The sequence below is a fragment of the Myotis daubentonii genome, chromosome 6 (assembly GCF_963259705.1).
Source record: "Myotis daubentonii chromosome 6, mMyoDau2.1, whole genome shotgun sequence".
Lineage (NCBI taxonomy): Eukaryota > Metazoa > Chordata > Mammalia > Chiroptera > Vespertilionidae > Myotis > Myotis daubentonii.
In genome coordinates, this window is record NC_081845.1 from 58,060,342 (window position 1) to 58,204,520 (window position 144,179).

The 144,179-nt window shown below is 39.9% G+C and overlaps 1 protein-coding gene across 7 annotated transcripts; it reads left to right on the forward strand.

Moving 5' to 3' along the window:
- Window positions 1-12,819: 12,819 nt before the first annotated feature.
- IBTK (inhibitor of Bruton tyrosine kinase) lies at window positions 12,820-100,475 on the forward strand. 7 transcript variants are annotated; one of them, XM_059701105.1, is made up of 29 exons: window positions 12,822-13,016; window positions 27,436-28,117; window positions 31,689-31,785; window positions 33,374-33,498; window positions 34,845-34,955; window positions 36,762-36,932; window positions 40,064-40,181; window positions 40,271-40,451; window positions 42,146-42,269; window positions 48,212-48,389; window positions 51,537-51,714; window positions 53,484-54,083; window positions 54,860-54,946; window positions 55,760-55,842; window positions 55,923-55,960; window positions 56,399-56,495; window positions 57,248-57,349; window positions 59,766-59,883; window positions 64,033-64,093; window positions 64,911-65,032; window positions 66,703-66,815; window positions 71,692-71,840; window positions 73,425-73,588; window positions 75,630-75,722; window positions 76,277-76,420; window positions 85,634-85,783; window positions 97,718-97,789; window positions 98,195-98,327; window positions 99,216-100,475. In XM_059701105.1, the coding sequence occupies exons 2-29, from the start codon at window positions 27,797-27,799 to the stop codon at window positions 99,345-99,347; spliced, it is 4,062 nt and encodes a 1,353-aa protein (XP_059557088.1). In that variant the 5' UTR covers window positions 12,822-13,016; window positions 27,436-27,796; the 3' UTR covers window positions 99,348-100,475. The 7 variants fall into 7 exon arrangements, with proteins under 7 accessions (XP_059557094.1, XP_059557092.1, XP_059557088.1 ...); XM_059701107.1 differs by having other exon boundaries at window positions 71,737-71,840; XM_059701106.1 differs by having other exon boundaries at window positions 51,540-51,714.
- The last annotated feature ends 43,704 nt before the right edge of the window (window positions 100,476-144,179 follow it).

Here is a 144,179-nt window from a genome sequence, read left to right on the forward strand (position 1 = left end):
TACCCTTTTACTATATAGAATAGAGGCCTGGTGCATGGGTGGGGCTGGCTGGTTTGCCCTGAAGGGTGTCCTGGATCAGGGTGGGGGTCCCCACTGGGGTGCCTGGCCAGTCTGGCTGAGGGGATGATGGCTGTTTGCAGCTGGTCACACACCCTTCAGGGTGGGGGTCCCCACTGGGGTGCCTGGCCAGTCTGGGTGAGGGGCTGAGGGCTGTTTTCAGGCTGGGACTGAAGCTCCCAACCGCTCCTTTTTTTCTTTTTTTTTAATTTTTATTCTGGGCCAGCTTTAGCTCTGAGGCCTCGGCTGCTGAAAACAGGTTTCTGGCCTTTGTTTGCCGTCTGTATTTGATACAATGTTGCGGTCTGGCTGGCTGAAGCTCCACTGAATAAAGCAGGTTTCTGGGGTTTTTTTAGCTTCTTTATTCACAACATAGTTGCTGAGAGTTGCAGCTGAGAGGCCGGCAAGTCAGGTGGGGAACGTTGGAGTTCTCCGTCACTGAAGCAAGCAAGCCTCCCTGTTCGCATCAGCTGCCTGGCTGCCGGCTGCCATCTTGGCTGCCAGTTAATTTGCATATCTCGGCCCTACTCTGTGAGTGACAGGGGGATTAGCCAATGGGAAGGGTAGCAGAGTGACACTAATTACCATGTTTCTCTTTTATTAGTGTAGATGGAGGCTGGTAAATTCCAATATCTGCAGTAGCAAGCTGCAGACTCAGGAGAGCCTATGGTGTCATTCCAGTTCCAGTCTGAAGGCCTAAGATCCAGGAGAGCAGATGGTGTGAGTTCCAGACTGAATGTTGCCGGCTTGAGACCCAGGAAGACCTGATGTTCCAGTTCAAACTCAAAGGTAGGAAAAATTGCTACCTCAACTCTGAGGCAGTGAGGTAGGAGCTCCCTCTTAGCTTTTTTGTTCTAATCAAGCCTCAGAGGATCGCTGAGGTCCACCACATTAGGCAGGGCAATCTGCTGTCTTCAGCCTATTGATGGAGATGTTAGTCTCATCCTCACAGAAACACTGCACAAAGCACCCAGAATAACGTTTGACCAAAAGTTTGGAAAACTGATGGCCCAGTGAAGTCGACACATAAAAACTAACCATCTCAGAGGTCTAAGTGGTTCAAATCACCTACAGACTTTCTAATTTTTTGTTTAATTGTTCTATCTAGTGTTGAGAGATGGGTTTTGAAAACCTCGTGCTATGATTATGGAATTGACTATTTCTCTTTTTAGTTCTGTCAATTTTTGCTTCCTATGTTTTGAAGCTCTATTATCTGTATCATACATATTTATGATTAGACACAGACATTATTTGTTCCTGACAAATTTAACCTTATATCATTATTAAATATATTCTTCTGAAGTATGGTAACAGTCATCTCAGGTAGAAATTATAGTTTAACTTTAACCCTGCTGTTTGGTTTCTGTACTTATTTTCTTGCTAAAATAATAGAAAAGTTATTTTAATTTTCTGAATTATATAAATCACCCCATTCGATTAAATACCCTATTGATTGTAACGTGAATATTCCATTAGTTGTGGTCATACTGGTCTTACAAAGCACATTTTCCTTTACCTGGGAAGGACACCACAAGTATCCCAAGGTCAGAGGGCTCCAGTTAACGTGTTCCTGTTGACCCAGTGATCCAGAGACCCAAATCTATAATTTAGATAACATGCTTGAGTAAACTGCTTCTGCTTCTGTAAACTGCTTTTTTGCAAATCAGGTTCCTCATTCCAAACCTTGGGATGTAATCAATACCTTTGTGATCTTTGCCTATATAAATCTGGTGTTGGGGCTGGGGCAGGCACTATGAGATCTGGGAGAGTGAAATGACCCCTCTTAGTCCCGGATTTGCAATAAATGTGACTATTTAATTCGACTTCTTGAGGCGTCCTTGTGTGATTCACAGGGTACATAACAACACTTCTTTATCTTTAGTGATACTTTTTATTTCAAAGTCTGTTTTTCTGCCATAATAATAGTCTGCTTTATTATGTCCATGATATATCTTTTTCCATTCATTTACTTTTAATCTATCTGCCTCTTTGTATTTAAAGTGAGTCTCTTTTAGACAACATATCCTTGGGTGTTTTTTTTAAAAAATATATTTTATTGTTTTTTTTACAGAGAGGAAGGGATAGGGAGTTAGAAACATCAATCAGCTGCCTCCTGCACACCCCCTACTGGGGATGTGCCTGCAACCAAGGTACATGCCCTTGATTGGAATCAAACCTGGGACCCTTTAGTCCGCAGGCTGACACTCTATCCACTGAGCCAAACTGGTTAGGGCTCCTTGGGTGTTTTTTAAAAAGTTTATTGGGACAATCTCTGCCTTTCCATTGGAGTGTTTAGCACTTAATCACTTAATGTGATTATTGATAAGGCTGTATTTATTTCTATCCTGTTATTTGTTTTCTATTTGTTTCATCAGATTTTTGTTACTTGTTTCTGGTTTGTTGCTTCTTTTGGATTATTTGAATCTTTTCTATAATTCTGTTTTAATTTATGTGTGGCTTTTTAGCTATACCTCTTTCCATTAGTATTTTTTACTAGCTGCTTTAGGAATCACAATATGTATTATTAGCTTTCCAAAGTCTACTTGAGTTAGTATTGTACCAATTCACATAAAATACAGAAATCTTGCCTTTGTATAGGTCCATTTACCTACCCCACTTTGTCCTTTGGGCTATAGTTGTCATTCGTGTTATGTCTAAATTCATTATAAACTGAAAGGCAATGTCATAGTTTTTGCTTTGGAGTCATGTGTTTAAAAGTATTGATAGGAAAATAAACTTTTCTATGCAGGGATTCTCTACAGTAGTTATGTTCTATAAAGTCACTACAAACAACCAATTAGTAAAACTGAGCCATCACTCCTTGAGGGAAATATAAGGTTAGGTTCCTGTGAGCCTCTGGTCACAATATTGCCAACTGATCAACCTTGTTTTATGCATGTTTCTGTTTTAAGACACATTATTTAATTTAAATTATTGAATCATTAACATTGAACTGATGGCTGACAGCACTACAATTCATGCTTGAACAAAGCTTATCTAACACGCATTTTCCCATAAAGCACTTTACAGCCTTCTTGGGCTTAGAAACTAGATATCACTTCAGCATTACATTTGAGGGCCATTTTAAAGAGAAAAATCATCAAGAAAGAGCATAGCCCTAACCTGTTTGGCTCATTGGATAGAGCATCAGTCTGCGGACTCAAGGGTCCCCGGTTTGATTCCAGTCAAGGGCATGTACCTTGGTTGCGGGCACATACCCAGTGGGGAGTGTGCAGGAGGCAGCTGATTGATGTTTCTCTCTCATCGATGTTTCTAACTCTCTATCCCTCTCCCTTCCTCTCTGTGAAAATAAATAAAAATATATTTAAGAAAAAAAAGAAAGAGCATAAATATGCACAAAATATGGCACTAGATTGACACAGAAAGAAACCCATTTACATTACGGGAGCTGAAACAAGAAGGCAGAGCATGGCCTTGTTTGAACTCAGCTGGGACTGGACTGGGAATCTGTGCACTGAGCAACTGTAATTATTCACTGTTCTGCACATGTCCCTGAATGACTGCGAAAGCCCTGAGCATTGATTTGGAGAGTTACAAATAAATTTTAGCATGTAGACAAATTCATGAATACAAAATCTGTGAAAAATGAGCATTGACTGTATTACCTTGAATATTTTCCATTTCTCATGTTCTTCCTTCCTTCCTGAAATTTTGAGTTCCCCTTTGGCAACATTCCCTTCAGGCCAAAGAACTTTCTTTAGCATTTTTATGAGGCAGTTCTGATGGGACTAATTCTCTTTGTTTTTTTGTTTTGTTTTGTTTTTCTTCTGAAAATATCTTCATTTTGCCTTCATCATTGAGGAGCATGTTCTGGATTGACAGTTTCATTCTTCAGCTCCTTAAAGATACTGATATCCTGCTTCACCAGATTTTTGTCACACTATTTCTGGTTTCTTGCTTCCTTTGGATTACTTGAATTGCTGTGGCTCCATTGATTGGGCAATTGTCTTGTGCACAAAAGGCTGCTGGTTCAATTCCTGTCAGGGCACATGCTGGGGTTGTGGGCTCAATCCCCAATTCAGGGGCCTGCAGAAGACAGTTGATCAATCTCTCTCACATTGATGTTTCTCTCTCTCCCTTCCTCTCTCTCTAAAAATCAATAAAAATATATATTTTTAAAAAACAAAACCTTTAAAGGTATTAATATACTGTCATCTTCTTAGTTTCTGATGTGAAATCCATAGGGTTTCAAATCATTAATCTTTGTATGGCATATTCCATTTCTCTCTGAATGCTTCCAGGTTTTTCTTCATCTTTGCTTTTCAGCAATTTGACTATGATGTTTCTAGGCATCCTTATCTTTGTATTTATCATGCCTAAGTTTTGCTGAGCTTCTTGGATCTGTTATTTTATGTCTCACAGGATGTTGGCTTTCCTCAAATACTTGGTCATTCTTGGTTTTGTGATCAACTGTGTATTTGAGATTCATTTGTTAAAAATTGCTTATGGAGGAGGCTAGGTCTGGTTTGCACTCTCCCTGAGGGGAGGAATAAGATCTGTTGACACCACTGAATTCCTGTCATCAATGGAGGTATGGGAAAGGGTGTGGGGAAGGGTGCGGCGAAGGGTGCGGCCTGGTGCTGAACGGGAAGAACTAGTAGCTAGGATTCTGAGTATAAGAGTTTCCTGATTATTCCAGATGTCAGCAGTCACAGAGCACTGTACTTTATTCTACCTACTGTGGAATGGGGGATGAAGAAGCTTCAGTTGGGCTCACTGCTCCTGCTGTGATACTCCAATTACTTTCTTTGTGGTTTAGTCTGGACTCCTTCCTGCTCCTAATAGCCGCCTCTAGATGTGAAACCGTTTGGTGCTGCTACTATCTTTCATAGCAGTCTTGTCTTCTTTTTGTTTGGAACTGTCAGTCCTTCCTTCTGACCCATCCAGCCTTCTATCCATCTTTCAGGAAATCCTCATACATTCTGTTCTGGACCATCAATAGCTAACCTTCTTATTTTCCAATGCACTTGTGAATTTAATTATTTTAAATATATATCTTCTACCAGGTCTAGGGATTTGAGGCATAAAGCGAAAACTGCAGTATGTGTCCAGTCTGCCAATTTATGATTTATTTTTAAAATATATTTTTTATTGACTTCAGAGAAGGAGAGACAGAAACATCAATGATGAGAGAGAATCATCAATTGGCTGCCTCTTGCATGCCCCCCACTGGGGATCCAGCCTGCAACTACAACCAGGGCACCTGACCAGGAATTGAACCATAACCTCCTGCTTCATAGGTGGCCGTTCCAACACTGAGCCACGCCAGTTGGGCCAGTCTGCCAATTTAAATCAAACTTGTTTTTCTTTATTTTTAAGCAAGCAGTGGTGATAACAGTCTGTTTAACTATGCAGTTTGGCGTGGGGGTTCAGAACTAGTCACTCCAAGATGTGCCTCTCTGGTATATGGATTGTTTTGTGCTAAAGGCAACTTTACTAGTAGCTGCAGGCTTAAGAGAAACTTCTACCTCTCCTTAACTACCTAGAACTGTGGTCGGCAAACTGCGGCCCTCGAGCCACATGCGGCTCTTTGGCCCCTTGAGTGTGGCTCTTCCACAAGATACCATGTGCGGGCGCGCACGTACAGTGCGATTGAAACTTCATGGCCCATGCACAGAAGTCGTTTTCAGCCTGGACGAGTCTATTTTGAAGAAGTACTGTTGACATTTGGCTCCGTTGACTAATGAGTTTGCCGACCACTAAGGTCCTAGAAGACCTTGAACTAGGGGCCTTGCTCATAATAAGAGATTATCAGAGATAACTTCTTTTGACCTTTCTGTAGGGCAGGGCAAACTTCTATTTTCTGAATATCTGCTCTTTATATGGCCCTGCAGTGACCCTTTGAAACCCCAAAGCACCTTACCTCATTCCTAGCTCGGAATGTCGTATGTACCCATTTTCCCTTCCTGTTTCTTAACTTCTCCTGCATGTGGGGTCTCTGACTCTCATGCACTAGTATTTGGGTTTTATATATATGTATGTAATAAACTTCGTTGTTTTCTCTTGCTAATCTGTCTCATGTCTATTTGATTATTACAGCCAAAAGAACCATGAGGGGAAAGGCAAGTTTTCTCCTCACTCCACATAGGTAAGGAAGGAACACAAGCAATTTTAAGTAAGATTCTCAGTCACAGTCAAGGAGAGAGAGAGTTTGGTGAGTTCAGATTGTTCTGACTCTAAAAGAATGCTACGCTTACCAAATTCATAGGTTTGATTTCTTACAAGTTTTACTTGTTTCGTGTAGGCTTTGAATTTGCCTTGAATTTCTCCTCTGTTTGCCTTGAATTTTTAGATGTGTTGGTGGACTCTTGCTTTCAAGCTCATACAGTTCTCAAGTTATATTCAAACACTGCCATCTTGTGGGTCATTCCTGGTGTCTCCCATCCCACCCCTCACAGAATCTCATGCAAATATATCCATCCAGAAGAGTAGAGGTATGTCAACTTCTATTAAGTGCAAAGTGTTCTACTAAGAGCATTACAGATAGTCATCTCTTTTAAACCTCATAAGAACTTTATGAAAGAACTGTTACTGAAAGGGAGACCTGGCCCTGAGCTGGGCTGCCTAGGGCCAGCTGGTAGTGTGTGGGCTCTTGACTTAGTTCAGGAAAAATGTCATAATAGAAGTCCAGGTGAATTTTAGAGGACGTTTATTAAAGCTGGGGAAATGAAACAAGAAAGGGCTGGGGAAATTAGCTTAGGATGGTCTGGTTGGCTCACTAAGAAGTCAGAGGAAAGGCGGCCTTGGGGACAGGTTCAGAGGGTTTGTCCGGGATGAGCTGATGTTGTCCATTGCTACTGATTGCACCCTGTGGGGTCCATGCCTGTGGGGGAACAAACAGGGAAAGCTTGCCCTGAGTCCTTTGTTTTGAGGGGTTTTAAAATCATGGTCGGCAAATGGCACTAATTGGAATTCTGCTGTCTCCCTGAGTAGGGTGATTTAAACTATTTACCCTCTGGTTGGCGAGGAAAAGTATAAACCATTTATTCTGAAGTGTTCCTGGTTTAGGGAAGATAGGATTTACTAGATGGCTGCAAACTGCTGTTTAAGTATCTGTCTCAGTTTCCCTATTCCGCTGGTCCTGGCTTATTGATCTGTCTCAGAAGTGCTATTATTCCTATGTTAGAGATGAAGAAACCGAGGCCTCAGGGGTTATGCAACTTGCCTGAGGTTTCACAGCTAGTAAGGATAGAAGTATATTTTCTATCTAGGCAGTCTGCTTCCACAGCCCTTGCTTTTACTGTGTACACATGTGAAACTCATAAATCTAAAAACGATATAGTGTGTAACAATAATATGAATAAGTTATAGAAGTAGTAGAGGGGAGGGGACAACTGTTAGAAAAGAGCATCAGGGGAAGATTCATAGTTTGGTGAGAAGGTGGTCTCCTCTAAGTGAGGATTTGAGAGATAATCATTACAGAGGAAGAACACACCTGGGGCCATATCTCCTGGATCTAATAGTATAGAAACACCCAATACTTGTTTATTGTTTTGTCTGCCCTATTCCTGTCTTCTGTGGGTGAACTACTCTTTACTCTACTTCAACCATATGACTCTAATAGAGATTGCCAATCCATGATATCCTTGACTCATCACCAATATGAACCCATTCAGGGCTGCTGGAATTTTTGTGCTTGAGGCAGAGGGCTCAGTGATATCTTCCCTAAAGGCAAAGTTCTGTATCAAAAAGCTATTACCAGCCACAGTTTTTCATATGGGAGACAGTTTGGAGCAGAAGAGAATAAAGCCAAACAATAAGGTTTTAGTCCTTTCTCGGCCAACTGTACTACTAACCTTCCTGTAGTAATAACCATCCTTGCAAAACCTAATCAGGTTTTGGTTTTGGTTTACTGAAACCATACAAGTTCTAATATTCCCTCTTCTGTCACCAGCTGAAGTAGGGCTAACCCTGGCAACCTCTATACAACTTGAACAACAGCAAAATACATTTTGATTATAGATAGCCCTATTTATTTATTTTGGAAAAAAGGCATTTAGGGAGTTTATTGCAAATGCTATGTGGCTTAAAACCAGTTCTTGCAGTGCTCTATTCTGGCCTCTTCTCCAACTCCATGCCTGCTGCCTGGGCTATTCTTTTTCTATTTCTCCCTTTCTAAATTGCTGGAGTCATTGAAAGCCATCTCTAGATTTACTTCTTCCTTTAAGTCTTTTTTAGAAATTCCAGTCAATTATTTTTCCAAATTTTGATTTTTTAAATCAATCAAGTAACATTTAATTATTGCCAACAATAATAAATTATAAAATTCAAAATGATAGGAACTAAGAATAATTGATACCTCCACACAGACATAATCATTGTTATTGGTATATTTATCTTTCTTCTATGTGTAAACACAAACAAAAATTTTTAAAAAGCCAAACAAAATGACTAATTTTAATGTCTTCCTTTCCTACCCACATCTACAGTGCATTTTTCATTTAATTGTATTTTGTTTGTACTATTTCCTAATCATTTTATATGATATTGTCCTGAAAGTATCCAATACCTTTGAAGGCACCTAATTTTTTTTTAATTAAATCTTTATTGTTCAGATTATTACATTTGTTCCTCTTTTTTCCCCCCATAACTCCCCTCCTCCCAGTTCCCACCCCACCCTCCACCCTCACTCCCCACCCACTGTCCTCATCCATAGGTGCAGGATTTTTGTCCAGTCTCTTCCTGAATCTCCCACACCCCTTTCCCCCCCAAGAATAGTCAGTCCATTCCCTTTCTATGTCCCTGATTCTATTATGATCACCAGATTATTTATTCACTTGATTCTTAGATTCACTTGTTGATAGATGCATATTTGTTGTTCATAATTTGTATCTTTACCTTTTTCTTCCTCTTCCTCTTCTTAAAGGATACCTTTCAGCATTTCATATAATACTGGTTTGGTGGTGATGAACTCCTTTAGCTTTTCCTTATCTGTGAAGCTCTTTATCTGACCTTCAATTCTGAATGATAGCTTTGCTGGATAAAGTAATCTTGGTTGTAGGTTCTTGGTATTCATCACTTTGAATATTTCTTGCCACTCCCTCCTGGCCTGCAAAGTTTCTGTTGAGAAATCAGCTGACAGTCGTATGGGTACTCCCTTGTAGGTAACTGACTGTCTTTCTCTTGCTGCTTTTAAGATTCTCTCTTTGTCTTTTGCTCTTGGCATTTTAATGATGATGTGTCTTGGTGTGGTCCTCTTTGGATTCCTTTTGTTTGGGGTTCTCTGCGCTTCCTGGACCTGTAAGTCTATTTCTTTCACCAGGTGGGGGAAGTTTTCTGTCATTATTTCTTCAAATAGGTTTTCAATATCTTGCTCTCTCTCATCTTCTGACACCCCTATAATTCTGATGTTGGTACGCTTGAAGCTGTCCCAGAGGCTCCTTACACTATCTTCGTATTTTCGGATTCTTTTTTTCATTTTGCTTTTCCGGTTGGGTGTTTTTTGCTTCTTCGCGTTTTGAATCTTTGACTTGATTCTTGCGCTCCTCTGGTCTGCTGTTGGGTGTCTGTATAATATTCTTTATTTCAGTCAGTGTATGCTTAATTTCTAGTTGGTTCTTTATCACAACATCGAGGGTCTCATTAGATTTCTTGAGGATCTCACTACATTTATCGGCGGTCTCACCAGTCTTTTCGAGGGCCTTACTAAGTTTATCGGCAGCTTCTAGACAGTTCTTGAGAGACCTGAAAAGTGTGGTTTTGAGCTCTATATCTTCCATTTCTGACATTTGCGTCCTGTTTCTTTGTCTCCGCATTTTTTTATCTTTTCTTGGTGCACCCCCTAGTGGTCTTTGTGCGCAGTCTTGTTGTAGTTAAGCCTTGATTATCGGCAATACTGGGGGTGATTTGACCTCCAGGCTAACTGGCTATGAGAGTCAGCTGTGTCTGCAGTGGGAGAGCTTCTGTGCTGGATCTCTAGGGCGGTGCTAATCTAGCCTTTGCCTGAGGCTATCTGGCAAATGGCTCTGTGCAGGGCTTGGGCGGGGCGGGTCCCCGGGGATCTACAGGGCGGGCAGAGCAAGCAGTTATGGCTGCTCTCAGTTCCGTCCCTAGGGGTTCTGCCTCTCAGAGTCCCAGCAACTGCTGCAAACCTCGGAGAGAAAGCTGCCTTCGAGTTTCGACCGAAGCCAGACAGTCCCGCTTCTCCCGTTTGAGTCTGGGTCCCCAGAAACTCGCCCGGATCTGGAGCTCAGAGTCTGAAACTCCCTCCCGATTGAAAACAACAACCGCGCCCTTGCCGCCAGCCCGCTCCGCGCCTGCACTCCGCACCTATTTCACTTCAGCACTGCGCCTCCTCTGAGTCTGGTTATGATATTCTCTTTCCTCCTAGTTGTAGAATTTCCACTCAGCCAGCCTTCCTGTGGTTCTGGATGATGTCCATTCTGTCCTTTAGTTATATCTCTGAAGTGGTTGTTCGAGGCAGCAATCTCCGGTGTTAACCTATGCCGCCATCTTGGTTTTTTTTTTTTTGGAAGGCACCTAATTTTCCAAGGAAATGGGGAAATAATTAGACATCCTTTGGTCTGGAATGTTCTTTTCTTTCCTGCTTCATCCAGTTATCTCCTACTCATTCTTCAGATCTTAGTTCTTTGGGAACTTCTTTGGGAAATCAGATTAAATTTAGCATAATATTCTCTGAAGTCCTTGTAAAAATTGCAATCTATTCTTTTTAAAAATTTATCTTGATTTTTGAAAGTATTACAGATGCTTCCCACAACTTTCCCCCAACTGACCCCTTCCATCCACAATCTACTCTTGTTTGGGATTATCTGGGTCTATATGCATTTTTGTTCACTATTGGGTCCCCTGTGCTTACCACAGGAGCCTGACACCTAACAATTGTTAAAATGAATGAATGACTGGAATAATTTCACTGCTACTTCTTTAGTTATAAAAAAGTAACATTTACTATTTATGATGTGTTATAATGTGGTAGGCACTCTACCAAGTGCTGTATATCTCTATCCATATAATCACATTTTCACAACTCCAAAATTCATTTTTGCCCCTATTCTAAAAATGAGGAAACTAAGGCTTCTGAAAAGCTAGTTAAGTGGGTGGAGGTATTAAGCAAAAAAGAAAAAAGAGAGAGAGAACTTATGTATATGGACAACAGTATGGAGATTATGGGGGGAGGTGGAAGAAGGCATAGAGAGGACAAAATAAAATAAATTTTAAAAAAGAAAAGCTAAGTAATTTGCCAGGATCCAAATAAGAGGCAGATAAAAGGTTGGAAGTTACATCAATGCATTTATTTACATTATTAGCTTTACTTGACATTATTGGCTTCTTTGTTCATGAATATAAAAGTCATTATACAGGGTGTGGCAAAAATAGGTTTACAGTTGTTAGTACTCGAAACAGTTTATTCTTATATTATTATCAAATAATCATTGTATTAATTAATTTTTTAATTTTTTTTATTAGTTGAGGTATTACAAATGTGTCCTCATCCCCCCCCATTAACCCCCCCCCCCACCCGCACACTCATGCTCCCATCCCCCTGTTGCCCATGTCCATTGGTTTGGCTTATCATTGTATTAATTATTTATTATTTTCTATACAAACAACTGTAAACCTACTTTTGCCACACCCTGTATTTATTGTTTATTTCCAGAGTCACTCAACTTGTACATCACACACTGGATTTTGTTACATGTTAAAGTGGGAAGTAGGGCACCTAGAATAAGGGGTGAAGAGCAAGAATATTGTATTGGAAAGGGCAGCAGGAGCGCTAGTTATTCTCCCCAATCAGCCATATGGCTTTGGGCTTCCACAAGAAAGGCTACCAAAAAAAAAAAAAAAAAAGAGTCAAGCTGAACAGGTTGCCCTTAAGACATCTAGTTCAACTCCTGCGTTTTATAGATGAGAGCCAGAGCCGACAGGGTTTGCATAATTGACAGCGTGGCAGAGCTGGATGGCCAACCAGCTCCTAGTGTTGTTTGTTCTGAGTCACCACCCCGCCCCCCGCCCCCCTTGAACAAACATTTACTGAGTGCCTACTGCGTGAGGCATTCCGCAGCGTTCCCATTCGGTCTCTCAGTATCGATTATTGGCTATTTTCTTTGCTCCCTAATTTTCTTTCTTCACTTTAAAAACGCTCCATTGGGCGCAGTTAAGGGGGAGTGCAAGCCTAGCGTCAGGCACTGAGGGGCGTGACCCGGGTTGGCAGCCGGCCAAGAAGGCAGTGACAAGGGGGCGACTCCCCGGTAATCTACACGTGCACGAGCAACCCACGGAGGGCGAGGCCGCGTCTCCCCCGGACCACGCCTCGGCTTTCCGTGACCCCACTAACAGGGCCACGGGAGGAACCGCTTCTGTGCAAGATCCTGGCCTTCGGCTTCTGCGGTGGTGGCCGGCTGCCCAGGCATTCAGCCAGGTCTCCAGAGCTGTTCTCCCCCCCCCACCCCAGCCCCCTCCCGCCCCGGGTTTATCCTGAATTCCGAGTCTCCAGCTGTCAGGAGAGCAACGTTCCCACTCGGGCGACAGCAGACCCCGAAGGAGGGGCATTTCCACCCCCCGCGGTAGGCCCTGAGCCCCGGCCGCCGCCTTTCCCCGCCCCCGGCTCGCGCCCGCTGCCCCAAGGCCCGCAGGGTCACGCTCCCTTCGGGCTCCAGGGAAAGGCCACGGCTCAGGGGCTGCCACGCGAAGCCTGCTGGGCAGACGGCAGCCAATCCCCGCGAGGCATCCACGAGCCCCAGCCAATCAGCGCCCGTCTTATTCCTGGGTCCAACCCGCCCCGGCCTTTTCTCCTGGCCCCCTCCCCGGTGCCGGTAGTCGCGGCTGTAGGTGCAGCCTCCTCTGCATCTCCCTTGGTGCGGGCCCGGCGGCCCCCTGGCGCCCTTGGGTTCCTCCCATCGCCTTCACTGAGGATGTGTCCCTGCGCGGCCGCGTGCGCACCCCGCGGAGACCGCCGGCGCACTTTCATCTAGCGACTGGTGAGGGGGCTCGGTCGGGCCGCGCGCAGCGGGCCGAGGCGGCTGCGTCCCTCCAACCGGGGGCGAAGGGACAGCGTTCACCCTCCGGAGGGTGCGGGCGGGACGCGGGGAGGGGGCCCCGCGGCGCCCAGGCTGCCGGGCTTCGTGCGGGACGGTGCGGGAGGGCGGGAGCCCGGGTTCCTGGAGCCGCCTTCCCGCCGCAGCCCTCCGCTATGAATGGTCCATCTGGGCGGCGCGCTCTTGGAGACCTGCCCGCCACGCCCTCTCACGCTGTGGCTCTGCGAGTTTCAGATAGTTGTGCCGGGTCCCTTCCCCGGGAGCCCTGAGCCTAGAGTTTGAGGCCATTCCTCCCGGCGTTTTCCCCTTCTCGGGGCTGCACAGTTTGAGCCCACCCGGCGGATGCTAACTCGGGAATTCAGTGTGAGCTGACTGCGCGAAAGGGAGCGGTTCCTTTTGCGGAGATGGAGCCAGAGGACTTTTGCTCTTGTATCGTGTTGTCAGGCCCTCAAGTAGCTTTGGGCCAGAGGTTCTCAACCTGTGGGTCAGACCCCTTTGGGGGTCGACCGACCCTTTCACAGGGGTTGCCTAAGACCATCGGAAAACACATATGTAATTACATATTGTTTTGTGATTAACCACTATGCTTTAATTATGTTCAATTTGTAACAATGAAAATACATCTTGCATATCAGATATTTACGTGACGATTCATAACAGTAGCAATATTACAGTTATGAAGTAGCAACGAAAATAATTTTATGGTTGGAGGTCACCACAGCATGAGGAACTGTATTAAAGGGTCGCAGCATTAGGAAGGTTGAGAACCACTGGTTTAGGCGGTGGGCACCCAACTCGGTGACTACAAGTAAGGGTAATTTTTTTCAACAGCAATATTCTGCTTCTAAATCAAAGGTTTCCTAACTGCATGTGAAGAGAGTATTTTGGGAAGAGTAGACTAGGCAGAACCTAGAGTCCTCTGTGTGATTTATTTTTTTTTCTGTGTGATTTTCATATGAGCTACTTCCACACCAATTTCCTCACTGTGAAATGGAGCTAATCATATAGACAAGGGCAGTACTGGGGCTGAAAAGAGGATTGCATTAGTTAATACATGTAAAGCACTGTGCTTGTACACATGAACGTTTAAGAGATGGTAGGTATTATGTTTGTAAGCCATGGGCAAGTTGGCAGCCCTGTAAAGGTTTGGTTGAAAAGCATTCCAAGCTGTAACCGGTTTGGCTCAGTGGATAGAGTGTCCGCCTGCGGACTGAAAGGTCCTGGGTTTGGTTCCCGTCAAGGGCATGTACCTTGGTTGTGGGCACATCCCCAGTAGTGGATGTGCAGGAGGCAGCTGAATTGATGTTTCTCTCTCATCGATGTTTCTAACTCTCTATCCCTCTCCCTTCCTCTCTATAAAAAAATCAATAAAATATATTTTAAAAAAAAAGAAAAGCATTCCAAGTAGAAAGAACTCTAATATAGTTAGGCCATTTTCAATGGCCTGTAAGTCAATATGTCCTCTTTCCCCCCACTTTTTAAACATTCGTTAGATGCTTACATATGAATGAATTGTCTCATTCATTTTTCAGAAGGAGATAGTTTTTATCCCTCTTTACAAATGAGAGACTTGATACTTAGGAAATGGTGCTCTTCCCAAGGTCATTTAGCTAGTTAGTGGTGTACCTGGGTTACCAGCTCAGGTATGCTGAATTCAGAGTCTGAACTTTATATGCTCCATGGTCACCAGGCCTAGTTGGAATCCTCTTCCTGAAGTCACAAAGCTATTCTTAGGACATGAAATACGGGCATACCTTGTTTTATTGCCCTTCACAGTATTGCACTTCACTGATGTGTTTTTTACACATTGAAGGCAAGACCCTCTACTAACAAAAAGATTACAACTCGCTTTATTGCGGTGGTCTGGAAGTGAACCCACAGTGTCTCTGAGGTATGACTGTGCAGATATTGGTTTATTTTGGTTGGATATGTCAGAGAAGAGCATGAACAGATTTGTGTTTTAGAAAGATAACTGAACTCTTAACCAAGCATAAGTAGAATTGTGAGCCATTGTGAGGGCTCAACCACCACTGGCTATAGTGGACCAGTCTTCAAGGTTGAACAATTCCCTGTAGCTCTTAGCACTTCATATGCATCACATATAGAACAAATTTTCAATTTTAATTTTTATTCTTTTGTTTAAATTTTTTTGTTTTTTGGATTACCAAAGAATTTACATAATCAAGAATTTCTGTAATTAACCCAGAAACCTGGGAGTTATCACCACATCTTGTCAATTCAAGATCCTAAATTTGTCTCTGCATTGCTCATTTTCTTTATTTCTAAAAAAGGCAGATAAGGCTGTCTATACTCTAGTTCTTTCTTGTGTAAATATTAGGCCTCACTCATTTCTGTCTTCTGAATTACTTGGAATTTTCAGAATGGACCAGGATAATCCTAGTGCTTTTATATTTACTGGTCCCTCTGCCTCAAATGCCTACCCACCCTGAATTTATCAGGTATATGTGCTCATCTTTTTTAAAAAATATTTTTTTATTGATTTCAGAGAGGAAGAGAGAGGGAGAGAGAGGTAGAAACATCAGTGATGAGAGAGAATCATTGAGCGGCTGCTTCCTGCGAGCTCCACACTGTGGACCCAGCCTGCAACCCGGGCTTCTGCCCTGACTGGGAATCAAACTGTGACACCCTCATTCATAGGTCCATGCTCAATCACTGAGCCATGCCTGCCAGGCACATGTGCTCATTTTTTATTACCTGCTTATTACTCCTCTACCGAACTGTTATCCGTTAGTAGTTGAGACTGGTTAATAGATAATAAATCTTGTTCAATCAATGCAATTGTTAAATGAGCTATACTTTCATTTAAGTATTATCTTTGAACCTATGTTTATCATTTTATCTAAAGTATTTAAGTCCTATTTATTTTTGTATTCCCATTACCTTGTGCCCTATTGTGGATGCACTTGAGAAGCAGTGTAGTATTGTAGAAATAGCTTGGACTTGACTGTTAAACAGATCTGTGTTTGAATTCTAACTCTTCTACTGGTGGTATGATTTGGGTGGCTTACTTATCGTCTTTGCAATGTAAAATACTCAGTATGTATTAGATGCTTAATATTGATTTCCTTTTCTTTGTCTTTAAGAAGCATTTGTGTGAATGCATAAATAAGATTTACTAGCCAAAACCGGTTTGGCTCAGTGGATAGAGGGTCGTCCTGTGGACTCAAGGGTCCCAGGTTCGATTCCGGTCAAGGGCATGTACCTGGGTTGCGGGCACATCCCCAGTGGGGGATGTGCAGGAAGCAGCTGATCGATGTTTCTCTCTCATCGATGTTTCTAGCTCTCTCTCTCCCTTCCTCTCTGTAAAAAATCAATAAAATATATTTTAAAAAAATAAGATTTATTAGGCATCCTATATAATAAAAAGCTAATATGCAAATCGACCAAACGGCAGAATGACTGGTCGCTATGATGCGCACTGACCACCAGGGGGCAGGCGCTCAATGCAGGAGCTGCCCCCTGGTGGTCAGTGTGCTCCCACAGGGAGAGTGCTGCTCAGCCAGAAGCTCTGAGCTGGGCTCACGGAAATGCTAGGTATGTCTGGCTGCCGGCTTAGGCCTGCTCCCTTAGGCCTAAGCCATCAGTTGGACATACCCCGAGGGCTCCTGTACTACGAGAGGGCGCAAGCTGGGCTGAGGGACCCCCCTCCCCTGAGTGCACAAATTTTGTTCAACCGAGCCTCTAGTTGGAAATATAGACCTGGAATTTAGAAGAAACATGAGGGCAGGAAACAGATTTGGGGATTATGAGCATGTAGGTTAAAGTCTAACATGAGAGATTGAACTTTTTCAGGGAGAATACCAAGTAGAGAGGAAAGAAGACTGAAGATGATATACTGAGAGAAGCCCAACATTTAAAGGTTAGGGCAGTGGTTGGCAAACCACGGCTCGTGAGCCACATGCGGCTTTTTGGCCCCTTGAGTGTGGCTCTTCCACAAAATACCATGTGCGGGCGTGCACGTACAGTGCGATTGAAACTTCGTGGCCCATGAAACTTCGTGGCCCATGCGCAGAAGTCGGTTTTCAGAAAGGAGATAGACGAAACAAGTATACAAGATGAGTGTGGATGGGAGAGTTGGAAGGGGTTGACCTCGGCGAACGTATCTCAATCAGATTGAGGACGTTTATAGCAAACTTAATTAAGTTAATAACAATGTACCTACCTATATAGTTTAAGTTTAAAAAATTTGGCTCTCAAAAGAAATTTCAATCGTTGTACTGTTGATATTTGGCTCTGTTGACTAATGAGTTTGCCGACCACTGGGTTAAGGGAAGAGATGTTAATGCCTTTGGAAGAAGTGATAGGAGAGAGATCCTATGCTTTCAGCATCCCTTTCTAGATTCCTTAGGAGAATGTGGTGTTGATGACTCAAAAATAGGGAAGTTAAATAAGATAAGAACTGAAAGTACCCAGAAGTATTTGGAAATTTGGAGGTCATCGGTTTCATGATTTCATTGGAGAAGTATGTGTGGAGGCACTGAAGCTCAAACATGGATTTTGGTATTAAAATGTGTTATCTTTTTGTTGCTGAAGAAATGGTAGTAATAAAAACTACTGTTTCTTGAATGTGTATTTGATGCCAGGCATCATGCTAAGCAGTTTTACTTATCATTACAGTAACTCTGAGGTTGGTGGTATTGTCTCCATTTCCAGATGAAGAAATGAGGGCTTGTAGAGATTATGTAATTTTTAGTTACATAATTGGTAACAGCTGGCATTGCTATATTTGAATCCAAATATGTAGGACTCTAATAAACGCTATTAGTCACTTCTATGTTAATGTTCATAGTATTCTCTGTGTGGTTCTCTCTCTCTCTCTCTCTCTCTCTCTCTCTCTCTCTCTCTCTCTCTATATATATATATATATATATATATATATACATATACACACTAGCCATCAGTCGGACATCTTTAGTGCTGCCGCGGAGGCAGGAGAGGCTCCCGCTACTGCCGCTGCACTTGCCAGCTGTGAGCCTGGCTTCTGGCTGAGCAGCGCTCCCCTGTGGGAGTGCACTGACCACCAGGGGGCAGCTCCTGCATTGAGCGTCTGCCCCCCGGTGGTCAGTGTGCGTCATAGCGACCAGTCGTACTGCTGATTGGTCAATTTGCATATTAGCCTTTTATTATATAGGATACTTTAGAATGGTACTACTTTTATATTTAATATTTTTTAAAATTTTCCCTTTAAATCTTTACATATATTAATAAATGGGAATTATTTTCTGCTGTATCTTAAATTCTTTCATGTAGATTTGAGTGATTCACCAATAAGTAGTTCATTTCAGGTATTATGAAGACACTGAAAACAAAATGATGGCAAAATTTTAGAGCCTCAACAGATCGAGATTAACAACATTTGAATTTTGTCATATACTATGTGTTCAAATTATAACATTTTTATTTTTTAAAAAATATATTTTTACTGATTTCAGAGAGGAAGGGAGAGGGAGAGAGAGATAGAAACATCAATGTTGAGAGAGTTATTGATCTGCTGCCTTCTGCACACCCCACACTGGGGATCTAGCTTACAACCTAGGCATGTGCCCTGACCTCGGGAATTGAACTGTGACCTCCTGGTTCATAGGTCTATGCTCTACCAATAAGCCACACTGGCTGGGCCATTTTTAACATTTTTAAACGGCTTGAGGCTTTGGCACCTTTTCCTTTTTGTCAACTAACTCCCAAACACTTTATTTCTGGTTCAAATCAGTACTTTAAGGGTGAATTATTTTTATAAGGACTGTCAAATTATAAAACTTACAGACTTAAAATGGAAATGGAGCTAGAAAGATAAGGAATCATCTAGTTCTATGCTATCATTTCCGAATAGGGAATCAAATAGTTAAAAACTAGTTAGATTTAGGGCTTCTGACTTTTAGTGTACTTTGAAATAGGAGTAGACAATGTTAATTTGGGATGTTTCATATCTGTCTGACACATGGAAGATTCCCCTGTACATATAGTAAACTCATTGATGTCCCTTCAAATAGTCATTCAGTAACTTTTTCTCTATCATTTGAAGCATTATAAAAACAAAATGAAAAAAGTATTTTGGGGAATATAAGTATAATAGTTGATATCTTGGACAAGGGACTTAGCATAAATTTTTACTATAAAGCAGTGATGGCGAACCTATGACACGCATGTCAGAGGTGACACGCGAACTCATTTTTTGGGTTGACTTTTCTTTGTTAAATGGCATTTAAATATATAAAATAAATATCAAAAATATGTCTTTGTTTTCTAATAGGAAGTTAAGAAACTGAAGAAAGTAGGTTATCAAATAGTTGACAAGTGGTATTTCATTTCTCCAGATCTGAATAGAACAAAGCATGATAGAGTAATATACTGGAAAAAAGGAAGCTTAGAGGCTCGTATATGATGGTTGAGTTTTCTGTGCGTTTTATGGTCTCTCCAATCAATATATTAGCATTAGACATTTATTTTTGAATAGGTATACATGCATATGGTAAAGCATTAAAATGGGGTTTATAGTAAAGAGTAAGTCAGTCTTCCATTCCTATCTCCAACCATTGGTGCCCTTATTTAGAGCCACTATTAACCATTTTCTTGTGTATTCTGGACATCATTAATTAACCTGTACATACATATACATTTTTTCTCATAAATAGTATTATAATTGCATCTCATTTTTTAAAAATCTTTTTAAAATATGTTTTTATTGATTTTAGGGAGGAAGGGAGAAGGAGAGACAGAAATATCAGTGATGAGAGAGAATCATCAATTGGCTGCCTCCTGCATGCCCCCTACTGAAGATCCAGCCCACAGCCCGGGCATATACCCTGACTGGGAATTGAACTGTGACTTCCTGGTTCATAGGTTGATGCTCCACCACGGAGCCACACCTGCCGGGCAAATGCATCTTGTTTTAAAATACATTTTACAATATATTTTGTAGATTATTTCATATCAGAAATTATATAGCTGTTTTATTTTTGATACATGAATAATATTCTGTTGCTTGGACATACCATATTTCCTCTAACTATTTAGGTTTTTTCCATCCTTTACTATTCTAAATGATGCAGTGAATGTTCTTGTTCGTAGGCCATTTCACACATGAGTGAATATATATGTATACACACACACACACACACACACACACACACAGAGTAGCGGTAGTCAACCAGTGGTTCGCAGACCACTGGTGGTCCATGAGGTCTGAAAGGTTGGTGACCGCTGTACTAGAAGCCTGGTGCACAAATTCATGCATGGGGGAGGTGAGGGGGGGAGGGACCGTGGGGGTGGGGTGGGGAAGGGACCGCAGGAGGTTGGTAGGCCCCTATTGGGTGATTGGGGCCAGCTGGCCAGGGGGAGGGACTGTGGAAGTTTGGCCAGCCGCGGGAGGTTGGCTGTGGGAACGCACTGACCACCAGAGGGCAGCTCTTGCATTGAGTGTCTGCCCCCTGGTGGTCAGTGCATGTCATAGCGACCAGTCGTTCTGGTCGTTCTGTCATAACGGTCGCTTAGGCTTTTATATATATACTAGGGGCCCGGTGCACAAAAATTTGTGCACTCAGGGGGGTGGGAGGGGTCCCTCAGCCCGGCCTGTGCCCTCTCGCAGTCTGGGACCCCTCAGGAGATAACGACCTGCTGGCTTAGGCCTGCTCCCAGGTGGCAGAGGGCAGGCCCAATCCCTAGGTGCAGCCCCTGGTCGGTCTCAGAGCAGGGCCGATTGGGGAGTTGGGGCGCCGCCCCGTCATGCACAGAGCAGGGCAGATTGGGAGGTTGTGATGCCACCCTCAGTCACGCTCAGGGTAGGGCCAATTGGGGGGTTGGGGCACCGCCCCCTGTCACACTCAAGGCAGGGTCGATGGGGAGGTTGCGGTGCCACCCCCTGTCACGCACAGAGCAGGGCCAATCGGGGAGTTGGGGCACTGCCCCCATCATACACAGAGCGGGGCCCATCAGGGGGTTGGGGCACCACCCTCTATCACCCTCAGAGCAGGGCCGATCAGGGGGTTGGGGCGCCGCCACTCTCACACTCAGGGCAGGGCCAATGGGGAGGTTATGGCTCTACCCCATCTCACACAGAGCAGGGCCCATGGGGGGTGGGGTTGGGGAGCTCCCCCCTATCAGGCACAGAGCAGGGCTGCTCAGGGGGTTGGGGCCCCGCCCCCTGTCACACACAGAGCCGCAGGGCGATCAGGGGGTTTGGGCGCTGCCCCCTGTCACGCTGATCCCGGTGCCGGGAGGCATATTACCCTTTTACTATATAGGGTAATTACCCTGGTGCATGGGTGGGGCCGGCTGGTTTGCCCTGAAGGGTGTCCTGGATCAGGGTGGGGGTCCCCACTGGGGTGCCTGGCCAGTCTGGGTGAGGGGCTGAGGGCTGTTTTCAGGCTGGGAGTGACTGAAGTTCCCAACCGCTCCTTTTTTTCTTTTTTCTTTTTTTATTCTGGGCCAGCTTTACCTTGAGGCTTGGCTCCAGCTCTTAGGTCTCCACGGCTGAAAGTAGGTTTCTCGCCTTTGCTTACAATGTTGCGAGTCTGCTGGCTGAAGTCCGGCAGTATTTGTTACAATGTTTCTTAAACTGCCCGCTCAGAGGCCTGCAGCCACAGGCGGGGAACGTTGGTTTCCTCCAAGGATCCTCCCTCACTGAGACAAGCAAGCCTCATGTTAGTTTCAAGCTGCCTGGCTGCCGGCCGCCATCTTGGCTGACAGTTAATTTGCATATCTCGCTGATTAGCCAATGAAAAGGGTAGTGGTCGTACGCCAATTACCATGTTTCTCTTTTGTTAGTGTAGACTAGAGGCCCGGTGCACAAAAATTTGTGCACTGGAGCAGGGGGAGGGGTGTCCCTCAGCCCCACTTGTGCCCTCTCACAGTCTGGGACCCCTCGGGAGATAACGACCTGCTGGCTTAGGCCCACACCCGAGTGGCAAAGGGCAGGCCCAAAACCTAGGTGCAGCCCCTGGTGGGGCTCAGACCAGGGCCGATTGGGGAGTTGGGGCACCGCCCCCTGTCACACTCAAGGCAGGGTTGATGGGGAGGATGTGGCGCCACCCTCTGTCACGCACAGAGCAGGGCCGATTAGGGGGTTGGGGCGCTGCCCCCTGTCACGCACAGAGCAGGGCCCATCGGGTGTGGGGCTCCGTACCCTGTCACACACAGAGCAGGGCCGATCAGGGAGTTGGGGAGCTCCTCCCTGTCACGCACAGAGCAGGGCCGATCAGGGGGTTGGGGAGCTCCCCGTGTCACACACAGAGCAGGGTGGATCAGGGGGTTGGGGCGCTGCCCCCTGTCACGCTGCTCCAGGGGCCAGGAGACCTCGCGGTGCCACTGATCCCAGTGCTGGGAGGCCTCACAGCTCCGCTTGACACAGGGGCAGTGAGGCCTCGCTGCTCAGCTGATCCTGGTGCTAGGAGGCCTCACTGCTTTGCTGATCCCAGTGCTGGGAGGCCTCACGGCTCCGCTTGACATAGGGGCAGTGAGGCCTCGCTGCTCCGCTGATCCTGGTGCTGGGAGGCCTCGCTGCTCCGCTGATCCCGGTGCCAGGAGGCCTCATGGCTCCACTGATCCCTATGTTGGGAGGCATATTACCCTTTTACTATATAGGATAGAAGCCTGGTGCACGGGTGGGGGCTGGCTGGTTTGCCCTGAATGGTGTCCTGGATTAGGGTGGGGGTCCTGCTTGGGTGCCTGGCCAGCCTGGATGAGGGGATGATGGCTGTTTGCAGCTGGTCACACACCCTTCAGGGTGGGGGTCCCCACTGGGGTGCCTGGCCAGTCTGGGTGAGGGGCTGAGGGCTGTTTTCAGGCTGGCGGGTGACTGAAGCTCCCAACCTCTCCTTTTTTTCTTTTTTCTTTTTCTATTTTGGGATTTATTTACCTTCTATGGCTGTCACTGGAACTGAGAGCCGGCTTTAGCTCTGAGGCTCAGCTCCAGCTCTGAGACCTCAGCTGCTGAAAGCAGGTATCTGGTTTGTTTGGCTTCTATAATTGAAACACTGTTGCAACTCCAGCTCAGCCGGCTGGCTGAAAGCATGGGGTTTGTTTAGCTTCTATAATTGCAACCTTGTTTCTTAGAGTGCAAGCTCAGAGCCCAGCAGCGGCAGGCGGGAAACCTTGGCTTCCTCCTTCATTGGAGCAAGCAAGCCTCCTGTTTGCTTCAGCTGCCTGCCTGCCGGCCGCCATCTTGATTGGCAGTTAATTTGCATATCACCCTGATTAGCCAATGGGAAGGGTAGTGAAGTTACAGTTAATTACCATGTTTGTCTATTATAAGATAGGATATAGATATAGATATATAGATATAGGTATATATTTTTTAATTTATCTTTATAGTTGAAAGTATTACAGATGTCCCCCTTGACTCCTTCTAGACCACACCTGTCCCCCTCACATGGATATATTTTTACAAGATAAATTCCTAGGAGTAAAATTGTTTGGGTCAGAAGGAATGTATTTTACACTTTGATAAATATTACTAAATTGTTCTCCATAGAGGTAGTACTAATTTATACTCCAGCCATGGTGTAGAGTTCCTATTTTCCCACAATTTTATCAATACATAGTAATATCAACCTTTTTAATCTTTGCCACTCTGATAGATAAAAAAAAATGGTAGCTCATAGTTTTAATTTGAATTTCTTTTGTGTGAGGTAAGCCTCTTTTTTTTTAAAATTAATCCTCACTTGAGGATATTTTTTTTCTTTGATTTTAAGAGAGAGTGAAAGGGAGGGAGGGAGAGATAGATAGATAGATAGATAGATAGATAGATAAACATTGATGTGAAAGAGACACATCCATTGGTTGCCTCCTACACCAGGACTGGGGATCGAACCTGCAACCCAAGTACATGTCCTTGACCAGGAATCAAATCCTAGACCAGCCGTGGGCAAACTACGGCCCACGGGCCGGATCCGGCCCATTCGGCTGTTCTATCCGGCCCACAGAGCCGAAAGAGCGGAGGGTTCTCTTGCTCTCCCCTCCGCTCCTTCACCAGCAGCAGTGTTAACATGTATTAGTTCACACAAACTCTCCATCCATGCTTTTGTTCCGGCCCTCTGGTCCAGTTTAAGAACCCATTGTGGCCCTCGAGTCAAAAAGTTTGCTCACCACTGTCCTAGACCAAGGGTGGGCAACCTTTTTGTGAGTGCGTGCCAAAACCATCAAAATCTCTGACTCAAAATTCTTCTGTGTGCCAACCCTAATTTTTTGAGAACATGTTACGCCTACTTGATATCTCTTAAGGTGTATGTATGTGAAGAACCTTGAAGAAATAACATTCATTCGAGCGACCAAAACACAGTATATAATGATGAAAAATACATTTATTTTTTAATGTATACATGTATACTGATAGTCTGATAGAAAACTTTATGACTCTGTTTGGTATTATCAGTGAGACTTTTGCTGCTGCATCACTGATGACAGATTTTACATCAGATTTATATTTCGTGTCCTTCAGAGATATGCATGAGCTACTACTTTCATCCGTCAGGCTACTCCTATTATGAGACTTAACAAAATTCATCACTGAGAACAAAGAGTCACAAGCATATGTGGATGAAATCAAAACACTGGTCGGATCTAGGAAGGCAGGGAGAGTTAAGGCAGAGGCATAGAAATTGCTCTTCCCGTCTCGTCAATCCATGTCTATGGTCTTTAAGATAACTTGTTATGTAAAACTAGAGGCCCAGTGCACAAAAATTTGTCCACTGGTGGGGGAGAGGGGGTAGAGGGGTGTCCCTCAGCCCCACTTGTGCCTTCTCACAGTCTGGGACCCCTCAGGAGATAACCACCTGCTGGCTTAGGCCCGCTCCCCGGGTGGCTGATGGCAGGCCCTATCCCTCAGTGCCGGCCCCGCCTCCCCGGGTCGCGCACACGGCAGGGCTGATCCGGGGGTTGGGGTGCTGCCCCGGGTCGGGTTTCACACGGAACGCCCTGGGTGGGTCGCACACGGGACGTCCAGGCGGGCCGGCTGATCACTGCTGCACCGCTCAGCCGCCCCGGGTCGGGTTGCACATGGACGCCCGCCGCCCCGGTTGGAGATAGCAGGCCCAGATGGCGGCAGGTCAGGTGGGATGGCGCTGTCCCACCCTGCCTGCAGTATGCAAATTAGCTGCCATCTTTGTTGGTGGTTAATTTGCATATAGTGCTGGTTAGCCAATGGGGAGGCGTAGCGAAGGTACGGTCAGTTACCATGTTTGTCTATTATTAGATAGGATTATTTATTTATCTAAGATGCACCTACGCTGAATTTATCTAAAAAATAAACAAGTCGATATTAAGAAAAAATTGTAAATGGAAGATTATAAGAGAGGGTTTCGCGTGCCAGCAAAAGTTACTGGCGTGACATGTTTGGCACGCGTGCCAGGGGTTGCCCACCCCTGCCCTAGACCCTTCAGTGCATGGGCTGATGCTCTAATCACTGAACAACACAGGTCAGGATCCTCTTTTCTTTTTAAAAATCCATTTAAGTTTTCTCTTTTTAGAGAAATGTGGTCATGTTTCTTGACTTTTATTCTGTTGGTTTCCTAATGATTTGTAGAAAGTATAAAGGAAGATTTTCCTCCTTTTTTTGTCTTTAAAATGTTTTTCCTGTAGGTTTTAAACTGATTGCATTTATTAATTTTTTGTTTGTAACTTTTATTTTTCCCCCATCACTATTTATCCCCCTTACACCCTCTTCCACCTCCACCCATCCTCCCCCACCCCAAATCAATGCACTGTTATCCATGAGTTCTCCTTTTTTTCCTTTTTTGCTCAATCACTCCCCCCCTACATCAGCTGTCTGCCTGCTCTCTCTCTATGGGTCTGTCTCTATTTTACTTGTTAGTTCAGTTCATTAAATTCCAAATATGAGTGAAATCATATGGTACTTGTTTTTTTCTGACAGGCTTATTCACTTGGCATAGTGTTCTCTAGGTCCATCCATGCTGTCATAAAGGGTAAAATTTTCTTCCCTTTTACAGCGGAGTAGTAGTCCCATTGTGTAAATGTCCAATAGCTGTTTTAGCCACTCATCTACTAATGAACACTTGGGCTGCTTCCAAATCTTGGCTATTATAAATAACGCTGCAATGAACATAGGGGTACATATATTCTTTTGAATTAGTGTTTGGGGTTTTGGAATTGTTGGGTCATAAGGCAGTTCCATTTTGAATTGTTTGAGGTAACTCCATACTGCTTTCCACAGTGTCTGTACCAGTCTGCATTCCCACCAACAGTGTACCAGGGTTCCCTTTTCTCCACATCCTCACCAATACTTGTTTTTTGTTGATTTATTGATGATAGCAATTCTGACAGGTTTGAAGTGATAATCTCATTATGGTTTTAATTTGCATTTCTTTGATGATTAGTGAGGTTGAGCATCATTTCATATGTCTCTTGGCCATATGAAGAAGTAACTATTCAGATTCTTTGCCCATTTTTTAATTGGATTGTTTATTTTTTTAATGTTGAGTTGTATAAGTTCTTTACAAATTTTGGATATTAACCTCTTGTCAGATGTATCATTGGCGAATACGTTCTCCCATTTAGTGGGCTGTCTTTTCATATTTTGATGGTTTCATTTAGTTTGATGAAGTCCCATTTGTTTATTTTTTGTTTGTTTGTTTCTCTTGCTGGAGGAGATATATCAGAAAAAATATTGCTGAGAAATGTGTGAGATTTTACTTTGGATCATACTTAGAAAGTCATTTTTTACTTTGAGATTATAAAAAAGAGTCTTCTATATTTCCATCTAGTTCTTTTATGTCATTATTATGTTTGTCTTTGGGCCATCTAGAATTTATATTAGTTTAAGGTACAAAGTAAATATTTAAAATTATTTTTTTCCATATAGCTCTCTAGTTGTTTTGTTACCTATTCTGTAATTATTATCTCCTGTGTTGAAGAACTAAGTAGAGAAAACGTTAATTAGCATAGTGCCTGGGACTTAAAACCTAAATGTTGAGAGTGTTGGTTATTGTGGTGGTGGTAGTTTTTCAGTTTTAAGGGGAAAAGGTTTGGGATGAGATTCCTATAAAGGTGGTAGATGTAAGTGCGTTTATAGCTTGTGGCGACATAGCCAGAATAGTGTAAAAATATAGGAGAGAAGGAATGAAAGTTTTGTAAGGAAAAAGGTGAACTCCAGAGTGTGGACTAGAGGTTAGCCTTAACTGGAAAAAAGAAGGACTAGACTGGAAAAAAAGAAGGTGAGGATGACTGAAGTAGGTATAGAATACTATAGATGTGAAGGTGAAAATTGTTAGACTTTAAGAAAAAAGTAATTAAAGGCACTTAAATATGAAGGTAGATGTATTGTAAAATACTTGAGGAGAGTGAGAGGTTTTGTATGTTCACTTTCTCTTCCTTCTCCCTTCTCTTACAGGTTACCCTTGCAATTATGGATATTTAAAAGAATCAGACAGTGTGGAGGGGGAGTCCCCCTCCTCACTCCCCCTTGGTGCTTGACTCCAGGAATAATATATAAACTGTGGAAACTTACTTTTAAAAAAACGAACTTGTATTTAATATAAATTTTATAGCACTATTTATAATTTTTTGATTAAGTGCCAAAACCAATTGTACAAAGATTTATAGTTTTATATTGTTACCATTAGGATTTAAATTATAATCCTAAGCAGGCCATTTATTCTCTATAAATTTTTCTGAGTAGCACCTTTGTGCCCTGTTTTTCATTTTAAAAAATTAGTTTTATCTAAAGAAATAGCAGTATAAAAACAATTAGGATGAATTCTTCCATCCCTGACTGCACATTAAAGTGTCGATCCCTGAAGCATGCTTTGGATGTCCTTTCTGTGGTAACCAAAGGGAGTGAAAACCAGATTAAGGCCTTTCTCTCCAGTCATTGTTATAATGCTGCGACTATCAAGGATGACTTTGGCAGAAATGCCCTCCACCTTGTTTCCTCCTGTGGGAAGAAAGGAGTATTAGAATGGCTTATTGAGAAAGGAGTGGATCCATTGGTGAAAGACAAGGAGTCAGGATGGACAGCGTTGCACAGAAGCATCTTTTATGGACATATTGACTGTGTTTGGTCTCTGTTGAAGGTAAGTGTAATTTGTTTATTTAAAACTATTATGTTTTTCTTGAAAGAAGGAAAGTAGAATACATCCCTATTCTATCCCATTAGAAATTATTTAGTTTCAAGATACTCTTTTTAATCCTAACTTTTTTGGTAATATATATGGGCAGCAGTAGCCAGATAGCCATATTAAAGTAATTCAACTTAGCTCATAAGCAGTTTGGAAATATTAATAAATCAGGCACTTCTGCTGAAACAATTCATGTCATCTTGGACTCTCTTATTCCAGCCACAGCCATGGTGACCAATTGTGCACAGGCTTCTAGCAGCTTTGTGTAGGTATAATCTGCATTTCGTTTCTGGCATGTATTGCATGCCTCTGATTTTATGCCCCAGGGCTTTGCAAATGCATGACCAGGTAAAAGTTTGGGTGAGTTAAAATCCCTGTAAGAGCAGCTCTCCATTAATGAAGAATGGGAACCTGGGAACCAGTGGTAAATACTTCCTTCCTCCTTTTGTCCCTTGATAGGACAATTATTCTGTGGTATATTTTATAAGGTCCTGGTAGGATCATGCACTAGCCTCCTTAACAGTGGCCTATTCGGTAACACATCCTTGTATTGTTTTTTGATCTTCTTTCCTTGATTTACTCTCCTGGTCTCGGTACTGCTTTCTAGGATGTCTTCCCAAGGAAATTACCTGTGTGCCAGTCTAGCTTATGCTTTGTTTTGGGGAAGACAGTAAAAACAAACAGATAGACATTTCCAGTAGTGTTACTAGTGGAATAGATGTATCTAAAGTACATTTGCTCCTTGTAGGGGATTGGCATGAAATGCTCAGACTTATAAACCTGGTATATACTTAGATGCTTTTTATTATGCTAATGGATTTATTTACTGTTTCGGGGCTCTTTAAAGAGTTGTTTTTTAATACTTACCAGAAGGTGTGTTTTTATTGATTTTAGAAAGGCGGGGGGGCTGGTGATAAAGAGAGAAACATCGATGTGAGAAAGAAACATTGATTGGTGGCCTCCTATATGCGTCCTGACCAGGAATTGAACCCGCCACCTTTTGGTGCAGGAGATGAAGCTCCAACCAATTGAGCCACGCTGGCCAGGGCAAGAGTTGATTTTTGAAGAAATGGGATAGGGTACACACTGGTCGTCTGCTACTTTTAGAATTTAAGATAAGCATGTTAAAGTTTCAGAGCCCACCATTTCTAAAGCCAAAAAAAATTTCCCTAGTCCTTTATGTAGGTTGGGCTACTTAGGGTAACACAGTATATGTAGTCTTACTAGTGTTCAGTTGGTATAAGTAAAGTTTAGAACAAATTGACAAAACTTTCAAAATAAACTCTCCAGGCATCTAAGTTTCTGGGATCCCATTTGTCATTCATAGCTTGTAACACTCTGCCCTAGAATCTATCTGCCATACTCTGAAAAAGGCCAAGCTTAGGTCTTCCCATGTGGATTTATTGTGTCTAATTTTTTGAAAGCAGTAAGCAACATACAGTTTTAAATTTGTTATGATCTTGGATAAGTTCTGATTTTTGTTTTACTTATTTTTTCACTAACTTGAATGTTTTTTGTTCATTGACAGTCCTTGTGAAATCAGGTATAATAACCATCTGGAACATAATAAAGTTCCAGATGGTTATAATTGATTTTAGTTTATAGAATCCATTGTTACGAGGTAATAGGGGATTTCTCTTTCCTGAGTAACCCAAAACCAAGCATGCCAACATGTCACAGAGTTTAAAAACTTCATGATTCACCTCAGCCTATAACTATCCAGACAAACTGTGTGTGTGGACAGGCAGAGATGACTCACACCAGTTAAAATAGAGGTGAGTATTAGTAATTGCTTAATGCAGCGGTTCTCAACCTGTGGGTTGTGACCCCGTTGATGGTCGAACGACCTTTTCACAGGAGTCGCCTAAGACCATCCTGCATATCAGATATTTACATTACGATTCTTAACAGTAGCAACATTACAGTTATGAAGTAGCAACGAAAATAATTTGATGGTTGGGTCACAACATGAGGAACTGTATTTAAAGGGCCAGAAGGTTGAGAACCACTGGTTTAATGTCTTACAAAAATACCAGAAAATATTAGAAGTTATTTAATTTTTTTTTAAAATATATATTTTTAGTGATCAGAGAGAAAGGGAGAGGGAGATGGAAACAATGATGAGGAAAAATCATTGATTTGTTGTCTCCTGCACGCCCCCGACCGGGGATCAAGCCCACAACCTGTGTATGTGCCCTGACTGGGAATCGAACTGTGACCTCCTAGTTAATAGGTTGACACTCAACCACTGAGTCACCCAGGCCGGGCAGAAGTTATTTTTGAAAAGGAGTACATTTTATATTTTATTTATTTATCTGTTTAAAACATATTTTTATTGATGTCAGAGAGGAAGGGAGAGGGAGATAGAAATAAATATCAATGAGATAAATTGATTGGCTGCCTCCTGCACAGCCCCTACTGGGGATTGAGCCTGAAAACCGTGCTTATGCCGTAACAAGGAATCAAACCCTGACTTCCTGGTTCATAGGTCAATGATCAACCACTGAGCCACACTGGCTGGACATACATTTTACATTTAAGAAACTGTAATGAAGTAACAGTAATATGATTTGAACATAGCTCTCTATCACCTCTTACCCTCATTATGATTTAAAAGACAGAAAGTGTGGTGATAGGAAAAGGGTGTTCTATTTCATGCTTGAATTTTAATTGTAGAGATATAAAGCTATATAGATTACTTTAAATTCACCCTTAAACACACACACATGAAACCAAAATTAAACAATGCTACAAAAAATTTAAGGAAAAACATGAAAACACATCACAAAAATAGAAATACAAGGATATAATTGTCTCAATGTCAATAATAGATACAATAGAATTCAAGGCAAAAAGATATGGAACATAGTTGACCACGTTATGTTTATGTACAGAAAATCTTATAAATATTTTTCTGCCATTGCCTTGATATCTTTTTTTTTTTTTTTAAATTCTCACCTGAGGATATTTTTCCCATTGACTTTTAGAGAGAGTAGAAGGGAAGGGGAGAGACAGAGAGAAACATCGATGTGAGAAAGACATACTGATTGGTTCCCTCCCACTTATGCCCCAACTGGGCCAGAGATGAGCCTGCAACTGAGGTATGTGCCTTTGACCTGCATTGAACCTGGGACCCTTCAGTCTATGGGCTAACACTCTAACCAGCAAGCCACATTGGCCAGGGCTCATTTTGATTTGAAATGTTACTTATTTCTTCATATTTTCTGTCGTTCCTTAGTCCACCAAGAATTGGATATTTGATTTCTCTTAGTTCTCTGTGTGAGAAAAATAATGTGTTTTGTCGTAGGAGATCTTTGTTATTCAATGTTTATTTTTTAAATGTTTTTATGAGCTTAATCTGTATTTTTGATAAATAAGAATAAAATTAATGATTATAGGTAAATGGTTAAAAATACATGCATACAAATATTTATATATATGTGTATATATATATATATATATATATATATACACACACACACATATTTTTTCTTTTCTCTCTCTTTTTTTTTTTTTTTTTTTTTAGCATGGTGTTAGTCTGTATACCCAAGATAAAGAAGGCTTATCAGCTTTGGATCTTGTAATGAAGGATAGACCAAATCATGTAGTATTCAAAAATACTGGTAAGAAAATTCCACACATATATATTCCATTAAGGTGCAGCTTAGAAAATTTTAATGACATTTTATTCTTGTTAAATATCTGAGGAAATTTGTGCTATATCTCTGCAAAGAACTTCTACTTTGGTAAATGTGGATTGATAATTTTGGTTCTCCAGAACACTTCTATTTTGCATTTTTCAATTTTAATCTATTTTATGTCTATACAAGTAAAAACAGCGTACAAGAGGGAAGGCATTTAGAATTTTAGCTACTATAAAGTCATTAGTGTGCATCTAGAAAATAGCATCAACATTTAAGGTAGAGGGAAAAAGGAAATGATTCTTCCACCTACACATTCTTCTAATTCTACTTATCCCTCCAATTTGCCCTTTGAGCTCTGGAAGTAGAAATTGGCTGAAAAAGAGAAGAGATTTAAATGGGGCACTCTATAATTTTCATTTAGTGATCAAGCTAAGAAAGCACTCATTCTTCATTTTCTACCTTGGATACTATATTACAAAGGAATTATATGAGCCTTCCAAAATAAAAATGAAGATTCATATAATAAACTTAGCTATGATTAAGTTTTATCCTAGTTTAATGGGTACCTTAATCAATACAGACAGTCCTCAGGTTACGTCGGACTCGACGTCCGTCGTTTTGTGGTTATGTCGCCATCTCCCATTTATTTATTAAAAAATAAAGTTCCGTCATTTTGACGTATGTACATGTGCTTTATGTTTTTTATTATTTACTTACCACAAGTAAAGGTCGGGAATTATTACCTTTCTTTTAATTTTTTTTTTTACTGTTTCACTTCATTACTGCTGTGTATGTGCTCCATGTAATGGGTTCCCACTTATGGCGAAAAAATCGCGTTATGTCGTGCAGTAGGAATGGATCTCTGATGTAACCTGAGGACCTACTGTAGTTTTATTTACATCAATAAGGAGCAAGCTATTGAAAGTTAATATTTCTAGCCTGGCTGGGCATGGCTCAGTGGCTGAGCATTAACTTATGAACCAGGAGGTCATGATTTGATCAGGGCACAAGTCCTGGTTGCAAGCTAGATCCCTAGTGGGGGGCGTGTAGGAGGCAGCCAATCAATGATTCTCTCTCATTGATGTTTCTCTCCCTCTTTCACCCTTCCCCTCTGAAATTAATAATAATATATTTTAAAAAGTTAATGTTTCTGTAGGAACAGTAATTAATATCACATTTGCTTTATTTAGTACCTTTATATATATGTATGTTAATAACATTTTATGTTTTAAGTATTATTTTCATGGAGACTAAGTGGTTATGGCAGGTGCTGTTTTACTCATTTGGCAGTTAAAATTTAAACTTTAGTTAAACTTTAGGAACAAAAAACAAATATTAGATTGCTTACATTGAGGCAGGCCTATGCTGATTTGGATTTTCTGTTCTTAGAATTATATAATATATTAGTAGATTCATAATTTAAAAGAGAATGTTGGCAACATCTTTCTAAATGTGGTTAAATTTCTGTAGAGTCATGTGAGAGGTAAAATGATTAGTGGAATATATCTATAATTTAACTACACTAATATTTGTTTTAAAATATAAAAGTATAAAATTTTTATTTTAGATCCTACAGATGTCTACACTTGGGGAGATAATACAAATTTCACCCTGGGTCATGGAAGCCAGAATAGCAAACATCATCCAGAGTTGGTGGATCTGTTCTCCAGGAGCGGGGTTTATATTAAACAGGTATTTTGAAGTACAATCTAAGTACTTTTAGAATTAAAAAGTACTTTGTATTTGATAGCTCATCTTTTCATTTAACTTATGTTACCTTTGTTAAAGGTATGATAATCTATTTGAATGAAGGAATCAATCAACAAATTTACTAATTTTTTTTAGATTTTGTTAGCCTTAATCATATCTATACTGTGTAAAATAGTGTAAAACTGAGATCTTTTTCGAGCACTGTTAGAAATTCGAAGGCACTGTACAGATATTAATTTAATTTTAAAAAGGTAGCGCTTCTGTTGATATTGTAGCTTTTGTTTCTGTGTAACATAAAATTAGAATTTTTTAAGTTGTTTCTCAAGTGAATTCATTGTTGAAGCTCAGTATTACTAGTTTTAGATAAGTGAACCTGAGTTCTTAAATATAAGTAATTATAAAATCAATTGATAGAATTGTAAAGATTTTATCTTGAGTCTTTTATCATTATGCTGGATGTTATCTTCCACTTCTATGGATTTTACTACTGCTAACATACTCATCTTTCTCTTACCACTTTGTGTGTGTGTTTATATCTCTCACTCTCCCTTTCTCTCTCTAAAGTCAATTAAAAAATATAAATGCAAATAATTTTTAAAAATAAGAAAAAAGGATTATTAAGTGGTATTAACATAAAATAAGTATGCTGCACATGAGATGCATTGAAAATATCAGTGTGGCCTGGGGGTTAGGTATGTAAGTACATGCATATTTGAAACTTCTATTGGTTTCTAGTTATTGCCTTCTGCTGATGCAGTTCAACCATTTCAGTACTCTTGTCTTCTGGTAAGAATGTGTTGATATGTAAGTGTGCTATTAAAGATATATTAGACGAAATTAGAGAAATAAAAAGAACATACTGTCTATCCCACATTTCCCATGTATAGCTGATGTTTTAAAAAATACTTTTACCTTAAAACATTTCCATAATTTAATAACATATATCACTATTTGATGATCTTTATGCTTCATATTGTACTCTGCTCAGTTCTTGCTATTTGGGAAACAACTGGCTACTACTTTTTGTAGTTGAAGACTTAAGATTTGCATTTTCCTTTGTTTAGTCTCTTCTATGGGTAACCCCTGCTATTTTCTTCTTTGTTCTTTTTTTTATATGTCTGTTTTTAGACATAGTTTTAAAATAAAATGTGTATATTTGTAATTTTTATTACAGAAAACTTGAAACATTTACAAAGTAGAGAGAATACTCTGAATACCAATGTACCCATCATCCAGCTTAAACAGTTAGCAATAATCTATTATTAATTTTAAATAAAATTAAGGATGTTTTATTTGGAGAATTTTAATAATATCCTCTTGTCCCACAGGTGGTGCTTTGTAAATTTCACTCAGTGTTTCTGTCTCAGAAGGGGCAGGTCTATACCTGTGGTCATGGTCCTGGAGGACGTTTAGGCCATGGAGATGAACAGACATGCTTGGTAATTGATATATTTAGGTAACTGTAGTAAAATTTTGATAAGCTGAAAGCTCTCATTAACCAAAAAAATTTTTTAGCCAAATACCAGTATAAGGAGAAAATAATGTACCAATTAGTAATAGATTTTTTAAAAATATATTTTTATTTATTTCAGAGAGGAAGGTAGAGGGAGAGAGATAGAAATATCAAGGATGAGAGAGAATATTGATCAGCTGTCTCCTGCACTTTCCCCATTGGGAATTGAGCCTGCAACCCAGGCATGTGCCCTGAACAGGAATTGAACCTGTTTCATAGGTTGACACTCAACCACTGATCCACACTGGCCAAGCCCCAATTGGTAATAGATTTTTAGCAATCAATGATTTTTCTAGTATATCATGTTCAAATTAGATATAATGCAAAATTGTGAAGCATCAAGGAAAAATTTTCTTTTTTAGCAAATACTGGGAAGGGACTGCTGGTGTATTTACCGTCGATTAAAGGGTACTTTAAAAAGGAGAGAGCCATTTTGGCTCAGTGGATAGAGCGACGGCCTGAGGCCTGAAAGGCCTCAGGTTCGATTCTGATCAAGGGCACATGCCTGGGTTTCGGGTTCGATCCACAGTGGGGGTGGGGGGGCATGCAAGAAGCAGCGTATCAATGATTCTTATCATTAATGTTTCTATCTTTCCATCTCCCTTCCTCTCTGAAATTAATAAAAATATATTTTTTAAAAAAGGAGAGAGAGCTATTATCATAGCTTCCTCCCCCCCCCCCCCAAATATTTTTAGAGAGAGTGGAAGGGGGAGAGACAGAGAGAAACATCAGTGTGAGCAATATACATCAATAGGTTGCCTCCTCCATGCACCATAACTGGGGCCGGGGATCGAGCCTGCAACCTCAGTATGTGCCCTTCACTGGAATTGAAACGTTCAGTCTGCAGGCTGACATTCCAACTACTGAGCCAAAACGGCTAGGGTGTAGCTTCCTTTTTTGGGGGGAGTTTATTATATAGTTTATTCTGTTAAGGAATTGTCATAAAGCCATAACAGCCCTGTGAGTTATAGGCATTATTTTCATTTTATATACAATGACAATAGTAATAATAGCAATCATTTATTGGTTGCTTATTCTGTGCCAGAGACTGTAGTGTTATATACTTAACAACTTATCTACTTCTAACACCAATCCAGTTATCATCTAAAATACTATTATGTCCCAGTTGGGATGGTTGAACGTGACCTATGAACCAGAAGGTCATAGTTCAATTCCCAGTCAGGACACATGCCCAGGTTTCGGAGTAATCCCCAGTGAGGGAAGTGCAGGAGGCAGCCGATCAATGATCTCTCTCATCATTGATGTTTCTCTCTCTCTGTCCCTTCCTCTCTTAAGTCAATAAAAATTAATAAAATAAAATGCTATTACAATTTTGTGTTCAGGTAAAGAAAATGAACTACTGAGAAGTTAAGAGATTTGATTTTCAAATAGCTAGCAAATGTCTCATTGAAGGTATGCATTGTTTCCTGTATTTTTTATTTATTTTTTCAATATACCAATGAGTTCTTTGGCTGAAGAGCTCCCTTTATACCAAACAAATTTGTACTTGGTGTATAGTAAGGGCTCAAAAATTATTTGTTGCATTAAATTATTTTGTTAAAGTGTCTTGCTAGGGGTTTTGTGTTTTACTAATAATTCCTTGCTGAATTGTAGAATTTATTATGATAGAGCAATGTACCAGTCATGTCATTTTACTAGACATAGTATTATCAGATTCTATTTGTATATCTATATAAATGCTTATTAAACTAAAGTTAATTTTATTTTGTAGGTCCCTAGGCTTGTGGAAGGGCTGAGTGGTCATAATTGTTCCCAAGTGGCAGCTGCTGAGGATCATACTATTGTATTAACTGAAGATGGATGTATTTATACATTTGGTCGCAATACTTTTCGTCAATTAGGAATCATTCCTCCACCTTCCAGTTGTAATGTACCCAGACAGGTAAACAACTCTTTTTTTAAACAATAAGGTGGCTATTTGCTATAAAACCTGTATGGACAAAAGGATGGAAGGTATTGACAAAGCAACTTACTTTACTTACACTGAGTGGCCAGGTTATTATGATCACCTGACATTTGTAGGCAAATTAGCTATAATTTTCGCGCTGAAGTTGCTAGAGGGCCAGACCATTATAAATAGGGAAGCAGGTTGTTTACCATGACAGTAGAAGTGATTTTTTTCCTGAAGATATGGGTAAACAATGCAATTTAACAACCTTTGAACATGGGATATATTTGAACGTGAGTGGCCAGGTTATTATGACCACCTCATGTTTGTAGGCAAATTATCCATACACTGCATCGTATGGGATATGGAAGCTGAAGGCCTGTTCGAACACCTTTGCTGCCTGCAGTTACCAAGATAAGACGTCTTCAATTCGCACAGGAACACAAGGATTGGACAGTCGAGCATTGGAAAAAAGTCATGTGGTCCGATGAATCACGTTTCCAGTTGCATCATACAGATGGCAGAGTGAGAATTTGGCGGAAACAGCAGGAAAGCATGCACCCCACATGCATGAGTACAACCCTTCAAGCCAGTGGGGCAGTGTTATGGTTTGGGGCATGTTTTCCTGGCATGATTTGGGCCCTTTAATTCGTGTGGAACAACGTCTGAATAGCACAACATACCTAAGTATCGTTGCTGATCAAGTTCATCCTATCATGTTGATGGCGTATCCCAATGGAGATGGCTTTTTCCAACAAGACAATGTGCCATGCCACGGTGCTCGTATTGTGCAGGAGTGGTTTCAAGAACATGAGGGAGACTACCTTGCTTAGGTGGCCCCCACAATCACCAGATCTCAATCCAATTGAGCATTTGTGGGACGAAGTTAAAAGAGCCATCAGGCAGCTGGTTCCACAACCATCAAATCTCACAGAACTGGACAGTGCTATTCATCAGGCATGGTGTCAGATTCCTCGCATCACCTTTCAACATCTCATGGAGTCAATGCCAAGAAGAATTGCTGCAGTATTGAAGGCAAAAGGTGGCCCAACAAAGTACTGATGGGGTGGTCATAATAATCTGGCCACTCACATTCAAATATATCCCATGTTTAAAGGCTGTTAAATCACATTGTTTACCCATATCTTCAGAAAAAAATCACTTCTACTGTTGTGCTAAATAACTTGCTTCCCTATTTATAATGGTCTGGCCCTCTAGCAACTTCAGCATGAAATTATAGCTAATTTGCCTACAAACGTCAGGTGGTCATAATTGGTTACTCAGTGTATATTCAGTGATATATATTTTTCACAGGAGAAATTAAACATGGTACAAATTAACATTTTTTTTGGAGTAAGAAATAAAGCACTTGGTAAATTAGGCACCAAATTGCCTTAAACTTCTAAGTATTCATAAACCAAGGGGGACCCAGATTTTTGGGGTTTAAGGCCTTCCTTATAAAAACACACAAACAAACAAACACAAACAAACAGTCCTGGCCTGTGTTAGAGCATCGGCCCACACTCTGAAAGTGTCCCTGGTTCCATTCCCAGTCGAGAGTACCTGGTCCCGGTTGGGGTTTGTGTGGGAGGCAACCAATCAATGTGTCTCCTACATCGATGTTCCTCCCTCCCTACCTCTCTCTCTCCCCCTCTTCCTCCCCCTCCCCCTCTCCTACTCTTTCTAAAAATCAATGGAAAAAATAATCTTCAGGTGAGGATTAACAACAATAACAAAAAATACTTTAAATAATAAAAACACCAAGTTTATAAATACAAAATGGGCTATGCAAATGAGGCACCTAGAAGCCTAAGCATATTGGCTTCATGATAAATCTACCTCTGTACAGAAATCACACCTGGCAAGCTGATGTGATGGAATATAGATAAAAACCCCACTGCTCTTTGTTCTACTTTCCCCCTCCAATTTGTACAGCTACCACCAGAAAGTACTCTTTCCTCAACTCAGGGACCTAGTACACAGAAATGGTTCTGATGTTCTAAATTAATGTTACTGGAATCATCACCCATAATAAATGTGTTTTCAACTCACAATATTATGTATTTAAAATGTTAAATCTCTTCACTGGATTTAATCCTCTGGATTTAAAGTTATTATTAGATACACATTTGTAATAAGCTTTAAATCCAATGATTTCCCATTTGGGATGATTAATGAATCAGTAAGAATTACCCCAAAATAATTGGAGGTAGTTTTCAATCTGTGGTACTTCTTTTTTTTTTTTTTTTCCAATCCTCACCCGAGGATATATTAGAAAGAGTAAGAGAGAGAGAGAGGAAGAGAGGCAGGCATTAAAGCAAGAGAATCATGGATCGGTTGCCTCCTGTACACACCCTGACCAGGGATCAAACCCACAACCCAGTGCTTTGACCAGGAATTGAACATGCATTTGGTGCACTGGACAGCCCTCCAACCAACTGAGCCACCCGGCAGGCACATCCAGTGTGTGGTACTTTTTAAAAGATCAAATTCTTCCCACTGGAATCTGTGGATATTTAATCATTTTGTAAGACTTCTTTAGGAATGGTAGACACTCATTTGTATTCTCATTGTCGGAGCTCTAGGTTGATAGGACCATATCTGAGTATTCTCACGTGGGGGCAGTTTTGTTCCCCAGGAGCTATTTGGCCATGTCTAGAACATTTTCAGTTACAACTGGGGGCAGGAGTAGGAGTGGTGCTCCTGGCATCTAGGAATGCCTTAGAGTCTAGGGATGCTGCCAAATCTTCTACAATGCCTAAAACAGTCTCAGATAGCAAAGAATCATCTGGCCCAAAATGTTATTAGTGCCATGGATGAGATACCCTGGATATGTCAAATTTAAAAGCACCATATTTTCTAGCAAGAATGAATATGCCTGTTTTGCATATTGCTTTTTATATATCAGAAGTGCTGACATAAAGTGGCTGCATCAGAATGTCTTACATTCTGAGAAGAGTTGGGGTGTTAGTGTTAACATTTATTGGGGACAACTGCCACGAGCACTTGAGGGAGCACTGGTAGCACATATGCCATATATTTGCTCTGTTTTACTGGATCTTTGCAAAATTGTACTAGTTAATAGATGTATAGTAAACTGCAGTCTTACTTGTCTTTTGTAATAGATGCAGGCAAAATATCTGAAAGGAAGGACAATCATTGGAGTAGCAGCAGGCAGGTTTCATACAGTGCTATGGACTAAAGAAGCTGTTTACACTATGGGACTAAATGGTGGACAACTGGGTAAGAAATCTTTGATGACACTATCTGAAAAGTAAATTGGATTCTTAAAATGGATATTTTGTGACTTGTATATTTGTGTAATTTTTTAGGTTATTTGCTAGATCCCAATGGAGAGAAGTGTGTAACTGCTCCTCGTCAAGTCTCTGCCCTTCATCATAAGGACATCACTCTGTCTTTGGTTGCTGCAAGTGATGGGGCCACAGTCTGTGTTACTACAAGGGGAGATATTTATTTACTTACAGACTATCAGTGCAAGAAGATGGCTTCCAAGTATGTGTATTTCTCTGAAAGAAACATAATTCTTGGTTTGTGATACAATCATCATTGGTTCATGTGTAGTCTTGTTTATATTGTGCACTTATTTATTTTAAAAAGATGTTAATCATATATCATGGACCCAGTCCAAGTGTTTTTACCTGACTGGTATATTTTTAATCTTTGTATAGCCAGCCTATTATTATCTGAAAGCATGTTATAGTAGCATTCAGTAAACTAGCAGTTGGCCAATCAAAATGCCAGTTAAAGTGGAGAATTGTAACATGCAGGTTTTAAGTATGGATGGGTCCAATTAGAGTTCTCTGTGTTTCCTGCATAAGTCATACTTACTAGTTTAATGTGTCATCTATGATTTCATTTTGAATGGTTTAAGGAACAAGTGCTTAAAAACAATTGTGAAGTAAGTTAAGTGCAGAATCCTATAATTTTCATACATTTTCAATCTTTTACAGTTGATTAATCCATATCTGATATAACAGCTTTTTTTTTTTTTGCTACTCATATTTATCATGTCACTCCTAAGTATTTAACTTTTATAGAGAACATTCTTTCAGACTAATATCTTATTGGTTTACATAATATTTCTTTACATGCTATAATAATAATAAAAATAATAATAATAATAAATACAAGTAGAGAAATAGATCTTTGACCCTGGAAGAGTATAGCTCAATTAGTGGAAGCAGTAGTGTGCAGGAATTCTAGAGAGTAGCCATCTAACTTAAAAAGTAATCAGGCATTGAAATTGAAATACAATGAAATGTGCTTTTGCTAATATAAATAAGATGGTAACTTCATAAATAGATATCATCCCTGAAATTAACTCATGAGCTGAAAATGTCAATCATCAATTTGTTACAACTTCTGTATATAACAATTGAAAGGTTATCTATTGTCGGTTATATCTGTTACAGAAACATGAAAATGTGAGCATACATGTTCCTTAGAACTGACTAGGTTTTTTGTCAGTATGAGGTGATTTGTGGAATATTAGGGTTTAGTTAACATTTATAAAACTTGCCCTGATGACATTAAATTACATAAGTATGTTATAGCCAAGTTTTCACTAAGAAAATTCTTTTGTTGCAGATAGTTACAACATAGTAATTTTAAAATTAAAAAAATCTTAAATGCAGATAGAATATCTTAGAGGGAGGATAATCATAGGAGTAATAGCAGGTTTTACACAATACTATAGGCATATCCCATGTGCAGACATAATGAAATGTGTGGTTAGTGGGTGAGTTATTAAATTAATAATATTGATAATTTTCATGGTAGCTGTATCTATTTAGGGTTGTCCATATTTGAAACTAAGGGTTTCTGTTTTGTTTTGAGGTTTAAAATTTTTCTTTTCCGTTAAAATGCAAATACACTTAGGAACTTTTAGCTTTATCAGTTATTTAAACTAGAATGAATGTGTGCATTAGCAAGCTGGGCTTTAGGTGTTCAATGTGTGTATCTGTATGGGGAGAGGCTTTTGGGAGAAAAGGATTGCCATAGAAAAAAAAACAGCTGTTGTATAGGGGAAACTTATAGAAAGAGAGGGACTAAGAATACCAAAGGCTAAATCATCTTCCCTCCCTTTCACAATATCGCCCTAAGTTATTATTTGAACAGCAATTTCTTTAAAATTGAGAATGTGTATTTTAGAGAACATAATGTAGATTTTTTTTTCCACCCCCTAGACAGCTAAACTTGAAAAAGGTTCTTGTATCTGGGGGGCGTCTGGAATACAAGGTTGATCCTGAACATTTGAAAGAAAATGAGGGTGAAAAAATTTGTATTCTTGCAATGGATGGAGCTGGAAGGGTGAGTATATATTTATGCAGAAGTGTAGTAATCTTAATGTCAGTTGATAGCTGTGGAGGACCTGATAATATGTAAACGTATTTCCATGATAGTGATGACTTCTATTGACTTTGTTTCTCAATTTGTTTTGACATTCAGTACTAATTAGTATGGAGCTGGTATTTTAGAGAAAGTAAGATGACGTTTAATGTTGCATAGTACTGCTTTGTTAAACTGTAGTTTAAAATATCATTTACTGTGCTTAAAATGGAAATAAGTAAGGGGTTGTTTTATATGTACACAGTACATATAATATTAGGGTTTAACCCTAATATTCCATTTATCAATACTGTGTAAATGAATTACATAGATATGAGCTATGTTATGTTACTACTCTCTAAAAAAAAGTAAAGCAGGCGATATTAAAAATTTGATGCATAATTGAAATTTTTTTCCACAGATTCAGTTTTCAACAAATGTATACATAATATATATATGCAGATATTATAACTATCCTATATAATAAGAGAAACATGGTAATTGGCGTACGACCACTACCCTTCCCATTGGCTAATCAGTGAGATATGCAAATTAACTGCCAGCCAAGATGGCGGCCGGCAGCCAGGCAGCTTGAAACTAACATGAGGCTTGCTTGCTTCAGTGACGGAGGACTCCAACGTTCCCCGCCTGCCTTGTAGGCCCCTGAGCTTGCAGTTTAAGAAACATTGTAACAAATATAGAAGCTAAACAAAACCCCAGAAACCTGCTTTCAGCGAGCCCGGGATCTCAGAGCTGGAGTTATACATTGTTTCGATTATAGAACCCAAACAAACCAGATACCTTCTTTCGGCAGCAGAAGTGTCAGAGCTGGAGCCAGAGCTAAAGCTGGCCCAGAATAAAAAAGAAAAAGAAAAAAAGGAGCAGTTGGGAGCTTCAGTCGGCCTGAAAACAGTTCTCAGCCCCTCACCCAGACTGGCCAGGCACCCCAGTGGGGACCCCTACCCTGATCCAGGACACCCTTCAGGGAAAACCAGCCAGCCCCACCCATGCACCAGGCCTCTATCCTATATAGTAAAAGGGTAATATGCCTCCCAGCACCGGGATCAGCATGACAGGGGGCAGCGCCCAAACCCCCTGATCACCCTGCGGCTCTGTGTGTGACAGGGGGCGGGGCCACAACCTCCCTATCTGCCCTGCTCTGTTCCTGACAGGGGAAGGCGCCCCAACACCCTGATCGGCCCTGCTCTGTGCCTGATAGGGGGGAGCTCCCCAACCCCCTGATCGCCCTGCGGCTCTGTGTGTGACAGGGTGTGGCGCCTCCCCCCCCCCCACCCCCACGGGCCCTGCTCTGTGTGTGACGGGGTAGAGCCATAACCTCCCCATAAGCCCTGCCCTGAGTGTGAGAGTGGTGGCGCCCCAACCCTCTGATCGGCCCTGCTCTGTGGGTGATAGGGGGTGGCGCTCCAACACCCCCCCCCCCCCCCCACGGGCTCTGCTCTGTGTGTGATGGGGTAGAGCCATAACCTCCCCATAAGCCCTGCCCTGAGTGTGACAGTGGCGGCGCCCCAACCCCCTGATCGGCCCTGCTCTGGGGGTGATAGAGGGCGGCGCCCAACCCCCTGATCTGCCCTGCTCTGTGTGTGACAGGGGGCGGGGCCACAACCTCCCTATCCACCCTGCTCTGTTTGTGACAGGGGAAGGCGCCCCAACCCCCTGATCAGCCCTGCTCTGTGCCTGATAGAGGGGAGCTCCCCAACCCCCTAATCGCCCTGCGGCTCTGTGTGTGACGGGGCGGGGCCACAACCTCCTGATCGGCCCTGCTCTGTGTGACAGGGTGCGGCGCCCCAACCCCCCTGCTCCCCACGGGCCCTGCTCTGTGTGTGACGGGGTAGAGCCATAACCTCCCCATTGGCCCTGCCCTGAGTGTGAGAGTGGCGTCGCCCCAACAACCTGATCAGCTCTGCTCTGTGCCTGATAGGGGGGAGCTCCCCAACCCCCTGATCGCCCTGCGGCTCTGTGTATGACAGGGTGCGGCGCCTCAACCTCCTGATCGGCCCTGCTTGGTGTGTGGTGCCCCAATCCCCCTGCCCCCCACGGGCCCTGCTCTGTGTGTGACGGGGTAGAGCCATAACTTCCCCATCGGCCCTGCCCTGAGTGTGAGAGTGGTGGCGCCCCAACCACCTGATCGGCCCTGCTCTGTGTGTGATGGGGTAGAGCCATAACCTCCCCATCGGCCCTGCCCTGAGTGTGACAGGGGGCGGTGCCCCACCTCCCCTATCAGCCCTACTCTGTAAGTGACAGGGGGGAGCTCCTCAACCCCCTGATCGGCCCTGCTCTGTGCATGACAGGGGGGAGCTCCCCAACCCCCTGATTGACCCTGCTCTGTGCGTGACAGGGTACGGAGCCCCAACTCCCCAATCAGCCCTGCTCTGAGCCCGACCAGGGGCTGCACCTAGGTTGTGGGCCTGCCCTCTGCCACCCGGGAGCAGGCCTAAGCCAGCAGGTTGTTATCTCCCGAGGGGTCCCAGACTGCAAGAGAGCACAGGCCGGGCTGAGAGACCCCCCCCCCCCCAGTGCACAAATTTTTGTGCACCGGGCCTCTAGTCATATATAAAAGATAATGTATTTCTAGATCACTATATAAAGAATCTTATTTCTTTTCATTGAAGTAAATACTAGAGTTTTAATTTTAGTTCCCTTTGTAAACATACCAGTATATTTCTTTAATAAAACTGTTAATTAAAAAAATGTATATTATACATTAATACACTGAAAAAATTTTACACACTGACTAGAAAAACACAGATTTGTTTTTGCTATAAAATAAATCATACAATTAGAATGTTTTTCTGATGTTTATTAAGTGCTGTGAATTTTGACATTTTAGAATTTGAAGAATTAAAATCATAAGACTTCACCTACGGGTACACTACAGGCATAAACCTATTGTAGTTGATCATTTTAATAGAGGAAACTACACTAATTTGTAGATGGAAGGGAGCAGAGGCATGGGACTGCGTAAAATCTTGAGTATAAAAAACTTACTTTGACTTTGGGGTGTGTTTCAATATACTAATATGACTTATACCTCTGGATATTTACTTGCTTAAAATGAGTCTTACATTAAAGACCAAACTGTGAAGGAATCAATGTAGTCCTTTTGTGTGTGCATAACTTTTGAGTAATTTTGGTAGATACCATTTTGTGTTTTACTTTTCTTAGTTATGAGAGGCTTGAACTTTTAAAATCAGCACTGTTAAAATATTTCAAATGAAATCTTATTCGAAATGCTAATCTATGAAGCAGATAAAAGGGTAGCTGTTATGGATAAAGCTGTGTTGGGAAGCCCAACATCCCATCTCTTTATTTTCAATATCCTTGAGCAGCAGGCCTTAAAGCCATTTCTCATGGATACTATGGTTTGCAGAACCACTAGGAAGCCATTTAACCAAGCATGTCAAACTCTATGATGATTATTTCTGTCTCTAAAGTTTTGTGTTAGTAATATAATTTAGTTATACTTTTGTTTTCTTTAGAATCAAGTTTGGATTTTCACAGGATGCTTTTCATTCTTCTTGTAAACAGATAGTACTACAGCAAGTTTGATACCTAAGTTTTACCTATAAGATTTTTGTGTTCCTTTAGTATTATAGCAGTTCTGTATGCCCAAAACAAGCAATACTGAAAATTAGTTAAGAGGAATGTCTTTGAAGCATATTTAATACTTACTGTTTGCTTGATGTACTTTTTTTGAAAGACATTTCTTAAAAACCATCTTGACCTTTTTTTTTTTTTAAATCATATATGAGCATTTATTCCAGTATTGCCGGCAGTATGCTAGAGCAGCAAGTCATCCACAAAAATCTGCTCTGCAGACCCCCATAAGCGAGCTGCTTATATAGAATAGGACAAAGATTACATGGGAAAGTAGGAGGCTGGAGTGGGAATCCATTGTTGGGCAACAAGGTTGTTAATCTTTCCATGATAATAGGCAGTTCTTGAATGAGAATGGTTCCAAGGTTGACTCCCAGGTCCTAGGTTGACTCCCAGGTCCTGGGAGGCATACAACTCCCAGCCAGGTCAGAATGTCTTTACTTTAACCAACACAAGGCAGTCATGGTTAACAGTATGATTAATATTTCCCCTAATCATAGCTAGTCCCCAATATTCTATTTTTGCTCCTAACATTTCCCCACTGCTATTTCTATCATCTCATATCTATGAGATTAGTATTAGATGAAAAAGTCTCATCCTGCTGGACTGCGTTTGCTTCTGCCTTGAAAGCAGGTTCCAGAGATAGAATACACCAAATGTAGGATCTTGGATATATTTTCTATTTACTGAGAATTGTCAGAAAGATTAAAACAGTACATTCCTTTAAATTTCTCACAACCATGATTATGCTGTAACAGCAAATAATCTATTGATGCCTGATTTTCTAGAACTGCCTCCCTAACCTGGCTTAACTCTTGATTTATCCCATGTATAGCTCTGGAGGTAACATTCATGGTTTTTACTATGCTACAAGCCAGCCGGGTCACTTCCTACATTAAGGGAGCCTACCATTACCAGCATAACAAAAATGATCAGAGCACTCTATGCAGCAGGGCTCCACAGGTGGAGATCGTCATTGCAGTCCGGTGCCACCGTCTTGAGAAAGTCTCTTTTGGTTCAGACCCTGTGATGTTTCTGAGACATAAAAACAGTCATTTGTACTAAGGAACAGGGCCCTCCGGCGCTGTTGGTAGGGAGTTACCCAGATATCAGAAACCAACCAGCCAGCAGCTTAGTATGTCCATTACTATAAGGGAAGGTGAAATTATCAGAACAGTTGATATTGTAGTTAGTTATTAGATACTGAAAGACAATAACTAGGACACTTAGTAACAGTCAGACATTTGCTACAGGGTAGTACTGCAGTAACGTTGCATCCTTTTCTCAGATAGTGGGTCCCAACATATAAAGGTCCCTGTGTATGACTTCCAAAATGAGTGGAATAGTTCTGTATATTATCAGTATGTGTCCCAACTACTCAGCAAAATGTAAAAGTCAGATCTACACAGGTTCCTCCACTACCAGCTTCAGAGCAATTGGAGTGGTGAGAAGCACACCTCAGGATCTAGTCCATTTTTCCCCTAGTTGGCCATTGTCCTTGCTCTGCTCAGGTCTAACTGCCTACCACATTCCCAGGGACCTTGGCTCTGAATACTTTCAGAGAAAAGGGACGCAGAGTCTCTTGTGGAACTGCTTCGTGCTGAGTAGGGACGAAGTTTTTCCTTCAGAGCCAAGAGATCCTTACTCTCTGTCAGAGGGACAATGAGGCCTAGAAGGAGGTGGCAGTGGTGCCTAGAGGTGGTATTCCCAGAGTCTGAGTAGGACTTATAACCTGAAAAGACTGCCATGAACCATGTGACCAAGCAAGGTACCAGGCCTTCTCCAAGGTGCTCTTATTGGCTTCATTCCTTAAAGCTTTCTGGTGACATCCAGACTCCGGGCATGTCTCTCTCAGACATGACATTCCAGTCAAAGTCTTGGTTAGTATAGCCACAATTGGAAACAGGTATTACTGAATTCATGCAAAGAAACATATTGCCACTTATTAAAAATTCTGCAGAATGGACATTGAAACATATTACTCGGAACTTTATTTTAGAAACATTACCTCTTGATTTCAGTTTTTGGTTGATCACATGCTATAGTGCTTTATATTCCAACTAGAGGCCCGGTGCACGAATTTGTACATGGGTGGGGTCCAGCTGGCCTGCCCTGATGGAGGGGACATGGGAGGTTGGCCGGCTGGCCCCAACCCCGATTGGGGTCGGGGGGCAATCGGCAGGGCCAGCTGGGGGGAGGAGCCTTGGGCGGTTGGCCAGCCAGCCCTGCCCCCTGGTTGAACTCCCGGTCAAGGGGACAATTTGCATATTAGCCTTTTATTATATAGGATGTAATTTGGTTTATTTTAGGTGTTTTGCTGGAGATCAGTCAGCAGTTCTCTGAAGCAGTGTCGGTGGGCTTATCCACGCCAAGTCTTCATTTCTGATATTGCTTTAAATAGGAATGAAATTTTATTTGTCACCCAGGATGGAGAAGGATTTAGAGGGAAATGGTTTGATGAAAAAAGAAAGAGTTCTGAAAAGAAAGGTCAGTTCATATATGTGAATGGCACATAAAGGTTCCTTTCAGGTAACCTTTAATTTCATAAGATTTATCCTTATCTCTCTTTTGACTTTGGTTTGTGTATGTGCAGGTAAGCAGAAGGAATTTGATTTACTTAAATTGGAGTTTTCAACTTTTTATCTATCTCAGCATACCCTGAGGTCATGGTACATTCTCATCAGTAACAGTGGCTCACTATTACTAATTGCTAGACTTTACTTTAGGGCTAGGGAAGTATAAAGTTAAAAAATAAACAAGCAAACCATAAACAACTCCTCAGATGGTTGTGAACCATCTTCCAAGCTCCCTTTTCTGTCTTTCTCCCTAAAATGAGACTTTATTAACTTATGCTTTTTATTTTTTTTACATACTTACTAGTGTGTGTGTGTATATATATATATATATATATATATATACTAGAGGCCCAGTGCATCGGATCTGTGCACTGGTGGGGGGCATGGCCTGCTGGGATCAGCCCACTGTGGGAGCACCACTCATCCCCGTCAGCCGAGCAGTGCTCCCATTGTGGGAGCGCACTGACCACCAGGGGGCAGCACCTGCATTGAGTGTCTGCCCCCTGGTGGTCAGTGCACATCATAGTGGCTGGTTGACCGGTTGTTCTGGTCGTTCTGCTGTTCAGTTGCTGGACTTTTATTATATAGGATAAAATTAAAGTTTTAAAAGGTATGTTACATGACTTAGAGAAAAATCATAGGAAAAATAAAGTTTTTATGTTCATTGAGAATTTTAAAAAGTACATCTTTTTTAAACAATTGCTGAATAATTGAAAAAAAGTGTTTTTTTTTTTTCATTTTTTGATTAATATAAAGGATAGTTTTAAGATGCCACCAGTGGAAGTAGAAATTTTTCAGTATACAGTTCATTTTTTTAAAAATATATTTTTATTGATTTCAGAGAGGAAGGGAGAGGGAGAACGAGATAGAAACATCAATGATGAGAGACACATTCATTGGCTGCCTCCTGCACGCTCACCACCGGGGGTTGAGCTCGCAACCCAAGCTGTGCCCTGACCGGATATCAAACCTGGGACCTCTTGGTCCATGGGATGATGCTGAATTCACTGAGCCATTCCAACAGGGCTGTATAGTTCATTCTTAATTACCTGATTACTATAAATTTATAATCTTGTCGATTAATTGCATTTTTTTAAACTTAGGTTAGTGACTTTTTCTTTCATCCATAATTAATAATCAGTTGATTTTTTTTTCTCCCAGAAAAACTAGAATTTATTACCTCTTCATATCTCATTGCTCCTACCCTAGCCCAAGTCACATGGACTACTGAAAAAATAATTTTCTTATTTCCAATCTTGTTTCTTTTTATCTATTCTCAAGTGATTACTAGAGTGAGCTTTTAAAATCAGATCCTAATATGCCTGTGTTTAAAAACTCTTTAATGGTTTGCTCATTACCAACACATGGCTGTTAGCACCTGCCCTGACTCTTGGAATTTCTTCCTTTTACCTCTCCGGTTATGCTGACCTTCAGGGTTTCAGTCTTGTCCAGTTGTGATTAGTCCCAGGGCCTTTCCTAATTTTTTACATCTCAGCTTCATTTATACTTCATCAAAAATATTTTTACTGATTCCTCAATCTAAACTGAGTTACCCAGTTTCACTTATAATATTCCCTTTGTATTTTCATCATGCAGCTTATTTTTACTTGTTTTTATGTATTTTGCGATTACTTTTTAAATACTTGTCTCTTATTAGACTATAAAATGGCAAGGACCATGTTTGTTCTATATCCTTAGCATTCAGCATATTTCCTGGCACATAGAAATTGTCTGTTGAATGAACACATCAGTTATTGTATGCTAAAAATGTATAAATTACATTTGTAATTATATAAATATATTTTTCAAAATTACAAAGCCACAAAAGAATGATTTTTGGATAATTATTTGTTTTCATTTCCTTATAAATTAGTCAATTCTGTTGACATTTAAGGTACATTTACTATATGCCAGATATAGGGCCAGGTTTTAATAATACTAAAATATATAAGATGGGCCCTTGTTTTGAGACACTCATAAATTTGTAGGGGCATAATCATGTATCTAAATATTTGCAGTCATGGAGACAAATACTGATACTTATTTTAGAATATAGAAATTGGAATAACTGTGTGTTGGGGGAATATTAGTAAACCCCTGAGACTGAAATAGAGTGAATTTGAGAGAGTAACCAGAATTCAGGTTTGACTTATAAATGTTGAAGTCCTTAAAATTGTGTCTTGCTTACATCATATTTAGTGGTCTAAAACTGAACTCAAACACCCACATCTGCTTTTCAGTGTTTCAATTTAAGTAAATGGTTATTTTGACACCCCATATTCCCTTACCCTCTGCATCCAAGTGTCACCGAGTTTCGTCACTTTTGTCTCAATATTTCTGAAATCTTAATACTTTTCTACAGTTTCATCTCTACAACCTCTATAACATTTATTTTTTCAGGACTAATCTCTTTGTCTTTGGTTCCATATACTTTGAATATACTTCATACTGTAGGCAGAATCATTTTTTTAATGCAAATTTCATACTTTTATAGCCTTGATACGACTTGTAATGATGTTATCATTGTTTAATGTTTGTCTTTTCTGCTAGAAGTGTATCCAAGATGGTAGGGACATGCCTTGTTCACTACTGTATCACTATGGATAGACTGATGATCACTGGATTACTAGTAGAGTAGCATAGTGTAATCACTCTGATATTTGCTGAATAAGTGGAAGAAAGGGGGAGGAGGGAAGAAAGGAACAAATGAGCAATCAATTATGAAGATGCCAAGTTTATATATTTGTAATACAAACAGGAATTTTAAAATCCTGTTTAACACTAGATTTGCTTTTTAGAAAGATAGCTTTGGTTGCAAGTAGAGGATTTTTGTCGAAAGGGAGAAATTCATGGATAATTGAGAATTGACCCACCAAAATTTCATGTATAACACAACCAATATATAGTGTGCAAATTGTGTTAAAGAGAAAGAGAGTAATTTTTCAAATGGACTTAATACATATGAAAGATATTTCTGTATTCTAATTGTTTTTCTGTTTTGTTTATTCCTAAATCATTTTAATAAAACCTTAATTAATTGGAATTCTTTTCTTCTTAGCAGAGATTTTATCAAACCTTCATAATTCCTCATCAGATGTGTCTTGTGTCTCTGATACAAATAGTGTATATGAAAGAATTCGACTTGAGAAACTTGCATTTGCCCACAGAGCTGTTAGCGTCAGCACAGATCCAAGTGGATGCAACTTTGCAATCCTGCAGTCAGATCCTAAAACAAGGTATACTTGTATATATTACATTTTATTTTTAGAAGGAACAGTCACTGGAGTTTGTTGTTTGTTTGTTTGTTTTCCATAGCTCCTAGACCAAATTTAATTGAAGAGCTGTTGCCATGTCTTGTAGAGACTTTAGACATAGAATCATGCTACCAGGATAACTCACAGGTAGAATTTGTTATACTGGTAATGATGAAATGTTCCTTTTAGTTTGAAAACTGATATTTATTGAAAATATTGAAGATGTATACATATATGTTTATGTGTATACTAGAGAACCAGTGCACGTGCACTGGTGGGGTTCCTCAGCCTGGCTTGCGGGGATCTGGCTGAAACTGGCTCTCTAACATCCCCCGAGGGGTCCTGGATTGTGAGAGGGTGCAGGCCAGGCTGAGGGACCCCAGCGGTACACAATCAGGGCTGGAGAGGGACTGCAGGAGGGCTCTAGGGTGTGTCCGGGCTGTCTTGCCCAGTCCCAGTCGGCTGGACCCCAGCAGCGAGCTAACTTACTAGTTGCAGTGTCTACCCCTGGTGGTCAGTGTGCGTCATAGTGACTGGTCGAATGGTCGAACGAACAGTCGGACACTTAGCATATTAGGCTTTTATTATATAGATAGGCACACAAATTTATTTATATCTTTAGTACTTTGTGGTGTACTCTAAGGTCCCAGATCCTGAAAAGTATAACTATTTGTTATGTAGTTTGCAACAATTTCTGACCCTTGAATGTGATGAGAATTGATAATAGAAGTAGTGTAGAGTCACCTATAGGGTAGTGTGAATCTCTGTACAAATCTTCTAAGTCACATTAGTAGAGAGGTGACAGATTAAGGTAAATATCAAGTATTGAAAAGGAAAGAAGTCCTAGAAGGAGGGTGACCATCCTGTTTTGCTCATGCCTGTTCTGTATTTAGCACTGAAAGTTTCATCTCCTGGGGGACCCCTCTGTCTCATGCAAACCAAGAGGGTTGGTCCCCCAGACCTGGAAGAATAAAATGTAGATTGGGTAGGTGTGATAGCATTCTTAAAGTACTAAAAGACTCAGGGTTACAGACCAATTGTGTATATTTATTTTTACTTTCTCGAGTTTCTGACCTATTCTTGGATCTGGGATCCAAAGTATTTACTCAATTCTTTATATATTTTTCTTTACTTGTAAAATAAATGGACATAAAGGAGGAAGAGGTTGAGAACTGTATCCTTTTTTGAATATTTCTAGTTATTTTTACCATTTAAAAATTTTCTATGAAATAGTCATTTGAAACTTATATTTTAGTGTTTCTTTGTAGAAAGAGAAAACACTGCTTTCAAAGGAAAACTTAATTCTTATTAGTTTAGGAGAAAAAAGGATAGAAAAAATTTAAAGGTTGATACAGTATCTAAGACTGTGCAATATTCTTATATTTTAGGAAATACCAAATGTAAATTTTTCTAAGGTTAGCAAATAAAAAAGAAATTACACTTTAAATGGAAAATTGGCTAGGGATGTTTCAAGTTTTTTAAAATTTTTTTATTGATTCCAGAGAGAGGAAGGGAGAGGGAGAGAGAGATAGAAGCATCAATGATGAGAGAGAATATTGATCCACTGCCTCCTAGACGCCCCCTACTGGGGATTGAGCTGGCAACCTGGGTATGTGTCCTGACCAGGAATCAAACTGTGACCTCCTGGTTCATGGGTCGATGCTCAAGCACGGAGCCACACCAGCTGGGTTAGGGATGCTTTTTAAAAGTTTTTTCTTGAAAGTAAAAATGATTTTTTGTTTCATTTCTAGCCTTTATGAAATTCCAGCTGTGTCTTCATCATCCTTTCTTGAAGAGTTGGGCAAACTCTTGAGGGAAGCAGATGAAATGGACAGCATCCATGATGTGACATTTCAAGTTGGCAACAGAATCTTCCCTGCTCATAAATATATTTTGGCAATGCGTTCTGACTTTTTTCAGAAATTGTTCCTTTCAGATGGTACTTCTTTAGACTTTACAGATGTTTACCGGAAAGACGAAGATTCTGTAGGATGCCCTCTCTTTGTGGTAGAGAAGGTCCATCCTGACTTGTTTGAATACCTTTTACAATTTATATACACAGATACTTGTGACTTTTTAACTCATGGCTTCAAACCAAGAATTATCTTAAACAAAAAACCAGAAGAATATCAGGGTACTCTGAATCCTCATTTGAATAAAATGAATTCCCATGAAGACAATCAGAAGTCAGCATTTGAAGTTTATAAAAGTAATCAAGCACATACAATTAGTGAAAAACAGAGAAGCAAATTCAAATCTTCCAAAAAAGTAAAAAGTGTTGGGGAAGATGATCCTGTAAGAATGTTGCAAAATGTTGCAAAGAAATTTGATTTCAGTAATTTGTGTAGTAGGTATGGCTCCTCCTTAATATCTATTCTTGTATTTTATGACCTCCTTTTAAAAATTATCTTTTCCTTTGCTGTTCTTCTCTTCTATTCCTCTCTCCCCACTCCCTGTTTTGTGGGCAGGTACGTGTTTCTTTGTTTGTTTTCTCCATTTTCTGCTAAAGCTACCTTTATGGGATTCCCTGGATTAAAACATTCACATATGGGAAGACTGTTACTGGGTTTGAACTCTCTATGGCAGTGATGGCGAACCTATGATAAGTAGCTGGGTCAGATTTCTTATTTTCTTTGAATTTTAGTTTCTCAGTATACAAAATGGGAGGGATAATACTGACTTCATATTGTTCGTGTAGTTTTGTCATATAACATGTAAAGAGGCTAACAGTATTTATCATACTACAAACCAGTTTTTTTGTAATTCTCTATTTTTTAAGGTACTTATATTGCCTGTGGCAGTGTAACCTTAGTTATGGGGTGGGAGCTGGGAGGAGTGCATATTTTCTATTTAAAAACAATGAAGGGCTTTATACCATACCTTTGATTTTTTTAAAAAATTATTTTTTGGTCAGTAGTGATATTTTAATACATTTTGAATTCTAAGTAAAATTGGAAGAGAATGTATGATTATTTCTTTACCACAGAGTGGGAGTTCTTTGAGATATTTTTGTAGGTGATACAAATTATATAATCATGTTCAGATTTGATTTGTTGGATTTTTGTTGCTTGTTTGTTTTGGTAAGGGAATATACACACTGTTAATTTTTATCTATTCTTGTTGATAGATTAGATGGAGTCAGATTTGAAAATGAAAAAATTAACGTTATTGCCAAGAAAACTGGTAACAAACCAAAGCTAAATCAGAAAAAATGGTAAGTTAGGAAATGAAAGTGAACTTATCTCTAGATTTTGGGACCTAAGTGTGAAAATAGAACTCTTCTAACATACGAAGCAAAATGTATAGGAAGATACACTTTTACCTTTACTAATATTCTTCATTTTTGGAAATAATGGAGAATTGTTGAAGTAAATGGATAAAATATTAACTGTTTAATAGACATTGGTACAATTTCATTTTTCTGATTACTTTCTAATTAAGAAAGGAATTTTTAATTATTTTTTCTTGCCTACATTTTGTGTTTTTTGGATCAATAGGAAATGTTAACTCCAAAACCGAACTGATTATGCCTCTTCATCATTATGATGATTCCTTTGTAAATCTTTTCAGTGATGAATATACTATACTGTTAGTATATTAAATATTTTGTTTTTAGAAATTTACTCTTTATAGGTGAAGTTTTTAGAGAAAGAGAAACGGGAGATAATCTGGATTATGCTTAGAATAGAATGGGTTGTACAAATAAGTGAATTAAAGACCTTTGACTGTGCTGTCACTTCCTATTATATTATTGGCCAGTAATTCAAAAAGAAAAGTGAGAGGAAAGATTTTTGAATATTTATCTGAATTCAGTTTCCTTTTTAAATATTTTTATTGTAAGGCCCTTATTGTCTTCCTTAAAATGGAAGGAGATGAAGTACTTCATTGTATACCCTCATGTTGTTTATTCTCTGCTGCCTTTAATGAAAAGAAAGTCAAAAGCCAAGCCAAATTCTATAAAGAATTTTCTTATTTGCTAAACAAGTAAAGAAATTGCTCTTGGTTTAATTAAACATTTTTCTTTCAGTTCATTTGTGTATGATGTGACCATGAAATCAGTGGATGGAAAGGAATTTCCTTGTCATAAATGTGTTCTTTGTGCTAGACTTGGTAGGTACACTTTTTCTTAGTTGCTGATTTATTTGTTTCAGTATTGTTTCACTATTCTTATTGATTTTTTTTTCTTTCAGATTATTTTCATAGTATGCTAAGTAGCTCCTGGATCGAGGTAAGATTAAGTAGAAACCAATGAGGCTGGTTAACAAAACTTCTTTAGATTTTGGGGAGTTTATATACTAAAGAGAGTAAAAATGGAAACCTGATATTTAACTCAGTTTTTCTTTTGTACTAAACTTTATGCATAAGCCTGCTGGAAAATAGCAATACTTAGAAATGAAAATTGGTGCAGAAAAGCTACTTAAATCAAAAATTCCCCATTATTTGGAAATTTAGAATGCAGTGTGTTTTTATCTAAATTTTTCTTGATCCTTTTTCATGCCTATTTCAAGGCAATTTAAAATTAAAACTATCTTATTTTAGTTTTGTGTTTTATAAATGTTATATTCTTTTGCATTTGATGCAATTCCTCCTCACAATTTTTGTACCAATCTCAGTCAGTATATAGTTGTATTTTGTAGTTTAAATTAATTGTTTTATTTTTATTTAGGCTTCCAGTTGTGCAGCTCTGGAAATGCCAATACAGTCTGACATACTGAAAGTTATTTTGGACTACCTCTATACTGATGAAGCTGTGTTGATAAAAGGTATTAATAAGAGTTAGGGTATTTTAAATCTTTAAGATATAATTGAATAATGTTAAAAACATGAATCTTAATTTCTACTCTTAATTGAAATAAGTCTTCAACACAGGCTTAATTTAGAATTAGCAATAGGGATGATTACTAACAGTAAAGACATAGAAAAAGCAAGTTTTCCTTACCTATGTGAAAATGAACTCTGTAAGAATTGTATTTAATGGTTGAGGTTGGATTTAAAACTTCAGACACAACTACTTCTGTGACTGAGATGAATTGACAACAGGGAGTATAGTTTTGACCAAGACTAAAAAAATTCTGTCTTGCCTGCTTTTCCCCTTGTTTAAAGTACAGATATGTCTTCAAGATCCATATATTTATATGTTAACACATACCTATATTAAACTTGAGGTCGAGATTTTACTTTTCCTCCTATTTATTAATTTGAGAAATGTTTGTTTAACAACATGGGAGATTTTAAATAAGTCAGGCATTGTAGTAGCCCTCTCCACTAAAAAGATCAACTCAGGTTGCCCATTTTATGGTCTTAGTGTGAACCAAGGCATTTAGGTGTGTTTCTTTCTAGGTAGAAGTATTTTTATATTATTACTATTTATCGTAGTTATGATTCCAACATTGAGAAAATAATCAGTGTAATTCTCTTTTACTGTCTTAATTACTTGAACTTGTTTTTCCTAGGTGTTATGTTTATAAAGCAATGAAGAGTGATGCTTGTTTCCTTTTTTTTTTTTTCCTTTTAGAATCTCAAAATGTGGATTTTATTTGTAGTGTTCTTGTGGTGGCTGATCAGCTTCTCATAACTCGATTGAAAGAAATTTGTGAAGTAGCATTAACTGAAAAACGTGAGTATTTTTGAATTAGTATATTAGTATGTTTTCAAGTTGGTCTAGGATTGCTGTATTTTATTGATTTTTTATTCCATTTATGGTAAAATGTACCAATATTTTTTGTCTCATGAAAAATGTGAAAACATTTACATTATTTCATGTCATCATTTGTAAGCATATCTATTTCAGAGATGTTAGTATGTGAAAATATGTACATTATAATTGAAATATATTATTTTTTTTAAATGTCACACAAGTTTGAATAATAAAGATGGTGTGATACTTAATTTGGAATTTCAAGGGTGAGTTTGGGAACAGAAACTTTTTACCCTTTTCCTGGTGTTGACTGTAGGTCTATGTTTAGCTACCCATTTCCTACCATTTGATGGAATGTTTATGTAACCATTCCATTAATATATTTGAGCAAAACACATCTTTTTTTCTCTTAAACTTTTATTTCTTTCTCTGTTCATTATTTCAGTTAGTTGCATGGCTTTTCTCCTGAACACTCAACTTTGAAACTGCAAGTTTTTTTGGTGATTTTTTTGTTCTGTGTACCAGATTCTTTTAGTTGTCAAAACTGAATCATCTTAACTGTGTTGATCACATTTCTCCCACCTTTTTATTCTCTCTGTGATCATGCTCATTTGAATTGACTGTTACCCATCTCTTCTGTGTAATGTCACAGTAGTCTTTTAAGTCCTCTTTCTCTCTTCTAACTTCTCTTTAATCTTTCTGTAGGAAGTAATTATGTCTTCCCCTGTTTAGATATTTTTAATTGCTTATCGTAGGATAAAGGTTAAATTTCCTTAGCCTGATATAAAAGTTTTATGACTTTCTAATCTAATCTTTGTTCTCCTTCATTGCCACTTGAGGAAGTGTGAAGTGATTTCCTGTCAAGTTTTTCTAATTTGTAAATGCTAGTAGTTTGTCTTCGCTTATTTATATTTTTCTTGAGCTCTATGGAATATCTTCTCCTGGGTTATCAGAAAGAGAACAATAGCTCTGATTTTTTAGGAAAGAAAGGGAAATATATATAAAATAAAGGATGCAACATGCAACAGGTATAAAGTATACATATAGAAGACATTTTTAGTTGTTCAATTCACTTTCTTGGTATCCCTTGGATATTTTTTTCTTGCCCCTTGCTGCACATTTGCTTTGATTAATGAATCTCTCGATCTTCCTAGAACCTAGCAAGAGAATGGTTTGGTCTTCATTTACTGGGCAGTCCTTATTCCCAACTGAACAATTCCAAAATTTTTATATGATCCATTTTGATGTCTTTGAAATGGGAAACTCTCGATTCATTATTCATTAGTTGAAAGTAGGTTAGTCAGAAGTGAGACAGAGATGATTATTGCTCTCTTGCAGTTACAACTTTTGACAGAGTTACAAGGGAGAAAGAAAAAAGAAATGGTGGAAGCTTGGCATAGAAGATAGTTCTGTTTTTCTGGGACTCAGAGTAAATAAGAAAAAGAATGGAGAGGTTTGAGAAGGCAGAGCTACATGCTAGTATATATGAAGTATGTTTTGCTAGAAGACTGTCCCAGAATATCCTACTTCATATATAAAGTGTATATTTTGTTACTGGCATTTTAACAAAATCCAGAATCTCTTGTACGGAATGCCAGGTTCTGCATTGGCCTGAACAATATGGTAAGATATAGATATATTTATATTCCAAAATATATAGTGTGTGTATGTGTTTATATATGCCAGTATACCCACATAAATTGATAGATTACTCAACATATATTTAATAAACATTAAATATATTTCATAATTTTCTCTTAGTCTTAAGAATAGCTTTAGTTTTATAGAAGAGAGAATGACTTCTGTACTATATAAATGAAAAGGAAAGCTGGTTATCAATTAAAGTAAAAAATATTCTAAAAATATTAGGTGGAAGATTACTGATTCTTATGTGTTTGCTTTTAGGTGACTATAATGCACCTTCTGTATTTTCTCTGCTTAAAATTTTTTTATGTGTGCTTAATTTTTCTCATAACCAATCATTTAAAATTACTTTGGCATATTAGGATGAAAAGTGAATTCTTCCCAGTTGGTGTGGCTCAGTGGGTGAGCATTGACCTATGAACCAGGAGGTCACAGTTCAATTTCCAGTTAGGGCACATGTCTGAGTTGTGGGCTCAATCTCCAGTACTGGGTGTGCAGGAGGCAGCCCATCAGTGATTCTCTCTCATCATTGATGTTTCTCTCTCTCCCTCTTCTTTACCCTCTGAAATCAATAAACATATATTTTAAGAAAAGTGAGTTCTATATTTGTCTCTGTATAAGTTATTTTTGTCAAGAAACTAACAATTTTCCTTGTTCTAAATGTTCAAACCTGACAACTGTAGAAGTGTATTTTATTTTCTGTAGTAACATGCCTTTTATCTCATTTTGCATGCATTTTCTTCCTTTGTAGTTACCCTCAAGAATGCTGCTATGCTACTAGAATTTGCAGCAATGTATAATGCTGAGCAATTGAAACTGTCTTGTTTACAGTTTATAGGACTGAATATGGCAGCTTTACTTGAAGCAAGGTAGGTTGGGTGTATACATTATATGATCATTGCAAAAGCAATTATTTAGAAATAACAGCAGTTATATTAGTAATTTAAAAGTAAGTAATGATAAATTCTGGTTTTGTAGAAAAAATGAAATGTAAGCGGATTTAATGATTCCATGAACAATGGCTACTTATATACTAACCATTGATAAGATACAACAATGAACAAAATAGACAAAATCCTCAGTAAAGCTTACATTTTGGTTGCAAAGTTGTGAAACAATATTATCACATATATTTTTTATATGTATGCATCTCTCTGCTTGTTTAGGTTGGTTTGTAACTGTAATTGTGACCTTGGCTTTTGGACACTATCTGTAATACTAGTACTTAATTTACATGTAAACATGCATAAAATTTGGTTGATTTCTATTTTTGTATGTATTTATTCTCTTTAAGACATTTCCTGTCCAACTTAGGCTGCAAGGGATGGCCTTAAAATTTTATTTTCTCTAGTTTGTTGCAAGCCGATAGGTGTGTGGAAGGCTTTATGTAGAAATCAATGAGTAATGAAATGCTTCTTATGAAAAATGACTCATTTTACATAAAAAGTCAGCTAAACATATATACCCTGTTTTGTAAATTAATATTTCATATTATGAGGATTACCTGGATGGAAATTATTTGATGTTAATGATTTAGGAGTCATAGGCATTTTAGAATTAGAGGGATCTTGGTAATATACTATTTTCAATTGTTTTAGCAGTGGAATTTTTTTAATGAAATAAATTTACTTATTTCTTTTTAATAAAGTCAAAATTTTATTACATTTATTCATTATAAAGTCATTGGTGAGAAAAATGAGTGTTTGGTGAACACAAATTTGAGATTAGAGATCTTGGTCAGTTTGATTTTTTTACAGAGAGGAAGGGAGAAGGATAGAGAATTAGAAACATCTATGAGAGAGAAACATCGATCAGCTACTTCCTGCACACTCCCCACTGGGGATGTGCCTGCAACCAAGGTACTTGCCCTTGACCGGAATCGAACCTGGGACCCTTGAGTCCGCAGGCTGATGCTCTATCCGCTGAGCCAAAGTGGTTAGGGCTATATCTTCATATTAAAGCTGAGAAAACCCAGAAAACTTTTTTGGTAAAAAATCAAATCTTAATGTACATAATTTATTATAAATCATAACAGTTTTTGATAACTGACCTTTCAAAGTCAGGATAATCTTTAATGAAACTAATTCCAAAACTGGTTGAAATAAAAGTGTTTTATTAACAGATTTTTAATAATTGTCTCTTAGGGTTCAATTTAGAGGAAATAATATTTTGGCAATTTAATGCTTTGTTATTTTGTAAACAATGCTTTTCTAGTACAAATTAATGTTATGGAATATTAGACAATGTCATTTGAAAATTTCTCTTGAATGTTAGTATGAGAGACAGACTAGAATTGCAGAAGAATAAAGTTAATTGCTGACATTACATTAGTAATTCTAATCACAGCAATTATTAACCCAATTAAGCCCATTCAGTTTGTCAGATAGGAATTAACCAAAATGTAGAATAAGCACCAAACCTATCTAAAATATATTGGGAAATAATGAGTCATACTACTATTACTGTTATTATGTTGTGACAAGTATCAGCTGAACTATTAATATTAAGGATGGCACAAGTGTCTACTGGTGTAATTTTACATGAGTAGTCATATATAACTTCCATTAAAACAAAGATTTGTATAGATTTGACCAATCCTAATCAAATACGTGTTTGCTAGAAAAAGTGCAAATAAATATGTGCAGAAAAAAAAGGGCACACCAATGAGGACATAGTAGCACAAGTTACTTATCTTCAAAATATTAAAACTGGTATGGTACACATTTGAATATGCACATTGTTTTGGATTAGTTTTAAAAATACTTTAAAATATATTTCAAAATGTAAATTGATTTAAATTTTCACTGGTGTCTTAAAGTACATCTTTGGAACCTGAGAGTTCCTTCATATGATTGATGTAGTCTGAATGTCATTTTACACAGGAAGATACTAAAGCACAGAAAGGTAATATGAGTTGCTCAAGGTCATGAAGTTAGTTGGTAGCAATGATAATTCTAGATAAAATTTAAGTATCCTAATAGTTATTGTTCTATCAATATAAGCACTCCTTCTATAGTTAAAGATTATAATTTGTGGAAAATGAAAGTTGAAAAATGAATATGTACTTGCTATTTCATTACAATCTACACTAATAAAAGAGAAAAATGGTAATTGGCGTACGATGATACCCTTTTCATTGGCTAATCACGGCTATATGCAAATTAAATGCCAACTATGATTGGCAGTTAACTGCCAACAAGATGGTGGTTAATTTGCATATGTAGGCACAATGCAGGGAGGCGAAAGGGAAAGCAGGAAGAAGCCCCCTGCCACTGACAGTGATCGGAAACCCAGGGAGGAGCTAAGAGCTGGGGGGCAGGGCAAAGGCGGCCCTGGGGCCGCCTTTGCCCTGCCCCCCCAGCCATGATAGGAGAATCAGGCGACTTTGCCGCCCTGGCCAGTGATAGCAGGAAGTAGGGGTGGAGCCAGCGATGGGAGCTGGACACGGTCGAAGCTGGCAGTCCCGGGAGCTAGGGGTCCCTTGCCTGGGCCTAAAGCAGAGCCCACGATCGCGGGGCCGCTGCAGCTGTGGGTCCCTGCTGCCCGAGCCGTACGCCTCAGCCAGAGGCGTTAGGCCTGGGCAGGGGTGGAGCCTGCAAGCGCGGGGAGCTGGGGGTCCCCTGCCCAGGCCTGACACCTCTGCCAGAGGCCTCAGGCCTGGTCAAGGGGCCGATCCGGTGATTGGTGATCGGAGGGTGATGAGGGTCAACTCCTCTGGCTGAGGCATCAGGCCTGGGCGGGTGGCTGAGCCGGGGATTGGGGGGATATGATGGTCCCCTTGCCCTGGCCTGAAGCCTGGGTCAGAGGCGTCAGGCTTGGGCGGGGGGTGGAGCAAGCGATCAGAGGGAGATGGGGGTCCCCTGCCCAGGCATGATTCCTGGGCCAGAGGCCTCAGGCCTGGGTGGGGGCCAGAGCCAGTGATCGGGGGGAGATGGGAGTTCCCTGCCTAGGCATGATTCCTGGGCCAGAGGCCTCAGGCCTGGGCGGGGGTCAGAGCCAGTGATCGGGGGGAGATGGGGGTCCCCTGTCCAAGCCTGACACCTCTGGCTGAGGCATCAGGCCTGGGCAAGGGGCAGAGCCAGCAATCGGAGGGGTCTGGCGGTCCCCTGCCCAGGTCTGATGCCTGGGCCAGAGGCATCAGGCTTGGGCTGGGGGCAGAACCAGTGATGGGGGGAAATGAGGGTCCCCTGCCCAGGCCTGACACCTCTGTCAGAGGCGTCAGGCCTGGGCAAGGGGCCGATCCTGCGATTGGAGGGTGATGGGGGTCAACGCCTGAGGGCTCCCAGTATGTGAGAGGGGGCAGGTTGGGCTGAGGGACCCCCCCCCCCCCACACACACACCCAGTGCACGAATTTCGTGCACCGGGCCCCTAGTCCTACATAATAAAAGGCTAATATGCAGATTGTCCAGGATGCTGTCACAGTAACAGTAATGACCGAACAGCTGTGTGGGGCGACAAGGCCAGCAGGTGGGTTAGTAAGGGACGACCAAACAACTGAAGCAGGGGGGTTAAGTGAGGGACGACCAAACAACTGAACAGCAGGCTGTGTGGGGCAACCAGGCTGATGGGGGTGGGGGTGGGGGGGCAGTTGGGGGCAACCAGGCAGGCAGGCAGGTTAGCAGTTAGGAGCCAGCGGTCCCAGATTGTGAGAGGGATGTTCGACTGGTGGCAGTCGGATATTCCCTGAGGGGGTACCGGTTTGGAGAGGGTGCAGGTTGGGCTGAAGGGACACACACACACACACACACACGTGCACCGGGCCTCTAGTATAAAATATTTTTCTATCATTTATAAGAGTTATTTGAGTTTTATATAAGATATTTTCTAGTGTGTTCATGATGTTTATCGAAATATATAACTGCATGTTTCCTAAAAGAATATGTAGCAGCTAGATATTAATGTTTTAAAAATAACTATTATTTATTCAGCAATATAAAATATCTCCACATATTTGAAAACCTTGACAGGTATTAAGTTACTTAAGTATTAAGATAAAATTTTGTATCTTACTTGTTAGGTCTTTTGATGTTTTAAGTGTTGGTGTTTTGAAGGATCTTTCTGCATTTTACCGAAAAATGGTAAGATTTATGTTCTTTTGATATTATCATCTAAAGCATTATATTAGGTCAGACATCTCAATGGAATAATTTCCTAATGAATTCTAATATTTTAGGATCTTGTAGAAAACAGGACCTAGTATTTCTTTCTATACATATACTTTTTAAACCTTTATTATGGAGAGTGTTACATATATCCCCTCTTTTCCCCAATTGACCTCTTCTGTTCTTTACAGATTCCATAGATAAATAGGATAATTGATATTGAAAATATTTAACAAGATTAGTATTTTTTAATTTCTTCATAAATGAAAGTTATTGAAAGCTTCAGGGTCTTTCATTATTATTTACCAAAGGTCAGGACAATGCAAAAACATGGATTTACATGATTCCTATAACAAATAGATTAATTTGCATTTTAAAAAAATATTTTTAGTGATTTCAGAGAGGAAGGGAGAGAGAGAGATAGAAACATCAATGATGAGAGAGAATCTTTGATCGGCTGCCTCCCGCATACACCCTCCTGGGGATTGAGCCTGAAACTCAGGCATGTGCCCTTGGCCAGGAATCAAACCCGGGACCCTTCAGGACTAGTTTGTATTTTTAATAAAGGGATGCTTTTCTGTCAAGGTTTTTTTTTTGTCCCCCATGCCTTAATGGAATAATCTTTTAATTGAATCAACCGCTTGATTTAAATTTAGAAAACCATTAGGCCTTCTATACTTTTTCTAGTTAATGTCACTATATATTAAAACAAATGGGATATTACATCAAGATTTAAAGAGATCTTTATAAATTTTGTATTTAAAAGGTGACATATTTTTTTTTTTTTTCGTAGATTCCAGCAATGAATAAAAGAGTCATTACACCATATCAGGATGGACCAGATATTAGCTATTTGGAACTAGAAGATGGAGATATTTTTTTTAAAGAAGAAATAAAAATGGAACAAAATAATTCGTAAGTTCTGTTTCCTTTTTTTCTTCTCCCCCTCTCCCCGTCCCCCTCCCCCCCCGATTCAAAATCTTGGACACTTTCATGTTGACATTGAAAGAAAAAAATTGAGACACCTGAAATAAGACATGCATTTATGCTCATTCTTAGCCTTAGTGTAGTACAAAGTAAATGAATACTTTATATTTGCAGTTATAACAAAATTACCTGTAAATATGAAAGGAATGTAGCCTTCAGATTAAACATGTTGGGTTGAATTAGTGCATTTATTTTAACTACCTTCCTAAGCCCTGCTGAGGTTAAAGAAATACAAAAGGCATAATGCACTAAAGCCCAGAGAGCAGGATAGGGGAAGACAGCAGTCAAGAGATGATGACAGCTTTGGAAGTTGGAAAGAGGTTGCTGAGCAGTAATGACAGAACAGAAAAAAACTAAAACATAATTCTGGAAAGACGTAAGAATTAGAGGTACCAGGTTTATGAAGACAAGAGTGAAAAAAAAAAAAGATCAGAACAAGTGGTTGGATTTGGAAAAGAGCATTGATTTCTTTCTGAACCCCATTCAACTAAGTGATTGTCCCTCCCCCATGTTGGTATGAAGATTAGATTTATACAGAACCTAACTGGTTCAAGAGATACGGCCTGCAATGACTTAACATTAGGAAGTCCTCCAGCAAAGTAGTCCAGATTCTAGATAATATCCAGTACTAGGCCTACCATTTGACTAGCACTGGTTATAATTTCCAATTCATGTTTTAGGCTCCCTTATCAACTGCTAACAGAATTAGATCTCCTCGGTAAATGATTTAAAATCTTTGGTTGTTCAAGTCATTTACTACATATATGCAGTGTATTATGTGTGTATGTGTAGTAGCCCACTATGTAGCTCATTGAAAACTGCTCTTGGATTCTGATATATTCATTTTTCTTTTTCTTTTTTAATCCCTTTCCTAGAGTTTTTTAGCATTTGGGATACTTGGCAGTTTTTAGATATCTGATGTAGATGTATGACATGTTATTATATTAAAAATTATAATAAAATTATTAGCATTGACATCTTATCCTTTACAAAATAATAGTATTTATAGCAGACCTGTATAACTGTTGAAATTATAGAATGAAATCTGTAATTTTTAGTGAAAGGTAGTTGTAGCCCTCATAGATAATTTTATTTTTCCTTTCCTGATTAATAATACTTAATTTAGGGAATTAAGTATTTCTTTAAGCTTTAAATTATCAGCAAATATTTCTCATTCAAGATTATAGTTTATAATAGCTTTTATATGAACATGTGCAGTATTTTACTTTTCAAAGAATTTTCTCCTGTACCATCTTCTAACTTTCACAGAAATGCTAGGGTTAGAGTAAGTAATAGTAACACACAGAAGTTCAGTGAAATTGAGGAATTTGCTCTAGATCACATAAATGTGACTGCAGCATGCATATCTTTACATGTTTTCTTTTTTAATATAGGGAGAGGGAAAGAGAGTCATGGATCGGCTGTCTCCTGCACTCCCCTTACTGAGGATATGTATCTTTACCTCCTGGTTCATGGGTCGATGCTCAACCACTGAGCGACACTGGGCAGGCCTTATGTGTTTTTTTCAACATGCATAGTTCTTTTGTTTCATTTTAATTTATTTTTTAAAAGTGACTTTTATGTTTGCTATTTCCTAGGGAAAGTATGTTCAAGAAGGCCAAAACAAAAGCAAAAAAGAAGCCACGTAAACGTTCAGATAGTTCTGGAGGTTATAATCTTTCAGATATTATTCAGAGCCTGCCATCTACAGGTTAGTGGAAAGTATTTTAGGATGTATTTCCGGATTTAATCTTTCATGTCTCTATTCTTTACCTAATTCATTTGACATGTATTAAATACTATTATGTGCTATTTGCTGGGGCTACTGAAATAAAAAATTGTCAAAAAAAGGAAATTGTCTTAGGATTAGGGTGGTTACAGAAAGTGAGTACTTGTGATAAGTACTCTGAAGTTGCTGTGGGACACAGAAACTAGTCTGAGAAGATAGGAAGGATCTCTTAGAGCAGTGGTTCTCAACCTTCCTAATGCTGCGACCCTTTAATACCAGCAGTTCTCAACCTGTGGGTCGCGACCCCTTTGAAGGTCGAACAACCCTTTCACAGGAGTCGCCTAAGACCATCCTGCATATCAGATATTTACATTGCGATTCCTAACAGTAGCAACATTACAGTTATGAAGTAGCAACGAAAATAATTTTATGGTTGGGTCACATGAGGAACTGTATTTAAAGGGCCAGAATGTTGAGAACCACTGCTTTAATACAGTTCCTCATGTTGTGGTGACCCCCAATTTCATTGTTACAGATTGAACATAACTAAAACATAGTGATTAATCACAAAAACAATATGTAATTATATATGTTTTTTCTGATGGTCTTAGGCGACCCCTGTGAAAGGGTCATTCGACCCCCAAAGGGGTCGCGACACACAGGTTGAGAACTGCTGTCTTAGAGGCAAGTGATACTTGAGCTGGATCTTGAAGAATGAAGTTAGTTAAGAAAAGGAGGCAGATGGACCTACTAAGAGTAGGGGGTAATATGTTTCCAAGCCTAGAGGCAATAGAAAGAACTGCACATTTCTTGTGCATATAGTTCAGCATGGCCCAGCCATACAGGTTGTGTGCAGATAGGAGATGGATTGGAGAGGGTCATATTTTGGAGGGTATTGCATATTTCATGCCAAATTAAGGTATTTGGATTTTATTCTGAAGACTGTGGTTAGCTATGAACGGATTTTTAAGGCAGAGTGTGACTGGATAAGATTTATGTTTTTAGAAAAACCACTCTGTCCAGTGGCATGGAAGGTTAGTAGAGGTGGGCAAAACGTTACAGAGATACTGTTATCACATGGATTCAGTTCATATATATCAGTGCTCTAAGGGAGATGCCATTCCTGTGCATAAGAAGGTATATAATCTGATAGTAGAATATAACACATTCTCTATGTAGGCATTATGTTAACCTATTTGAAAGTAAAGGTTATGAAATTTTTTAAAAATTATTTTCCTGTTTTTAATTTTGAAAATATTTAACTTATTGAAAAGATGGAAGAAAAACACCATGAACACCTTATACCATTCATCTACATTTATTGTTAACCTGTAACCACTTTTGCTTTTTCTTGTAGTCTTCCTTCATCCTCCAAACACACTTTTATTTTAACTGATCCACTTGGGAGTAAGTTATAGACATGATATTTCTCCCCAAACTTTTATATGAATCTCCTAAGAATAAGGATATTCTCCTACACAACCACAATACCATTATTATATCTAAGACAATTACATTAATCCATTAATATTATCTAGTAATAGTCTGTACTAGTATCCAATTGTCCAAATTGTCCAAAAATGTTTTTATAGCCTTGTTTTGTTTTAGCCTTTAAAAAAAAACCTAGTATCTTATCAAGATTGACTTTGCCTTTTTAAAAAAAAAAAAATATATATATATACATATATATATATATATATATATATATATATATATATATATATATATATTCATTAATTTTAGAGAGGAAGGGAGAGGTAGAGAGAGAGAAACATTGATTGGCTGCCTCCTGCATGCCCCCTAGTGGGAATTGAGCCTATAGCCCGGGCAGGTGCCCTGACCAGGAATGGAACGATGACTTCCTGGTTCATAGGTCGATCTCAACCACTGAGTCTCAATGTCCTGGCATGCCTTTTCTTATTAATCTCTCTTTAAGTATCTTTTAACTAAGAGTAGCACCCCTCATACCATTTTGTTTTGCTTTGTTTTGAAAAATGGTATTAGAGACTATCCCACATTATAGATTAATTTGATTAGATTCAGACTGCATTTTATCTAAATCTTAATGGTTTCTTTAGATAAAAATATGAAGTGGGTCTATAATAAGATTACAGTATGGTTTTCAAAAACAGTAGATATGTCTATGGCAGTAAGATATAACCTGATATAACTTCTATCAGCATATTTTTATAGTCAATCTTATATAAGTAACTGAAGAATACAACTGCACATGGTTTTGCTTTCCTGTGGAAAAAAATAGCTGTAATTCAGGTGCAAAGAAAGCATATCTTTTATGTTTAATAAAATACTACAAATGAGATGCTTAACATACTTGGTAAAGATCAAAGGAATAAATAATGTAAGGGACAGTTATTTTAGATAACACAAAAGATAAGTAGTGAAGAGTGATTTCCCTTTTACCACATCTCTTGATTCCTGTTTTAGGACTTTTAAGTGTCAAAGTTTGTGATTTTGTGCTGTGTTGTATGAATTGCTTCTGGTCCTTAGAAGGAGGTTTGGGTGTATTGATGGAAGGATGAATAAGTGGATAGACAGTTGTAAAACTATTGATTTTGCAGTTACCTTAAAAGACTTAGGAAAAGTAGGTACTTGGTTTGTTTTAAATAATGTTATTAGAACACTAAAGGCCTGGTGCATGAAATTAGTGCATGGTTGGGGGGTGTGTGTGTCCTTCAGCCCAGTCTGCACCCTCCCCAATCTGGGACCCCTCGGGGGATGTCCGACTGCCCATTTAGGCCCAATCCCTAAACGGGCAGTCGGACATCCCTCTCACAGTCCAGGACTGTTGGCTCCCAACTGCTCTCCTGCCTGCCTGCCTGCCTGATTTGCCCCTAACTGCTTCAGCCTGCCGGCCTGACCACCCCCAACCACTCCCCTGCCAGCCCAATTGCCCCCAACTACCCTCCCCTGTCGGCCTGGTCGCCCCCAACTGCCCTTCCTTGCCGCCGTGGTTGACCCCAACTGCCCTCCCCTGCAGGCCTGGTTGCCCCCAACTGCCCTGCTGGCCTGATTGCCCCCAATTGCCCTCCCCTGCTGCCCTGGTTCCTCCCAACTGCCCTCCTCTGCTGGCTCAGTCACCCCTGACTGCCCTCCCCTGCAGGCCATCTTGTGTCCACACGCGGGCGGTCATCTTGTGTGTTGGAGTGACGGTCAATTTGCATATTACTCTTTTATTAGATAGGATGTGTTAGTCTTAGCATTTCAGAGCTGGAAGAGACATTAGTAATGAACTAAATATACATCCCTTCCTTTAAATTTGAGATAGCGATGGACAAATAGATTTAGTTTTTTATTCCAGTTTTATATCCTTGTTGCTGTACCACTCTTTCTGTGGCCAAAAGAAAAAAAAATCGATTGAAAGGTTAAATTTAATTGGGGGCCAAAAACACCTATTTTGGAAAAAATTTGAGTATGAGACAAATTTTATCAAGGACAGTTGTGCAAAGGCTTAACATTTATTTGCTTTGATCTTTAAAGTTAGACAAACATTCTGTGAAAAATATTTTTTTCTGAAAACAATTGTTGGCTACTTTAATCATTCTCTTTATTTATTAGATTTATTTCTGATTGACTTTTAGGAACATTTCAGTATTAAAAAATGCTCTCTTAGGTAAAAATTTGCCTCCGTTAAAAGTATTTAAAGTATTGTAGTAAAAAAAAACCAAAAAACCTTGAATGTTATTTCTGAACTCTATTTTAGCAGTGATTACCATAAGAAAAGGCATATATATGTTCAAAGTGACTCACTTTCAAAAGAATAACACCTATTTGAATATATGAGTTGCTATCTTTTATTTGCTTTTAAATCAATTGTATAACTTTTAGTTACAGCCCATATAGTGTGTTTATTTTGGTTATTTTGCTACTTCATTTAGATTATACTAAATTTGAAATACAAACGGAAGCAAAATTTACTTTTTACTCTATTTATGTTGGCTATGACTCTGACCAGCTAATGAATCTGGATACCAGGTATGGTAGGGAGACAAGTATTTAGCCTGCTTAAGAGAAGAAATGGCATATACATTTCATAACAGCTCTTTCTTTAGGTAATAAGCTAACTAAAAATAGCTCTTAATCCACAGATTTTTTTCTTTTCTTTCTTTTTCTTTTTTCTTTTTTTTTTTTTTTAATGTGGAAGAAACCCCTCAAACAGACCATAGTTGGCTTCAGCAAAGCCTCTGCTACTGGCCCAATCTGGTGGCTAGCTCCCCCCATACGGCCAGTCCTCCTCTGTGAGGGTGCAGATACCTCCATACAGAGAGATAGATGTGAAAGGGAAAGGGCAGGGGACTGAAGTTTATTAAGTTTGTCTTCTTTATTTTTATTTGGAAAAATTAAGTTCTGAATTGCTTTCTTTCTTTCTTTTTTTTTTTTAATCCTCACCCGAGGATATTTTTCATTGATTCTTAGAGGAGGAGGAAGGGAGGGAGAGAAACATCCATGTGAAAGAGACACATTGATTTGCTACTTTCAGTAAATGCCCCGACCAGGGGCAGGGATCTAGTCTACAACTGAGGTACGTGCCCTTGATTGGAACCGAACCCAGGACCCTTCAGTCTGCAAGCCGATGCTCTGTCCATTGAACCATACCAGCCAGGGCCTGAATTGCTTTTTAAAGCAGATCCCAAAGAACTGTCTTCCTTGGGATTATTGCATAATTGGTATATAATTAGAACTATTGTTTAAAAATGTAGATTTTCTTTTTTTAGCTTGAATTATTAAGATTTTGGTAAAGTGGCTATAATTTAAATGTTAAGTCTGGATAAGTGGAAGTTTTTGGCTTTGTTTGGTTTATTGATGTAATACATATATATTTTTTAAATTTACCTTTTAGGATTATTAAAGTCTGGTAAGACCAATTCTGTGGAATCTCTTCCAGAACTGTTGACATCAGACTCTGAAGGAAGCTATGCAGGAGTGGGTAGTCCTAGAGATTTACAGTCCCCTGATTTCACAACAGCATTCCATTCAGATAAAATTGAGGTTTGTTTTTACTTGTCTATTAATGTACTCTTAACTTCAAAATTTAGGCGTATAGACAGTTTATCTTTATATTTTATTATATAAATCAACCAGGACAGTGTTTTGAAGTAAAAATAACAAAAGCCTAATTAATGACAATATATGCAGTTAGTTTTCTCAAATTTGCATAATGTTTCTAGTTTTAAAGATTTTAATGGCAGTTTTGAGCACTTTTTGATGTTTTATTTCTAATCTTTCTGCAACTAAAATCCATGTTGATGTAAAAATATAGAAACACTGTATAGACATATTGGAAAATATAGCTAAGTTATTTGGAAATTATTTTGTGTAATGTCAGTTAACACCACCTAAAAATTGTCAAAGGAAAATGATTTGAATGTAAGCTTCCATTTAAATCCTGCAGTCTCTTCTCCATGGTGTTAACTGAAGCAATACTCTCGAATGGAGTTCTCCTAATCTAGCACAATTCACAGTAAGCTGCAGTAGTTCATTTTTTTCACCTGAACACAAAATTATAATAACATTTTATTTTATTAATTTTTATTGACTTAAGAGAGGAAGGGAGAGAGAGAGAGAAACCTTAATGATGAAAGAGAATCATTGATCAGGTTCCTCCTGCATGCCCACTTTGGGGATCGAGCCTGCAACCCAGGCATGTGCCCTGACTGGGAATTGACCTATGACCTTCTGGTTCATAGGTCAGTGTTCAACCACTGAGCCTCGCAAGCTGGGCTAATTTTCTATTTTAATCCTCACCTGAGAATATGTTCTTTTATTGATTTTTAGAGAGAGAGAAACATCAATCAGTTGCCTCCCATACACTCTCCTACTAGGGATCAAATTGCAACCTAGGTATGTGCCTTGATTAGGAATTGAATCTCAACCTTTTAGTGTATGGGAAGATGCTCCAATTAACTGAGCCACCTGGCCAGGGCTATGGACTTTAATTTTTAAGTTACTGCTTCATTTATTAACAGTTTTGCTTAATTCTCATGTAAATAGGGATTTAATATGTAAACTTGTTTTCCTAAAAATTATTCCCAGTTCACAGTAATTGGGTTATAGTCACTGATTTGTTTTGAGAATTGGTTAAGGCACTAAACTGTGGAAGAACTGAATTGAAAATGCTAGATGATGATTGTCATACTAGAGGTCTGGTACACGAAATTCGTGCACTGGGGGTCGGGGGAGGGGGTGCCCTCAGCCTGGCCTATGCCCTCTTGCAGTTCGGGAGCCCTTGGCGGATGTCTGCCTGCAGGCTTAGGTCCAGCCTGCCACGGAGGCGGGAGAGGCTCCTGCCACCACCACTGTGGTCAATTGTGGTGAGCCTGGCTTCTGGCTGAGTGGCGCTCCCTCCTGTGGGAGCGCACTGACCACCAGGGGGTAGCTCCTACGTTGAGTGTCTGCCCACTGGAGGTTAGTGCACATCATAGAGACTGGTCGTTCCACCGTAATGTTTGCTTAGGCTTTTATTATATATAGATGATTTTACTTTTTAATATAATTTATTTAAGTGCCAATATTAGCTGCTCTTCTAGGAGCTTGCTTTTTTATTCACCTTTTAAATGTTTTTTTTACTCCCAGGGGAAAAAGAAACCATATGTTAATGGTACACCTCCTACATATTTCAGGGAAGATTTAAAACCATGGGAAAAATCACCAGTACTTAGAGTATCTGCTCCACAGCCCATTCCAGGTAACAGAATTGATAGTTCAAGCTCTTCCAGTTGGGCTGCTGGCTCTTTCAGGTAGGATATTCATTTTTTTGCCATAGTCTGAAAAATATAATAATTCATTTTTAGTCAAATGAATATTTTTAATGAAGCATATTTAAAAATATGAATGCAGTCAAACCTCGTTTCTAGACCAAGTTGTTCACAGAAAAAATGTTTCAGTTTGCTACCTGACAATCTATTCATGCTGATGCCTCAGCATGACAGAAACCACCTCTCTGGCAACAATCTGAAGATTAGCTTTTGTTGGTGTCAAAATCAAAGATTAGCACAATTTTAAAACATAAAGAGGCTATCAAGAATGCTAATGTTGCTAAGGGTGTGAAAGTGTTCTTAAACAATTACATGCAATTGAAGAGGTAGAAAACCTGTTGTTGATTTAAATAAATTAAAAGCAGGTGACAGGAGGCAGTGGTATGTGAAAAAGCAAAGATGCCACAAACTGACCTCCTGAAAGACAGCCCTGTAAAGAATGCTGCAAGTGATTCGTTTAAGGCTAGTAGTGGGTGATTTGATGAATTTAAGAAAAGAAGTGTTTATAGATTAAAAAGTACATGAGATATATACTGTATAAAGAAAGGTTAAGTAAGATGGGATCGTTTGTGGGTCTGGAATGGATTAATTCAGTTTACATTATTTCTAACGGGAAAAAATGATATTTTCAAAAAAATTGCTTCTTGAACACCCTTCTGGAACAAATCTAATTTGAGAACCGAGGTTTCACTGTATAGATTTGTAATATAATACACAGGAAATTACCTTTATGCATACAAATTACTAACCAGCTAAAATAGGCTCCTTTTTTCCCAGACAATTTAATTACCTTTGTGTTGTCATCAGTGAATATTAGTAAGTACTATTACACACATAATAGTGACTTGATATCACCTTTTTATGGGGTGAGGGTGTAGGGGGAGGATAGTATATATTAGTTAAAAATCCCACTCAGGAAGACCATTTTGTCATTTGTAGGCTTACTTTATCTTTTTTTTTTTTTTAGCACATTAAGGGTTATCTAAGATCTCACAAAATGTATTGTTATCATAGTTAATTTTTAGAGGATATTCACTTAATGTTATACTGTGCTTTTAACCTATATTTTTTAAATTTAGAAAAGTCAGTTTTTAAAACTGAAGTAGATATTAAAATGCAGTATTCTTTTTCAGTGTTTATTGAACTGTGCTTCATCTTTATATATAGACTGTTGTTTATAATATTCTAAAACTGTTAATTAACTTACCAATTATATTATCTGGGTGATATCTGTAATTACTTGGAAATATACTGTTTTTTGCACAGTTGGAACAGATTATTATGTCCCAGTGTACGTTGCTTCATGGTCTAAGGATAGTTCAGAAATTAGTCTCAAATGTTTTTGTCTAAGTAAACATATTTGTAAGAATACATAGATGCATCTTCTAATCACTGATGTTAGACTACCTTTTATTAAAATTTTTAAAAAATATGTTTTTATTGATTTCAGAGAGAAAAAGGGAGAAGAGGAGAGAAATATCAATGGGCTGCCTTTTGCACACTCCCTATTGGGGTTCAAGCCTACAACACGGGCATGTTGCCCTGACTAGGCGCTCCTGGATCATGGGTTGATGCTCAACCACTGAACCACACTGGCTGTGCTAGACTATTTTTAAAACATATTTTATGAATAGCTTGGTGTAAAGTCAGAAAAATATATTGGCTATTTCTGAAGATTGTAGAATTTTTTTCTCATTTATGGTGTCAGATAAGTTATGCATCTTTCTATTGCTTGGCATTTTTTTTTTCTTTCAGAGTTTGTTATATTACTTACCATTATGACTTTGGATGCATTTAAGTAGTTATTTATGTATGTATAAAATTAGCTTTCATTCAAAATACCTTTTTTGAAGTTTCCACAGCTGATAAAACCAACCTAAATTATCCTCTCATTATAAATCTTACATATAATTTATAGTTTTTGTGAAGTTTGGAGGTAAGACTTTATGGATAAATGAATGTATTGGAGGTAAGACTTTATGGATAAATGAATGCATTGTAAAGTAACTTTTATGTCTTTTAGTCCTGTCAGCCCTCCTATCATGGATCTCAGAACCATCATGCAAATTGAAGAAAATAGACAAAAATGGGGAGCTACGCCAAAGACAAATTTGGGGTTTGTTTAAAAAAAATCATTCTTTTAAAAAAAAAGTCTGTGTTGTGTTGTAGTTCTGCACTAAAGAATTGGAAAGACCTACAGGACTTTCCCTATTATTTTTCTTCGTTTTATATTAAAGTTCATTATAAGCTCTTTCCTAGGTAGCTTAGCCTCCAATACATATTTCTTAAATATGTGCTAAAGATTTATTTGGGTTAATAGTCCAACTTTTGTGAAATACAGTATTAAATGCCAGAAACTTGCCCTTAAAACGATCATTGTGGACTAGTTCTAATGCATGTGTGTGTATTAGTAAGTGGAAAGCTCATATGTAGGTATTACTTGATCATTAATAATATAAACTGATATTGTCACTGTTGATTCTTGTGGTCATTTTGATCCAGTAGTAGTAAAACCACATCAGATAAAGAGAAAGCAATATAATTACCTATAACCTTCGTTAAGCAGAAATTAATGTTAATTGGTTTAATTTAATTTGTAGCAAAATTATTTCTTACGGAATTAAACTTTCTCAGAGGTAGTGAAACTAATTAATTTAACTTAATTTCTAGCAAAGTGATTTCTCCTGGAGTCAAACTTTCTCAGAAACAACGAAAAATGATCGCAATGACTACCAAAGAAAATAATTCAGGAGTGAATAGCACAGAAACAGCTTTAACTGCTCCTTCAAAAACCTCAAAACCAGCACATGCATGGTATGGTCTAATTTTTAATAAGCATAGATTTGTGCATTATTAGCTTTTAAAGTAGTTCTTGGCTTCTAGGTCTTATTTCCCCATCTTTTTAAATATTTCACTTTCCTCTTTGTTTTTAGTTAAAAACTGTTCCTTGGGAAATAAAGACAAGTGTGTGTTTTTTTGTTTGTTTTGACAGTACATCATAGTTTTCAAAAGTTTTTTTGTATTTTAACTAGTGTTTATTGCAAAAGCATATTAAAGAGCATTCTGATTTTTTTCATTTTTTATAAGAAATAATATACAGGGGTGGTTAAAAGGAGGTTTACAGTTGTGAGTATGCAAAACAGATTTTATTCTTGTATTTTTAAATTATTTATTTTAGCACATATGAGATTGTACCTAAGTGCTTTGTGACATTCTTTTGAATTAATAAAGCTATTTTAATAATCAGAACCTGCATGTCTTTTTCCATATGAACAGCTGTAAATCTACTTTTGCCAACACCTGTATATTATAGAAAAATTTGATTAGAGCAAACTTTTTTTTACCACCTTAATTTCTTTGTCCTTCTGTGTGCATAATGGATATCTTTATTATATAATCAAAACTTGTCATTATTTCTAAGCAGGTCCATTTACATAACTACGTAACATTGAATAAGTTTTCTCCATTAGAATTTACCCCAAATGGCAGCATTAATAGGAATAATCTTCCAGAAGGTTAGATAGCAATTTTGAGATGTGTAAAATGAGGTTGTACTTTCTGCTCCCCTCTCTTTTCTTTGTAACTGATTAGAATTGATTGTCAATCACGATGAAGGAAATCAGAACCCTGTTTCTCACAAGCATTGAAAAGGATCTTGGAGGCTACCTTGTTTTGGGGAAATTCCTTCACTGCCTTTAAAGCCATATTTTTTGTTTGTGAGATGAAATATTTTTCCCAATTAAAGTGTAAATTATTTTGAGGGAGACAACTCTTTATTTGGAATGCCACCAATGGGCCTAAATCGATGTCTTATAGCCTCTAGTAGATCTAAAGCATGATCCCAGAAAAAGAAAGCCCAAGTAAAAAAGAAAAGAGCATGTAAAACTTTAGAGAATGGGTTTAATTCTCTCAAATCATAACATATTCAGTATCTAGAGAACTCTTTTTTTTTGTCTTTTTCATACTCTTGATTAGGGAAAACACATGTTTTAACTGCTACCCCATAAACCCTACAGAGGCAGTGACCAAATCAGTCTTATACATTGCCTAACCACCAAAAACAAGAACAGTGCCTTGCAGGTAGAAGGTACACAGCAAATATAAACAAGGGAAATTCCCAGAATGACAGTTAAGGGAAGTCTAAAGATAACATAAAATCACATTTTCCTGCTACCAGGATAAAGAAGGTGCAGTCTTCTGAGCAGGGAGAATAGGGAAAATATCTGATATTCCCTACCATTCCACAAGTAAACTGAACTATTTTTCTTGTTTACGTCCTCATACCTACCTACTTTAGGATTTGATACAGAAGTGAGTCCAATGTGTGAGCCTTTTCAAGGTTTTGGGTTTTTATACTGTATCACCACTTGATGGCAATTAGGTTTCCTTTATTTTTACTACATCAGTGATCCTTCTAGCTTTTTTCCATCCTCCAAAACTAGTACTCGTTTTAGTTTACTATTGTCTTACTGCTTTATTCTTTTTGCCTTTCTGACATACCTGTTCACTGTATATGGGATTTCAGGGAAAAGGATTAAAGTAGTCATTTATCTGAAACTTCAGAGTTTGATTTTAAATTTAGGAAAAAATTTCCCCAGTAATTAGTAGCAACATGAGGTCAGACTCCCATGTTGAAGAGACTAAGTTTCAAAAGAAATTTATTATGTCATATTAAAGAAAATTCTAAAAACATGGGAAGAAATATGCCAAAAAATTTGGCCCAGATGTAATCAGATTATTTTTCCTTAAAAATTAATTTGGTGACTATGACATGTAAGTAATGTTTATACATTTATTTGAGGAAAATGTGATTGGAACATTTAAATACAAACAAATGAATAATGGGTTTTAGGGTACCAAGAAAATTTATCTAACTGACCAATTATAGATAATTTAGTTCTGAATTATCAAAGTGAGAAGTATCTGAATTGCCATAAAATTTATGCCCTTTTTATGATTTCTTGCAACCATAGTTCTGGTATCTGAAGGATCTTATAAAGTTCATTTCTCATAAATTCTTTTGAAGTTATGTACTGCTTTTATTTATACTCTTTAACAGTGGGCTGAGTGAGGTAACTTAAAAAATATATATGTAAGATATATGTCAATATATATGTATAAACAATATATGTATAAAGTAAGGATACATACATATAATTTATTGTTGGTTATGGAAATTTTATCCTAAGTTAATGGCACAGATGAGAAAACATTTGTTAGAAATTTTAAGAACGCATTTATATAAAATGATTGATTGGTATTCCTGCAGTTTGATTTATATTTAGTATAAATGGAAATAATTATCATTAGGTTAATTTTCTCGAATTCTTAGAATGCTACAAGTTTAGTATATCACTTGATTTTTAATCAGATATACATTTAGTGTAAATACATGCAATATATGCTTGAAGAAATTAAAAATGGAGTAGATCTGTTTTCCTGACAATATTCCTTGTAAATGTTGGTCTAAATAAAGTTGTTAGAATTTAAACTACTCTGCTTTTAAAAAGTAGAAAATTAATCTGAAATTAGCACTTTTATCTGATTTATAGATTGTATTTATAGAATATATTCATTACTGTAGTGATTTATCATCCTTTTTTAACAATACTTCTCAAAGGAACATCCTCCTGATGGATTATCTAATGCGATTTTATTTTTTTAGAAGATTTTTTATACTCTGGTTATTTTAATATTAAGGTTAATGTACAATTCATTAGCAAATCACAAGTTAGCCTTCTGCATCTGCCTCTGGTTGTAATAAGGAGTTTTACTAGTTTGTTCAAACATTCATTCACCTAGTCGATGACTCCCAGCATATAGTTGTACTCCTGCTGTTTGCAGTTAGATGTGACAGTAAGTATGAAAAGTAACTGGTTCTTGCACTAGAATGAAGTTCTAGCCAATTGAATTTTAAATCTAATGTGAAAACACCAAGTATATATGGGAGTTGGCCAGTTTGCATTATCCAGTGTTTTACTTGGAGAAAAAAAATCTTCAGTGGAAGAAGTCTTTGTGGCCTGGCTTGATTTCTGACTGTAAATTCTTCCAAATCCCATTTAGAGCTAGCCTATAAGTTATAATAGACTAATTTCAGTTATTTAACTTTTTAGAGCTAGGAATTTTGTTCATTAAAGCAAAATTTTTAGGGCTGCTTTAGCTGAGAAACAAATCTTGATTAAATTTTTGAGTGGATACAAATACCTACAAATGCTTCTCTGTGAAGTTCCTAGCCTATGAGTTAGGAAAGTAAAATCATAGTAAATCAGACACTCTTTTAAAGTATGGCATGATCAGTGGAAAGAATAATAGAACTCATTTGACAAAACCTGCGTAAGACATTTCATAGGTAACTACTGTGCATGTTTAATGAATTTGTAAGTTTGTTCTTTTGTAAATACTGTTAACCTATATTTACTCTTAAGGAGATGTTATAACTAACTTTAAAAAAAGCTTTTAGGGTACAGATCACCACATCTAGAAGTCCCTGAATTACCTCTCGGGTGAATCTGACAACTTATGCTTTTTATACACATCATTGTGAAGTTTCTGTGTTTAGAGACGTGAATTGCTTATAGGAGATATTCAGCAGATTTTCTGGCAAGAGTGTTTGCCAGCATGTTCCCAAATGACTAATGATACAGTACTTTACACCATAGTTACCCTGTTTACCAGTAGAAACCTTCAGGTATGTGTGCTTTTGGGAGGAGAAAGGAATTTTTTTTTTTTTTTTTTTTTTTTAATTAAATCTTTATTGTTCAGATTATTACATTTGTTCCTCTTTCCCCCCCCCCATAACTCCCCTCCTCCCAGTTCCCGCCCCACCCTCCGCCCTCACTCCCCACCCACTGTCCTCATCCATAGGTGCACGATTTTTGTCCAGTCTCTTCCCACATCTCCCACACCCCTTTCCCCCCCAAGAATAGTCAGTCCATTCCCTTTCTATGTCCCTGATTCTATTATAATCAACAGTTCATTCTGTTCATCAGATTATTTATTCACTTGATTCTTAGATTCACTTGTTCATAGATGCATATTTGTTGTTCATAATGTGTATCTTTACCTTTTTCTTCCTCTTCCTCTTCTTAAAGGATACCTTTCAGCATTTCATATAATCCTGGTTTGGTGGTGATGAACTCCTTTAGCTTTTCCTTATCTGTGAAGCTCTTTATCTGACCTTCAATTCTGAATGATAGCTTTGCTGGATAAAGTAATCTTGGTTGTAGGTTCTTGGTATTCATCACTTTGAATATTTCTTGCCACTCCCTTCTGGCCTGCAAAGTTTCTGTTGAGAAATCAGCTGACAGTCGTATGGGTATTCCCTTGTAGGTAACTGAGTTTCTTTCTCTTGCTGTTTTTAAGATTCTCTCTTTATCTTTTGCTCTTGGCATTTTAATGATGATGTGTCTTGGTGTGGTCCTCTTTGGATTCCTTTTGTTTGGGGTTCTCCGCGCTTCTTGGACCTGTAAGTCCATTTCTTTCACCAGGTGGGGGAAGTTTTCTGTCATTATTTCTTCAAATAGGTTTTCAATATCTTGCTCTCTCTCATCTTCTGGCACCCCTATAATTCTGATGTTGGTACGCTTGAAGCTGTCCCAGAGGCTCCTTACACTATCCTCGCATTTTTGGATTCTTTTTTCATTTTGCTTTTCCGGTTGGATGTTTTTTGCTTCCTCGCATTTCAAATCATTGACTTGATTCTTGCGCTCCTCTGGTCTGCTGTCGGGCGTCTGTATAATATTCGTTATTTCAGTCCGTGTATGCTTAATTTCTAGTTGGTTCCCCAATATAAGATCGAGGGTCTTATTAGTTTTCGTGTAGATCTCATTAAGTTTATCGACAGCTTCTAAACAGTTCTTGAGAGACCTTAAAAGTGTGGTTCTGAACTCTATATCTTCCATTGACAATTTTGTCCTGTTTCTTTGTCTCCGCATTTTGTTATGCTTCCTTGGTGTACCCCCTAGTGGTCCTTGTTTGAAGTCTTATAGTTAAATCTTGATTGTTGTAGCTAATTCCAGGGAGGGTTTGACCTCCAGGCCAAGTGGCTATGAGAATCAGCTGTGTTAGCAGTGAGAGAACTTCTGTCCTCTAGGGAGGTGCTAATCTAGCCTTTGCCTGAGGCTATCTGGCAAATGCCTCTGTGCAGGGCTTGGGCGGGGCGGGTCGCACAGGATCAACAGGGTGGGCCGGAGAGAGCAGTTATGGCGGCTCTCAGTCCTGTCCCCAGGGGCTCTGCCTCTCTGAGTCCCAGCACCCGCTGCAAAGCTCGGAGAGAAAGCTGCACTCGCTCTGACCGAAGCCAGACAGTCCCGCTTCTCCCGTTTGAGTCTGGGTCCCTAAAGACTCGCCCGGATCTGGAGCTCAGAGTCTGCGACTCCCTCCTGATTGAAAACAACAACCGCGCCGTCCGCCGCCAGCCCGCTCCTCGCGCACTCCGCACCTCAGAATTTGACTTCAGCACTGCGCCTCCTCTGAGTGTCCGTATGCGTTTCTCTTTCCTCCTAGTTGTAGGACTTCCACTCAGCCAGCGTTCCTGTGGTTCTGGGTGATGTCCGTTCCGTGTTTTAGTTTCACTTTTGAAGTAGTTGTTCAAAGCAGCAAACTCCGGCGTTAACCTATGCCGCCATCTTGGTTCTCCTCCAGGAGAAAGGAATTGGTAAAGAAATGGGGAGTGGTTCTTTTGTGTATATATACTTTTTTTAATGTTCTGTGTATATACATATTTTGGGGAAATTTTAAAGTCAAAGTCAGGTAAATTTCTTTTGAAGTATTTTTAGTAGGCCATGTTGCTGATACACATCTATAGAGAAAACTTCTGTCATAATGAGCTAAGATTTTACTTAGGATAAATGACTTAAATGTGGATACAGCAGTAGAGTATAGCGATTAGACTGGGGTTCTGGAGTGAGCCTTGCCTGACTTTATTGGTAGATCTATTACTTGGTAGCATCGTGAACTTAAATCAGTTATTTAACCTTTCTCTGTCTTACTTTTCTTGTTCATAAATAGAGCTAAAAATAGTTTCTATTTCACAAGGGTACTGTGAAGATTTCACAGGAGGTAATATATGGAACATTTAACACAGCACCATCAATATTATATAAACAAATAGTAACTTAATTTGTAATATGGTCACATGATTAACTGATTTCCTTAACGTAGTGAATTTTTGATGACATTTTTAAAAAAATCTTACGTGAAGCAGTTTGTGTGCATTCAATCTTTATTGAGTAAAATTTGGTAAAAATTTTTTAGCTAATTTTGTTATGGATGTTTACCTCGTATGTTAATAAAGCAAAGTGTGAATTATCATTATTTTCCTGCCATCTTTGGCACTTAATAAGGAATGTTGTCTTGATTTCTTATTGAAGGGAGTGGTAGTCTAGATGACAAAGTATGAGTTTTATTGTCATTAAGAATTGTGTTTCGCTCCCAGTTCTGCCTTATCTCTGGTGATTTTATGATTGTTGAGATCACTGAACTTTGGTTGTACTTATTGTGGTGATGAAAAAATACTTCTCTGTCACGATTGTTATTGTAAGGATTAAATGAGATGATGCAGGTACAAATGAGTTATTCAAACAAGATACAGATATTTAGAAGGCCTTGTTTTTTATGGGGTACCCCAGATATAGAGTAGGGCAATAGTAGGTTTATAGTTGTGAGTACATGACAGTTTATTCTTGTAGTAGTATTTTCCATATGAACAACCATAAATCTACTTTTTGCCCTACCCTGTAGTTTATGAACTTAATCTGGATGTGGATTTTATGGTATCTTAAAAGTATGAATTTAAGTTTTTGGGGAATTATCTGGTTAGCATTTTGTTCGCTTAACATGGTCATTTTATTTTCTGAATAAATAAAAATGGGGAAAAATTAAAATTAGACTAGGAAATTGTTTACATTATTATTGTTCATAATTTTGACTTTCTAATGTTATAGGTTCTGAAAATGACGCTAAGGGTACAGTGTAGTTCTAGTGTACAAAATAATAACTAAAGTTTCTTTTTGAATTAATTTTTTCCAAGTCAAACTTTAGGAAAGAAAGAGATATGTAGCCTATAAACTGATTATATTTATTCATGTCAGAACTTCTGTGTTTTCATTTTCTTTTTCTCTTAAACTAGGGGCCCGGTGCACGAAATTCGTGCACTGGGTGTGTGGCGGGGGGGAGTGTCCCTCAGCCTAGCCTGCCCCCTCTCACATACTGGGAAGCCCTCAGGCGTTGACCCCCATCACCCTCCAATCGCAGGATCGGCCCCTTGCCCAGGCCTGACGCCTCTGGCCTAGGCATCTGGCCCAGGCAGCGGGGACCTGCAGTGGCAGCGGGGGGTGCCGCGATCGCGCGGGCTCTGCCCCTGCAGGAAGCCTCTGGCTGAAGTGTCCGGCCCGGGCAGCGGGGACCTGCAGCTGCAGCGGCCCCACGATCGTGGGCTTCACTTTAGGCCCAGGCAAGGGACCCCTAGCTCCTGGGACTGTCAGCTTCGACTGTGCCCAGCTCCCATCTCTGGCTCCACCCCTACTTCCTGCTATCACTGGCCAGGGCGGAAAAGGCGCCTGATTCTCCGATCATGGCTGGGGGGCAGGGCAAAGGCGGCCCCAGGGCCGCCTTTGCCCTGCCCCCCAGCTCTTAGCTCCTCCCTGGGTTTCCGATCACTGTCAGTGGCAGGGGGCTTCTTCCTGCTTTCCCTTTCGCCTCCCTGCATTGTGCCTACATATGCAAATTAACCGCCATCTTGTTGGTAGTTAACTGCCAATCTTAGTTGGCAGTTAATTTGCATATAGCCCTGATTAGCCAATGAAAAGGGTATCGTCGTATGCCAATTACCATTTTTCTCTTTTATTAGTATAGATAAAAATAAGTTTTGTTAAATGTGAAAATTATGGATAGTAGAGGATTTATATAGCATTTCTCTGAGTCAGGTACTGTTTAAAATACGTAAATTAATAGTTGATCCTCAGAACTGTTATGATGGAGATGGTATTAGTATAACTATGTTATTGATGAGGAAACTGAAGCATCTAGAGCAGTGGTTCTCAACCTTCCTAATGCCGCGACCCTTTAATACAGTTCCTCATGTTGTGGTGACCCCCAACCATAAAATTATTTTCGTTGCTACTTCATGACTGTAATTTTGCTACTGTAAACAATATGTGATTATATATGTGTTTGCCGATGGTCTTAGGCGACCCCTGTGAAAGGGTCGTTCTACCCCCAAAGGGGTCGCGACCCACAGGTTGAGAACCACTGATCTAGAGGTTAAGTAACCTCCCAAGGTCAAAGCTGGTGTATGACAGAGCCAAGATTTGAACTCAAGTCTAGCAACAGAGCCTGTGTGCCTAATCTTGACTGCCACCCTGTAAATCCTTTTTACATTCCTGACTGTAAAGTAAAACACTGATTGGTTGATAAAAAGATTCTGATACCATAAATAAGTATGAAATCTTTAGAAGCTAAAATAATCTGTGTAGGTAATTTTTAATGTTTTGCCTGTTTTTTTGATTAACTAATACTCAAAGTATTACACCTATGTTGGGTGTAATTTATTTTGTTTTAGATCAACTTACATTTTATTTCCTCTATTCTGTCCATGTAAACTTAGGTTTATATTTTAAATGACTTTTTATTGAAACATATATACACTTAGAAGTGTATGGGTTGATGAGGTTTCACAAATTGAACAATCTTGTGCAATTAGCAATTCAGATCAAGAAATAAAACTATCAGGATTATTTAGCAGAAGTAATGTTTCCTCTGCTGAGCTTAATTATTTAATTTAGTGAGCACAGTTTTTGTTGTTACCTAAGATATAGTTGTAATAGCTGTTATTAATATCATTTATTCATTCTTATCACATAATTTTGATTAGTTCACCACAGTTAATAGCAAAAAATTCCAACATTGCATTAAAAACTTTAATGTATACAACTATAAAATTTTTGGTCTATATTCTCACCTGTGCCTTTAAGCAATGAGCTTTTTAAAAAGTGAATATTTTAACATAACCTCTGTTGTCTTTTATAGGGGATCTTCTCTACATTCATTTTCATCCAAATCATTCCGGGATTTTTTAGTAGAAGAAAAAAAATCTATAACGGGGCATAGTGCAGGAGATCCTGTCAAAAAAATTTGTTTTAAAGGAATTGAAAATCCCCAGGCTCCAAAAGTTGCAAGGTAATAAACTTACACATTTTCTTCCTTAAAATCTTCTATAGTAGTTTTATGTTCTGAAATAACCTTTAAATATTTAAGAGGCAGATTTTTATACATTTGGAATTAACATGTCTATTTTTTGAAGCTTTATTTTGGTATAATTGGTTAATAATAAACTGTATATATTTAAAGTACTATATAATTGGAAGTTTTGGCATGCGAATACACCCATTAAACCATTATCACCAACCACGCTGACGACAGTGAATATAACTCATTCCCATAAATTTTTTCATTCCCCTTGGTAATCCCTCCCTCCCTCCCATGCAATTACTAACCTTTTCTGTCAATATAGACTAGCTTGTATGTTCTGGAGTTTTGTGTCGATGCATTCTTTCAGTATGTACGTTTTTAAAAAATCATTTTTTACTCAGCATCTATTTTGAGATTCATTCAAGTTGCTATGTGTATTAATGGTTCATTACATTTTATTGCTGAGTAGTATTTCATTTTATGGATGGAAAACAGTCTGCATCTATTGATGGACATTTGGGTGTTTCCAGTTTTTTTGTCTAGCTAGCTATTTTTGATCCTGTTTTTTTAAGTCCTGTATGCTTTTAAAAGATGTTTCAAATTTTAAATGCATACATGTAATCTCTTAAATGTTTGCCTAACTACATTTGAGTGCCACTTGTACACATACACAGGTATTTTGTATCTGTTACATATATGATTATAAATGTTTTAAAATATACCTGTCCTCAGAAAATTTTAAGACATTCAAGAAAGAAATCAAATAAGATTAGTAATAAATGGAGGCATATACTATACTCATGGATAGGAAGAATTAATATCATTAAAATGTTCATACTACCCAAAGCAATCTATAGAATCAACACAACTCCTATCAAAATACCAATGGTGTATTTTACAGAACAGGAACAAATAATTCAAAAATTTGTATGAAAACACAAAAGACCCCAAAAGAAATCTTAAAAGAACAAAGTGGGAGATATTACACTATTTGATACCAAACTGTACTATAATACTATAGTAATAAAAAAAGTATGGTGCTGGTATTAAGACAGACACATAGATCAATGGAACTGAATAGAGAACCCAGAAATGAACCCAGGCCTATACAGTCAATTAATCTACGATGAAGGAAGAACATTCAATGGGGTAAAAGACAGTTTATTCAGTAAATGGTGTTGGGAATATTGGAAACATACATGCCCCAAAGTGAAACTAAACCATCTTCTTACACTCTATCCTATATAATAAAAGGCTAATATGCAACCGAACAGCGGAACGACCCGTCACTGTGATGTGCACTGACCACCAGGGGGCAAACACTCAACGCAGGAGCTGCCCCCTGGTGGTCAGTGCGCTCCCACAGTGGGAGCGCTGTTTAGCCAGAAACCGGGCTCATGGCTGGCAAGCGCAGTAGCGGTGGCGGAAGCCTCTCCTGCCTCCGCAGCAGCGCTAAGGATGTCTAACTGATGGCTTAGGCCTGCTCCCCCTGGGCTTCCAGACTGTAAGAGGGCACACACCGGGCTGAAGGACTCCACCCACCCCCCGAGTGCACGAATTTCGTGCACCAGGCCTCTAGTACAAGAATAAAGTCAAAATGGATTAAAGACTTAAATGTAAAATCTGAAACCATAAAACTAGGAGAAATTATAGGCAGTAAAATTTCTGACATTTCTCTTAGCAACATTTTTTCTGACATATCTTCTTGGGCAAGGGAAACAAAAGAAAAATAAACAAATGGGACTACATCAGACTAAAAAGGTTTTGCACAGCAAGGGAAACCATCAACAAAACAAAAAGGCAACATATTGAGTGGGAGAAGATATTTTCCAATGATACATCTAATAAGGTGTTAATATCCAAAATGTATAAAAAACTCAGATAACACCAGAAAAACAACCCTATTAAAAAGTGGGCAGAAGACCTGAATAGACATTTCTCCAAAGGAAACATGCAGATGGCCAATAGACATAAAATGATGCTCAATATAACTAATCATCAGAAAACTGCAAATCAAAACCACAATGAGATAACACCTCACACCTGTCAGAATAGCTATCATCTGTAAATCAACAAAGAAGTGTTGGCAAGAATGTGGAAAAAAGGGATCCCTAGTGCACTGTTGATGGGAATGCAGATTGGTGCAGCTACTATGAAAAACAGTGTGGAGGTTCCTCAAAAAATAAATGGAATTGCCTTATGATCCATCAATTCCACTTCTGGGAATATATCCAAGAAACACTAATTTGAAAGAATATATACAACGCTATGCTCATTTCAATGTTATTTATAATAGCCAAACTATAGAAGCAACCCAAGTACCATCAATAGATAAGTGGATAATAAAGCAATGGTCCATGTAAACAATGAAATGCTATTGGCCATAAAAAAGAGTGAAATCAGACAGACAGAAAAATACCATATTATTTCACTTCTATATGAATCTGAGAACAAAACAAGTAGACTTAGATACATAGAACAGACTGTTGACAGAGGGCAGGGTTGAGGTGCTGCGTGAAAAAGGTGAAGGGATTATGGAGTACAAATTGGTAGTTACAGAATAATCAGAGATGTAAATTACAGTATAGGCAATATAGGTAATCCTATATAATAAAGAGGTAATATGCAAATTGATCCTCACTCTGTCACACCATCACAAGATGGCTGTGCTCACAGTGGAGGCGGGGTTCCTGTAACACAAGATGGCTGCGCCCACAGCGGAGGCGGGGATCCCGTAATGAGCCATAATGAGCAATCAGCAGGGACCTGAGGCTGTGTGGTGCCGGGCTAGGGCAGTGGACCTGAGGCTGTGCACCCTGCCCAGTGGGACTTGATGGGGGACCTCAGGCCGTGCCCCCCCCCCCCCCCCCGCCCCAGTGCCGGGCCACCTGAGGGTGTGTCAGGGTCCTGAGGCTATGCCCCCCACCCAGCGGGGCTTGACGGGGGACCTGAGCCTGCGCCTCCCTGCCCAGCGGGGCTTGATGGGGGTGGAGCCAGCCGGGTCTGGGTCTCATGCAATTTTGAGGTGCACGTGGGTGGGCGGGGATTTGATGCTGGGTCCTGTGGCATGCCCCAGACTCTGACAGGAGGAAGATTTTCATATACATTTTACTAATTTTCCTTCATCTCTGACACTTCTATTATAGAGAAAGGGCAAATAGCAATATTAAAATATTTCCTCTAATTCCCTTTTAATGTGCATGAATTTCGTGCACCAGGCCACTAGTGTTATAATAACTATATACTGGGCCAGCAGGGGGACCATTCTGTAAAGTACATGATTTTCTAACCACTATACTATATATCTGAAACTAATACAAAATAATATTGTCTGTAAACTGTAATAGAAAATTTAAAAAATAGTCATTTAAAAATATCTCATTAAGTACATCTATTCCAGACAAGTTTTTTTAATTAGAAAATTTTTTAAAATTTGGTTATTATCCTCTGAATATAATATATAGTATTTTTTGTATAAGAAAAACTTAAGAATATCATTGGTTTTGTAAGATATATAATGACTGATATCCTGTAGACTGTGTTTTCAAATAGACAGAAATGCAACTTCTTTATTTTCCTACTGTGAGACACACAAATCTGCTTCTATTTATATTCATCTTACCCTCCTTTTTTGTTTTGAGGTAGAAGAGTTATCCTTTCCATCTAAGGCTAATACTTATACCTTTGCTTGTATCTTAACCCCTTTACACTTCAAAATCCTTAAACTATGAATTAAGCCTCTCTTTTCTTGTGGATATTCAGCCTTTTCCCTTTAAGTAGGTTCTTCCCATCTGGTTTTGAATATGCTCAGGACTCTCATGTGGTCTGGGTAAAGTAATCAGTCCCTCGCTCAACCCCCACACTTTCTTCTGGCACTTATCCTATCATTACCAATCCCCTACTCCCTTCACAGCCAGATTTCTCCAAAGAGCTGTCAGCTCCCACTCACTTCATAATATATTCTGGCTTCCAGTCCCATCACTAAACAAACAGTTCAGGCTAAGTTTATCAGTGACCTCCATGTTGCTAACCACATAGACTTTTACGTGACTCATTGTACTTGAAGTTCAATTACAGGTCATTTTCTCATATCACTTTACTAGAGGCCCGTGCATGGACCCCCAAGGGGTCCAGATTGCAAGAGGGCGCAGGCTGGGCTGAGGGAGCCCACTGGTGCACAATCAGGGCCGGGGAGGGACCATGGGAAGGCTCCAGGGCATGTGCGGCTCATCTCGCCCAGTCCCCATCGGCCAGTCCCCAGCAGCAAGCTAACCTGCAATTGGAGTGTCTGTCCCCTCTGGTGGTCAGTGCGTGTCATAGCAACTGGTCGAACTGTTGGACACTTAGCATATTAGGCTTTTATTATATATACTATTCTTTCTATACCATCTATTTCATGAGATTATGCTCAGTTATCAGCTACTCAATGTTTATATTGCTTGCCCACATCTATCATCTGAGCTTCAGACTTAGTTATCCAACTGCTTTCTTGATATCTCTGTCCCGTTTGGATGTTCAGAAACACCTTAAACTGTATGTTCAAATCCAAACTTAATATTTTCCTCATACCTCTCTCATAAAACCAAAATCAAACAAATATATAGCGAAGACATTAAACAGGCTATTTTTCTTCCTTGATAAATGGCATTTGACATATCCATTTTCCTCACCAATGTCCAGTGTGTCACCGGGACATGCCATTTTTATCTCTTAAATATTTCTCAAATCCATATACTAAACTTTATCTCTACTGGTATCACCCCCATTCAGACTTGTGATCTTTCACCTGGTCACCTGAGCAGGCCTCCTAACTGGTCCTGCATAGCCTTTCTTCCTTTCCTTCAATAGATTGAGCCAGTAGGTTCTCTTTAAAATGCAGATTTGAGTTCTCTTAGAATAAAAGCTAGAATTCTTACATGGTTTTCAAGGCCTACCTAGTCTGGCTCCTGCCAACCTCTTTAGCTTTATCTTTTAATGTGATCTCTGTATTCTAGCCATCTTGGCCTTTTCTTAGTTTCTCAAATGCCAATTCTTTTTTTTTTTAAATATATTTTTATTTATTTCAGAGAGGAAGGGAGCAAGGAGAGAGAAACATCAATGATGAGAGAGAATCATTGATGGGCTGCCTCCTATATACCCCACACAGGATCAAGCCCACAACCCTAGCATGTGCCCTGACTGGGAATCGAACCATCACCTCTTGTTTCATAGGTCGACGCTCAACCACTGAGCCATGTAGGCTGGGCCATTTCCTTCTCTCTACCTACCTACCTCTTAACTAGTCGACTCTGACTTTCTTTCAGTCTCTATTCAGTCATATTCTTTGGAAAAGTCTGACTTCCCTTTTTGGGTTAGGTTCCTGTTATGTATGTCCTCAGTGCACTTCTCACTCATCACACTTCTCAGTTACACTTTTTATTAGTAGGATTCTTTAATGTTTTCTGCTATAAGTATTTAATGTCTGTATATTCAACTCCATAGTTCAGTGACAGCAAGGAAGATTTATCTCTTTGCTCATCACCAATATTCAGAATGTTCCCTAGCATTAGTAGGTGCTCAGTGAGTATTTTTTGAATGACGGGATAAATAAATGAAATAAAATTATAGCTCTGCCTCAAGTAACATTTGTAATATAGCAAGTGATATTGTATTCCTTAGATGTATGAAGTATTACATTCATTTTTTAAATATAACTATACATTAAAATTTATTATTTTCGTTGGATAAATAAATGTTTTAAAAATGTGCTTCGATTGATTTTAGAGAGAGAGGAATGTCAAAAATCCATTGGTTGCCTCCTGTATGTACCCCAATTGGGGACTGAACCTGGATTTGTGCTCTGACTTGGAACTGAATCTGCAACCTTTTGGTGTATGGGACAGCGCTCAACCGAGACACATCAGCCAGGGCAGGGATACATAATTTTATTTTTATGGAACGCTACAATTTTAAGGACATGTGGTTCCATAGTTGATCACTAGAGTGTGCTATAACATCAGGGCTCTTAATTGTGAATGGTGTTATGTGCTATTGTACTATTTTGGAAATTTTAGTGACAGGAGTATATGATAGTATTATGCCATGCATACGTTGGGTAGAAGTGGAAGTTGGTGTTTTAAATAGCAATGTGTTATCATCTGATCACTGGGAAAGAAAACAGCTTGAGTTTTCAATTTTAATTTCACCATAGGTCATAATGTAATCATAAGTGAGTTTTTAAAAGGAAATGATAAACCATAACAAAGTAAAATACTTATTAATTCACTGAATTATGGGACACCTGATATATGGACAAAATTCTGCTGGCCTCTTGGGTATATGTAAAATTATAATACATGGGCCTAGCCTTAAATGTGTTTGAAATGTATTCAGTAAGTCTAAATATGCACACACAGAAGTTAAATGACAGAACGAGAATGGAATGACTGTACAGTTTAATAGTATTAAAGAAGTCATAGAGCAATATCTGACTAAGTGCCAGATGAGTGGTTCAGAGAAGGAAAAAAATGACTGGGCCACAGTTGTATTATTTCATAAATACTTTCATGTATTCAATCCCAAATATTTGATCATTATCTTTATGGCCATATAATAATAGAAAAAATATTAATACGTTTCATTGCCCAAGTTTTTGAACATAAAATGGAATTTTTAAAAGAAGAGAAAAAGGACAGTGTAAACAGAGGAAATGGTGGGAATTAAAGCAAGGAGATGGGAATCCTTATAGTCCTTGAGGGAATTGGGCCCCGGGGGGTGAGGATAGGGGCAGAGATTAGGGGACTTATCTCAAGAAATTCTACCTATCACACGTTCTTGTTTTAATTGTTAAAAATGTGATTCCTCCCCTCCCCGCCTCAAGGCCAGTGAAATCCAAGAATGGCAATGTTATTTGGGGGTGTAAAAATGTAGTAAAGAGAGATTTATGCAATTTTTATTTGTTTATTATTACTTATGTGTTCTTTTTCATTTTAAAATGTTTTCTTTCATTTTCCTTTCACTTAAATACCTCCTGTGTAATTCTGAGCAGAACATGTGATCTTGTGTTTTTAATTAGTAAGAAAAACTACTTACGAGACAAGAATTGTTATATCAGCTCTAATCTTATTTGTAGTTAAGCTAGTACAAAATTCTTTTTTAAAAAGTCAACTGTGTGAGCAAGAAGTAATTTGGTTTTCTCTTAAAGTCTAAATTCAGCAAGATTAATGGTCTTAAGTTTGAACAAATATTTGAAAGATTTTGCTGGAAAGTTGTTTTTCTCTTCAGAAGACTAAATTTTATACACATTGTTTATTGGAACAATGTGTTGCAAATACCTTAAGCTTAATAATGCTGTATTATCTGAAATTTTAAAATTTTTTTATACTTGCTTAATCATATCTCTATTTTTTTATTTTTAACAATTTCACTTCATTCTAAGATGAAATGTTTCCTGGTCACCATGGCTCAGTGTTTGAGTGTGGACCTATGAACCAGAAAGTCAAGGTTTGATTTCTGGTCAGGGGACATGCCCGGGTTACAGGCTCAACCCCCAGGAGGGGGCATACAGGAGGCAGCCAATCAATGGATCAATACTTCTCTCTCATTATTGATGTTTCTGTCTCTCTCCTTCTCTGAAATCAATAAAAAATATGTATATTTTTTAAAAGATGAAATGTTGATAGACTTCAAGTTGTTTGGATAATTTTATAATTAATGAGATTATCCACTGAAAAATTATTAGAAAGAATTCTGGGATTATAATTTTATGAAACAGATTTGAGTTTTAGTCTAATGCTTACAATAGGCCTCTGTGAACTTTCCTGAACCTCAGCTTCATCATATATGAAATAAAAATAGTAATGCCTATCCTGTAGGTTTATTATAAGACTTACTAATGTATATGACAGGACTTTGTAAATTACAAAATGTTTCATAGATAATTGTTATACTCAAGCTCTGATTGCTTAACTTTGATTTAACAAGACCTACATAAGATACTTTAGTCCTGATATTCAATTCTGTTAGCCAGTGACATACCATTTTCTAAGAGAGCTTGTAGCTGCTGCTTTTTAACAATTAAATAATAATTGGTTCCACATTATTATTTTTTCCATTTCTTTGAAAGTTTCAAAACCCTTTAGCTGATCTCTGGACACCAGGATGATTTTTGATCACCATTAAGTCACTATGTTAGGCCTGTTATCTCCGGCTTTAGACTGACTTGTAGGTCCTTTCACAGAACTTAAGGGAATTTGCATTTAGTCTCTAAGGTAGTTATCTATTCCATCAGAATGTAGAATTTTAAAATTTATTTTACAGCCATTTTAATCTAGATTTTCATCATCTCATATGTTTATCCCAGCAGCTTTCTAGATCATATTTTTGGCTTTTTTTCCCCTCCTGTTTTTTTATTTCATCCTGGAGACTTTGGATATCATAGGTTAGGTATCCAATAGATAGCAAATCATAGAACTTCATTAAAACTAACCTGTAACTATACCTATTTGTACTTCATCACCTACATCTGGAAGAAAAAAGTTACAGTAATCCAAAGGAATAAAGAACTTTAATACACACACACACACACACACACACACACACACACACAAAACCCTCTGGTTTTAAATATACATTTAAATATTTGTATATTTTTATATATACACACGTACATTTATATACACACATGTGTGTACATATATGTTTATGTACATATATGTACATGTATGTATATATACATATATGTATATATTTATTGATTTCAGAGGAAGAGAAATATCAATGATGAGAGAGAATCATTGATTGGTTGCCTTCTGCACGCCCCCTACTGGGTATTGAGCCTGGGTATGTGCCTTGACTGAGAATCCAACCATGACCTTCTAGTTCATAGGTCAACGCTCAATCACTGAGATCACTGGCTAGGCCCTCTGCTTTTATCACGTTCCTAAAATCTTTTGGCTTTCTGCTTCAGTAATTTATTCTGTAATTACTTTTTCATAAACAGCTATGTTCCAGGTGTTCTTCTAGACATTGAGATGCAAAGATGAGTGAGACACAGTCCTATACCTTGAGAGACTAGTCTAATAGTAAAACAGAATTATAAACAATAATAATACAGCATGTGAAGCTGTATAAGAGTAATTTTGTTGTAGGAGCAGAGAGGAGGTGATATTTGAGGCAGTCCTTAAAGAATGAGAAGACATTTGTCGTGGAATGTATTCTAGACTAAGGGGAATGCTAGAAATAACGATAGCTTTGTGATAACGGAACACACCGTACTCTGAAAAAGGCCTGGGTTTGAGTTTGGTCTCTGCCACTTACGCAATTTGTGAATCAGGCAAAATACATAATGCTCTGAGTCTTAGTTTCCTCATCAGTATAAGGGAAATAATACATGCTTTCTTCCCAGAGTATTGCAAAGATTAAATAAGTATGCGGAAATACTCTCAGTAGCTTTGCCCACACCTAAGGTCTAAACATTCTAGCTTTCAGTGCATTTTGCATTCTGACTCCTCTGTTTCATTGTAACTTTATTTCCCTTTTAATCTCTTCCATACTCTTCTATTGAAGAGAACAGCTTACTTTTACTTAAAGCCACCAAAATCTTTTACCTGTCCATGTATTTGTATGACCAAAACCTTTGTCACTCTCCTCAGTTTTAATGCCATTTCCTCAGTGAAGCCAACAGCATATGTCCTCTTCCCTATTAATTTCAGCTGTGAATCCATAGTTTTTTGCACATATTGGTATAGATATCAATTATAGTATTCTCATGTTTTATCATTGCTTAAATACATTTTAAAATTTCCCTACCAAAGTTCTTTCTGAGTTTTAATCAACTTGATTTTCAGCACTACAGTGCTGCCACACACCTAGTAGATGTACATAAATGAATCAGGAAGTTAATATTTCAGGCCCTGTTTGCTCACTCTCAGACTTTGTTGTTAAACCCGTCTAGGTCTATGTTTGGTCATTGCTGAAAGAGGGCACTTGATTAATCTAGATAATCTCTAGGTACCTTTCTCACTCTAAAATTCCACAATTAGGCCCATCTCTGTGGTACCTTTGTTAATTTCCCCCATACAGGAATGCTTCCTGTTCTCATCCCACACCCCTTTCTGCTCCGGACCCTCTCAAATAACCAAATCTTTTTGATACAGGTCCTTATGGTCTCTACACCTCAGTTTGTTAGACACGGTCTTAAATTCTTTTCTGTTGTATTATATGTCATTTTATGTGTTGTTTCATCATGAAAGTAGAGATCATACCTTATATTTCTTTCCTATCTATAGTCCCTAGCTTGTCAAAGTATTTACTATATTTTAGTTGCTCACAAAATTTAGATGCTAATTATCTTGTTTTTATATACAAGTAAGTGCTCTTTTAATGTCATTGATAGGTTCTTCAACTTTAAGAGAAAAGAGGTATAATGAAACTAATTTCACCCTAGGCTAATTGATAAAAATATGAGTTAAGTGCCTACTGTATCTCATCAACATTATTACTAAATGATGTTTGGAACTAGTGCAAATTTATCACTTTTTAGTCAAAATATTAATGTAAAACATTCTTCAAAAAGTTGTTTTGCATTTCTTAATGTATGTTTGATTACAATAAATGGCTCCATGAATATCTTCCCTTATGGTGTGTTATATATAAGATTTTATAAGTACACTAGAGGCCCGGTGCACAAAAATTTGTGCACTCGGGGGGGGAGGGGGGGTCCCTCAGCCTGGCCTGTGCCCTCTCCCAGTCTGGGACCCCTTGGGAGATAACGACCTGCTGGCTTAGGCCTGCTCCCGGGTGGCAGAGGGCAGGCCCAATCCCTAGGTGCAGCCCCTGGTCGGGCTCAGAGCAGGGCTGATTGGGGAGTTGGGGCGCCGCCCCCTGTCACACTCAAGGCAGGGTCGATGGGGAGGTTGTGGAGCAACCCCCTGTCACACACAGAGCAGGGCCCATCAGGGGGGTTGGGGCTCTGTACCCTGTCACGCACAGAGCAGGGCCCATCAGGGGGTTGGGGTGCTGCCCTCTATCACCCACAGAGCAGGGCGGATCAGGGGGTTGAGGCGCCGCCACTCTCACACACAGAGCAGGGCCCGTGGGGGGGGGGGGAGCTCCCCCCTATCAGGCACAGAGCAGGGTGGATAGGGAGGTTGTGGCCCCGCCCCCTGTCACACACAGAGCCGCAGGGCGATCAGGGGGTTTGGGCGCTGCCCCCTGTCACGCTGATCCCGGTGCTGGGAGGCATATTACCCTTTTACTATATAGGGTAGAGGCCTGGTGCATGGGTTGGGTGCCGGCTGGTTTGCCCTGAAGCATGTCCTGGATCAGGGTGGGGGTCCCCACTGGGGTGCCTGGCCAGTCTGGGTGAGGGGCTGAGGGCTGTTTTCAGGCTGGGAGTGACTGCAGTTCCCAACCGCTCCTTTTTTCCTTTTTTTTTTTTTTTAATTCTGGGCCAGCTTTAGCTTGAGGCTTGGCTCCAGCTCTTAGGCCTCTGGCTGAAAGTAGGTTTCTGGCCTTTGCTTACAATGTTGCGAATCTGCTGGCTGAAGTCCGGCGGTATTTGTTACAATGTTTCTTAAACTGCCCGCTCAGAGGCCTGCAGCTGCAGGCGGGGAACGTTGGTTTCCTCCGTCACTGAAGCAAGCAAGCCTCATGTTAGTTTCAAGCTGCCTGGCTGCCGGCCGCCATCTTGGCTGACAGTTAATTTGCATATCTCGCTGATTAGCCAATGAAAAGGGTATCGGTCGTACGCCAATTACCATGTTTCTCTTTTATTAGATAGGATAGAGATTTTTTTTTGCTTATAATTTAAAGGTAAATCTAACTGCACACATTAATCTGTCCCTGATTTGGGATTACATTCTCCCATTGGAAACCTGTTAATAAGCAGTGTTACTAATGTTACTAGAAGTTTTAATCTTCTGTTTGGCATTTGTTTTGCAGATGCTCTACTCATGGCACCCCAGGACCAGAAGGCAGCCAGGTTTCAGATGCACCCCTTCTAGAGAATCACAAGTGAGGTTAATTGATTAGCTTTGGGACCTCCAAGGATAGGCCATTGCTTAGCACTGAAAGAGAATATTAGGATATTGGGGATAGTATGATATTGAATAGAATGTATTTTCTGAGTACTCTGTGCTACACAGTTTGAATTACCTTTCTGTTGTTATATTGCTTCTGCCCCATCCCACTTTTTGGAGTTTTCCAAAGTTTTCTCTACAGCACTAATCCAAGTAAAACATTAGTTCTTTTCCTTTCTGTTTCTCACCTCATCATTCTGTTAACTGAATGCAAAAGTTCCCAGGTCCCTTATGTTGTAGGCCACTGGGGAAATGTAACACTGTTAGAGTATTTCAAAGGAGGGACTGTGTGCAGAGCTTCGGGAAGATGAATGGAAACTCATTATTATTATTCTTTCAGTCCCTGGCTGTCTTCTTCACTGGCTGCTCCTCCTGTGGTAGCCCCGGTCACATTCGCATCTATTGTAGAAGAGGAACTACAGCAGGAAGCAGCACTTATCAGAAGTCGAGAAAAACCCTTGGCTTTGATTCAGGTAAAGAATATGACTAAATCTGTTTAATTTAGGGAAGTTCTACATTATATTTTATCCTTAGACCTCAAGAAATTATGTTTGTTTGCTTTGTGTAGGTGCATATGTTTATGGATTAAAATGCAAATCCTATATAATAAAAGGCTAATATGCAATTTGTCCCCTCAACCCGGAGTTCGACCAGGGACAGGGCCAGCCGGCCCCCACCACGAACGAATTCATGCACTGGGCCTCTAGTGCAATATAAAAGTAAACTGAGATTCAGCAATTTAAGTATTGACATATCCAGGATTACTAATTTAGAACTAATAAATTTTGATAATGCTAACATTTTTAGCACTGGTGATTCTTTGGACTGTTTTAAGAGTGACCTGTAGAGAATTTGGCATTATCTAGCATATTACACCTGCCTTGGAAGTTCACTAAGAATCATTGAATTCTTGAAGCAACACACACCAATTCTGGCTTACTTAAGGAAAAGAAAATTTATTTGAGGGATATTAAGATTCCATAGACTTAAGCTGAAAGACCAAAGAGCCAGGCTTGGAAACAAAGACCCGCAGTTGCCCTAGAGATCTGAGAAGCAAAAGTTCAAAGACCTGTAAATTATCTCACAATGAATGGATTTTAACAACTATTTTCAGTTTCTTTTTTCTTCTACTCAACATTAAAATTCAAGAAAAGGTGTGTATCTAATTATCCTAGCTGAGGCCTCAAGGCTTCTCCTTGCCAAGGGGAAAGTAGGATGCCTAATTTTAATTCCACTATGTTGTATGCACAGACAGTGGTAGTTCCACAGAAGGAAAATGGAACGCTAACATCCTCCTCCTCAGTTGGCAATTAAAGGAGTAAAACAAGTCTTCTCTCTTTTTTCTTCTTCCCTCCTTTCAGATTGAGGAGCATGCAATACAAGATTTATTGGTTTTCTATGAGGCATTTGGCAACCCTGATGAGTTTGTCATTGTTGAAAGGACACCGCAGGGACCACTGGCAGTACCTATGTGGAATAAGCATGGATGCTAGTTTGCTGTGGAATTGAGATGCATTTTTCATAAATTGTGATTGTCATACAAAAAAGCTGTGGAAAAGAGTTTTCACAAATTTGGTAACAAGATCATTCTAGATAGAGTAAGAAAGATCTCATTTCTATACTGCAGTTTAAGCTTATATTTGAGTGATTAAAAAATTCCTTAGACTCGAGATTTTAGTAATTTTCTTTGTGTGTCAGGAAAAACTAGATTAAGTTTAAATAGAAAAGTTTCTTCTGAATAGGTCTAAAAAGGAAAGCGTGAGTGATTGAAATGTAAAATCTGAGTGATGCATTAAAAATAACTTCCCATTTGAAAACTTGGGATAATTTAGAAGATTTTTGCCAAATAGCTGTTGTCACTTCTTTTTTTCTATAATGTTGATTATCTTAAAGTAGGAGTATTAGCCATTACTTTTTTGCTCCATTAATGGCCAAAATTTTGTGTTTACCATAGTAATTTTCCATTCTTGTGTGGTTTTTTTTTTTTGTTCATTAAGCTATGAACATTCTAGTCTGTTTAAAGTTTGATCTGCTCAGATGCCATATTATTCAGCTTGGATAGCATATTCTCCATTTACATTGAACTATGGAGTACAGTGGAAAGGAAATAGGAACACTACTAACAGCTTAATCTAAGGTAATAGTTCCTTAATGAGATTTGGAGTCATTGGGGTTGTTTCTTAGTGGGAGGGGAAACCTTATAAAAGCTTAATTGTGAGAGAATCAGTTTTCCAAAGTGTTAAAATTTTCTGAAATCAATGCTTAATTATACATTAAAAGAATTAAATAATTTAGAAGATGGGTTTATAATATTATGTTATCAGAAATTCTCTGAGCCTGGATTATATGAAGACATACACATTGTTTTCTTTACAGTATGCTGTTTGTTTTTGAGTGGTTGCAATTTTAGGAAATGTTGTCTATGCTCCAGTATCTAGACAGATAGGGAAGGCTAATGTTCTATTTTCTGGGGCATGAGCCTAGGGGAACATGCAAGAAATTCACTGCTGTAATTCAGATGATGGAAGAATTGCTGAAACTAACTAAAAAATTGAGCTCTATCTGAAAGAAGCAAACTTGTAAGCAAATGTGCAATAAAAATTAATCTTGATCACTGCTAATGTGTGTTTGATATTTTGTACTATGTTGTCATCTATTATAGGAGGAATTACTAGTTATTATAGTCAGTATTTGTTTTAAGTGAATGCTGTATCCATTACATGACTTCTTAAAAAGGGGCAGTTTCCCTAAAATGCACCTGTGAAAAAGTTTTATGTGTTTGAGTAAATTGAGATGTTTTATTGACGTTGCAGTAAAGAGGCCTTCTGAGTAATTTATTTGAAACTTTGATTCTCACATGTACATTGACATCTTTAATACATAACAATGCTATGGATTTCTATGTGTGCTTCATGCTGCCTGGGCACCACCTAACGGGCCTTTGTTGGATGAGATCTGAAGGAGGGACAAGGGCTGATCCAATCTGTGGGGCTTTAGGCCTCAACAAACCCCAGTCAGCAGTTGCATTTTATGGCTTGTGTTATACTGTAGGGTATCCTATTAAATTTCATTGAAAGAAGAGTTATTTTGCTGATAAAATGAAAGATAAGCACTGCTAGAAACTATAATTCATAAGCAGTTCCATGAAGATAGCACCAAAAGGCCCAGGAAACTGATGTGTTCTTTCCCTAACAATGACATTCAGCCTGCAATTATTAGTTCATCTTTAATCCCATGACTTCAAGAAAGACATAATAGAATTGAAGAAATTCTAGCAAAAGGCAGCTTAAAGGATCAGTGGAATGGACAGGATTGGTTTTTTTTAAGATTAAGCAAAACAATCATGAAACTATTTAGCCTGGAATGGGGTAGGGTAGGTAGGGGGGTTAGGGGAAGGAAGTAGGTGTCAGAGCAGGATATGCTTAAAATTTGCAAAATCAAGAAGTCTACCAGTCAAAGTCAAATTTGTTGACAGAATATAAGATTCAAGCCTTCTCTTAAAATTCTAAAGTGGTGGCTTTTACAATAAATTTAACAATAGTCTTAGTTTACATAGGAGCAATAACAGATGCAGTTAATTGAGAAAGGTATTGCTGGGTAATATCTGGGTTGGTTCCGCAGCTCTTGGAGGCTGGGGGATATGTGTGTGTTCATGATAAGGGGTTGATAGCTGTTTCATAAAATTTTAGATCTGAAGAAGCCTTACAGATTATCTTTGCACATTCCCCTTTATTTTATAAATTGAACAATGTGGACTCCAGAGAAAGTGAGTAATGATAATGAGGTTTTCTGTCTTTTGTCTGGTTCTCCTACAACTACACCATACTGCCACTAAGAAAATATTTTTAAAAGCACTTGGTAAAAATAATGTAGCCCAGAAGCTTCTAGAATTTGTGGTATAAGCGATTATTTTCAGAAGAAACAACAAGAATCCTCCAACAAGGAATTGGAGACAAGTGATCCAAGAAACCAAAACAGCCTGGTCTTTCCTGCACATAAGATCATCAGCTGTATCTCAGCCTTTATATAGTTCATTTTCATCTATGTCTCTACTTGGCTTGGCTGACATTTTATATGTCAAAACATAATTTTTTTTAAATTTCCTTATCTCTTAATCTGTTATTCTCCCAAATCATTCAGGCTGAACTTTTATTCTTTGTGTCCTTTCCCATTTTGCCCCTAATATTATATCAGTTCTTTGAGTTATCTTTTATTTAATCTTTACCATTTCATTTTTATTACTACTATGCTTAAAGTCCTTGATCATTTTCAGAAGTTCTCAAACTGTTTGGTTTCAGGACCCTTTTATATGGATAAAATTATTGAGGATCCCAAGTAACCTTTATATATATGGGTAACATCTTTCCAAATTTAATGTATTCAAAATTAGAACAAACTTTGCCCAGCTGGCGTGGCTCAGTGTTTGAGCTTCACCCCATGAATCAGGAGGCCAGGTCAGGGCACATGCCCGGGTTGTGGGCGCGATCCCCATAGGGGGCATGTAGGAGGCAGCTGATCAATGATTCTCTCATCATTGATATTTCTCTCTCCTCCCTCTTAAATAAAAAAATGAGAACTTTAAAAAAAATTAATTCATATAAAAATCATAAACCATATGTTAATGTAAATAACATTTTAATGAAACTATTTTACAAAACAAGAAGAATGAGATTGTATTTATATATGTAAAAATATATAACTCATTACTTTAGGTTTAGGTCTTATTGCCTGGTTTAATAGAGGACTCTTAGATTCTCATATCTGCCTCTGCATTCACTGTCTTATGATATTACATGTCCTGTAGCATCTGGAAACTTGAAAAACTGAAACAGCAAATAACATGTTATGAAAATAGTTTTGATCTCACCAACACGTGAAAGGTTGAGAAAGTGGTTGAAAACCATTGCATTCTCACCCTGCTCTGAAAATTTAAATTACTTCTCTACACTTTAAGTAAGTTCATATCTTCAGCTTGGCCTTCAAATGCTTTTTTTTTTTTTTTTAAAATCTATACGTGTAGTGGTAGAGTCAAACCTGACCTTATGTTTCTCCCTTTGGATACACTTCAAGCTTTGTTCATGCAAATCTCTACCTAAATTTTTCTTTATTTTACCTATTCATGATTAAGGCAACCCAAACTATATTTACTTTATAAAGTTTTTCTTGTCTTTTTCTTCTCATGTGCCCTCAAAAATAAAATAAAAACAGTTATATATATAGGTCAGTTAGGTTATTTCCTCTTAACACTTTATACCTTTTAGGTTACTTGTCATATTCTGCCATATTTATTTTTTCTATTTATCGTTTACTAAATTAGTTATATTTTTAAGGCATGGACTAGTCATTCTTTTATTTCTTGCATGTATGTATTTAAATCTAAAAATCTTGAACCATAAGTGGCCAAGACAAAAATATCCACTCAGTATTTTACCAATAGGTCAAGAAATGGACCCTTAACAAGCACTGCAGAAAGAGGGGCTTGATTTGATTTACTACTTATTATTTCATTAAGGATTTTTACTATAATTCATGAGGGATATTGGTCTGTGGTTTTTTTTTTTCTGTCTTTTCCTGGCTTTGGAATCAGCTTAATAATGACCTCATAGAATGAGTTGAGAAATATTCCAATCTCTCTTTTCTAGAAGTGTTTATAAATGATTGGTATTATTTCTTACTTAAATGTTTGATAGAATTAACCAGTGAAGCAGTCTGGGTATGGATTTTTCCCCCCAATTACAATAGACATACAATATTATATGTTTCAGTGTACAACATAGTAATAAGTTATATAACTTTATGAAGTGATCACTCTAATAAGTCTAGTATCCATCTGACACCTATATGGGCTTTTCTTTATGGAACAATTTTTAATTATTCAGTTTATTCATATTTCTTTACATATTACAGGCCTATCGAGTTTCAGTAATTTCTAGGAATTTTTTTAATTTATCTAAATTGTCTATTTTGTTGGCATAAAGTTGTTCATAGTGTTTTCTTTAAATATATTTTATTGATTTTTATAGAGAAGAAGGGAGAGGGATAGAGAGTTAGAAACATTGATGAGAGAGAAACATCCATCAGCTGCCTCCTGCACACTCTCTACTGGGGATGTGCCTGCGACCAAGGTACATGCCCTTGACTGGAATCAAACCTGGGACCTTTGAGTCCACGGGCTGACGCTCTATCCACTGAGCCAAACCAGTTAGGGCTGTTCATAGTGTTTTCATCTAATCCTTTTAATTTCTGTGAGGTTAGTATTGAGGTCCCCACTTTCACTTTTGATTTTGGTAATCTGGTTTCTCTCCCTTCCCCTTGAGCTTATCAATTTTGTTTCCCTGCTTTCTTTTCCATTGGTTTCGATCTTGATCTTTATTGTTTTCTTTTTTTCTGCTTGTTTTCACTTTCATTTGCAGTTTTAACTTCTAAGCTCTACAAATGTATTACTTTTATAGTAATTTAAAAACTGTAAAATTAACTATAAGCTCAAAAATTTATTAAGTAGATAGATGGCTTTATAGAAGAGATAACTAAACATAATTTTTGCTTAGTATATTGATTTAGCTTGTGTTTAATATTAAAATTTGAGACAGTATAAAATAAGTACCCTGAACTTGGTTAACACATGAAAACTCCAGTTATTAAGCCAGGTTTCCTTCATAAAATCGGACCCAGTTTAAGAAAATGTATAAGAATGAAGTCTCTATCTTCACTCTAGACCAGTGATGGCGAACCTTTTGAGCTGGGCGTGTCAGCATTTTGAAAAACCCTAACTTAACTCTGGTGCTGTGTCACATATAGAAATTTTTTGATATTTGCAACCATAGTAAAACAAAGACTTATATTTTTGATATTTATTTTATATATTTAAATGCCATTTAACAAAGAAAAATCAACCAAAAAAATGAGTTCGCGTGTCACCTCTGACGCGCGTGTCATAGGTTCGCCATCACCGCTCTACTATAACTATCAGATATTTTAAGGCAAAATCTGGTGGAGTGTTAATGAGCATTTAAATTATTTATATAAAATTTTGTTTCATAGCCCTGAAAATAAGTACTTTTTAGACTTGTTAAAATAAAAGTAAACTTTTGATTCCTATAATTATCTATGATATGAAGAGACAAGTAAATTGTGTGTTCTGATATTACCAATATATACCATATAGTTATAGCAGTAGATAAGCATTTGAATAAACCCTTTTCTAATGAACATATTAATTGCTGGGGCCTCCTGTATGGACCATCAGTCAGTAAAGAACATAAAAACAAAGCAGGAAGTTAACAAAATATGTTAAATTTTATGAATGCTTGGGGTTGATTTCTATTAAACATTTTTTAAATTGGTTTTAATTTTGAGCCTCAGGAATCACTATTTTGAGGCTTGCATTTTAAGAACATGTGAATTCTAATTTCTAATTCCCAAATTAGAAATTAGAGCTTTTTTATGGGTTACTGGGAGTTCACAAGTCCAAATTGCCTGGTTTTAATGTAATGAAAGTCTCCAAATGAGGCACTATCTTTCAGATTCATAGCAACAGATGGCATTAGTTTAGAATATTAAGTTGTGAATTGTATCACAATTGTTAGCTTAAGGACTGAAAAGGTAACAGTTTTGTGTTCTATATGAAGACATTTGAAGTTGCTAGGTGGATAAACATTTAAACAGTTTCACAAAATGCGTTTATCAATTTATTTTTCTTTGTTTCATCTTATTGTGAGTCAAGCTTAAAAGTCAGAGGCAAAATAAAGTTGGGTTGTTTTGTTAAGTCATGAACTTCTAATCAAGCTAAATTTTGCTCCATTGCAGAGTTTAGCTTACTCTAATGACCCAGGCTTAAAGTTCTGAGAAACAATATGCTCTGGAATATTATAAAAGTGTCTTTTGTATACTTTTTTAGGACAAAGAGGAAATACTGTCCACCCTCATGGAAAATAATTAATAAGAAGAAAATCAAAGTATCTTAAGTTTAATTCATGACAATTTATGCCTGACACTATTAGATGTCTTAGTTTAGACCCTTGTAAAGTATTCTATAGGGGAAAATCACAGATGGTTCTATTAAAAATAATCAAGGTATTGCATTAGTTATTGTAACTCTCAATTCTTCATTTCTTGCGTAACATGTAGAGGAAATAAAACTTATTTTCATTTTAATTTAAATTAGTTTTTAGGGACAATGAATTTATTATTTTTATTGTATCTTTAAACTGCTTTTTGTTATGTATGTCACTGACTTAAGTCATTTAAAGATTTTAAAATAATTTTGAAACAAATTACTGATTGCACTTATCAACAAAAACAGCAAAACATTCGAGTTTTATAACTCTAATATTCCTTTTATTTTTAATCCCAGCAGAATGGAAAAAAAGAAAAAACAGCAATCTGGAATGAAAAGATAATTTTCCTTTACCTTCTAAGAGCAACATAACAGTGGCCAGCCTGGGCTGGCACGTTGCTCTGATGCTGTTACTATTAAAGAGTGTATTAGAGTCATTTTGCCAACATTACAAAAGGAAAACTGTTAGAAAAAGAGGCATTTGGTATGATTTCATGTTAGATGTATGCCCATAATGATGTATCTAAGACCGTTACCATCAACATCACACTCCTCACCAAGAATTTGTTTAAATGGTTACTATATAAGAGGGGAGAACTCCGGGACAGGGAATAGAAAGTGTAGTTCCTCCTGACATTTGAGCTAAGTGGCAGAAAATAATATAAAATAGTATTTTCTAAGAGCCTATAAGAAGAGAGCCTTTAATAAGTACTTGAATTAAAGATAGTGACTCAGATAAAAAAAATAGATGTATTCTTTGGTTGTATGTTAACATTTTTTTGATTAAATAGAGTTCCTCCAATAAACTTACATTTTTATCTTAAACATGCTAACAGTGCAGCATTTAAGAGGGACACCAGGCTTATTAGGAAGAAGATTTATGTTTATCATTTGCTCTCAGAGTTGTTGATATAAACTTGCTACTCCTTTAGGGTTATCTTTAGAAACCAAAGGCATATGCAGGATGTATAATTTCACCAAGTTTGCCATAGGATTATTACTATCATGCCATTACGTTATTTGTACAGTTCTTGTGAAACTGGAGCACTTTGGCATCACTCGTATTAGGATTAGATAGTACAGAAATATCAAGCATTTTCAAACAGGGCAGAACATATGCTGAGTACAAGGTTCCCAAAATGTTTTCTAAGGAATGCCAGTTCTGAGCGGGGCTGATAGATGTTCTAGTATGTGTAAAAAGCCCGTGGTTAATTTGGAAAATGCTGGGTTAAAGACTATAAGACTTCTCAGAACCTTTGATTTGCTACTATACATTGCAAACTCTGAAGAAGGGCTTTACAATATGCTTTTTAAAAATGTATGTTAAATTTATTTGACCAATAATTTTTTTTTTTAAGTAATATTCCTAGGGACTGGGGTTCCATGGAGAATATTCTGGATCACACTGACAACAAAGTTAGATATAACAGCTCTGGAATTAGACAAACTATCAAGTCATTTTACCTCTCTTAGCCCTCGGTTCTCACCTAAACATTAAGACTAACAATTCCTGCCCTAGCCAGTTTGGCTCAGTGGATAGAGCATTGGCCCAGGAACTGAAGGATCCTGACTTTGATTCCCGTCAAGGGCAGGCTCAATCTCTGGTCCTGTTTGGGGCCGTGCAGGAAGCAACCAGTCGATGTCTCTCTCTCACATCAATGTGTCTCTGTCTCTCCCTCTCCCTTCCACTCTCTCCAAAAATCAATGGAAAAATACCCTTGGGCAAGGATTAAGAAAACAAAATAAAAAGACTAATAATTCCTAACATGATAATTTTAGAGATTGTTAGTTGGTGTAAAGAACATAGCTTATTATAAGCAGTAGGAATGCTTATCACAACAGCATTTATTGGAGCAGAGATCACAAATGCAGCCATTATAGCTCCCCAGCAGAATGTCACAAGCCGAGAAAAACTGAGCAGTATGTCACCAAAAACTGTGAAGCAATAGGAAATATTTAAGCTGTTTTATATTAAAATAAATTTTGCTTTGGTTCATGATTTTAATTCAATCCTAGAATTGATTCATTATTTCTTAAATTGGGTATTTTCACATACATCATCTCATTTAATCTTCATTAAAAGTCCTGGGGTATCTTGTCTATTTTTACATTTAATTTTACGGATGAGGAAACTGAAGTAATAAATAACTTTTTCAAATTCCAACAACCAATCTATGGAGCCTGTATTGAAACTCTGATCTGACTCAAAGCCCATGCTCTATTTTTTAAATTAACTATTCACATAGTTAACAACTTAACATGAAAAGATGAAAAGGCATACCTCCTACCCTGCCCACATCCTCCTGGTCCCACAGTTCCCCACGCTTTAATTAGCTCAGGTGTCCTTTCAGTTCTTTATGCAGATTCAAACACATAGAGGTATGTGCTTAGTTTCTATACTGCAAAGTTCTTAGACATGACAACAAAATCCATAAAAGAAATCAATAGGTTTACTATGAAAAACCCTGCTAACAGAATGTAAGACAAGCTACAGACTATAAAGAACATTTATAAAAAAATATATATATATAAAATGGGCAAAATATATTAACTGATCTTTCACCATAGAGGAGGTATGGATGGCAAATAAGCCCATCATAAATCATTAGAAAAATACTGATTAAAACCACAGTGAGGTATCATTTTACACCAACTAGAGCAGCTAAAATGAATGTGGGAACGTGAAATGTACAGCCTCTCTGCAAAATAGTTTGGCAGTTTCACGTAAAACTAAACATGCTTTTACCATATCACCCAGCAACGGCACTCTCGGGCATTTATCTGAGAGACATGAAAACTCAAGTTCACCCAAAACCTGGATACAAACGTTCGTAGTAGCTTTAAGTGTAATAGCAAAATGCTGCAGGTAACTTAACCCTCCTTTAACCCACTGTCCTAGCTCAGGGAGAATGGTTCTGTCTGAGCCACCACTGACTCGCTGCGCGGAGGACTGCGGGGCTTGTCTCCAAGGCGCCGCAATAGTCCCTCCCATCCTCATTCGGCCGAACACCTGGCACATGGGACAGTGGAATTCTGCTCGTCAATAAAAGGAAGCACCACTGATGCAAGCCACAAGCTGGGTTGACCTCAAGGGTATTATGCTTAATGAAAAGATTGCGTACTGTATGACTTAATTTGTATAACATTCTGAAAATGACACGAGTATCGAGATGGCGAGCAGACTACGCTGGGTCGGACACGGAGCATGAAGCTCTTCAGCGGTGGTGATGGCACAGTCCTGTATCTTGATTGTGGAGCTTAACACACAAATTTGCACACGGTGTGAGAATGCCAAGAACTCTGTGCACACCATACGCAAACGAACGGAGGTTTAAAAAGTGGTGAAACTGTAAGGTCTGTGGTCTAGTTAACCATAATATACTAAAGTCGATTTCCTGGTGTTGACAGTGCTATATCACTATAGAGTAGGGGTCCTCAAACTTTTTAAACGGGGGGCCAGTTCACTGTCCCTCAGACTGTTGGAGGGCCGGACTATAGTTAAAAAAAAAAACTATGAACAAATTCCTATGCACACTGCACATATCTTATTTTGAAGTAAAAAAGAACGGGAATAAATACAATATTTGTATTTGCATGTGGCCCGCCGGCCGTAGTTTGAGGACCCCTGCATAGAGTGTCCTGTAATTGTGATCTACGACAGCTATGTTTTTGACATCACCATTTGTGGAAATTGATTGAAGGTTCCTGGGACTCGTGCATCTATGAGTCTATAACTTTAAAATACAAAACTTAAAGAAAAGTGCACGTGGGATGGCCACAGTCCTCCAGCTCAGTGAGGAAAGAGGGGCACAGACTGAGAACCTGAGCTCCTGAGCCAGCAAAGGGGAGCCACGGTCCCAGGTGATCTGCCCATGTTTGGATGAGAGGACGTGGGGCAGGGTGCCAACTTCAGGGCTCCCTCTCTAGTAACTCATGCTCAGGATGTAGCGGCCTGTCTTTGAGGGGGAAGAGTCTACTGGACAGGGCAACTAACTGGCAAAAATTAAAGGGAAAGCTGGGCAAAGACCCAATCCTGACAAGGCCAACTTGAAGAAATGAGCAACCTGGGGATTAGGCAGACGAGAGGGTTTGGTGGCAGCAGGACTCGAGCCCATGGGTCCCTCAGGCAGTGGGACATCACCAACCCTATGTGTGGGGTTCAGAGGCAGGTAAAGGCAGAGCCTGGCCAAAGGGCCCTGGGAGCAGGACAGACGAGCTCACAGAGGGTTTCGGGGTGAGGGGCTGGAGAATCAGGTGGTGGAATTTGAGCAAGGTCGATGGACAAGGAGAAACAGGCACCTTCCTGAGGAATCCCCAAGTTTACCTCCTTTCCCTTACCGTTGCATTTCCATTAGGAAGTGACTACAAAGTACTATACTTCTTTCTATAGAACTGAAATACTGATTTACCAAGAATTGTTAAGGTTGTACTTAGAAGGAATCAAGCCACATGTGACCAAAGTCAATGTGCTTTATGGACACTGTCCTTGCTTTTTTCTTTGAACAAAAAAGAACTTCTAAAATAATCCCAATGCAATCCCCCAACAAAGCTATGTCAATACATTGACAGATTTGGGCTTAAACATTCCCCTGACCAAGTAGCTCTCTTGTTCCCTTTCCAAGATGGTCAAAGGCAAGTTACCTTCTCTTCCACTCCATCCCAGCCCCCCAGGCACTGGACTAGGCTACAGGCTGAGTTCTGAGTTCCCATTCATTGTGAGTGGTCATGTGAGGAAATGCTGATTGTCATATTCCGAGTCCCTGCCTTCCCATCCCGTCGTGGAGGAGAATGTTTTGTGTGGAACTAACTCCATGGCCCTGCAGGGGCCCCAACTCCATGCTCCCGTGTCCATGGACGGCTGTACTCAGCCCCCATCTGAACGTTAGAAAGGCCAGGCCCTGGCACACACTCCAATGCTCCCTTAGGACCGGGCTTGAATTCTGGAGATACTCCGAACGCCTGGCTTTACACAGAGCACGTTTAAAAATCTATTCAGTAGTCAGTTCCACACTGAGGAGAGGCCTGTTTCCATTGGTTACCGAATCCAAACAGTGCTTCCAAGTCCTGGGTTAGTGCAGGAGCATTTAAATGTGTGCTCTTCATTAGACAGAACACTTGGAATAATAAACCCGAAGCCACTGTGAATAATAGTTTTAGTGACACATGCACTTGCTCAGTTGCCCTTATAACTTTTAAATCTGGCATTTACTTCCTACAGATTTCCCCCTTAGAACATGATTCCAAGTGCTACCAGACATCACAATGGTTATCATTGAGCAATGACAGTAATGGCTATAAAGGCCGGGGTTTCAACTCACAGAAGGCTTAAGCACTAATTTAACAGGAAGACGACTCAATTTAGTTTAGCAGACTGAGCAAGTGCTGCCTGACGGCGGGAAGCAATGCAGCAGGAGCCGGGCAGGCGGCGCAGGGAGTGGCAGTGAGTGCGAAGATGCTGAACCCGGTGGTTGGGTTGAACTGCAGTCAGCTCGCCGCACACCACGCGCGTCCATGACTAGTGCTACAGCCTCCCAATAAGAGCCTGATGCACACCTATTCCTATCTCAGTAGGTTGCCATCAAAGCTATTAAGTTCCCCCTATTCCTCTGTAGACAGCACAGCCCAGCCTTGACCAGGAGCCCTAGACCCCCGAGAGGACAGCCAGTATTATTCACTGCCCTCATCGGAACCCAAACTACTTCTGATCACCAGAGGAGAGATCTGCAGATATTTCTTATTAGAAAAGGAATGTGGCTCCGTGTCGTGTCTAGGCTTATATCTGACTCTGAATCTTGGCTTCATGACTTTTGCCTATGAAGCATCTTGGGATGCTTTCAAAAAAGACTTGCATAACGGAGTATATAGTGCCAGGCTCCATAATCACTGCATGCTCTAATCAAAGAGAAAACTTGCATTCTGTGTGCATTCTGCACATCAACAGGGAATCAATCAAACTTTGTCCTGAGCACTGAGTGAAAATTTCAGTAACCCAGCAGGGAGTGGGCTGGCCTTCATTACGATACCTCCCACCAGGTAATTTTACTTTAGCCAGTGACTACCAATTGCAACCCGGAGTATGTTTTTGTGTCTTTGTTTGTTTGTTGTTGCTGATCCTCACCTGAGGACATTTTTTTCCATTGATTTGGCGAGGCGTGGAAATGGTGTCTGCAACTGAGGTACATGCCCTTGACCAAAATTGAACTTGTGACCCTTCAGTCCACCGGCCAACACTCTATCCACTGAGCCAAACCGGGTAGGGCGCACCCAGGATATGTTGACAATCAACAGTCCCATTTGTAGGACAGAGCCAGTGTAGGACATCATCCCTGTCACTAGAGGCAGTTACATTCTATAGATGACCTTGCAATCCATGTGTCATGCAGGGAGTTCACAAAGTAATACGGTAAGTGCTACACAACAGCAATTTGCATTCACCAGGATATACTGACATACACTAGGTTGCCAATGATGGCTTGGCTTTTCAGAACACAACCCCCACCACCCCCACCCCCGTGGCAAGTCCCACACTGAGTGTGTGAGAGGACAGGTGTTTCAGCAATACTTCCAAGGGTGAGCCGCACGGTAGAACCCGGGCGGGCTAAAGCTCTCCCGTGGTCCTGAGGACTGCAGGTGGTTTTCCTGGTGCTAACTGAGGCCTAAAGCATTGATGATGTGGCTTAAGAAGAAGATGATCTGCCCACTGACATGCTGTATGATGTGGGATGTTAGGACTTCCCACCAAGAACCACTTTCTTCCCCAGTGGCTTAATGCCACTCCCCGACAATGCCAAGGGGAGACTTCTAGCTACATTCACTGGTAGAGCCCAGTAATCTCACAACGCATGGTTTTGGCAAAAGGCCTTGATAGAAAACCCTGGAAACTCAAGGGACCAAGCAACCCACGTAGTTTGGACTCTCCAAGGTGGTAAGTATTCAGAAGGTCTGCTGCCTTGGGCATAGACAGCCAGAGGCTTTTCCCAGTTCCGGGGTCCTGCCTGTCTGCTCACCTTAAGAGAGGGCCACAGAAGCCTGTACAAAGTCAGATGCTCCCGCTGAGCCACATTTTGGGGAGGAGGTGACTCGGACAAAACAAGGCTGGCCGACCCTATCTTGCGCTCGGAGGCATTTATGAGCACGGCTACAAATTGGATAGCGTCCCAGGCATCTTTCCTGGCCCCCTTGCTATAGCCTCCAATTCTCTGGCTCAGTAATCCCAGGCGAGGTGAAAACTCAGGTAAGTAGTAGCACCGTCACAATGCAAAACCAAGCCAGGTGGCAAAGTGAAAGATGTGGTGTCCTTGTGACTGTGGGTTATAATCGCCAGCGCTGTGAGCAGAGCCCCTGGAACTCTTCCTGGGTTCTGCTTAAACTTGGTTCTTTCTTTCTTGAAATTGTTTTGAAATCTATAGTTGAGATAAGGATATTAACATCCACATACTGATTTTGCTTTTAAATTGCATTAAGAAACATCTATAATAATAAAAGCGTAATATGCTAATTAGATTGGACATCCAAACCACCCTCCAGACGTCATTGCAGACGTCCTTCTGGACAAAGCCGCAGCGGTGGGGGCAGAGGCAGAGGCGGTTAGGGGTGATCAGGCAGGCAGGCAGAGTGGTTAGGGGCAATCAGGCAGGCAGGCAGAGTGGTTAGGGGCGATGAGGCAGGCAGGCAGAGTGGTTAGGGGCAATCAGGCAGGCAGGCAGAGTGGTTAGGGGTGATGAGGCAGGCAGGCAGATTAGTGGTTAGGAGCTAGCGGTCCTGGATTGCGAGAGGGTGCAGGCCGGGCTGAGCATCCCCTCCTCCCATGCATGCATTTTGTGCACTGGGCCTGTAGTTTTAAAATAAGTTTCTTACTTTAATGTTCAAGCATAGAATAGTATAGACTGAATTGAACTACATGTGTGTGTGTTGACTGTTTCCTGTTAGGTTTTAGCTGTCGGGCACGTCAGCTTGTTCACACCCCGGCATGGTGAGCGACAGGGTAAGCCTCTGGTTCTCTGGGACCCAGTAACGCGGGGGTTCTGTGCGGACATTTACAATCTCACGGTTTCTGTCTGTGTTCTAAAGGGCGGCTGAGGGACCCGATGATCCCTCTGCGGCTTTTGCAGGAGTCAGGCAGCCGCTGCTTGTGAGCTACTGGCAGGCACCCTCCCTCTGCTTCCCTGGCCTGGGAAGCTCATCGTTATCACCTCCATGAACTCCTTCTTCTGTTCTGAAATGTTTTTCTTAAAAGAGATAGGAGTGTGTGTGTGTGCGTCCGCGTGTGTGCTCACACAGAGGGAGGTGGAAGAATGGGTGATTCATACACCTCAAATCCACGGCTGGGGGAAGAGGGGCACATGCTCTTTCCAGGACAGAGACAGCCTTTGAGAAACAGATTTCCGCAGCGCGCCTGAAACGGCAGGAACGGCTTAAACCCAGCAGTGCGGAGGGAATGCTGCTTCTAGGTAACGCACGTCTAAACTGATTCCAAATGTTTTATCGGATGTCAGCTGTGCAGCCTTCTGGATAAATCATTTCACATCACACCCTGGAGAGCATTTTGAGCAGATGTATCCATTGGCCACAAAGATCCTAACTGAAAACAAGCAGCCACTGCAGTGCTACCAGCCCAAAAGGAGCGCTCCCTCGGCCAGCTCCTCCCTTACAGCATCTCCCCCTCCAGCTCCTCAGCCTCAGGGCCAGGGACGCAGGTGGGAGGCAGGCCCGTCAGCTCTGCCCTTTGGGACTCAGTTTCCCAGTCAGGCTCACGTACTCTCCTGGGACCTGGTGAATCATCTTTCGCACCATTCTACGTTGTGTGACTGGTTTCAGGCCGCTTGCCGCCCAGCCTCAGCCGTGGGGCTCACTTGTGGGGAGGGCCCTTCCTCATGGGTTTCATGAATCACAGCCCCTGCTTGGTAGGAACTCCATGCTGGCTTCCCCAGAGCTTAATGCGTAAACAATAAGAGGAAAATAAAGCAGCGGTCCTCCGGGGGTGAAGCTGCCGGGCCTCTCCCGGGCATGGCTTTGTGGTGATGACAATACCAGAGTGTGTGACTTTGCTGCCAGCTTTTATCAGGAGGCAGATGTGTATCCAATGCAGAATGAAATCAGTGTCGGCCTAGAGGAGTTTCCAGAACCCTAGCAGGTTTGGCTCAGTGGCTAGAGCGTCAGCCTGTGGACCAAAGGGTCTGGTCGAGGGCACGGTACCTTGGTTGCAGGCTCCTCCCTGACCCGGGCCCTGGTCAGGGCAAGTGCAGGAGGCAACCAATCGATGTGTTTCTCTCATATCAGTATTTCTCTCTCTTTCCCTCCCTCTTCCACTTTCCCTAAAAATCAATGGAAAAATATCCTTGGGTGAAGATTGAAAAAAAAAAAAAAGTTTTTAGAACAAATGCAGCTGGTGGTCTCTCTTCATTTCTTAGCAGCTCCTTTCCTGTCCTCTCCTCCATTTCCCTTTTCTTCACGTACATTTTGGAGAAAAAAATTATTTCTCTTTGCATGTGCTTTCCAATTTAAGACAGAACGATGTTTCCAGAGGGAGCACTGCTACTTTAAACAGAAAAATAAGTGTCTGTCCAGTTTACCTAGAGTTGATCAACGTCATATTCTCTGGAGACCTGTTGCATCTCTGATATTACAGAAGCTGATAACAGTGACTGCTCCCCTGAAGCACTAGGAGCCGACTCAGAGGGCCCGGGCCTGGCTCAGCTGCCCCGGGCGGGCGGCTGCCTCCCTCAGGGCCTGGCTGCGACCCTGGGGCAAATACTGAATCTTCTTGGCAGAACAAAGGAAATCTTTTCCCAACTGTTTCATTTAATTTGCTTTTGTTTGTTGTTTTTCAGGATACATTTTAGGTTTACCTAAGGGGAAGAGTCAGCTTTTCCTGGATTAGGAAGCGATTTGTAAAATATTTGATTGGATCTGGAATACCCCAACTCTGAGATGAGCTCAGGATCTTGCTCAAGGCGCGGATGCCGGAGAGTTTAGGTTCGGAAGAAAACATGACAGGAAACGGTCGCATCCACACTGGACAGCGACCCAGTGAGCAGGGAGGTCGTGTGTAACCTATGCAGGAGTCCTCACGAGCAGAGCACGAGCCACTGCTGGCTCAGAGGCGGGCAGCCTGCCCACAGCTGCAGCCCAGAGAGCATGAGGCATGCATGCGGGTGCTGTGTGGTTTAAATTAGGTTAGTCAAGCCATAAATATTTTTGGTAATTTCTAAGAAACGAAGTGTTTCTGTCTAAGCCACAAGACTGGGTTGTGCAATACAAATTAACTGCTCATGGAGGTGGGGTCTGGAAAAGAGAATGGAAGTGTCCAGTAGGGTCATATATAACGGGTCACATGTGCTTGAGGACGTCTCAGCGACCTCCAGCATGACATTCAAATTCCTGCCTGTGCGTTCCAATCACCTCCTTCGAATGCCAACCGCAGTCTCGTATACGCGTCCCCACCTCTGGGTGCACGCCTCCTCTTGAGCTTTTTCTGAACTGCCTGGTTTGACCTCACTTTCCCTAAGTAGAATAATTTCTGTCCCTCTTCCTGCTGTATACCCTGTGTCTCCATTTCTCTTGTCAATACTAACGGAAATGCTCTTACTCCAAGAATGTTTTCTGAAGAAATTTAAACAGTTTCTAATCACTTGCAATCAGCTTTACAAAATTAACCTAGCTCCACAAAATTACCCAGGGTTCAGCTCTTGCTCTTTATTAATTCCATTCACATATTCATATTTCTATTATTTGAGTCAAAATAATTTGAAGATATTTGTTCTCTACTTAGTTAAAGCTGAATTTAATAATTATATGATTTTTGATGTGTACTTTTTGAGAAAAATTACATAAAAGTCTATTCATCACTTTTTAGGCCATCATCTTTTTGATTCATTGTTAATGTTTATACATCCACAAATTCTGATTTTAGTTATAAAAGCTACTCAGCCTTAAATTCTTCCTAAGACACAAAGAAAGAAGAGTCTACATGATAGAAGCACAAACCCAAACCCAGTTATTTGCAAACTTTTTCAAGGACACCAATTACTATAGAAAGCAACAAAAATGGATACATTCAAGCTCCACACCTATATCAGAACCGACCTTAGCCTTGCAGCTCAAACAAGACATAACCTAACAGAGTTAACCATATCTCTTCCTGTCCTCCGATCAGTGCATTGCAGAGCAAGAGAGACTCAGCAGTCCCTTCAGAATAGAGGTTCAAGATGTAGAATATGGACATTTTGCACAGGAAAGTGGCAGAGGTACTAGCACATGAAGGATGAAGAATCTGAGACACAAATCCTAATGTAATTGCCCTAAGTTCAGCATAGCTGGAGGAGAGGAAATGGATTAATTAGCTTCTAGAAGTCTCTTGCACATCTGGTTTTATCTAGAATGTGTGCTTTGATATGCTGACCATTGTATGTGATGATGTCCTATTGTCTTAGCTGGATAGGAAGGAACTTGGGTGGAGCAACTGATGTACATGTGGATCAGGAGAGAGTCAGGGGCTGAGAAAACACAATATGGAGTGACTGAAGTAACAGAGTGAGGGACTCGAAGGACAAGAAGTTATGGTAAAAGAATAGGCCATTAGGATCTAAGAGTTCAACAGTGAAAGGAGATCCAAGCCGACTAGGGTGTGAAGAAAGGCCTATGTCTGGAATGTGGAGAATAAGGGAAATGGTATGAGATAGATACTGATGGAGAGGTGGGCATGAGCCAGATATTGTGGGGCCACCACATAAGGAGCTTAGGTTTTCATCTAACTATGTTGAAAAGTCAGTGAAGGGTTTTAAAAAAGGGCAATGCTCTGATGTTTTGAAAAGACCGCTCTGGAGGCTATGTAGAATGGATTATGAAAGGGCACGAAAGGAATCAGAATGACAGTAGGGATGGCCCCTGATTTATGCTGATTCAAGTTATAATTTCTCGACTTTGCCATGGTACAAGAGAAATATGCATTCAGTGGAAACCATACTTAGAATTTAAAATATTGGTCATTTCTCAGGCTAGTCATAAGTGGTATGATACTATCTAGTGATGCTGGGCAATATTAGTGAGAGGACTTTGCCCAACTATAGGTTAACATAAGCGTTACGAGCACTTTTAAGGTAGTTTAGACTAAGCTATGATGTTTTGTAGGTTAGGTGTATTTAATGCATTTTCAATTTACAATTTTTTTCAGTTTATGATGGGTTTATCATAAAATATTCCCATCATAAGTCAGGGAGCATCCGTAGTTTAGGTAAGAGATAATGATGGCTTGAACCTGAGAAGTGACAATGGAAGGACACAGAGAGATGAATAGCTCAACATAGAATTGGGAGGTAGAATCAGTAAGACTTGCTGACAGATTAGATTGTGGGATAAGGAAAAGTAAGAAGTCATTGGTAATCTCTCAATTTTGGTCTTTAGCAAAGTGATAGTGGTTCCATTTACTGATAAGGGAATACTGGAGAAGAAATTGAATTTGGTGGAGGACAGATTGGCATAAAAGATAGTCAAGAATGCTAGTTTGAAGATCACCAGAGACTTCATGATAGTAAAGTTTTGAAATCCTTCACTAACTTACATTGCATTGGAATGTTAATTTTCTTTTTAATTTTTAGTTTTTCAATTTTTATTTTTTTTTAGCTTTGAGACATAATAGATCTATAAAATTGTAAGATATTTAATGTGTACATCATGGTGATTTGATACATAAACCTTGTGAAAGAACTCTCAACATCTACTTAATATTAATCACTTAATATTAATTAAGAAAAGATATATCCTTTGGGTGGCAGAATTAGCAAAGGTCACAGATTTGAACATAGTGGGTATAATTTTCCTCATATTTTGTGCCTTTGGGCAGAGCGTGAAGAGATTTGGTAGCCTTGATTGGTATGGCCATCCCCCATTCATGTTCCAAATTCATACAATGAGAGGGAGGGGGTTAAGAAGACTAAAATAAAGTGAAATTCTACTTTAAAAAAAAAAGAATGCTAGTTTGATCATGTCACAAGATGTCATATAGGTAGCTGAATATTTAAGTCTGGGGCTTAGAGAAGAAATAAAGCGTAATTTTGGAAATTTATCTGGATATTTCCCACCATTCTTTCCCACAACCACTGTGTGTCACCCACATTATCTGAAGGGAGTTGACTCCTCACCTAAAACCTGATATGGACCTTGATTGTTTTATCTCAATCAGGGCAACCCTTCCTCACCCACAGCATCGTTACTGGTTCAGGTAACTTAGATTTTAGCCACCCTGTACATGGTATTCCCCTACTCAAAGGACCTGAATCAGAAGGAGATCTGGGAGAAATGTGGATCAGTGGGCCATGTAGAGTCTCATTTTCTGGTCTCCTAAGAAAGAGTATTTCCTGTCCAAGAGCACTGAGAAAGCTACTCTAAGTCAATGTTTCTTGTTCTGGACTGCAGTTATGTAAGCCAATAAGCCATCTTTATTACTTAAGACGGAGTTTGATTTTTGGTTAGTTGCAGTACGAATCCTCACTGGCGACTCCTGAGTCATTAGCACATAAATAATATTTAATCCCAGGAGAAAATGTAGAGAAGGAATATTGAATTCTGAGGCATCTAATATTAGCCACTGGATCAAGGAAGAGGAGCATAAGAGAGAAAGAAGAGACTGACAGACACAGACAGAGAAGGAGGAAAGTGTGGAGCCGCTGATCCCAAAGAGGAAATGCTTGAAGAGTGAGGGCGTGGCCACCTCTTGGAGAGTTCCTGGGAGTCTGGGTCACAGGAGGGCAGAGACAGGACCCTTGGAAATGGCAGCACACAGCTTGTCAGTGACCCCAGCAAGAGCAGTCAGTGGAGGGTAGGGTGGGAGATTAATAGAGTAGACTGAAGGGGAGAAGGGGCTAGGCCAGTGATGGCGAATCTATGACACGCGTGTCAGAGGTGGCACGCGAACTCATTTTTTTGGTTGATTTTTCTTTGTTAAATGGCATTTAAATATATAAAATAAATATCAAAAATATAAGTCTTCGTTTTACTATGGTTGCAAATATCAAAAAATTTCTATATGTGACACGGCACCAGAGTTAAGTTAGGGTTTTTCAAAATGCTGACACGCCCAGCTCAGAAGGTTCGCCATCACTCGGCTAAGGAGTAGAGACAGTGAATAGATACCCATTTTAAGAAGTTTTGCTGTGAAGCAGGGAGCAGTGAGTCAGGAATAGAGGGTTCTTAGAAGAGCTTAATTGCTCTTGTCACGTGTTTCTTGAGAATGGAAACCTGAGCATGTCTATATGGTGATGGGACCCTCCAGAGAAAAAGAACAACTAGAGGGTGAAAGGGAGAAGACACAAGGGCAGAAGTGATGTCCCTGTGAAGGTTCCGGAGAACAAGAGGAGAGCCTCACCGGGGCAGGACCTCTTCTGCCTCTCACAGGAGAGCACAGAGAGCAGGCGTGCCGACAAAAGCAGGCTTGTGGCTTTGTGATCAGAAGTCGGAGAAGAAGCCTCTGTTCTGTTTTCTCAGTTGAGTAGCAGGAGCCTCATCTGCCAGGAGCGGGGAAAGTGCGAGATAGAGTGCGTGTCGTCACTTCTCAGCAGGGCAGACACTTTCTTCCTTAGGCTACTAGAAAATGGCCTTCACATTCCCGAAGCTGCAGAGCTCTTTACGGGAAATTTGTCTACAAATTCTAAAAGGGGTGCTTTATGCATTTTTGAAAGTTTTACTGTGCATAAACGGGTGGAGGGGGGCGCTGGGGAGTGGCATTCCTTTTGCAATCAGTTTAAGATTCTATGCCATTAGGCAACTGGATTCTGATTCTCTTAGAGACCGGTTTTGTAAAAGGGAAATTTAAAACTTTGATCTAAAATATTTATTATAAGCCAGTGACATTTACATCATTTTCCTTGGGGCCCGGAGCACCTGTTTGCCAGTCGAGTTTGGTCACCAGCTGTGGTCTCTCTTGACACAGCCCCAGCTTTCCTTCTGTCTTTAAATTTCCACTAGTCCTTTGGTATTGTGAAAGGTTGGAGGAGTAACTTATAGCACTGAGCCAAAGCGATAACTAACATATATATTCTTAATGGCCTACATGAAGAATAAAATATCATATTCCATTTCTCTGGACAGTTTTATAATAAGCGTCAAGTTGAGAAACTGCTTGATATGTCAAGATGATTAGCTCTGACTTTAAGTTATAAGTTGTGGGAGGCTCTTACTATATTTAATTATAGATTTTAGCTAACAAAATAATTTAAGTTAATTAGACCACAATAAAGACCATGTGGAGGAGGAAGGAGGGTGGATTACTGTTTTGTGAACACTGCTGGATTTGTCTTAATTTTAAATAGTGCAAAAGAACTTATTTTGCATAAGTCCACTTAAGGGCCTTAAAGTACGACTTCTTTTGTATGTGACCTCCCTAGCTGTGCATTTCTGAAGGCCTAGCACAGCCATCATAGCCACCTGCGGTGTGGCTACAACCTCGAGGAGACATCGCTGAGAACAGGGACAGCTCCATTCAGGCAAAGTAAAATCCAGGTCAGTCCTATACGCTATGAAGCAAAGAACACGGAGTGGAGATGAAAATACAAGCCCTGTTAGTTATGTTGTTTGAAACATGTGGCTCAGAAGAGAATCAACCCACCTGCTCCAAAAACACAGTCACGGGGCCAGTTCCAGGCCTTTTGAAAGGCCATTAGTTAAAACCACTTTTAAAACATTTTGTTACAATAGAGGATTTCAAACATGGTTTCTCTAGACATCAATATACAACTATTTGAATTGAAAACTATTGATATATATATATACTTACATGCTTTAACTTAGATTTGAGTGCATGTGTTGTGTGTGTGTATTAAAAATCCCTCTAACGAAGGTGCTTTAGTTAATGGTAGGGTCAGTGATGGGTGAGAGTCTAATAGCTATGATTACATTTTTAAAGCTGCCTTGAAAAGTGGTTCTCTTTTTGTACTGAGTGGGCCAGGGCCGCAGGTCATGAGTAGAGAGTATTTCTTAAGAGAGTGGAGCTCCTGAATGACCCTTACTCTGGAAATGCCAGATAAGGATTCATTGGGATGGACATGTTATTGGGATTATCAGTAAAAAATCTGATGTACATTCAGGTTGCAGTCAGGGAGTGAAGTTTGGGATCAGCTATCAGGCTGTCAATTTAGCATCCATAATTAGCATAACTTTAGTTTTTATTTTTTTCTTAATTGGGGCAAGTTATCTTTGTCCCCTGCCTACCTCAGAAGTAAAGGAGGTGAGGGCAAGATGTAGAAAAGGAAGATAAAGTCTCAATCATTAACTTAGATTTGTGCCTTTCCCCTTGAATCTTCTTGTTCTTAGTAAGAGAATGCCATGCTCCATCACTGGGACTGGGAAGCCTGTCACCAGCTTTGCTACTGGTTCCGCGGTAATTCAGAGTCAGGAGCCATTTAGCAAAACTGTTTGCTTTTCGTCAAGTCATCCAGCCCTGTGTGCAGTGACACTGCAGGGCCAAGTGGGGAAGTGAGCACAGCCCTGTCAGAGACGATGAGCCTAAAGCTGGGAAGAGATAGGGCATCTGGTGACCGACATCACTTTACGACTCACGGAGCCCCATCCCGTTCATAGCTGAAAGAAAACCAAACCAACCTGCTCCCTTCCAAGAAAAGCAGGCAGGTTTCAATTTGTCCTTGGATATGTCCACAGCCAGAATTTTTAGGCAGAAGATAATGGAAGATTTAATGTTTTTCCCCCTTTTATAAAAATATTTAGGCATATTAATCTAAAGGAGTAAAATTTTGGATAATTATACCATTTTCTTTTGTCTACTGTTTTTGTCAAATTGAAAGGGAAGTGTAAACTACAAGCACAACAGATTTGAAATGAAATCCAAGATTCGAATGTGGTCTAATTTTGCACTGCCCTGTGGTCCCCATTCCATTCTCTGTCATCCAAGGCCAGAGTGATTTCCCAGTTGTGTGTTCCTAATGTGGGTTTTTTCAAAGTGTGTTCCACACAGAACCAGGATTGCTAAATGCTCCCTATGGAAGGATGACACATCTACTCTGTATTTACATCAGGCTTGGCCTAGTGACTTGCTTCAGCCAATGAAATGGCAGATACAATGCTGTGTGCCACTTCCAGCAAAAGCCGTAAGACCTTCACAAGATTCCACCATTTTCCTTTTATCTCCTCCATGGGCCCAGCAATGGCCCAATGACAGCTGCCCTTCTAGCCTGGATCTAAGAGTGAAGAAGATGTTGATAAGAGCTATAGTCATGTAGCAGCTGTTATGTAAAGTGAATAAAAAATAAAGCATTGTTGTTATAAACCACTGAGATTTTGTTACTGCAGCATTACTTAGCTCATCCTTACTGATATATTCCCAGAAAAAGGGTTGTGTCAAATACATTTTGGAAATAGTGCATATGCTATTCCAACTAAAAAAATAATAATGTACATTGGCATTTTAAAGAATGTAAAAAAATATCCTGCAGAAAAAAACTATGACCACTGAGATCTAGCATTTTTGCAATTACCTTGATTAAAGAATTATTTAAAAAATAATGTGTAATAGCTTTTCATCAAGCACACATTTAATGAGGTGCCCTGATGCACTTTTGTTTTGTTTTTGTTTCCTGTTACCTGAAAGATAGATTGATTCGAGTAGCTGGTGGGTCTTGCAAATACTTACAATTACTAGCTTCATTTATCTGTTCATTCATTCATTCCATAATGAAAAGCTATAGCAGGTACTGTAGCTGGTGTTGGAGAAACTAGGGTCTCCCACTGCTATCTTGTGAGTGTGTAAGAAATATCAGTGTTGTGAATGTCTATAACTCAGTTTAACTTCTTACTGCATGCCTAAGCTGTGACGGTACCAGGTTTTGAGAGCATGATTACTGCTCGTCACTTCTCAGATGCCCATTGCCCAGTTCCACATGGTGGCTTCAGGACTGGGAATTTGATGTTGTCCTACTAATTCCATGCCAAGCCTAGGGCATGTGGAAACCTTTGCAGGGCTCCCTACAGGCCTGTGTTTGTCAGCACAGCACCCAGCCACTCCTCCCACGGCCTTAATGTGCTCTGGGGCTGCAGTAGGCAGCATTCTGTGATGGCCTCCAAGCTCCTTGTCCTAGGGGTTCACATACCTTTTCTTAGTTATTCAACAGACAATAATGTAGGTGCTGCCATGAAGGGATTTTGCAGATGTAATTGAAGTCCCAAATCAGTTGAACTTACATTAGGGAGAATACTCAGGTGGGCCTGGCCTAATGACATAAGTCCTTTAAGAGCAGCGCGTTTCCCCCTGCTGCTTGCAGAAGAGGAAGTCAAAGATTCGAAGCACAAGAGGGATTCAACACGCCATTGCTGGCCTGAAGACAGACGGAGAGCAGCCCTGACTGACTGACAGCTAGCAAGGAAACATGGGCCTCAGCCCTACAAACGCAGGAAACTGAGCCCTGGCAACCTGAATGAGCTCGGAAGCGCTCTCTCCCAGTCTCTCCAGACAGGCACCCAGCCTGGCCGACACCTGGGTTTCAGCCTAGTGATGCTCTGAGCAGAGACCACCACACCAGACCGAAGCCATGGGATGGTGGATTACAGAACTTCAGAGCAGGCTGGACCTGAGAACTGGGGGCTGACGAGTGTTTCAGCTGCTGGGCGTGTGCTCTTTGGTTGTCAGCAATGGGAACCAAGACAGGCACCAAAGGCCTTGGGTCTCTCTTCTCTCCTCCTCCTGCCCGGCCTCCATTTCCAGTTTGGAGGAAGTGAGAGGAAAGCCCGTGTAGCCCTTATTTTTTCAAGGCATTCTCTTTGTAACGTCTCCCTCTCACATCTTTCAAACCTCGGATATGTTTTCTTTAAAGGTTTAGCCTTAGAAAGCAAAATCCAGAGACTGCAGGCTGCTCTCCCTTCTCCGCCCTGAAACACACTCACAGCACCGTCGCTTCCCCGAGGGGATCAGAGGCTGCTTCCTGGTCAAATGTGGGGAAAGGAGAGAACTCACAGGGAGGGGAAATACTCCACAGGGTCCATCCCATGACTACGGCCCACACCGCGTGGATTTGGACGTGGCCCCAGAGCTTCCCAGCAGGGACCTCAGAGGCAGCGTTTGACCAAGAACAGCTGGGCCTAGTGCACCCTGCCCGGCCCTTCCCTTGGTTCGGCCCTGAGTGGCGCAGCATGAAACACCAGCTCAGCCATTGAGAAGCAGAGGAAAGCCGGGCCCCAGGCTCTGGCCAGTGGGTGTGGCATCTGCTGGGAGCATTACCCTAAGGTCGTGATTCTCAACCTGTGGGTTGCCAACCTGTGGGTCGTGACCCCTTTGGGGGTCAAACGACCCTTTCACAGGGGTCGCCTAAGACCATTGGAAAACACACATATAATTACATATTGTTTTTGTGATTAACCACTATGCTTTAATTATGTTCAATTTGTAACAATGAAAATACATCCTGCATATCAGATATTTACATGATGATTCATAACAGTAGCAAAATTACAGTTATGAAGTAGCAATGAAAATAATATTATGGTTGGGGGTCACCACAACATGAGGACCTGTATTAAAAGGTCGCGGCATTAGGAAGGTTGAGAACCACTGCCAAAGGTAACTGCAAAGCAAGTAGCAATGAAGGAGGTTTGGATGGTGGGAATCCTACCGACTCCTAGGCAAAGGGAGAAACTGTTGGGTGGCATCTCCTGGCCTCAGGCTCTGGAGAGTGTGGACCAAGCCCTGCTGAACAATTCCATAAACGCAGGTGGCTCACTGGGGTCCAAGTAGGGGGCAACCTCAACCCTGGAGCATGGATTGTGAGGGATGGAGCTTCTGAGAACCTCAGAGGAAGCCACTTTGGAATGTCTTCCCCCAGGGCAGCCTTGAGGGAAAGGGGACAAGTAGAACGAGCAGTTTCAGCGCCCGTTCGTGCCAGGCAGGGTGCCATGTGTTTCCAAGTACTACTAGCGCAGCCTCACAACAATCTGTAAGGCCGGCAAATTCCCATTTCAAGAAGAGGCAGTTGAGCCCCAAAGAGCTGCCGATTCACACACATCCTAGGTGCTCAGTCAACACACCTCAGTGTCAACCAGTGGAGAAAGCCAGGCATAGCCAGGGGATCCCAGTGTCACTGCTGTTGTCCTCTCTCTGAAGCAGGCTTCCTGTCACATGGCATCCCCCACATGAGACCACCTGCAGGTTGGAGGTGGGAAGGACAACCACGTGGCTCGGAGGCGGTGTAAATGGACACCTAGACCCGTGGTCGGCAAACTGCGGCACGCGAGCCACATGCGGCTCTTTGGCCCCTTGAGTGTGGCTCTTCCACAAAATACCACGTGCGGGCGCGCACGTACAGTGCGATTGAAACTTCGTGGCCCATGCGCAGAAGTCGGTATTTTGTGGAAGAGCCACACTCAAGGGGCCAAAGAGCCGCATGTGGCTCGCGAGCCGCAGTTTGCCGACCACTGACTAGGGGATCTGTTTAAATTAACTGTCAGTTAACCTACATTGGGTGGGGAACCGGGATGGCTTTGATCTTGGTGGCTGCAGGGTAGCCTAGATGCACTGCTGCAGTACCTCCAAAATGTGGTTCTATTTGTTTGCACTCAGTTTGGCTTCAAATTGAGCTCAGCTCAGTTTTAGGGCCCTAGCACAGGAATGGGGAGAGTTACTCCCTCCTCTTGGTCCAATAGCATTTATTCCAACTGCTCCTGTAACAATTACCACACTGTGAAGTGTGCTGTCACCAAGAAGTCCACCTGCCACCATTAGTATTTATTCTTGTTTCTCCAAGACCCTAGTAAGTCCAGGATATACTAGTAGTGGGTTTTTAGTGTTTGAGAGGTTAAACAGAGAAATCTTTGCATGGTTCTGGCCACCAAAACCTAAGGGTTTGGTTCCAGAATATGTTCTGACAAATTGGCCAGGGTCCAGTCAGCACTGGAAGCAGAAACATCTGTGACCTGCCCCTCTGGTGCTGGACCCAAAGGACAAGCACTGACCTTGCTGAGCTAGGACATCCTAGTCAAGGGGCAGAAGGTAAAGAGCACGGTTTACAGAGCAGTTGCTGAGGCGGTGCCTGGAGCCCAGGTGAGCTGTGGGTCTGAACCACAGATCAGTAAGGTTCATTTAAAGGGGCGTTCACTGGTCGGGACAACAGTGGACAATCTTGATGGTTGCTGTTCTCCTCGGGCTTCCAAAGGAGGCCCTGCTGAAACCACTACCCAAGGAAGTAGCAGCTCTTAAAACCTCTGTTGCACTAACATGCCCCTCTCGCCCTTTCCCTTCTTGCTCTCTCCTTTCCCACCTACATCCCCCTCTTGCCTCTACCAGGCCCTGTGGGGCTGTTCCTGTAGAATCCCAGTTAAAGCTCTCACTGGGGCTTGGCTCAGCAGGATTGGAGTTAGAAGCTGGGGGGGGGGGGTCTTGCCACTGAACTGGGAAAGTGAGGGGGCTGTGGTCTGGTAAATGTACTTGAGACTGTGATGTGTCACCCAGAAGCAGTGACAGGTTCTAGAATGCCGTTACCCCAGTACTACCTTGGCTGCATGATGAGTATCATCGGCTGTGCGGGCTGGTCTAACATGTGTCTATGGGGAAAGATACTCCAAGTTCCCAAGGTGTCTTAGAAATGACCTCTGATTCTAGGGCTGGTAGGGAATTGCCTGTTTCTCACATTCTTCCCAAGGAGCTTATGATTTTCTGTGTCATGGCATTGAGCTAGTTCCAGTTTCAGGATCAGTAAAAATCAGAGTCAGATCTCAGGCTCTTAGAAGTGAGCAATGCTGAGAAGACAACAAGTCTTCCTGAAACGCAGAAGCTTGACTGCTCACTCTGAACGTTCCGACCTTGGCTTGGATTCCTGTTTGTAATGTGCAGGTGGAGAAGGGAAGTGAGACAGGGAGTCGAGGGGAGCCCCTCTCCAGTGGCTGTGCACCCGAATCCCAGGTGCCAGTGAGCTTACTTCCTCCTCTGTCATCTGCCCCCCCCCCCCCCGCCCCCCGATATTATTATTGGAACACATGTCTAATGTGATCTTAGGATCAAAGACACTGAAAACATCTCATTTGAAACTTCCGTCCTTCACTCTTCCTGGTTGGATCTAAGCTATATGCTCTTTTGTGAGTCAAAGAGATGTGATCATCTGTTTCCTTAAACTGACTCAACTCTTGGCAAACTTGGTTTAAGATGTTGGGTAAGTTCTGAGGAACGATGAAACTCGGTTCACATTTTCTTACGATTTGTTCCCTACCCTTGCCCACATCGCCCCCTTGAAATGTTATTTACTGGGCATCAAAAACAATGCTTGCCTTTCCTTTTCAGCTCTTTGGTTCCCTGCAGCTTGCTGACATTGGAAGGGGCCTGGGCAATTCCGCTGTGGGTTTGCAGCATCCTGAGGCAAACTGGCTGCGTGTTCGTACTCTGAACTTTAGAAGGACAGGAGAAGGAGAGTACTGTACTGTCACCTTATTAATGAGGCAGCATTGCTTCTTTGGTATCCTTGCCATGGAAGGTGAGCTTTTCATCATCTAAGAAATTTCAGAGGCAGAGAATTGCCTTCCCTCTCATTTTCACCTCAGGGTGACTACTTGGAATGGGAAACCCAGGACACAGAAGAAATAAAAAGCAAACCCAAACAAAAAAAGCCAAAAAACGGCCCTAGAGGCGGCCTGTTGGCTCTCCGCTAAGCTCTGCTCCCCACGTACCCTCTCACTGGGGTGGACCGGGTTGGAAAACAGTTCAATGAAAATCAGAAGTTGAAGCTCAAGCCTTCTATTAAGATGCAGGCCTGTCTTTGATATTTTTGTTTTCCTCTAGAGACCTTTCACAGAATCTTTCACTGCGAAAATGACTCTGAATAAGAGTCAGTAATTACCACAATGTCCATTTAATATTTATCATGTTAAGGTCCTAATAACCCTTAATGGTCATTAATCATGAAAACTTATTAAGAAGCCCAGCAAAGTTGTGATGAACCATTTCCTAGGGTGATTTATAAAACCACAGAGACTATCAAATTTCAACATATCATTCCTTGAAGTGAAGATAATTTAAAAATGAATATAAATCAAAACAAATTTGGTGTCTGATTGTGAATTAAATGGCATGCTAATACAAGTTCTTAGATGCTATTTGTTAAGTCACAGAAAAAATAACTTTGTGTTTTTATTACTAACAATTAAGCAATTTTACTCAAATTTTCATAATTCTGAAAGGCTCACAAAGCCTCAATAGATCTATGGTGTGTGATACTGAAGGTAGAAGAACATTGCCTGTGGGAGTGAATTTTGTTGTTTTTCCCTCACACGGGTCACTTACATAGCAGGACAGTGACTAACTTTTAATACGTGGGATACATGCAAATTCAAACACAAGATATTGGATCATATATTAGGAAACATTAACTCAGACTTTTTCTAAATTGTATGCTTTGGTGCTTAGAAAACCCTTGCTCACTGAAGTGTGTGTGTGTGTGTGTGTGCGCGTCCCCATTCTTCTATCTGTCTGAAATATGATTGGCAGAGAAGAAAAAGTAAAACATACTGCAGTCCAAGAAATTGTCTCCCTTACTGTCTTTTTTTGGTTGATCTAAGCAGATTACCTATCCACTCTGCTCGGGTAAAATGGGAGAATGGGCATTGACTTTCCAAGTGATTTTTATGTGGTTTCTGATACCAAGAAAGTGTGTGCACGTGTGTGTGTGTGTGTGTGTGTGTGTTTATGTGTGAAGGGGTGAGTAGAGAACTGCTCTTCTAGGGTAATCATATTCACTCCAGCAAGAGTGAATATAGAGAGAGCACATCTCCTGGCATTTCTATATAGCGCCTACGCATGGCAAGGAATTGTTTTGAGGAAGAAGTTGCCGTCAAGTTGGCTTCTATAATTTAAGGCAAGGAGTATATTTCTAGGAAAGTGTTCAAAGCTTCTATTCTCTTTTTCCAAGTCCCCCTTAGGGACAGGTCAAGGTCAAGGATATTGTATTAGCTCACAATGCTAGTAGGAAGTTCTTTCCCTATGACAAGTAGAGGGGTTAAAACCCACCAGGGAGTGATCTCTCTTTGGCCTTCTGACTCCCTTGGACTTGCCACCCCTATTTGAGGTTCTAGCTCTGCTCTGGGCCTTCGGAAAAGCTCTCCAATTGACTTCTCTTCTGGCCTCGAGTCTAATAAAAGGAACCTTCCCCAACTTGCTGTGGCTGATCTTCAGGCTCATAGAAAAGAATGACCAGGTGGTTGTGAACCTTCCTTTACAATGCCATTGGTATAGGAGAGGGCCTATAATTAAATGACTGAACTATTTTTTTCCATCTGCTGGACAACCTCAAGGTCATGTCTGATTAAAGAGACCTTTCTCCTCTCTGGGCAGGAATTCAAAAGAAGATTCCTTTTGGGTGGATCTCTTCAACTCTTCACATCTGGCCAGGATCAGGAGTGTGCCAGACACAGAACAAGTTGTTGGAAAGAAAACAATGCAAGTCTCAGTACTTGCTTTCACACAGCTCATCTGGTAGTGAAAAGAGAGAAGAAAAGATTACAGTATGAGAAATATTATGGGAGACTACGGCCATGGGGTTAGAGGGCCTAAGTTGGGGTGTATGTTAAGGGTGGTGCGAGGCAGAGATCATTCAAGATTTGCTGGAAGAGGTGGTATTTATTGAGCCTTAAAGACCAGCAAGAGTGAACTAAAGAGGAAAACCGTGCCAGGAACAGCACTGACAATCCATAGAGACGGGGAGACCGCCACACACTCAGGGGACTGCAGGTCAGCACGTTTGGATTCTGGAGCAGAAGGAGGAGTACATGAACAGGGTTCTGGAAGGAGACGGGGTCAATCATGAAGGGCTTAGGTTGATACTGACAACCATGGCAAGACACAGAAGAACAGTAGGAGAGTGTTATGATTGGACTTAACCCTTAGAAAGATATCTTTTGCAATAGCATGAGTAAGTCACTGAAGGAGTCATAAACAGAGGCATGATGGTCAGTTCCAGTGAGCGAGAAGTGAAATAAGGCTGTAATGATAGGGATGGCTAACAATGCTTCTGTGGACACAATTTAGTAGTGAACTATGGAGTGGGACGGTGGGGTGAGCAAACCATTGGTTTTTGGCAATGGATGGACAGTGATATTCATTAAGAAAGAGAAAACAGAAGGAGTTAAGTTTTTGCTATTCTGGATTTGAGGCTTGTGTGATATCCACAGAAGTAAGGCCTTGAACATAAAGCAAGGTTTGGGAAGCATTAGCATTTACATGTTATATTGACCCTAGGGCCTATCTGTGGTGTTTAAGATTCTCTGTGATAGGCAGGAATAGTTTTCAGTACATTATGTAAATATTATCTTATGTAGTACATTATAAATAGTTATATTTCTTTTTATAGACAATTAAAGATTTTTATTTTTAATATCTCAAAGTCACCCCAACAATTCTGAAAGATAGGAAAGGCACCATTAGTCTTATTTTACAGAAGAGGAAACTGAGACTCAGATTAAATGACTTCCCTGAGGTCAAACAGCCAGGAAAGTTGCACTGGTCTGTCTGCAAATCCAGAACTCTTTCCTGCACACCACGGGGCCTCTTATATTACAGTGAACGGTTGCATAACTAACCACATCCTCCTTCCTGTAGCAGGCAAATGCGGATCCCTTAAGAGTTTTAAGGACTGAAGGTACAATACCCACCCAAAGATTATACCACAGCTCTCTTGGCATGCAAAGCACCATCCTGGAAGCCCTTATTTTGTGCTAAATGTATTCTTTGTACATGCTTATTGGCTGGAATACAATGAAAAAAAGTATGGTTACATAAAGGACTCTAGTTTATCTGGTCCTCGCCAATATCTTTCTTTCAGTGCCACGGAATGTGGAGTCTCTTGGCACAGGGTTGAGAGAAAGCTATGCTGTCTTCAGCATAATGCCTCTCCCGCAGCTCTGCTGGTGTGGTTGTGCTCACTGGAAATGGATTGTATGTGAGCTCTCGTGTAGGCCCTATCTCATTTCCTAGGTTGAGTTCTTAACTTTGCCCTCTTCACCCCTGAGTAAGACCTCTGACCCATGAAACCCTTCAGTGGCTCCCTTCAGGGTCCACCTCCTACTTGCCCCTGAGCTCAGTTACCTGACACCCTCAGGCCCTGCCCCTCTCATGCCCAGCTGCCCTGGAGTGATGCACTAGGGTGGATGCTCTCCTTGACCAGCTTTTCAGATCACTCTTGGCCTAAATTCTCCAGCCATAGGCAAGTCATGCCTCACTCTCACATCCTCCCCAGATTCCTGGAAACCCTGCCAGGCCTAGCACCCTTAGCTTCCACAAAGAGAGAGGCAGAGCCAATCCCATGAACTCAGGAAGAGAGTGGGCCTCAGGTTTACGACGGAATTAGTGTTTCCTAGGTCTAGGTATGTAGTCAGATCGTTAAACGATACTCTATATTCTCACCATAGTTAACTTCCCCATTTCCCCATCATTGAGCATTTTGGTTATTTATAAATTTCTGTTTACAGATAATAGTACAAATATATTTGTCCAGAAAGTCTTTCATTGTGCCGAATGATTATGATTTATTTGCCTCACTTGGTGTAACTACTAAGAATCCTGTGTGTTTTTCTGATTCCTCTCCACTAAGATCCTTTCTAATGCCAAATCCACTGAGATCTCTATTTTATATCTTCCTCACTTTTTAAAATTCTATGGCCATGATTCAATTCCTTATTATTTTCCTTTGAACTATTACAATCGTCCCCTGTGTAGTCTCTGTCTTAGATCTACAGTCAGACATTCCTCCTAAAACACCGTCATACCAGGCCATTTCTCCTCACAGAGATACTGAGTGTCTGAAAGGACATGAGAGTCCTCACATCAAAATGACCAGTCTTGGTAATTGAGGAGACCTCGGAACCAAAGCCCTATAGTCCTTAACAAACACAATCCCTGTGTGATTGGCTGTTCGTCACGAACAACTAATAGCTATTTTTTTGGTTTTGTTTATTCCCCACAGAGTTTTCCCTCCTGGACAGGGTCACAGGCAGGGATCTGAGAGTACTCAAGTACTTGTGATTCCTTATTTTGGTGTGTTCCTGTGAACTCTGGGACATGCCTGATTAACAGCACTCTTCTATCAGGATGGGTTAGTAAGAATGCTCCTTTCGGGCAGGTCTTTTAAACTCCCAACTTCTGCCTCGAGCTACATGACTCCCCAGGAGGATTTTAAAATAAGGGGTCTGACTTCTTTCTTCTGTGAGGATAAATGAATTCCATGGCATCACCTATGAACCAGGAAGTGAGTATAATCTCATTTACCTGGGAATGCAGTTAACTGCCACGATATTTTGAATTTAATTAAAAAAGGTCTGCCGCTTGTGTCTATAGACGCTTATGGCGTACAAATGGTTAATCAGCTAAAGACAAATGTATCACAAGAGTCTTAAGGTGGAGGAGCATAATTATTCACTGCTGGCCTCAAGTCGGCCAGGCCACTTCATCCTTTCTATGTACTGTGGCTCAGAATCTCAGAAAACCAGCTGAGCCATGCACAGCATTTGGACCTGTGCTAGAGCTAGGAGACAAGTCAGATTCTCTGATTTTTATAGCAAAATGTCAACCGTGCTTTCTATAAGCCTAGACTCTCACATATGGAATTACTTTAAATCAACTACAAAATCCCTCCTTTCACATCTTCTTAGTGATTCTAATTTTAAATTTTTTACTTTTTTTTTTTTTAATCCTCAATCCAGGATATTTTTCCCACTGATTTTTAGAGTAGAAGGGAGAGGGAGAGAGAGAGAGAAACACTGATGTGAGAGAGACACATTGATTGGTTGCCTCCCGCAGGCCCCTGAGGAGGGCCTGGAGCCTACAACCAAGGTACATGCCCTTGAACGGAATCAAACCCGGCACACTTCAGTCTGCAGGCCAGCGCTCTATCCACTGAGCCAAACTGGCTAAGGCGAATTTTTTACTCTTTGTATTCTAAAAAAAATCCATTACCCAACAGAGAAAACTGACACAGATTCACGCTCAGCTTGACCCCATATTGAGTCGGATTGCCCGAGAATCATATTATGACTTGAGGTCTCCAAATAAATGTTTTCAGAGATCTGGAACTTAGCCTGATGCCCTTGGATTTCCAGAGAAAGAATGGCCATGTTAGAGGAAGGGCTCTGCACAGTTGATTAAATTGGTTTTGAAGAGTAACCCTTCGCATTATAGTCCTTCCTTCTGTGATGATCTGCTTGGTATCACCCAGGATCTCAGCACCATGGCTGCCAACTGTGCTTCCCGTGTCCCCGGGGCCTTCAGGCTGGGGTCTCTGGGAACCTGATACTCATGCAGAGGGGCCTTCAGAAAAGAAACCAGGGAACCTGCGTGTGGGCCTCACCCACTTCCGCCAGAGCCCTTCTGCTCTCTCATGTTCTGGAGCAGGTGGTGCCTCTTCCAAGGATTTTGTTTAAGGAAAGGGTTTGACAGTTACTATTAATTTAGAAATCTCTGGTATGGTCATTGAAAGAGCGTGAGTTATGACAACAAAGGTTCTGAGAGTATTTCCAGCTCTATCCCTAACTAGCTCCATGCCATTGCCCATGCAGCCTACCCTCTCAGCATCTTCATTTCCCTAATTATAAAATAGGAGTATTAATACTACCTGCTCTTGGAGTTTGGAGAGAATTTAGTAAGATTCAGTAAGATAAAATAATGCACATAACATAGTTTGGTTTTCAATTTTTGGTGTCCATTTATTGTCACCGGTAGAACCCAGGGGCCATCTTCATGGAACAAAATTCTCAGGCTTGAATTCTGCACATGGCTTAAAAACAACCTACTGTGTAATTGATGCTCAAAATGCTTTCAAACTGAATTCTTGGCAAACTGCTTGCTTCCATTTATTAAAAGTGAGCACATCACACATCAGTTTTTATGTTTTATGTTCTTGTTCACTGACAAGTTCAAAGTTTAGTTTTACACTCAAGTGAGTAGGTTTCCTTAGTTCATAATTGTCTGGTATTACTACTACCAGATTCATTACTTAGCACTTTAAAAAAAATCTCAACCTTTTTTTTTTTTTTTTTTTTTGGTTTTGTGGTTTTATTACATCTTCGTTTTACATTGTATGCCATCTCAAAAATAACTTTGGAAATATTTAGTACATAAATAATTTTTTAAAAGTAAATATAGCTACATTTATATAAATAACTTTTATCTGTGAAGTTACAAGATAGGCACACTAAATATTTGCCATAATAAAAAACCCTAAGATGTGTAGCAATGGAGAAGCTAATCTGATTGAAAACACTTCAGCATCTTACTTCAGAATAACAGACCTCAATATGTTAAAATTGTTTAAGAGGGTAAGTCCCTTGGCAATTGGTTGGAAATCCCAATACATTCCTTGGCAACAGTCACCATAAGTAAAGATGTTTCCTTGATCTATCACTGAGTATTTCCACTCTTGCTTTTGAACAATAAATTATGTTGAAAAAACACTCATATCTAAGCATGTTAAGGCATAGTCTGAAGTGACAATAGACTGCCAGCACATTCACAGATGCCATCATTCAAGGAGGTGGATGACTGATGAAAAGAAGCACTGACCTAAGTTAAAAACAAACAAAAGCCTTTTAAAAGAAGTTGTGCCAAAGCCCAAGCAACTACATTCAGTATTCTTGGGGCCACTGTGGTTATTTGCAGTTATCTGTTTGCAAAAATGTAATGGCATTTGAGAGATGCCATAAGGGTTTTAGTACAGAAACATACTGATAAGGGAACTTATAATGAATACTTTAATTATAAACTGTCATTACTGAGTGTAAACTGTCATTACTTCCAACTCTCATATATGACCACCTAAGAAGTACTTTATGGTATTCTAAAGGAAGATATTATCTTTCAAAAATTCTTACATCAAACATATGTTTCTATGATGTGTTGTATCATAAAGTAAAAAAAACAACCTGTACAGAGTTAAATGGAAAAAATTATAAAACAAATAAATTAATTAACCATATCTACTTACTATGATTGGTTAAAATAATAACTTAGTGTTAAATGAGTACTCATGTTCATGTTTGTTCAGGAACATAATATACAAATATTATCAACATGGATACAATGAAATCTACAAATATGTATTATTGGTGTATTGTAAAGAGGCTTGTGAGAGATTAGTATTTATTTGCAACAAATTAAGGGAGAAAGTAGGGAAATACAATTTTACTAGGGCTAGTAGCTACTGGTAATACCAGTAATCATATTTGATTTTCTTTGTTTCTGAGTGGCACTGAGTCTTTGATATTGTGTTAAAAACAAACTTTCCCCTTGAAAGAAAAACATCTTCCAAAATAAACAGAGTGCTATCTAATTAAAAAGAAAAAATTCTTACTTGAGGATATATTTATTGTTTTTTTTTTAGAGAGAGAGAAGAAGGAAGAGGGAGAGGGATAGAGAGAGAGAGAAACATTGATGTGAGAGAGAACCATGGATTAGCTGCCAGACGCATCCCTACTGAGACTGAACTCACAACCTAAGTATGTGCCCTGACTGGGAATCGAATCCGTGACCTTTTGGGGTTCGTGACCATGCTCCAATCAACTGAGCCACACCAGCCATGGCAAAAAAGAAAAAAAAATCTTAAATAAAAGTGAATATATCCCTTCACATACTCTTTGCTCCTGCTAAATTAGAGCTGTACCCTGTCTATGTTTAGCTCATTTGCTTGAAATGCTGCTCAGTCTACAACCTCAGTTGCTGAAATCCCTAGCAGACTCCAAGGCCCAGCTCCAGTGCCCTTTTCTTCCACAGCTCGCCCTGTGATTGTCCAACCAGTAGTGACCAATACCCGTGAAATCACTTCCAGGGTCAGGAGGTCAGCAGGAATACTTTGTCATTTAACAGTTACCATGTTTAGGAGCTTTAGTTTGTAGGAAAACACCCTAACTTCCAGGGCTCATTAGAGGAAGCAGAAGCAAGGGCAATGACGTGGAGAGAGACTGGGCTCCTGGGAAGCAGATGTGGATTTGAACTTGGCTCTGCAATCTGTCAGCTGTGCGTTGGTGGTTAGTTAAAGGGGCCTCAGAACCCCACCTATAGAGGTGAGTGTGTCAGTTAGGGATTGTGTTTAGCTCAATTAGCCAAACAACAGAGGCTAAACACGTAGGGCTTTCTGTTTCTCATGAACAGTGAGGTCCAGAGGAAGTAGTCCAGGGTTCGCCTATCTTCCTCGTGATTGTATCTTGGCTCCTCTACCTCCAAACATGGTCCCATCAAGAAAGAAGGGGAGGTGAAGGGAAAGCCAGCGGCCTCTGAGTTTGCTCCCTTTAAGCAAGGCTTCCCAGGAACCCACCATCAACCACCACTTCGATCTCATTGCACAGCCCTGTGTCGCAAGGGAAGTTGGACAATATTGTGTGTGTATGCATGTGTGTGCGCGTGCGTGCGTGTGTGTGTGTGCACGCGTGTCTGGACACACTGTTTTCCTCACTTAGTGGGAAAAAAGGAGGTGGGCGCTGCACTGCAGTGTCTTGCAGCAGTAAGAGTACGTTGCTCCCTAAAGGCTGTGGGAGCAAAACAGCATAGAACCCAGAAGCCTCTGACCTCTGTTCTTGAACCTACTGGGTTCCTATGCAACTCAGTTTTCTCCTGTGTTTCATCATTTCTTTCATATCTTGACGTTATACATGGAATGGCCAGGCAATATTACATATTTTAAATCATGTCCCCTTTCCATAAGGATGATTACTCAATTCACATTTGAAATTCTCAAAGGGAAGTGTGATAGAGCAAGCAGTATCAAGTGGCATTTTGTATTTTATTATTTTACAAGGTTCACTTTCCCCTTTAATGAAAAAAATGTGTGCTGAGTAATGAGGGAACAGTTGATTCGCAAAGCTGCATGAAACACTGCTCAGGAAGGGTTAGTGTCAGGCAGCACAGATGGTGTGAAATGTGCTCAGTGACTAGCATTTTCACGTTGCCGGCTTAGCCCAGGAGCAGATGAATCCACCGCCTTTCCGCTCTGAGCTAGCTGCGGGAGGCCATGAGCCTGGTGACAGGGAGGTTTAGGCTCCATTATTACGAGAAAATCCTATCTGATGACCGACTCTCACCCCTTTTTCCAGCTTCCTCCTTCTGCCCTGATGCTCCATCTAAGGTGTCAAATCAGGCGCCCCAGAAAAAAGCGAATCTGAAGGAGTTTTAGGGGGATGAGAAACGAGATAAGGAAAGAGGGTCACGTTCAGGGTCTATGCTCTCCGAAGTAGGAGAAGACTTTGTTGGAAACCACAATGATTGACTTCAGAGTGACCTCTCCCTCAAAACCTGCAATAAAGGAAAAGCTCTTGTCTGAACCACAGTCATCCACCCCCTTCAAATTGTATTGTGTTATTTTTAGTTTAACCATAGTCTTTATGGCCATGGTTTCCCAAAGTTATTTCTAGCTCTAACTGATAGTGTTTATGGTTAGAAAAATCAGACCTCCTCTATTCTCACTGATTTTCCTTCGGATATCATTACAGGATTAACAGTGAATTCCTCTAACAAGATTACACCAACAAGAGAAAAGGGGGTGGGGGAGGAGAGCTTGAATCACACCACAGTTCTACTCTAGAGACTATCTTCTGAGAAATTTTAATTCTAATTTAGAATGCAGTAGTCTCATTCCTGTACTCTATGAGAAAAAAAGCAGTTATTTGGTATGAAGTTAATTAGAATTTGAAAACTAAAAATAGAGTATATTTTCATACAAGGTTGACTTTGATTGACTACACATCAATGTCAAATAAGCCATTCAATTTTTTTTTTTCTGTCCATAGTTTACACTGAAACTTAAGCAGAAGGTAAACAATGAAAGCAACGTGAAGGCTAGTTCCACTGTAGTATCTTTTCCGGCCTCCCCACTTATTCGCTCACTCACAGCACTCATTCCCCCAGCATTCTGGAAGAGAAGTCAGCCCTGAAGGTGACAGTCCCTGCTTCTGGTCCTATTATGACTCTGAGAGGGAAGGAGGCCTCAGGGGTGGGATGCATATTTTCATCACTAGCAAGTGGCCGAGGAGCAGGGCAGTGGGTCGGTGGCCTGAGGCCACAGTAGCCACTGAGCAGATGCACACCAGACCTTCACACCAGACCAGCACCTTCCTGTTGCTCCTTTTCAATGCAAATTCAGAGGAATGTGCTAGTGTGCCTTCTTTGCCAAGAAGGCTGCCAGATTCCATGAAACTCAAAGTGAGAAAAGTGCAGAAAACCACTCTTTATCACACTCCAAACTTCCACATCTAACAGTTAAACAATGTTTTTCTTTGCCAAGTGGCTTTTACATGTCACTTCAAGCATGTTTGGCCCTCAAACCAAGTAAACAAAGTCCTCCTTTTATTTCAGGCAAAAAAGTACAGCCTGGAGAGTGGGAGTATTTTGTTCTTGTGAGTGGTTTTGCTTAACATTTCTGAGTTGGTGGCATTATTGGTTTGCCCATCAATGACTGAAATGTAAGCATGTTTACTTTCAACATTTTAACTTTGGAAATGGGCTTCACATGACATTCGCTCTTAGGGACACTGAGAAAGCTGACATAATCTACAAAAGTAGTTGTTGAGCAAATATTGGTGAAGGACAGCCTGTGAGCCAAATCTAGCTTGTCACCCGTTTTTGTACAGCTTATGAGCTAAGAATGGTTTCTACTTTAAAAAAAAAAAAAAGTGCAGGGCATTCATTAGGGAGTTCTCTTGGGCTTTCCAAGGGATGATTAGGAAACAGGATTGGGCCAAAGGAGCTGAGCCCCAGCAGGCCTCTTCAGACCCCAGGGGGAGCTCTGGAGCTTGGACAGAGTTTCCAGGGATGAGCTGCTATGTGCGCTTTTCTGGATGGAGGTGTAGCTCTGAGGCAGCGTTCTTAGCTAACATTCTCAGCATCTGGGGGAAAAGTCCCCCTCTCCTGAAGAGGCTCTGGTCTGGTCTCTGGCCTTCCTTAAGATTAAATGCACCCCACTGTAGGTCTCTTTTTTCTAGCTCTGGGTTTCATGACACAGGGCAGCACAGAAAGGAGCCAGGGAAGAAAGCACCTGAGAAGAGAAGGGAAGCACATTTTTCTCTGAGAACTAGAGTTGAATCTAAGCAGCTAGTTCCAAGCTGGTTCAGGGTAGGGGTCTCCCAAGAGAGAAAAAAGAAGCAAAATATTGTTGTCAATCTCAAGAGTGGAAGAATACAAAGAACAGTCCCGCAGAGGGCACAGTGTAGGTCTCACATGCTTCCCTGACCGTGTTACTATTCTACCCTCTGCAAAGTCCTCTCTGCTACTGCCTGACCCTGTAACCCAGTGGGGAAAGTAACATAGAAGCAAAGAAGGGGAAGTCTGGACCACCATTTTCTCCCCTTTAACAGGAAATCTCTTTAAGTTGTCAAGATCAGCATTACTCTTACGTGAATACTAGACGAACAAACATCACAGTCTGGAGTTTGTGGAGTAAGTGGACAAAGGCAGAGAGAGAACAAACTCTGAGCTGGCTGTGTTATCTCACCTTCTGGGATTGTGCTTTGTGTGTGATAAATGTCAGTAAACATTAAATCAGTACAACAAACCTGACTCCCGGAAGGATGAATGACTCATTGACAGTACATGATGAGAGTGAGCCATGAAAGTGGACCAGAGATCTTGATTCCAAAATTCTTAAGCAACACCTAGTATGTGTCTATTATGATGATTATTATAATCCTATCTAATAAAGAGGGAATATGCTAATTGACCCTCACACCAGCACAAAGATGGCAGTGCCCACAGCCAATAAGGAGGGAATATGCTAATTTACTGGCCCACCCTCAAAGATAGCAGCACCCACAGCCACAAGATGGCCAGCAGGGGAGGGCAGTTAGGGGCGGCCAGGCCTGTAGAGGAGGGCAGTTGGGGGGTGCCAGGCCTACAGGGGAGGGCAGTTAGAGGCAACCAGGCCAGCAGGAGAGGGCAGTTAGGAGTGACCAGGCCAGCAGGGGAGGGCAGTTGGGGGCAATCGGAGCAGTTAGGCATTGATCAGGCTGGCAGGGGAGTGGTTAGGGGGTGATCAGGCTGGCAGGCAGAAGCAGTTAGGGGCAATCAGGCAGGCAGACAGGCGAGCGGTTGGGAGTCAGCAGTCCTGGATTGTGAGAGGGATGTCCGACTGCCGGTTTAGGGTCAATTCCTGTAAACTGGCAGTCGGACATCCCCCGAGGGGTCTCAGATCAGAGAGGGTACAGGCTGAGCTGAGGGATATTCCCCCTCCCCCCCATGCACAAATTTCATGCACCAGGCCTCTAGTTATTATAATAATAATAATATATATATTTTTTAAGTCTAAAGCCTCCCCTTACTGGAACATCAATTTTATTTAGAAAACTTGCAATATAGTGCTTCTGTTTCCATTTATTCTTCAGTATTTAAAACATAACATTCTTACAGTACTTTCTGTTCAATCTAAGTTGTTTCTTTTTAAAAAAATATATTTTTTATTAATTTCAGAGAGGAAGAGAGAGGGAGGATAGAAACATCAATGATGAGAGATCATTGACCGGCTGCCTCCTGCATGCTCCCCACTGGGGATCAAGCCCACAACCCAGGCATGTGCCCTTGACCGGAATCAAACCCCAGACCCTTCAGTCCACAGGCCAACACTCTATCCACTGAGCCAAACTGGCTAGGGCCAATCTAAGTTTTTGTTGGAGAACAACTGCATCTGAATGGATAAGGAGATTTAAAAAAAAAAAAAAAGAGGGTTGACTTGAAGGTGTTTATACTTGTGGCTGCTCTGTAAAGGGAATTATCCCTCTTGCAGTGACATAAAAACCTTGGTGGAAATGAAGGGGGAAATGGCGCCGATCTTCAGGAAAGCCAATTTAGTGCTTGAATTGAGATAAAGCCTAATTTAAAAAAGCCTAGCTTTTTCAAACGCCTAATAAAATGGGATAAAAGTGCATAGTAAAAATAGTGAATTACTCTTTTTCCTGTCTTAACTTAAAGATGAAAAATAAATCAATGTTTAAAGTTAATACCGCAAAGTACACAAAATAACATTTATCTAGTGTTTGACTCTGCTGATAGTAATTATCTGTTGCCTGAGTCATCCTCCCATCAGAGGATAACTTCTTAAGGTCAGGAGCTGTATGGTCTTCACTGTTGTTTTCCCTCCAACAAGAACCATCCCTGGCACCCAGGGCTTAATGCATAGGTGAAGGAATTTTGTGACAGCATATTTCCATCACAGAGTAAATCACTCCCAACTAAGGTTTTATTAGAACAATTTGGATGGATTCACTACACATTAGAACATATGAATAAATACAGTAAAAGTTATTTTTTCTCTCCCTATATAAGGAGTCTATATTCCAAATTTTATAGATCTTGTGTTTTTCTTTGGTCTCCAATACCTCATCAAATCTGCCCTCAAAAATTTTTATATCGCCCAGCTGGTGTGGCTTGGTGGTTGAGCGTTGACCTATGAACCAGGGGGTCATACACAGCTCAATTCCCAGTCAGGGCACACGCCCAGGTTGTGTGCTCAATCCCCAGTAGGGAGTGTGCAGGACGCAGCCAATCAATGATTCTCTCTCATCATTGATGTTTCTCTTTCTCTCTCCCTTCCTCTTTCTGAAATCAATTAAAAAAACATACTAGAAAAAAACTCCCACATTTTAAAAAATTCTTCACCAGAGGATATTTTTCCACTGATTTTTAGACAGAGTGGAAAGGAGGGAGAAGGGGGGAGGAGAGAGGAACATTTATTAGTTGCCTTCTGCATGCATCCCGGGCCAGGGATCAAGCCTGCAACCGAGGTAGGTGCCCTTGACTGGGAATCAAACCCGAGACCCTTTAGTCCGAAGCCCGACACTCTTAATTACTAAGCCAAACCACCTAGGGCAGAGAAAATTTTATATCAATAATTTATACCTTACTGTGGTTGTTTTATCTTCTGAGGCTAGGTGTGAGGAGGCAACATTTTCGTTTTAAATTTTGTTGCTAATGGTAACATGAAAAAAATTTTTAATAACAAAAGCAACCAAGAGTAGTAAGTAAATTTGGGGTGGTTTTCTAATCATGCAAGTAACCACTTACTGTGTTTTTTACAAAAAGTTGTCTTTAGACCTTGTAATACCTATGCCTGCAGGCAATAGTAAGTGTGTTGTCTGAAGACAGATTAGAAAAGTTAAGTGGTGGAAAAAGTGAAAGAAATAATGGGATATAGAGTTATAAGTTTGAACAGAAACTATCATGTATATTTACTGTAAACTGTATTGTTATCCATTTTAGCATATACAATTATCTTAATCCAACCAATGGCTCATCATTGTTTTAAGAAAGAAACTGGAGTTTAGAGAGTTAGGTGGCTTTTGACTGGCCACACATACAATATGTACAAGAACCAATGTTTTAACTCAAGTCTCACTTCAAAGCTCATGGTTTTAATTATTATGTAATCTCCCATTAAGAAACTTTGATGCTAATTAAAAACTTGGCCAAAAAGCTAATTCTTACAACAGGCTGTACTTGACAGCAATTTTTTTTTGAAATGACTGTTTCATGCAGAAATGCACGCCTCAGCTCAAGAAGCTACCCTTGAATTAAACACTGTTATTCAAAGACCATCGCCTTAAGGGTCCTGCGGGAAGCATTCCTTTGTCAGAGTCCTGTCTGCATTGTATGACCTGCCTTCTCCGATTAGGGACAGTCTGTCTTATCCAACTTGGCTATGGAAAAAAAGTAACACTGTCTTATAGAGGCAACAGAAAATCAAGAGCTTTGACAATAGGGTTAAGTATTGAGGGAAATACTTCCCACATTAGGATAACCCTTCTATAGGAGTTAGGACCCAGTGTTCTTCCCATACTCTATACGAATTTTCTTTCAAACTAGATCTGCCTGGAGAAAGGAAGCTTTAGCAGGTAGGACAGAAGATGATAGTAGGTCATTAAATTAGAAAAATTAGCCTACTTAATGTGATGCCTGAAGACCTGGGTTTAGGTATTTGCAGCTACAGACCTAGAGAAAATGGCTTAATTTCTTTAGGCCTCAACTTGCTTTTCTGCAGTATAGAGACAATACTGTCTACCTCTCAAAGTGGCTCAAGATGAGAATGCAATAATATACCCGAAGGTGTTACCTAAACTGGAAAGGACTAAATGAATATGTTACAGATAAAAAGTCATATCAGCATATTATTCCCAATGATGCTTTAAACATGTCCTCCAAAGTACTGCTCAGCTCTAGGAAAGTAACAGATATTGTGAATTCCAACCAATTGTTTCATAATCTGCTCAAAACTGAGTAGGATGTGGGTGTGTACCAGAGAACATTTTAATTTTCCATAATTTCCACATTTGG

Coding starts and splice junctions, on each gene's coding strand:
- IBTK (XM_059701105.1), top strand. CDS start 27,797: ATGAATTCTTCCATCCCTGACTGCACATTAAAGTGTCGATCCCTGAAG. Junction 36,933..40,063: donor GTTGTAATGTACCCAGACAG/GTAAACAACTCT, acceptor CTTTTGTAATAG/ATGCAGGCAAAATATCTGAA. Junction 75,723..76,276: donor ACGCCAAAGACAAATTTGGG/GTTTGTTTAAAA, acceptor CTTAATTTCTAG/CAAAGTGATTTCTCCTGGAG.